The following is a 143,478-nucleotide window of genomic DNA, read 5'->3' as shown; positions in this document are numbered from 1 at the left end:
TGAAGGGGGAGTATTGTGTGTGAAGAGGGAGTATTGTGTGTGAAGGGGGAGTATTGTGTGTGCAGAGGGAGTATTGTGTGTGCTGAGGGAGTATTGTGTGTGCTGAGGGGGTATTGTGTGTGAAGGGGGAGTATTGTGTGTGAAGAGGGAGTATTGTGTGTGCTGAGGGAGTATTGTGTGTGCTGAGGGAGTATTGTGTGTGCTGAGGGAGCATTGTGTGTGAGGAGGGAGTATTGTGTGTGCTGAGGGAGTATTGTGTGTGCTGAGGGGGTATTGTGTGTGAAGGGGGAGTATTGTGTGTGAAGAGGGAGTATTGTGTGTGAGGAGGGAGTATTGTGTGTGAAGAGGGAGTATTGAGTGTGTAGAGGGAGTATTGTGTGTGCTGAGGGAGTATTGTGTGTGCAGAGGGAGTATTGTGTGTGCTGAGGGAGTATTGTGTGTGCTGAGGGAGTATTGTGTGTGCAGAGGGAGTATTGTGTGTGCAGAGGGAGTATTGTGTGTGCAGAGGGAGTATTGTGTGTGCAGAGGGAGTATTGTGTGTGCTGAGGGAGTATTGTGTGTGCAGAGGGAGTATTGTGTGTGCAGAGGGAGTATTGTGTGTGCTGAGGGGGTATTGAGGGATTGCTTGGTGTCCACTTTTGTTCAATGCCCTGTAACATGCTCCGAGGTGTCTCTGTATGTGGGAAGCTCTATGTGAATGTATGTTGTTGCATTATTTCTTGTATTTCTGCTCATAGAATCATACAGCACAGAAAGAAACCATTTGGCCCATTGTGCCTGTGCCGGCTCTATGAAAGAGCTATCCAACTAATTCCACTCTCCCTGCTCTTTCCCCATAGCACTGCACATTTTTCTTCCCAAGTATATAACCAATTCCCTTTTGAAAGTTATTATTGAATCTGCTTCCACCACCCTTTCAGGCAGTGCATTCCAGATCATAACCTGCTGCGTAAAAATAAATGGTCGCCCCTTTGGTTCTTTTGACAATTATCTTAAATTTGTGTCCACTAGTTACTGACCCATCCACCAGTGGAAACAGTGTCTCCTTATTTACTCTATTAAAACCCTTCACAATTTTGAACACCTCTATTAAATCGCCCCTTAACCTTCTTTGCTCTACGGGGAACAATCCCAGCTTCTCCAGTCTCTCCACATAACTGCAGTCCCTCATCCTGGGTACCATTCTGGTAAATCTCCTCTGCACCCTCTCCAAGACCTTCGCATCCTTCCTAAAGTGCGATGCTCAGAATTGGACACAATACCCCAGCTGAGTCCTAACCAGTGTTTTATAAAGGTTCATCATAACTTCCTTGCTTTTGTACTCTGTGCCTCTATTTGTAAAGCCCAGGATCTCATATGCTTTTTTAACAACCTTATCGACTTGTCCTGCCATATGTTATAAGAAGCAAAGCCCATTTTGGATCTACTGTGTCTGCGTTCCTGTTTAACTTGAGCATTCTGGTTCAGACCTGGGTTGCACACACATGCTCCCATTTTCAGAGGCACGTAGCCCCTGTGTGTGTGCGTACACTGGGTGCTGCACAGACTGCTCAGGACTTCTCCATCACCTGCACCAGGTACCTTTTCCCCCTTCTTAGAAACCTATGCGAAGGGCCAAGGTTCATAGTGCAGGGTAGCGCCAAAGGTAGAATGAGGTGGAGGCTCAGGGTAGGACTGAGCCATAGAGACCAAGAGGTCGCAGGTACCATTCCTGGGCCAAGCTGAGTTACACATTTCAGACATGGTAATTTGCATCAGTGCTCTCATTGCTAGAGAAGGGCAAACCAGCCAGTGACTTCCACTGGGAACTGTGCGTGGGGCATCAGCGGAGGTCAGGATTGAGATTGGCTGGGACTCTGCCCCAACACCACCACCATGCTCGAATAGCCAATCAGCATTCACCATCTAGGGTCAGACACGAAGAATGCCCAGTGGAAGGAGGTCCTTACCCATGGAATCTTATCCTAGTGAGGAGTCAACACCTTCAGGATAGGAGAGAAAATTGACAGAAAACAAAGAAACGGAGTTGTAGAGGAGATGAGGTAAATCGGGAGTTGTGATTAGGTGACGCTAGCTCAAGCCATAAAGGCAATGAATTTCTAGTGTATCCAGGACAGTTTTCTGAAACAGAACCGACAAGGGAACAGGCCATACTAGATTAGTAATGAGTAACGAGCCAGAATTAATTAATAATCTGACAGTAAGGGAGCATCTTGCAGTAACCATAACATGATTGAATTTGACATTAAGTTTGTGAAGGAAAAAGATCACACAAAAACCAAGGTTTTAAACTTAAGTAAGGTTGACTTCGAAGGAATGTGACATAAGCTGAGGACTTTAAACTGGGCTGAGCTGTTAACAGGAAACCTGCAGAGAAACAGTGGGAGGTATTCAAGGAAGTATTTAGTACAATACAAGACCCATACATAGCCCTGAAGAGCAAAGGTCCACTTGTACAGTCAAGCAACCATGGGCAACATACGAGGTAAGACGCAGTATAAAACTAAAGGAAGTGTCTTACACAAATGCCAAGAAAAGTGGTAATCCAGCGGAGTGAGAAATGTAGAAAACAACACATGGACACAAAGAAAATAGTAAGAGCTGCAAAAAGGAATATGAAGAAACTTGCAATATAAAGGCTAATAGTAAAAGTTTTTATAAATATATTAAGAGTAAGAGGGTGACTAAGGGAGATGTGGTCCCATTAAAGACAGACGCAGGTGATACTGTAATAGACAACAATGTAATTGCAGATCTATTAAACAAGTACTTTGTATTTGTTTTCACTGTAGAAGAAGAGGATAAAATACCAGTGATAGAAGGACAACTAAAAATAAATCAAGAGGAGGAACTTACTAGATTCAATATAAGTTAAAAATGGTAATGGAGAAAATAATGGGACTTAGGACAGATAAATCTCCAGAACCTGATGGTTTCCACTCTATGGTATTAAAAGTTGAAGAAATTGCAGAAGCATTAGTCACAATCCTTCAAAGCTTTCTTGATTTGGAAATTGTGCCGTTAGACTGGTAACCTACTAATTGTAATGATCAATAATGTCATTCTAGAATAGTACACTAGGTGGAGCTATAGAGCTGTAGAGCTGTATACTGCTGTGTGTTTAGTTGAATGTGTTTAAGACTACACTACCCACGATGCACTAGGCTAGCCAGAAAGCAGTAGTCAAGATGGCTGCCTCTACAGGATGCTGTACAAGTCCACATGGCATGAATAAATGTCTAGCTCTAAGCTAGCTGTTCATAATGCAAACGACTAGTTATTAATGAACATAACATGGTACCAGGATTGGTGAAGATCTGCTCAAAATTGTGAAATGCGACATGGAGAATTTGAAGCCACCGGAGTTTTTGAATCTCACGGGAAATGTCGACTACAATTGGCAGACTTTCAAACAACAATTCAAACTCTACATTGCTGCCATCGGGTTCGGTACGAAGCCAGACACAAGGAAAATAGCATTGCTGCTCACGGTTGCAGGCCCACAGGTGATAGAGGTATTTAATACATTTGTATTTAATCCAGAGGAGAACAGAGAAAAATTAGACGATGTGCTAAAGAAGTTTGATACACATTGTTCTCCCCAAAAGAATGAGACCTATGAAAGATACATGTTCCGTTCATGGACACAGCGGCAAAATGAGACTTTTGATAGCTTTGTGACTGATCTGAAACTGAAAGCACAGACATGTAATTTCTCTGAGCTGAAAGCATCCATGATTCGTGACCAGATTGTGTTTGGTATTCATGATAAAAAAGTCAGGGAACATCTGTTGAGAGAAACTGAACTAACATTGGAAAATGCTGTGAAAATATGCCAAGCCAGCGAGCTAGCTCAAAAGCATGCGAAGACTTTCAGTGAAATCAGTAATGATGCGATTGTAGTAAGCGCTGCTGTCGGTGCTGTGTCCTACAAAAGGAAGAAACATGGGCAGAACAGAAATGAAAAGCAATCGGAGGAAGGAATTTTTAATTGTAAACGCTGTGGTTACAAACACCAGTTAAAACAATGCCCAGCATTTGGAAAAATATACACAAAATGTCATGAAAAGAATCACTTTGCCAAACAATGCTTTTCAAAAGTAAAAACAAAGAAAGGGCAACAAGTCAATATGATTGAGGACACTGATTTAAGTGAGACATTTTTTGTAGGAATGGTGTCATGTGACAATATCAAAAATGATACAGAAAATGTGCAGCCCTCAGATATGGACAATGCTGAACATAAAGTCAATGCAGTAAAAGAGGACAAATGGATGATCTCACTGCAGGTAAATGGAGCATTAGTTACATTGAAACTAGACACTGGGGCAAAAGCAAACTTAATCAGTATGAGTGACATTAAAAATATGAAAGAAAAGCCCAAAATACAGAGAAAATCAGTACTACTGAAGAACTATAATGGACAGAAAATAGATAGCTTAGGTGTATGCAGACTTAAAGTGACAGTCAAAGACAAAGTGCATCATCTCATGTTTTCTGTAGTGGCTGAAGGACTTGATTCACTACTAGGTGACAAAGCTTGTGAAGACTTAGAACTGGTCAAGAGAGTCTACCATATAAACTGTGCCATAAGCAGACCAGATGACTCAGTGGATTCTGTAGTAAATAATTTCCAGGATGTGTTTAAAGGATTTGGAGTTCTACCATTCACATACAAGATCCAGCTAAAGGAGAATGCTCAGCCAGTGGTACATGCTCCACGAAGAGTTCCAGCACCCCTGCGTGACCGGCTCAAGAATGAACTGGACAGAATGACCACACTAGGAGTCATCAGGAAAGTCGAAGAGCCAACAGACTGGGTTAACTCCATGGTATGTGTAAAGAAAAAGAACAATGATCTAAGAATATGCATGGATCCAAAGGACTTAAATGCAAACATAAAACGTGAACAATACCAGATTCCCAAGCGAGAAGAAATCACCAGTGAAATGTCAGGTGCCAGATACTTTACAAAGCTCGATGCCTCACAAGGATTTTGGCAACTAAAACTGGATGAAGAGAGCACCAAATACTGTACCTTCAACACACCATTTGGCAGGTATTGTTTCCTCAGAATGCCTTTCGGGAAAATATCTGCATCTGAAATCTTTCATAGAGCGATGGAACACATAATTGAAGGTCTGGAAGGAGTTCGGGTCTATGTTGATGACATCATCATCTGGGGCTCCACACTGAAAGAACACAATGAGAGACTGACTAAAGTGCTACAGAGCATACGCCGGAATGGATGGAAGCTCAACAAAGCCAAGTGTCAGTTTGGCGTCCAGGAAGTCACTTTCCTAGGAGATGATCTATCTGGTAAAGGAATAGAGCCAGATATGGAAAAAGTAAACGCCATACTCAACATGCCCCGACCCACTGACAAAAAAGGAGTGCTACGCATCATGGGGATGATAAACTTCATTGGAAAGTTCATTCCTAACTTGTCAGCCAAGACAGCCTGTCTGCGAGACCTGCTACATAAAACAAATGAGTTCGCATGGACAGAAAGACATGAACAAGAGTGGATGAACCTCAAAACAGTGCTGACAACCACACCTGTACTCACTTTCTTTGACCTGACAAAGAGGATCAAAGTGTCAACGGATGCATCAAAGGATGGCCTAGGCGCGATCTTGCTACAAGCAGAAGTTGAAGATTGGAAGCCTGTTGCCTATGCCTCCAGGTCTATGACTGATACTGAGTGTCGATACGCCCAGATTGAAAAGGAATGTCTAGGCTTGGTAATTGGATTAGAAAAGCTCCATGGCTACATATATGGACTTCCCACCTTCACAGTTGAGACAGACCACAGCCCACTGGTTGCCATCATAAAAAAAAATCTGAATGAGATGTCTCCAAGGATTCAACGACTCATGATGAAGCTGCAAAGGTATGACTTTGAACTGATGTACACACCAGGCAAACACATAGGGCTAGATTTTCAGTATAGACAGTTTTGGGGCGCTAACCTTAGCGCCCGCCCGAAGTTAGCGCCCGCCCCAAAGTAGCGCCCCGTTGCCGGAAATTCAGTGGCTTCGCCCTAAGAGAGTGGTGGAGCGCTAAAAGAGGCGTTGCACTCCTACCTTTAGGCGCTAAGCCGGCGGTCCAGAGGGATAGCGCCCAGGCGGGGCGCAGCACGGGTGCGGTCATTTTTGCACTGACAGCAGACCCCGTGGTGCCGACCAGCTCTTAAAGGGGGAAGGGACGAATTGGTCTGCTGCCACGCCCTGCACACTGCAGCCTTGCAAAGAGGCCTCAACACTGCTGCTCAGCCCCAGGGAGTCATGGCAACGCCAGAGAAGGCCCGTCAGCGTGCCCTGCGCTTCTCAGAGGGTGATCTGGACATAATGGTCACAGCTCTGGAGGTGAGGCGCAAGATCTTGTTTCCAGAGAGTGGGAGGAATCCAACCCACCATGACTACACCAAAGCCTGGAAGCAGATCGCCCAGAGGGTGACGTTCACCGGCGAGGCCCCCAGGACCCACAAACAATGCCGTAAGAAATACAACGATCTGACCAGGATTGTGAAGGTGAGTAGCCTTTCCAGTCTCCTCCTCATTCTTGCATGTACACCTGACATGATGGGCAAAGGGACCTGAAAGTCCTATTGGCCAGCCCTCAGCCAGCAGCATTGGGACAGTCATGAGCATCAAATGGCCATTCGGCACTCTACACTTTGGCCAAGCTATTCCACCATGGGAGGCAGTGCACAGTACATCAGGGCTTCACTCTGTCCAAGCTATTCCACCATGGGAGGCAGTGCACAGTACATCAGGGCTTCACTCTGTCCAAGCTATTCCACCATGGGAGGCAGTGCACACTACATCAGGGCTTCACTCTGTCCAAGCTATTCCACCATGGGAGGCAGTGCACAGTACATCAGGGCTTCACTCTGTCCAAGCTATTCCACCATGGGAAGCAGTGCACACTACATCAGGGCTTCACTCTGTCCAAGCTATTCCACCATGGGAGGCAGTGCACACTACATCAGGGCTACACTTTGGCCAAGCTATTCCACCATGGGAGGCAGTGCACACTACATCAGGGCTTCACTCTGTCCAAGCTATTCCACCATGGGAGGCAGTGCACACTACATCAGGGCTTCACTCTGTCCAAGCTATTCCACCATGGGAGGCAGTGCACACTACATCAGGGCTACACTTTGGCCAAGCTATTCCACCATGGGAGGCAGTGCACACTACATCAGGGCTTCACTCTGTCCAAGCTATTCCACCATGGGAGGCAGTGCACACTACATCAGGGCTTCACTCTGTCCAAGCTATTCCACCATGGGAGGCAGTGCACACTACATCAGGGCTACACTTTGGCCAAGCTATTCCACCATGGGAGGCAGTGCACACTACATCAGGGCTTCACTCTGTCCAAGCTATTCCACCATGGGAGGCAGTGCACACTACATCAGGGCTTCACTCTGTCCAAGCTATTCCACCATGGGAGGCAGTGCACACTACATCAGGGCTACACTTTGGCCAAGCTATTCCACCATGGGAGGCAGTGCACACTACATCAGGGCTTCACTCTGTCCAAGCTATTCCACCATGGGAGGCAGTGCACACTACATCAGGGCTTCACTCTGTCCAAGCTATTCCACCATGGGAGGCAGTGCACACTACATCAGGGCTTCACTGCGCACTTACAGCCCGTCCTTTCCCTTGCAGGCTAAAGTAGCGTTTAATCGCCAGGCCCGTGCCAGGGGTGGCCGCGCCAAGCTGCAGAAGCTCACTCGGCTGGAGGAGCGCGTGTGTGTGCTCATGGGAGCCCGTGTGATTGTCCCCACAGCGTGCGGTGTATCCGACCCTCCACTGCCCGGCAATGGTAAGGACCTCGCCTTTTGGCCCTCTCGCGTCGCACTGGCCCATCCGAGCTACCTCCTTTGCCACTGTCCCACCAATGCGCTGAATCCCACCAGTCCTAACTCCCTCGCTGACGCCGTCTCCTCACTCTGAAGCTACTCTTGTGCATTCCTGCTTTCAGCTGGTGACGACCAGGACCCTGAAGCTGCCAGTTACAGCACCTCCGACCAGGAGGAGGAGGAGGAGCAAGCCGGACCTTCGGGGGAACAGTCACGTCCCGCAGGAGAGGAGGAAATGCTTGACACCTCCTCACTGGACGAGTGCCTGGAGGAACTGTCGCAGGGCAATGCAGCTTCTGGGACCAGTGGCGTCCAGCCACCCAGCAGCCGTGCGCGTGGCCCGCGGCCTTCCCCCCAAAGGGGGGAAGGATCAGAGGGGAGTGCTGCTGCTCGGCACACTCGCCGTCACCAACGCGGCAAGGGTCCCCTAGTTCGGCCCCCTCCTCCCCAGCGGGAGAGTCGCGACTCCAGTCCGGACACCTTCACTTCGGAGGAGGTGCGGAAGCTGGATAAGATGGCTGACGACTCGGACCGGCGCCACACGGAGCTCATGAGCGTGGTGGGGCGCATGCCTGAGGCCATCGAGTCGCTGGCGACCAGTGTGCGCGAGTTCGGGGCAGCAACTGCCGCAACTGGCCGCATGCTGACTGATGCCGTCAAGACCCTGGCGGATGAGATGCGCGCGCACACCAGGACCACAGGGCCACTCACTGCTGCCACACGCGCTGTCTCAGGCAGGCATCGCCAGGGCAGGCGCCGCGCTGGACCATCCCAGCAAGCCGCCCGTCGGCTGATTGCTGCGGATCCTGCAGTGCGGGCCCGGCCGAGTGCCACCGCGCCACAGCACCAGCCAGCGCATCCCAGACGCCAGCTGGCCCACATTGCGCCATCCGTCGCCGCCATTCCCCCTCTGGGGCGTCAACGGCAAGCGGCTGCAGCTGATGGTGGCCAGGCTCAGGTGCGCCACTCAGCAGACGGCCCCTCGAGGCCCAAACGCCGTGTAGGCCGCCCCCCAGCGGCATCTGGCGGAAGGGCATCTGAGCCTCAGGCGCCTTCCCCCAGCCTCGCAGCAGCCACTGGGCAGAGCTTGTGAAGGAGCAGCAGGCAGGGCAGGGGAGGCAAAATGCTGGCCAAGGTCTCGCCCTCGCGGGCCACTCAGTAGAGGGTGTGGGCAGCTTTCCTTTAATATGGCGGGGGCCATCTTTATTTTGCCCATGGTTGTGCTTTTGGAGGGCTTATTTTTTGCGTTAGGTCGACGTTGAGGCCCGGTTTCAATAAAGGTGGAGTGGCTCCTCCCCAGTTTGTGCGAGTGAGTCGTTTGTTGGGCTTTTTGTGGGGCCCGTTTATTGTTTTTGGGGATTCATGTGGGAAGGGCTTTTCATTTTTGTGCAATAAAAAATTATCTTTATTCATGCAGTCTCCATGGTTGTTCTTCTTAGTGTTTGTTGGCTTCGCCGGCTGAGGGCTTGCGGAGCGGCTGCATTCATCTTCCCTCATGGCCCCTGGCCATTCCCTGACAGGGGGCTTAGAAGTACCGTGTAATAAGGTGGCGTCGTGCGGCCCTTGGCCCTGGTCGCTCCCTCCTGGGAACGTACTCCTGCTCCTCCTCCTCCTCCTCATGCTCCTCCTGCTCCTCCTCCTGAGGTGCTGGTCCAACGTCAGGTGGCAGTGCCTGAGTCCTGCGGATAGCCAGGTTGTGTAGCATGCAGCAAACCACCACAAATTGGGAGACCCGGTCCGGCGAATACTGGAGAGCTCCTCCGGAGCGATCAAGGCAGCGGAACCGCTGCTTGAGGACCCCAATAGTTAGCTCGATGATGTTGCGGGTGGTTTGATGGCTCTCGTTGTAGGCCTCTTCAGCAGCGGTCCTGGGCGCGCGGAGCGGGGTCATGAGCCAGGTGCACAAAGGATAGCCTTTGTCCCCGATGAGCCATCCTCTTGGGGAAGGCTGTGCCTGGAACATGTCATGCACAGTACTCTGCTGCAGGATAAAGGCATCGTGGCTGCTGCCTGGGAAGCTGGCATTGACTGCCATGATGCGCTGCTTGTGGTCACAGACCAGCTGCACATTCAGAGAATGGTAGCCCTTCCTGTTGCGATACTGCTCGCCATGCTCCAGAGGGGCCCGCAAAGCCACATGCGTACAGTCAATGGCGCCCTGCACCAAGGGGAATTCCCCGAGTCTGGCAAATCCCAATGCGCGCTGATGCTGGCTCTCGAGGGCCATGGGGAAGGAGATGAATTGGCTTCTCCTTCTGAACAGTGCTTCGGTCACGTGGCGGATGCAGCGATGCGCGCCATACTGGGAGATGTTTGCTATGTCCCCAGCAGCGTATTGGAAGGAGCCGGTGGCATAGAAGTTCAATGCCACCGTCACCTTCACTTCCACTGACAGAGACGTCCTGCACCTGAGCTTTGGCCACAGATCTCGGCGAAGCAGGTGGCAGATCTCTGCAATCACCTCCTTTCGGAATCGGAGCCTTCTAACACATCGCGCGGCACTCATGTTTAGGTAGGAGCGCTGCTGGCGGTATAGCCTGACTGGGTAAGGCCTACGTGGCCGACGCCTGTAGCCCCCTCTGCCTCTAGCCAGGGCTGCCCCTCTCACAATGCGTCTGCGAGCCCTACGGATATGGCGCTGCAGCTGCGCGTTGGCACCCCATGCAGCCCCCATCAAATCCTGGCAAACAGTCTAATTTCCAAATGGCCACTTGCAGCGCTATTGCCTGAGTCCAAAAATACCTGGCTCTTGCTGCTTGAAACCAGTTAGCTATCCTCCTTGTTGTGTCTCCAGAAATGCGTTGCACAAGACTGTTTTCTGAAAAAAGGATGGCCTTTATACTGGAGAGGACGTTCCCTTTAATTAGCGCCCCCCGGGGCCCGCGCTGGTTGTGTTGCGTTGCGTTCCTTTTTCCAAACGCTCCGGCCGCCCGCCGCACAATGGGGCGGTCCGACTGAAGTTTGCAATCGGGGCGGCCAAAGGGCGTTGCACGAGGATGTGACGTCATTTTCTGCGCGCGCATCCGGGCGGGCGCTAAACTTTGCGCCGGCGCTAACGGGCAACTTAATTTGGGGCGGAGCGCAAACTGCGCTGCGCCCGGGCGCTACACGCATAGCACCCGGAAATCACTTCTCTTAAGGCGCTAACTGCTGGCGCAAGCTACTGAAAATCTAGCCCATAGTGTTAGCAGATGCACTATCCCGAGCACCCACAATGAGTCATGTGAGCTCTACTGAAGAAGACGTGGATGTTCATGTGAGTATGGTCACTGCTGCGCTGCCTGTGTCAGACACAAAATCAAAGCAAATAGCAGAAGAAACAGTAAAAGATACAATGCTCCAAACAGTAATAGAGAACATTCATCATGGTTGGCCAAAAGGTTCCTGTCCAAAATACTTTCACATAAGGTCAGAATTGAGTGTTGCAAGTGGACTATTACTAAAACAGAACAGAATAGTCATTCCACAGGCTCTACGTCAAGACATGCTCAAAAGGATTCATGAGGGACACCTCGGAATTGAAAAATGCAAAAGGAGAGCAAGAGACACTGTTTATTGGCCTGGCATAAATAAGGACATTGAGAACATGATAGGGAAATGTGAGACATGTCAGAAACACCAAAACAAACAAACAAAGGAACTGAGACAGAGACTTCAACTTTTAAAGCTGAAACAGAAATCATACTATGACAAGTCATCCAAAACTCTAAAACCATTAACAAGGGATGATGTTGTCAGGATTGAGGATCCAGATGCATGGAACAGGAAAGCTACAGTTCTTGAGGAAGTAAGGTCATACACTGTTAGAACTGAGGAAGGGCAGATTCTCAGGAGGAACCGCCGTTCCCTCCTAAAAACACAAGAAACTATCCAACAGTAAATCAATGACAATGCCGCAACTGAATCTTGTCATCCACCACCAGAACAATCTCATGAAAACACATCAGACTTACCTGTGTTAAGAAGATCCACACATGAAGTAAAAAAGCCTGATAGACTTAATCTTTGAGTATAAAGTAAAGCTTTGAAAATGTTTATGTTTATAGAGCACTAGCAAAAGTGTTACTGATATCATCTTTATCGTTTTTGTTGAAAGTTAATTGATGTTGATTGATATGATTTTGTTTAACCTCAAAGAAAGGGGGATGTAATGATCAATAACATGTCATTCTAGAATAGTACACTAGGTGGAGCTATAGAGCTGTATACTGCTGTGTGTTTAGTTGAATGTGTTTAAGACTGCACTACCCACAATGCACTAGGCTACCCAGAAAGCAGTAGTCAAGATGGCTGCCTCTACAGGATGCTGTACAAGTCCACATGGCATGAATAAATGTCTAGCTCTAAGCTAGCTGTTCATAATGCAAACGACTAGTTATTAATGAACATAACACTAATGTCACTCCATTATTTTAGAAGGGGGAGAGAAAAAACAGGTAACTAAAAGCCTATCAATTTACCGCCAGTTGTGGGGAAGATACTAGAATCTAGCATTAGGGATAGAGTGATGAGCTGATATTTGAGCTGATCAGAGAGTGTCAGCATGGCTTTGTTAGCAGTAAGCCGTGTCTGACTAATCAAGTAAATTTTTTGAGGAAGTGAAAGGATTCGCAAATTTCATGTCTTCCCCGAAGATTTACTTTTGGCTTATTGGAGAAACCCTGGCTGGACTGAGTTTCAAATCCAGGGCTCCAGGGCTCAACAAGATGGCTGCGGTCAACCTCATGGCCAAGGCCTGTAAGTTTCAGTTTTGGGCTGACAAAGAAGGAAATTAGAATGCAGACAGACCTTCTGCATTGATGCATGAGAAGCAAACCCAGTGGCATTCGGGCCTCTGATTAAAACCCATCAAGGTCGTTGGCACAGTCAATCAATATGTAATAGCTGCATTCAGACCTTCGTTAGAGGACATCAACACTGTTGGCAAGCGATCAACGGGGCATTCAAACTGGAATGGCTCCATCACGAAACCAGTTGGACAAAGGGGAACACTAGTGAGACATTTAAAAACCGATTAACCGGCCATCCAGGTCGATGGGCCCAGATCGGTTTCCTTTGTATAAGCTTCAACACGTCCAGGTCAGACAAAGAAACAAGCTGATCTGGCGGGAGATAAGGGCTACCAGGAGGGGTATAACTAGTCCCTCGGGAAGCCATCTCTCTCTCTCTCTCTCTCTCTCTCTCTCTCGCCTCGCCTCCAGTGCCCTGCCGTATTATCAACCCAGTGAGAGGATTGTCGATGAAGAGCCCATCCAGGGAAGTAGGACACCCGCAGTTACGTTTGAATTACTGGGGTATCTCTGCTCTGGGGCGGTGAAAACCTAAAAAAATCGACAGGCAACAGAGCACGGAGCAGGCGTTTTCAACATCCTAGACTGGTGAGCATCAATTTTCTGGCCCATCACAAGACAGCCTAGATAGGTGTAAAGGGTGGGAGTTAAGGGTTTGCTAAAATTGTCTTTTTAGTCATTTTCCCTCGATGTGTCCATTTCTCCTCCCCTGCTAAGTGTAATTGTGTTACATCCATAGTGATTTTCTCTGTATAGTAGCTATTTCTCTATTTTAATAAACATTGGTTTTCTTTGCACCAAACCACTGGTCTCATTTGTCTATATTGCTGCTCGTAAATAAGTCCAGTGCTCAGAACTAAAAAGGGGAAGCGATTCGAACCACACGGGGCTGGGGCAGCTCAGGCACACAACTGACTGACCAGACAAAAACCCCAAACCAAAACCCCCTACAGAGGTCTTTAATAAAGATAGCTAAGGGAGTGTCTATGGATGTTATCCATATGGACTTCCAGAAGACATTCAATAAGGTTCCTCACAATACATTACTGGCATAAATGGGAGTGCATGGAACTGGAGGTAGCCTTTTGATAGGTGAGAAATTAGTTGGGAGGTTGGAGACAGAGTAAATTTAAAGGGTGGGTGTGCTGATTGCCATGATGTGACAAGTGGTGTTCCCCAGTGGTCTGCTCTGGAGCCTCAATGTTTCACCATATTTATGAATGACTTGGATGAATGAATTAAGAGTTATATATTCAAGTTTTGCAGATGACACTAAGTTAGGAGGGACTGTAAGTAGTGTAGATGGGAGCAAGAAGTTGCACTCGAACATAGACAGATTGGGCTAAAAATCTGATTGCCCCTGAAAGCGATGCGTGATCAACCTGTGCCCGTTCGTTCCAATGCAGGCAGTACACAAACTTCATGCTGCCTGGTAATTTATATGATTGCAGCGTGCAGCCCAGCACTGAATATGCTGCTGAGTGTTGTGTCCGTGTGTTGATAGAGACACGGAATGCAGGAGTTGGTTTCACAGGTGTTTACTGAACAAAGTCTGGAGGGGAACTAACTGATACAACACAATATACAGGCTTATATAGCCCGAGTGGCCATTACCGGCATTACAGTACACAGGGGGCTCTTAAAGGCACATACACTACAATTCCTCCCCTTTTAGCCAACCAGTGCATAATATTTTAAGTAATCATTAATTAACATGTTACAAGAAAAATAATCTACACATTGCTGCAGTTAATCAATTATAAGTCAGTCTCTCTGGAGGCTTCCTGACTCGGTTCGGATAATGCCTCGGTGGTGTAGTAGTTTCTGGTGGTGTAGTAGGTTCTTTTGGCAAGGCTGATTCGGCTTGAAGGCCAGTGTCGGGTTCATCGGGTTCCAGTATCACCGGATCGGAGGTAGATACCATGGGTATCTCTACTTCATCATTAGGCGTATAGAGTTGTGGTGTAGGTTGTCCCTTTTCGGATGACTCTATGATTTGGTCAGCATGGCGCCTTATTATGCTTTCTCCAATGTCCACGGTATACATCAGCGGTCCTAGTCGTGTGCAGATAGTTCCAGGCTGCCATTTCTCGGTACGGTAGTCCCGGGTCAAAACTTGTTGACCTATCTGGGAGGTTCTAGTTGGCCTTTCATTCATGCCTTGAAATTGCCGGTTCTCCACGTCCCTTCTGATGTTTGGCTTGATCAAATCCAGCCGGCATCTTAGGCTTCTATTGAAGAACATCATGGTGGGAGTTTGGTTTGTAACCATATGTGTTGCACTCCTGTATGCAAACAAGAAGTTATCCACCTTATGCTGAAGTTTTATGTCTTCATTACCCATGGCCTTTATGGCCTTCTTGAAGGTCTGGACAAACCTTTCAGCCAATCCATTGGTGGCGGGATGGTATGAGGCGGACGTGTAGTGCTTGACCCCATTGTTTTTAAGAACTTCCTGAATTCTTCGGACACAAATTGCGGTCCATTATCAGAACAGATCAGTCCAGGCAGCCCAATCCTGGCAAATATGGTCCTTAATACTGTGATGGTTTTTTCCGTGGTGGTGGAGGACATCTTTATTACCTCCGGCCACTTGGAGTGTGCATCAACCGCGATTAAGAACATTGAGTCCATAAATGGACCAGCAAAGTCGATGTGTACCCTTTGCCATGGAGATGAGGGCCACTCCCATGGATGTAGAGGGGCTTGTGGTGGAGCGTTTTGGACCTTCTGGCATCCTAGGCAGCTCTTGGTCATTTCTTCGATGTCTCCATCGATACCTGGCCACCATACAAACGCCCTGGCTAGGTTCTTCATTTTCACTCCACCCAGATGTCCCTTGTGAAGCTCCTTTAGAACTTTATCCTGGAGTTTGGGTGGAAACACCACTCTGGATCCACACATCAAGGTTCGTCGGCACACTAACAGCTGTTCTCTTCTTTGCGAGAATGCTGGCAACAGTGGTTCGCCATGTGCTGGCCATCCCTTCACTGTTAAATCGTAGACTCGTGAGAGAGTCGGGTCATTTCTAGTTTCCCTTTCAATGGCAGAATTTGTTACTGGTAGACATTCGACTATGGTAGAGTGGAAAATCTCCACTGGGTCTATGGTAGGTGCCTCTTCTACCGTTGGCAACGGTAGGCGCGATAAACCATCAGCATTCCCATGCTGTTTTGATCCTTTGTATTCTATGTTATATTGGTGTGCCCCTAGAAAAAGGGACCACCTCTGTAGCCTTTGCGCTGTCATAATGGGAACACCCTTTTTAGGGCTGAATATGGAGATGAGGGGTTGATGGTCAGTCAACAAGGTAAATTTTTGTCCGTGTAGGTAATGGTTGAATTTCTTCACTCCCCATACCAGGCTGAGTGCTTCCCTGTCGATTTGGGCACAGTTACGCTCAGCTGAGTTCAATGAGCGTGACGCAAAAGCTATCGGCCGTTCCGAGCCATCAGGGAATGTATGCGATAATACCGCTCCTACGCCATAAGGGGATGCATCGCACGCCAGTCTGATTGGCAGTGATGGGTTGTAATGAGTCAAAACTTCTTTGGACGTGATTAGGTCTTTGCATTTATGGAAGGCACGTTTACAGTCTTCGCTCCATTTCCAAATTACTCCTGTTTGTAGCAGTTCATTAAGAGAGTGCAGAAGAGTTGATAAGTTCGGTAAAAATTTATGATAGTAATTTATTAATCCCAGGAACGACCTTAATTGTGAAACATTTTCAGGTGCTGGGGCTTTTATGACCGCTTCAATTTTTTCAGGTGACTTATGCAACCCTTCCTTATTAATTATGTGGCCACAATATGATATTTGATTCTGGAAAAATTCGCACTTGGGGCGATTTGCTCGTAGGCCCCGTTCTTTCAGCCTAGTGAGCACCTGCTCCAAATTGGCAAGGTGCTCGTTGTCGTTTTCTCCTGTTACAAGGATGTCGTCTAGGTAGCATTGAGTCCCCGGAATCCCTTGGAGGACTTGCTCCATAGCTCTTTGCCAGATAGCTGGAGCGGATGCTACTCCGAAAACCAGTCGATTGTAGTGGTACAGGCCTTTGTGTGTATTTATCGTGAGATACTTTTTAGAGGCCTCCTCAACCTCCATCTGTAGATATGCCTGTGCCAAGTCAATTTTGGTGAAACGTTTCCCTCCGGATAGTGAGGCGAAAATATCTTCTATCCTCGGAAGAGGATACTGTACCGTGTGAAGGACCGGGTTTACAGTCACCTTGAAGTCTCCACAGATGCGAATTTTCTCTGTTCTTCAGATTTATCATTATTCAACGTTTTCTTCATGACTGGGACGATGGGTGTTGCCCACTCGCTCCAATCTATTTTGGATAATACGTCTGCCTTTTCCAAATTCTCCAGCTCTGCCTCGACTGCTGGACGAATTGCGTATGGCACCGGTCTTGCCGTAAAAAACTTGGGAATTGCCGCATCTTCCACTTTTATTGAGGCGGTGATGCCTTTCAAGGTTCCTAGTTTCTCTTGAAACACTTCTTTGGCGTTGGCCAAGATGTCTTTTAATCGTTCAGGTATGACGTCATCATCATTTTTTTCCTTACTGGTCACCGTCAGTGCCTGAAAGGAGTGCCAGTCTAAATGTATTTTCCTGATCCATTCACATCCCAACAGCGGTGGACCACCATCTTGTAGAACGTATAAATACAAGTTTTGTATTTCCTTGCTGTTGTATACAACAGGCACCCTTATTTTTCCTTTGGGGTATACTTTCTGCCCCGTATATGTTTTCAAGATAATGGATGTGTCTTTTAAAGGTATATGCGGAAATAGCCGCTCGTAATCCCGTCGATTTATGATGGTCAGAGCTGATCCTGTATCTAGCTCCATTTTAACTGGGGACCCTGCTATCGTGAGGGTAACCCAAATGGTCTGGTAATCTTCTTTGGCAATTACATTATGTAATTTGAGACAGCTTAGTCTCTTGTTTTCGGAGTCGCTATCACTCTTCTGGTCTTCGGAGCTACTGTCCGTCATCATTTGTACCTTTCTGTACTTTTCTTTATTGTTTTTTTTTCCTGTCCGTGGATTTTTTTTGTCCAGATCGGCATACCCGTGCAATGTGTCCGATCTTTCCGCATTGCCTGCATGCTTTGTCCCTGAACCAGCAGTCCCTCTGGTCATGGGTGGATCTGCCGCAGCAATAACATCTCTCGAAACCCTGTGTCATTTCATGGGTGCCGAAGTCTTGTGTCTTTTGTTGTATCTCTGCAGCTCCTCTTGTGGCTGCTTCGTATGATACAGCCATACTGAAAGCCTTGTCCAGTGTTAAATCTTTCTCAGAAAGCAGCCTTTTCTGTGTTCCTTCACTTAGGAGACCGCAGACGAATTTGTCTCGAAGATAATCTGCTAGTCCTGCCCCGAATTGGCAGTGCTTTGATAGCTTTCTTAATTCGGTGAGGTAATGAGCGTTACTTTCATTCTTGTGTTGATTCCTCTTGAAGAATTTGAATCGTTCCGCTATCAGCAGCGGTGTTGGGTTTAAGTGCTCCTGTAGGGTATCAACAATTTCTTTAAAATTCTTGTCCTTTGGTTTGGCTGGAGTGATTAAGTTTCGTAACAGCCCGTATGTCTTTGCGCCCATTAGATTTAGAAGTACTGACGCTTTTTTATCATTTTCTATTCCATTTGCGGTGCAATATACCTCCACTCTTTCCACATATGTGGCCCAATCCTCTATATCATTATCAAAAGCATCAATATTGCCAGCCTTAGGCATCCTGGAAAAAAAATGGCGCTTCCCGCGCTTTTCTTTCTTTTCTGCAGAAACGATATCGCGCTTCCCCGCTGCTGCTGCCGATGATAACGCTGTTTTCCGCGGTTTTTTTAAATTAATTTATTAAAGGTGGAGACTCGTTCCCACCGGACTCTCTCTGCTAGGTCTGAACACCGACCTGCTTGCAGCGCTGGCCGTCTCCCGAGTGCTCCCTCCCCGTTTGTTACTGCTTGCCTCCGCCTTCGCTGCTTGGCCTCGCTGCAGAGCCAGCCGCTGGAGCCCAGCCCGACGCCCAGGAAGGATTATTGCAGTACCTGCCACCAGCTCGGCTAGCTGGTGAAACCACAGCTTTTTCTTTTTCTTGCTTTTCTTTGACTTTGGACGTCAGAGGAATCGATGTCCTTGAGGTGCTGCCGAATTGCAGGTAAGTCCGTTTCCAATTCGTCGCCACTGTTGTGTCCGTGTGTTAATAGAGACACTGAAGACAGGAGTTGGTTTCACAGGTGTTTACTGAACAAAGTCTGGAGGGGAACTAACTGATACAACACAATATACAGGCTTATATAGCCCGAGTGGCCATTACCGGCATTACAGTACACAGGGGGCTCTTAAAGGCACATACACTACACTGAGTGGCTGCTCGCTCAGCAGGGAGCCTGAGTTCGTGCAAGGCTAACACCAATTAAAGCTAGCCTGCACTTCTTAAAGCCAGCCTGCACCTTTTAAAGGGGAGGTGCAGTTTGATGAGAGCAGGTGCTGGAAGTCATTCCACAAGTGAGTTTGACCTGGCAAAGAAGCAGGAATGGCACAACAAGCCAGAGAGAGGGTTCCAAGGTTCTCTGACACAGCCTTAGTGCAGGAGGTGAACAGGAGGAGAGTGGTCCTGTATCCGCAGGGGACCCTCCAGACAGGCACTGTGAAGGCAGTGGGAGCAGGTAGCCATGGAGGTCAATGCACTGTTGCACCGAGGACCTGGATACAGTGCCGAAAGAAGTTCAATGACCTCACATGAGTAGTCGAGGTCAGTGAATGCATCTTCAAATGCCATATCCCACCAACTGCACCACAAGCCTCACACACTGCTCAATACACCACACCCCAATCACTCACCTACCAACAATCTCTATCAATCACATCTCTGCCAGTTATTCAACCATGACAGCCACATCACGTTTCACCACACTCACTGACACACTTCCCTCTCTCTTGGAGGAGGAGGTGGGGCACAACCGCAGGGAGCATCAGTTAACCGGAGGGGGAGAGGCGCCTCTGCGTATCCTAACCCTAATGGAGGAGACGGTGCTTGGCATTATTGTAGCGGTCGTGGCTGAGCCTGTGGTCAGCAGCGGTGCTGAAAGCATTGAAGATGATGGTATGCTCATACCTAATCCTCCATCTCACATCCCACGTCCCCCTCATCCCACAATATCTTCTGATTTACAAGCTGCACGTGGTGTAAGCATGCGTCTCTTACTTTCCCCCCTACCACCACAACCCTGCCCTTGTGCCTTTCACCTTTCAGACACTCAAGAACTCCAACCTGGGCAGGCAGAGGAAGAAGACATTGATGAAGAAGAAACACCGTCACTGGATCTCACACTCACAGCCACCAGCTCAGATACTGGATATGCGAGTACTTTAGAGGGTAGCATAGCGGCGATATCTGCATGTGGTGAGTCACTGGGCACGAGTGAGCTACAGCCAGGGCAGGAGGAAAGGGTAGTGCAGATGCCAGCTCCCTGGAGGGCAAGGTCACACAAGAGTTCTGCTGCACAGGACTCAGATGAGGACCTCGATGGGTTGGCGTACGGAAGAATGCTGATGGATATGCACAATGAAATGCTTGGTGCATTGGCAGGCCTCCCAGAAAGCCTGAATGCAATGTCAAGGAGCATGCAGGAGCCCAGCACCAACCTTGCACTGGGCTTTGCGCAGTGCTTGAAGCCCATCCTTTCCAGTGTGGAAGCCCATCCTTTCCAGTGTGGAAGAAGTGGGCAACTCCATTAGTGCACTTGTAGATCCAACTATGATGCAGTGTCTGATGGCCGATGTCTCACCTTCCATTGCAGCACAAGCAGAAGCCACCCAACATTTGAGTGCTGCAGTGGAAGCTCAGAGTGAAATCATGCAAACTCAGCTTGCTGCCACGCAAGCTCAGACTGCTGCCATCATGGCTGTGGTTACCAGTGTTGAAAGGGGCTTGCAGGGTCTCACAGCAGTCCAGCAACCTGTCTTCCAGCAGATTACTAGGATTGCTGAGGCGCTGCCCCAGGGGGGTGATAATGGTTCCATGGAGGACAAACCTGCTGTCCTCTCTCAAGATGACAGCATTCGTCCTCCCACCACTGCCACTCAGCCAGTGGCTTTGCTGTTACCTGTCAGCCAGCCAGCCCAGACTGCTGCTGCCCATGACGAGATGGTGCTTGGCCCAGAGCTGCTTGAGGTTGTCCTGCAAGCCCATCTGCAGTCTCCCCCACTGAAAGTCAGCAGCCTTCCACCAGCCATGCTGCAGTTACTGGGGTAGCACTGCGTAGGAGCACGAGGACAGGCAAAGACAAAGACAAAGACAGGTACTGAGGGAATGCACAAGGGTGATTAGTTGACTTTATTATGTAATATTGAATGGATTGATGTCACGATCTGCATATTCTGCATACTTCTGGTGATGCTCTCTGCGCCAACGCAAACAACCTCACCAAAATAGTGCCTGGTGCAGCCCGTACCAGAAGTGTGCGCACATGGTGTGGATGCCATTTTCAACACATAACGGCACTGTTAGCATCGAAAAATCGGGCGCTACGGAGCTGAATTTCTAGGCCAATATTAAGTTAGTGGGCAAAACTATGGACATCAATGTGGGCAAGTGTGAAGTCATCCACTTTCAACCCAAGAATTACATAGAATTTACAGCACAGAAACAGGCCGAACAGCACAGTTCGACCCAACTGGTCTATGTTGGTGCTTATGCTCCACACGAGCCTCCTTCCAGCCTATTTACCATCAACCAGCTGGGTGGGACTGCTCTCGCCTGGTTCCATTCTTATCTATCTAATTGTAGCCAGAGAATCACCTGCAATGGCTTCTCTTCCCGCTCCCACATCGTTACCTCTGGTGTCCCCCCAGGATCTATCCTCAGCCCCTCCTATTTCTCATCTACATGTTGCCCCTTGGCGACATCACCCGAAAACACAGCGTCAGTTTCCACATGTACGCTGACGACACCCAGCTCTACCTCACCTCCACTTCTCTCGACCCCTCCACTGTCTCTAAACTGTCAGACTGCTTGTCCGACATCCAGTTCTGGATGAGCAGAAATTTCCTCCAATTAAATATTGGGAAGATTGAAGCCATTGTTTTCGGTCCCTGCCACAAACTCCGTTCCCTAGCCACTGACTCCATCCCTCTCCCTGGCAACTGTCTGAGGCTGAACCAGACCGTTCACAAACTTGGTGTCATACTTGACCCCGAGATGAGCTTCTGACCACATATCGCGCCATCACTAAGACCACCTATTTCCACCTGCATAACATCACCCGTCTCCACCTTTGCCTCAGCTCATCCTCTGCTGAAACCCTCATCCATGCCCTTGTTACCTCTAGACTTGACTCTTCCAACACACTCTTGGCCAGCCTCTCAAGTTCTACCCTCCATAAACTTGAGGCCATCCAAAACTCTGCTGCCCATGTCCTAACTCGCACCAAGTACTGCACACCCATCTCCCCTGTGCTCGCTGACTACATTGACTCCCGGTTAAGCAACGCCCCGATTTTAAAATTCTCATCCTTGTTTTCAAATCCCACTATGGTCTCGCCCCTCCCTATCTCTGTAATCTACTCCAGCCCTACAATCCTCCGTGATCTCTGTGCTCCACCAATTCTGGTCTCTTGAGCATCCCTGATTTTAATCGCTCCGCCATTGGCGGCCGTGCCTTCAGCTGCTTAGGTTCTAAGTTCTGGAATTCCCTCCCTAAACCTCTCCGCCTCTCTCTCCTTTAAGATATTCCTTAAAAAAACAGGGTGGATAAAGGGGAACCAGAGGATGTGGTGTATTTGGACTTCCAAAAGGCATTTGACAAGGTGCCACACAAAAGATTATTGCACAAGGTAAAAAATCACGGGATTGGGGGTAATATACTGGCATGGGTGGAAGATTGAGCTATCTAACAGAAAACAGAGAGTTGGGATAAATGGTTCATTCTCGGGCTGGCAATCAGTAACTAGTGGTGTTCCACAGGGGTCAGTGCTGGGACCCCAACTCTTTACAATCTATATTAACGATTTGGAGGAAGGGACCAAGTGCAACGTATCCAAGTTTGCTGACGATACAATGATGGGAGGGAAAGCAGTGAGTGAGGACATAAAAAACCTGCAAAAGGACATAGACAGGCTAAGTGAGTGGGCAGAAATTTGGCAGATGGAATATAATGTTGGAAAGTGTGAGGTTATGCACTTTGGCAGAAAAAATCAAAGAGCAAGTTATTATTTAAATGGAGAGAAGCTGCAAAGTGCTACAGTACAAAGGGATCTGGGGGTCCTGGTGCATGAAACACAGAAGGTTAGTATGCAGGTACAGCAGGTGATCAGGAAGGCCAATGGAATCTTGGCTTTTATTGCAAGGGGGATGGAGTATAAAAGCAGGGAAGTCTTGCTTCAGTTATACAGGGTACTGGTGAGGCCACACCTGGAATACTGCGTACAGTTTTGGTTTCCATATTTAAGAAAACATATACTTGCTCTCGAGGCAGTTCAGAGAAGGTTCACTCGGTTGATTCCAGAGATGAGGGGGTTGACTTATGAGGAAAGGTTGAGTAGGTTGGGCCTCTACTCATTGGAATTCAGAAGAATGAGAGGCGATCTTATCGAAACATATAAGATTGTGAGGGGGCTTGATCGGGTGATGGGTGAGACTAGAACTAGGGGGCATAATCTTAGAATAAGGGGCTGCCCTTTCAAAACTGAGATGAGGAGAAACTTTTTCACTCAGAGGGTGGTAAATCTATGGAATTTGCTACCTCAGAGAGCTGTGGAAGCTGCGACATTAAATAAATTTAAAACGGAGATAGACAGTTTCCTAGCTGATAAGGGAATAAGGGGTTACGGAGAGTGGGCAGGGAAGTGGACGTGAGTCTAGGTTCGGATCAGCCATGATCCTATTGAATGGCGGAGCAGGCCCGAGGGGCCGTATGGCCTACTCCTGCTCCTACTTCTTATGTTCTTATGTTCTTAAAACCTACCTCTTTGACCAAGCTTTTGGTCATCTGTCCCTTATGTGGCTCAATGTCAAAGTTTGTTTGCTAACACTCCTGTGAAGCGCCTTGGGACATTTTACTACATTAAAGGCGCTATATAAATGCATGTTGTTGTTGTTGTACTTTATCTAACCCTATCAGCATAACCTTCTATTCCTTTCTCCCTCATGTGCTTATCTAGTTTCCCCTTAAATGCATTGATGCTATTTGCCTCAATTACTTCTTGTAGTAGCGAGTTCCACATTCTAACCACTCACTGGTTAAAAGATGTTTCTCCTGAATTCCTTATTGGATTTATTAGTAACAGTCTGATATTTATGACCCTGAGTTTTGGACTCACCCACAAGTGGAAACATCTCTATGTCTACCCTATCAAACCCTTTCATAATTTTAAAGACCTCTGTTAGGTTAACCCTAAAAGAAAGATAAATCAGAGTATTTTCTAAATGGTGAGAAACTAGGAACTGTAGAGGAGCAGAGAGATTCGGGAGACTAAGTACACAAGTCATTAAAAAATAGACAGGTACAAAAAGCCATCAAAAAGGCTAATGGAATGTTGGTCTTTACCTCAAGGGGGCTGGAATACAAAGGGGATGAAGTTATACTTCAGTTGTATAAAGCCTTGGTCAGACCCGATCTGGAGCGCTGTGTTCAGTTCTGGATACCGCACCTCAGGGAGGATAGATTGATCTTGGAGGGGGTGCAGTGCAGATTCACCAGAGTGATACCGGGGCTAAAAGGGTTAAATGATGAGGACAGGTTGCATAAACTTGGTTTGCATTCACTTGAGTATTCAAGATCGAGGGGCGATCTGTTTGAGGTGTTTAAAATGTTCAAAGGATTTGATAGGGTGGATACAGAGAAACTATTTCCTCTGGTGGGGGAATTCCAAACAAGGGGACATAATCTTAAAATTAGAGCTCGGCCGTTCAGGAGTGAAATCAGGAAGCACTTTTTCACATAATTGGTAGTAGAAATCTGGAACTCTCTCCTAAAAGGCTGTGGGTTCTGGGGGACAGTTGGAGCTTTCAAGACTTGAGATCGATAGATTTTTGTTAGGTAAGGGTATCAAGGGATATGGAGCTAAGGCCGGTAAATGGAGTCGAGGTTCGGATCAGCCATGATCTAACTGCATGGCAGGGCAGGCTCAAGGGGCTGAATGGCCTCCTCTTTGTTCCTAACAGTCCTATGGTTCCTTGACATTTGAACAGTAATATTTTCCTTTAGAAACCTGGATAATTTTTAACATAGGCATCACTATATGTGATGCTGCAGTATGATCACATTCACTCATTACTGCAAGCTCCTTGCATATAGATGTGTATAACATTTATAAAACTGAGTGTTTGGGGCTGATTATATTATAAGAACGAACGCTGCTGTTTCCTAGGCAACCGTTCCCACACAAACAAATACCCAAAAGCACCTGCGTCATCGCATCAGCCATTTATATGTTTAATGATGTGCCTGGAACAGTCTGGATTGTTGCCAATCAAAGATTGTCACTTTAATAGTTCTGTGTAAGCAGGATATTGAGCTGCTGTTTTCGAAGCCAGGCCCGGAGATGAGCGGGCAACTCCTGTTCGCGATGCATGACCTCTCAGGCTATCAGTGCCCAGGAACCCACTGGTCACAGTTGATCATGCTCGCTGATGCCCTCCAGCGATGCCCTTGCCCGAGTTGATGTCGTCAGTGGGTGGTAGCCTTGTCTGCATGGGCAAGCACCAGCCCCTCTGTGCTGGAAACTCCAGTGCCTGCCACCATCTTGGGGGGTGGGGGTGGCAGGGACAATCTGCTCCTTGTCAACCCTGAAAGGAACAGTTTGAAAGAATAAATCTATCTTTCATGTTCTGGTGTCCAGGGCTCTTCCATGGTGGAGCCCACTTGCCCCTTCTGGAAGCTGATACACATCAACTGACTGAATGTACCAGCCTCCAGACCTGGTCCTATATGGGCTGGGAAAGGTGGAGCTCCCAGTCCTGGCCCTGCCCCTCAGCGGTCTGTAGCCTTGTAAAGAGCAATTGGAGGCTTCACCCTTTACAAGCTTGATTGGGCAGTGTCAGTTTAGGTCAGGACTTGACATATCCAAGTCCCTGCCAATTCCCGATCCGTTCTGTCAGATTTCCGTTGGAGTTACATTAGGCCCAACAAGCTGGTGAATTTTTAGTTCCAGACTTAGGCTGGCTCTCCAGTGCAGTGCAGGGGGCATGCTACACTGTTGGAGGCCCTTTGGATGAGATGTTAAACTGAGGCCCTGTTCCATTGGTTGTTTCAGGTTTTGTGGTACAATTGGAAGAGGGGCAGGGAGTTCTCCCGGTGTCCTGTCCAATATTGGTTCATTCTGTACATGCACTGCCTCTTGAGGTTCTGAGCGAGAAAGTTCCAATACTGAGAGCCAAGCACACCAGTACCCCAAAAGACTGTGGCTGCTGGGAGAAATGGAGATTTCAAGACTGAGATCGATAGATTTGTTGGGTAAGGATATCAAGGGATATGGATCAAAGGCAGGAAAATAGAGTTGGGGTGCAGACCAGCCCTGATCTAATTGAATGGCGGAGCATGCCCAAGGGGCTGAATGGTCGAGTCCTGTTCCTAATGTTACTACAAACTCCATCTGCCACTCACTTTGTCTAGGTCCCTTAGTAACTTCCTGCTCCTATCTACTCTACTTACTGTACTGTGCCTCCTCATGTAGCGTCATCTGCAAACTTGGATATACAACTCTCTATTCCTTCATCCAAGTCATTAATAAGTATGGTGAAAAGCTGAGGCCCCAGTTGAGATCCCTGGAACACGACATGTCACATTCCACCAATCAGAGAACGTTCCCTTTATCCCCACTCTGTGTCTCCTAGCTCCCAACCAATTACTGACCAACTGTGTTGCAAGGCTATCTCTAATTCCTTGTGATTTTTTGCTAATAATCTCTTGTATCAAACTTCATCAAATATCTTCTGAAAGTCCATATAGATAACATGCATAGACATTCCCCTAGCCACCATGCTAGTAACCTCCTCTAAGGGGCAGTGGGAGAAGGAATATCAGGGCCTGTATCTACATTCATCCAGCTCTGTCCTACTGTGGGGCCCAGTAACTCATATCACGGTCAGGCTCAGTAACCCCTCATACTGGTGGAACATGACAAGTGATGTTCCCCAGGGATCTCAACTGGGGCCTCAGCTTTCCACCATATTTATTAATGACTGACTGTAACCCCTCACACTCATACACTATTTAAACAAAATTTATTTTTAAAGCTTACAGAAATAGCTATCAAAATATTAAGGACTGAGGTGACGCACAATGACTCAGCAACTAACAGCCTAGAGCAGATGTGCGTTGACACAGTTTCAGTTCAGGTTTTCTTCCCCAGGTGACCTGCCGGTTGACCACGAGCTCTAACTCTCTGCACATGCCTTCCTCTTTTTCTTGGAACTTACCTGATTATTTTGTTCCCCCTTCCCACGTGCCACGTGCCTTCACTGGCTGAGGGTTCAGGGTGGGTTACTGCCAGCGTTGCTGTCGGGGCCCATTCCTCCAAGGTATGAGAGCAGTGCCCAGGATGACTCTGTCTCTCTCTTTACCCACCTCGCCTACTGGCCAATCAGAGAGGCACGGTTGCGATTGGAATTCACTAATCAGGGGGTCCGACTCATTGCATCCTACCGTTCAGTGCCACCTCCCAGAACACCCCATCTCGTTGCACGCGTGCCTTACATTGTTTGCCAATTAAAAAAACAGATTATCTGGACATCATCACATTGCTGTTTTTGGGAGCTTGATGTGTGCAAATTGGCTGCCGCATTTCCGAAATTACAACAGTGACTCCACTTCGAAAGTACTTCATTGGCCGTAAAACACTTTGGGACATCCTGAGGTGAAAGGTGCTATAGAAATGCAAGTCTTTCTTTCTTTGCCAGTCTGTGTTTTGGCTGCGATGTGGGAGTTTAGATTAAATTAAATAAACAGCAGGGGAGATTACACAATGACATTCATGTGAGCCTGAAGTCTGGGAGAGCACTTCATGAGCCCAAGGCAGGTTTATCCGCCAGTTCCAGCCTGTCACTGCAGCTTAGTTACATGTAGCATGAAGCAGGATTAGCCACACGTTCTCACGCACTAGCACGGTGTGGGCAAGTGTTGGTTTGCAATCAAGGCTCTTTTCTTTCTGTGACCAGCAGAGTGTGGTTAAAAAATGAACATTTCCTCCTAAATGCTGCACATCAGCAAATCTTACAATGAGTTTAACAGTTAGCACAACTGAATCATTTCCAGAGTCTGTGAGCACTTTTGTTTAAAAAGTATAACTCGCCTGCCTGTTCTGCTGAACACCTGAGGCAGCTGGATTAACATCAGTAGGGACACCGTCAGTGAAAAAGTGCGCTGGGGGAGAGGGGTTACCCAGTGACAGTGTGAGGGAGCTGGATTAACATCAGTAGGGACACCGTCAGTGACACAGGGCGCTGGGGGAGAGGGGTTACCGAGTGACAGTGTGAGGGAGCTGGATTAACATCAGTAGGGACACCGTCAGTGACACAGTGCGCTGGGGGAGAGAGGTTACTGAGTGACAGTGTGAGGGAGCTGGATTAACATCAGTAGGGACACTGTCAGTGACACAGTGCGCTGGGGGAGAGGGGTTACTGAGTGACAGTGTGAGGGAGCTGGATTAACATCAGTAGGGACACTGTCAGTGACACAGTGCGCTGGGGGAGAGGGGTTACCCAGTGACAGTGTGAGGGAGCTGGATTAACATCAGTAGGGACACCGTCAGTGACACAGTGCGCTGGGGGAGAGGGGTTACCCAGTGACAGTGTGAGGGAGCTGGATTAACATCAGTAGGGACACCGTCAGTGACACAGTGCGCTGGGGGAGAGGGGTTACCCAGTGACAGTGTGAGGGAGCTGGATTAACATCAGTAGGAACACCGTCAGTGACACAGTGCGCTGGGGGAGAGGGGTTACCCAGTGACAGTGTGAGGGAGCTGGATTAACATCAGTAGGGACACCGTCAGTGACACAGTGCGCTGGGGGAGAGGGGTTACCCAGTGACAGTGTGAGGGAGCTGGATTAACATCAGTAGGAACACCGTCAGTGACACAGTGCGCTGGGGGAGAGGGGTTACCCAGTGACAGTGTGAGGGAGCTGGATTAACATCAGTAGGGACACCGTCAGTGACACAGGGCGCTGGGGGAGAGGGGTTACCCAGTGACAGTGTGAGGGAGCTGGATTAACATCAGTAGGGACACCGTCAGTGACACAGTGCGCTGGGGGAGAGGGGTTACCCAGTGACAGTGTGAGGGAGCTGGATTAACATCAGTAGGGACACCGTCAGTGACACAGTGCGCTGGGGGAGAGGTTACTGAGTGACAGTGTGAGGGAGCTGGATTAACATCAGTAGGGACACCGTCAGTGACACAGTGCGCTGGGGGAGAGGGGTTACCGAGTGACAGTGTGAGGGAGCTGGATTAACATCAGTAGAGACACCGTCAGTGACACAGTGCGCTGGGGGAGAGGGGTTACCCAGTGACAGTGTGAGGGAGCTGGATTAACATCAGTAGGGACACCGTCAGTGACACAGTGCGCTGGGAGAGAGGGGTTACCCAGTGACAGTGTGAAGGAGCTGGATTAACATCAGTAGGGACACCGTCAGTGACACAGTGCGCTGGGGGAGAGGGGTTACCCAGTGACAGTGTGAAGGAGCTGGATTAACATCAGTAGGGACACCGTCAGTGACACAGTGCGCTGGGGGAGAGGGGTTACTGAGTGACAGTGTGAAGGAGCTGGATTAACATCAGTAGGGACACCGTCAGTGACACAGTGCGCTGGGAGAGAGGGGTTACCCAGTGACAGTGTGAAGGAGCTGGATTAACATCAGTAGGGACACCGTCAGTGACACAGTGCGCTGGGAGAGAGGGGTTACCCAGTGACAGTGAGGGAGCTGGATTAACATCAGTAGGGACACCGTCAGTGACACAGTGCGCTGGGAGAGAGGGGTTACCCAGTGACAGTGAGGGAGCTGGATTAACATCAGTAGGGACACTGTCAGTGACACAGGGCGCTGGGGGAGAGGGGTTACCGAGTGACAGTGTGAGGGAGCTGGATTAACATCAGTAGGGACACTGTCAGTGACACAGTGCGCTGGGGGAGAGGTTACTGAGTGACAGTGTGAAGGAGCTGGATTAACATCAGTAGGGACACCGTCAGTGACACAGTGCGCTGGGGGAGAGGGGTTACTGAGTGACAGTGTGAGGGAGCTGGATTAACATCAGTAGGGACACCGTCAGTGAAAAAGTGCGCTGGGGGAGAGGGGTTACTGAGTGACAGTGTGAGGGAGCTGGATTAACATCAGTAGGGACACCGTCAGTGACACAGTGCGCTGGGGGAGAGGGGTTACTGAGTGACAGTGTGAGGGAGCTGGATTAACATCAGTAGGGACACCGTCAGTGACACAGTGCGCTGGGGGAGAGGGGTTACCCAGTGACAGTGTGAGGGAGCTGGATTAACATCAGTAGGGACACCGTCAGTGACACAGTGCGCTGGGGGAGAGGGGTTACCCAGTGACAGTGTGAGGGAGCTGGATTAACATCAGTAGGGACACCGTCAGTGACACAGTGCGCTGGGGGAGAGGGGTTACCCAGTGACAGTGTGAGGGAGCTGGATTAACATCAGTAGGGACACCGTCAGTGGCACAGGGCGCTGGGGGAGAGGGGTTACCGAGTGACAGTGTGAGGGAGCTGGATTAACATCAGTAGGGACACCGTCAGTGACACAGGGCGCTGGGGGAGAGGGGTTACCGAGTGACAGTGTGAGGGAGCTGGATTAACATCAGTAGGGACACCGTCAGTGACACAGGGCGCTGGGGGAGAGGTTACCGAGTGACAGTGTGAGGGAGCTGGATTAACATTAGTAGGGACACCGTCAGTGACACAGTGCGCTGGGGGAGAGGTTACTGAGTGACAGTGTGAGGGAGCTGGATTAACATCAGTAGGGACACCATCAGTGACACAGTGCACTGGGGGAGAGGGGTTACCGAGTGACAGTGTGAGGGAGCTGGATTAACATCAGTAGGGACACCGTCAGTGACACAGTGCGCTGGGGGAGAGGAGTTACTGAGTGACAGTGTGAGGGAGCTGGATTAACAGCAATAGAGATACAGTCAGTGACACAGTGCGCTGGGGGAGAGGTTACTGAGTGACAGTGTGAGGGAGCTGGATTAACATCAGTAGGGACACCGTCAGTGACACAGGGCGCTGGGGGAGAGGGGTTACTGAGTGACAGTGTGAGGGAGCTGGATTAACATCAGTAGAGATACAGTCAGTTACACAGGGCGCTGGGGGAAGAGGGGCTACTGGGTGACAGTGTGAGGGAGCTGGATTAACATCAGTAGAGATACAGACAGTAACACACTGCGCTGGGGGAGAGGTTACTGAGTGACAGTGTGAAGGAGCTGGATTAACATCAGTAGAGATACAGTCAGTAACACAGGGCTCTGGGGGAGAGGGGTTACTGAGTGACAGTGTGAGGGAGCTGGATTAACATCAGTAGAGATACAGTCAGTAACACAGGGCACTGGGGGGATGGGTTACTGAGTGACAGTGTGAGGGAGCTGGATTAACATCAGTAGAGATACATTCAGTAACACAGGGCTCTGGGGGAGAGGGGTTACTGAGTGACAGTGTGAGGGAGCTGGATTAACATCAGTAGGGACACCGTCAGTGACACAGTGCGCTGGGGGAGAGGGGTTGCCGAGTGACAGTGTGAGGGAGCTGGATTAACAGCAATAGAGATACAGTCAGTGACACAGTGCGCTGGGGGAGAGGTTACTGAGTGACAGTGTGAGGGAGCTGGATTAACATCAGTAGGGACACCGTCAGTGACACAGGGCGCTGGGGGAGAGGGGTTACCCAGTGACAGTGTGAGGGAGCTGGATTAACATCAGTAGAGATACAGTCAGTTACACAGGGCGCTGGGGAAGAGGGGTTACTGAGTGACAGTGTGAGGGAGCTGGATTAACATCAGTAGAGATACAGTCAGTAACACAGGGCTCTGGGGGAGAGGGGTTACTGAGTGACAGTGTGAGGGTGCTGGATTAACATCAGTAGAGATACAGTCAGTAACACAGGGCACTGGGGGGATGGGTTACTGAGTGACTGTGTGAGGGAGCTGGATTAACATCAGTAGAGATACATTCAGTAACACAGGGCTCTGGGGCAGAGGGGTTACTGAGTGACAGTGTGAGGGAGCTGGATTAACATCAGTAGAGATACAGTCAGTAACACAGGGCTCTGGGGGAGAGGGGTTACTGAGTGACAGTGTGAGGGAGCTGGATTAACATCAGTAGAGATACAGTCAGTAACACAGGGCTCTGGGGGAGAGGGGTTACTGAGTGACAGTGTGAGGGAGCTGGATTAACATCAGTAGAGATACATTCAGTAACACACTGCGCTGGGGGAGAGGTTACCGGGTGACAGTGTGAGGGAGCTGAATTAACATCAGTAGGGACACCGTCAGTGACACAGTGCGCTGGGGGACAGGTTACTGAGTGACAGTGTGAGGGAGCTGGATTAACATCAGTAGGGACACCGTCAGTGACACAGTGCGCTGGGGGAGAGGGGTTACTGAGTGACAGTGTGAGGGAGCTGGATTAACATCAGTAGGGACACCGTCAGTGACACAGTGCGCTGGGGGAGAGGGGTTACTGAGTGACAGTGTGAGGGAGCTGGATTAACATCAGTAGAGATACAGTCAGTAACACAGGGCTCTGGGGGAGAGGGGTTACTGAGTGACAGTGTGAGGGAGCTGGATTAACATCAGTAGAGATACAGTCAGTAACACAGGGCTCTGGGGGAGAGGGGTTACTGAGTGACAGTGTGAGGGAGCTGGATTAACATCAGTAGAGATACATTCAGTAACACACTGCGCTGGGGGAGAGGTTACCGGGTGACAATGTGAGGGAGCTGAATTAATATCAGTAGAGACACCGGGGGGAATTTTAACCCAAAAAACAAGTGAATGGGGAGATTAAAGTGTTAAAAATCTGAATCCCAACCTGCTTTTACTGGAGACGGGAGGCCAACCCGCTCCCAGGAGGTGGGTTGGCACTTTAAATATTATAATGAGGCTCCGTGCCTCATTTTGAAGCACCATTTTAAATTTAACTCTGGGCGAACAGGGTTCCTGCGCCTCGGGGAACCCGACAGCTAAAGGGAAGCGAAGACTGCTGGATCCAGGAGGTAAGTGCCTTTCCACAAAGTTCTGTTCTGAGCATTGCTACATTATTAACACTTGATTTAGTTGAAATGTTGAAATACAAGGAATGATTCCGTGATCCAGCGCTCCAGCTGGCAAGCAGTCCTCACCGGGAAGTACATCCTGGAAAAACACAGACTGTACCTCCTGGGAGGTTATTCCCTCTTGCCACTGTCCTTCAGATCTGGGTAGATGTGATGGAAGGAGTAAAGGTTGCTGCACGTGACAATCTCACAGCTCATTTTCACAGGGATTTAACCTACGGGGTAGATTTTCCTTAAGCTGTCGGGAAGGAGGCGGGACTTCAACTTTCGGGTTTTAGTCCCGCCTACATCGGCGTCCGGCCAATCCGCGCGATTTTCCCTTGATTGACCTTGTTGAGCCCGCCCAGCGGGCTCGGCAGGCCAATTAAGGGCCACCCGGCAACAGGTGACGTCACAGACTGACATTTCATCTGTCAAGAGTTCTTGACAGATGAAATATCAGCGTTTCACAACTGTTTGAAGCTGTCAAACACTGACAGTCTGACTTCTAACCTGAGTCCTTCTACACAGACTCAGTTAGAAGTCTCACCGGCAATGAAAGCTGAAGGTTGTCACTTTTGACAGCTCGCAGCCATTCAGCTTTCAGTTCCGGCTGAGTGATGGACTCCTGACGCCTAGAGGAAGAAAGGCTGTAAAAATAAGTACAGGTAATTTAAACTTCTTTACACACTTTAGACACACCAAACACACTTACCTTTGCACTCATGCACCCATCACTCACCTGAACACCGACATCGCGACCCCTCCAAGTCCTTCAACCCGATGGCCCGCCTGCTCTAACCTGGCGTGGTTTGGAGCCGTCGGGAATCCCACACGACACCCCTCAAAATAGGGATTAGGCTAAAAACTGCCTGTTAACAGGCAGTTAATTGGCACTAATCCCTTCCCGCCTCGGGTCGGCAGGTCCCAGTGCGGGGCGGGTACTCGCCTCCCCTGAAACTTACGTGGAGGCGGGTTTTGGGCGGGATGGTGTCGGGACCCCCGATTTCGGGATTTCCCCCCCCCCCTCAACACGCCTGAAACCCCGCCTGACGGCTTGAGGAAAATCTACCCCTACATGTCTGACCAGGGCAAATATTGCCTCACTTCAAAAAACCTTTCTCTGTGAATTCTGTTTTCATCAGAGTGAGGGACATTAGTGCTGGGGAATGGAACGCATTCTTTTTCAGGCACACCGTATCAAGCACTTCCAGGCCAGGTACAGCACGGGTTGGATAAAAGCCATGATTTTGTGACTACAATGGAACATCTATGCCAGCAGCGGGGAAGGGGCTTATCTCATCAAATGTTGCAAGGCAAAGCCGTCCCCTTTCATTTCCATATCACTTTTTATGCACAGGAAGGCTGGCTTGGTAAGTGCAAAACTTGGCAAGCCAGCAGCTCTTCAAGGGCTGCTGCTTGCCATTAAAGGGGAGCTTAGTACCGCGAAGGAGTACCGTACCCGTGAGGAAGTTGAGCATCGTTTCCCTGCCAAAATGCGCGCGATGAGGGCATTGGGGAAGGTTTTGCCATTTAGCCCTAATCCTTGGAGGTCCTACAGGAAACTCTTTTTTATCTGGCACCGATGGGCCGACGTGGTGCCGGTTCATCAAAAATTCCGGATAACCGAGAGCTATAGTTAAAAGATACGGAGAGCTGAGAGCTCCGTATAAAGCAACAAATCCTGTTGCTTAGCAACAGGTGCAGAACAATGGCCACAAGTTCCTAGCGTCTCTGTAGCTTAGCAACAGCTGCAGCCACACCCATTGCACAGCAACAGATCGAGGAAGGCAAGTAATATGAAGTAAAACTTACCTGAACCTACTCCTGAATTTTGCCGGATAACCAAGATTTCTGGTTATTTAGGTGCTGGTAAATCGAGAGTTTCCTGTATTTGCAGCAAAAGAGAGTGGTCCCCTTTGAAGCTGAATGCCACCCACCTGCTAAAGCAGAAGCCCAAGCTGTCTGGATGGGGGTAGTGGAGCGAGCAAATCTAATCTCCCAGGTCTATCATATCTGGAAGCGAATGTGCAGGAGATTTGCTGGTATCAAAGTGCTGAGCTGAGTATACTCCTTCTGGTTTGGTTGCTGGCTGTTCCCCCATAGAGGATGTGATATCACTGTCAATGTTTCTGCTATGCACCTTCGGGGAAATAACATTTTAAAATATTCATTCTTGGGATATGGGTGTCGCCAGCAAGGCCGGCATTTATTTCCCATCCCAAGTTGCCCTTAGGAAGGTGGTGGTGAGCCTTCTTCTTGAACTGCAGCAGTCTGTGTGGTGAAGGTACTCCCACAGTGCTGTTAGGGAGGAAGTTCCAGGAATTTGACCCAGCGACGTTGAAATAACAGCAATATAAGCCCAAGTCTTGGCGGGTGACTGGGAGAGGAACTTGGAGGTGGTGGTGTTCCCGTGCACCTGCTGCCCTTGTCCTTCTCGGTGGTGGAGGTCACGGGTTTGGGAAGTGCTGTCGAAGAAGACCATTTACCCATTCATGGGCCACTAGGTGGAGGGCACAATAACAGAGGGGCTCAGTAATACCTTGCCCACGGCAGTTCAAAGTTCACCTGGCAAAGAGTATTGCCAGCAGAAACACCATATCAAACCTAATTTGCGTAGTCCTTGCCCTGGGAGGAAGTGGTGTGGGCACAGGGGTGCTGTTTGGCATGCACAGTTAGTTTCTAACGTCTTCCTAAATGTGTTCTGCTTACAGGCAAAAGCTGCAAACAATCACCGAGCGAGGATCCATGACAGGCAAGGGATCATTCATTCTTATGTAGCTCACCCGGGTCGAGGAGATGGCCCTTGCACTTTTCAGCCCTTAAATTGTGAAGGGATTGGCAGGGGCAAGTTTGTAGGTGTGGTGCTACCACTGGGCAGGTGTCCTCCAGGATGGGACAGGCTCGATGGACCATCTGGTCTTTTCCTGTTCTTTTTTTGTATATTCATGTGTTTGTATTTATTATAATCCTTCTCACACTTACTTACTTAATCCTCCCTGAAGCTATGGTTGTGAAGCAGCTGCTTAAGTCACAAATGTCGTAGGATCTTGCCTCTTTTTTGGTGATGCATTGGAACTTCTTTACTCAGAGTGGTGAGAATGTGGAACTTGCTACCGCGTGGAGCAGTTGAGGCGATTAGCATAGATGCATTTAAGGGGAAAGCTAGATAAACACATGAGGCAACAAGGAATAGAAGGATGTGTTGATAGGGTGAGATGAAGTAAGGTGGGAGGAGGCTCGTGTGGAGCATAAACATCGGCACAGACCTGTTGGGCCGAATGGCCTGTTCCTGTGCTGTACATTCTATGTAATTCTTTGTAAATCTTCTCCCTGTCTGTCATCTTCCCCCTTGTCACCGCAAACGTGCAATCATCTTCAGGCACTTCTCTGCAAGCATCAACATACACGACTTATTCGCGCCACCTCATCAAAGTTACTTCCAAACCTTGCCAAAAACAATGTCTGCACGCAATGCAAATGTCATGTAACCGTAATTTCAACCAAAAGACTCTTCATGCAAGTGTGCTCATAAACCTGGCCTCAAACTTCACCTACATGCTACCTGAACCATAGAGGTTTACAGCCCATCATGTCAGTATTGGCTCTTTGCTAGAATAATCCAAAGCGAATCCCACTGCCCCGTGCTCCTGAATCTTCCTCTGCTTCAAATATTTATCCAATTTTCCTTTAACGGATGCGATGGTCTCGGCCTCCACCACTCCCTGTGGCAAAGCATCCCGTGCTCCAACAACCCTCTGAGTAAAGAAATCTCTCCTAACCGCTCCGCTCATTCTCAGTGACAATTTTAAATTGTTGACTCCTTGTCACTGGCTCCCCAAGCAGAGGAAATAGTCTTTCCCTATCAAACCTTTCATAATTTCAAAACCTCTATTAAATCTCCTCTTGGTCATCTCTGCTTCAGTGGAAACAATCCCAGTATCTCAAATCTCTCCTCATAACTATAGCTTCCCGCCACTGGTATCGTCCTGGTGAATCTACGCTGTACAATCTCTATGGCTTAAATTTCTATAATGGGGCACCCAAAACTGCACACAATACTCTGTCTGTGGCTTAACCAATGCTTTGTACAAATTTATCATGAATGCTTTAATCTTGTGCTCTATACTGCTATCCATAAAACCCAAAGTGCTGTTGAGTCATTTTTATGGCTTTATCTACCTACACTTAACACTTTGAGAGTTATGTACTTGAACCCTGAAGTCTCTCTGCTCACCTTCCCATTGAGTGTGTACTCTCACTCCTGATGTTCCCTCCCAAAATTTATTCCATCACAGTTACTCTCATCAGATCACATCTGCCACCTGTCTGCCCGTTCCTGCTGGAAGTCCATTACAGTCCTCCTCGGTATTTGCTGACTGCTAATAAAACGAAAATTCTGTTTTGCAGCTCAATGTTGAGAAATAGGTTAGAAATTTGGGAACCTGGAGAGAGAAAGAGGAAGAGGTGATTACAATCGCAGTGCAAGCGTTTTAAAAAACACAATGCCGGTTACCCAACTCAGTGTTGTGAAACAGGCTGAAGATTTCAGAAGCTAGGAGGGTGAAAGAAAGGTGGTTGGGGGAATATGTAGGGGTGATCATGGGACGAACAGTGGGAAGGTGCTCGGGGAGGGAAGAAGATTAAGATTCCTTATGTTGTTGATAGGCTATCCTAGTGATTCCTCATGAAACCTTCTTGTTCACCATATTTCGTTGCAACTCCCACACCTCATACTTGCTTGTCTTTAGTCGGGTGTTTTTTTTTTAAGTCACAGCCCTGATCTTTCCGAACTATTCTCTTCCGATTGGGAAAGAGGTTATGCTCTGTGAAGCTGTCAAACAGTGACAATCTCTGCAGTTTGATGAGGTCTTGCTTACAAGACCCCATCAAACTTCTTTCTTTCACAGAAATGTCATGTTTGTTGCATCTGAGAATGCAACGGCCATCTCTCATCTGCAACACGGAGGGTGCGAGACTCTCCGCATACAAACCGACTGAAGCCTGCAGGAAGAAACAAAGGTAAGTACACTTTTAAAAACACTTTGCACTTACCTCAGATACTCACCTCTCCACTCTTGAACCCATCACTTACCTTCACACCTCACTTTTGCACACACCCCCGACCCGCCTCCCCGGGGTTGGCAAAATTGCCCCCACAGAGTGGGACTAACAAAAATGCGAGATAAAAATGGTAAAGCTGGCTGGAAAACTTGGGGAGTGTTGGACAGTGGACAATTTTGAACAACTCTATTAAATCTCCCCTTAACCATCTCTGCTCTAAGGAAAATATGAAGTCCATCATCTCTGGTCCCATTCTAGTAAATCTCCTCTGCGCCCTCTTCAAGGCCTTGACATACTTCCTAAAGTATGTGCCCAGAATTTGTTTTTGCATTTATAGGATGTGGGCATCACTGGCAAGGCCAGCATTTATTGCCCGTCCCTAATTGCCCTCGAGAAGGTGGTGGTGAGCCGCCGCAGTCCGTGTGGTGAAGGTACTCCTACAGTGCTGTTAGATTCAGATTCAGATTCAGATTAGATTTATTTGCCATATGTAACAAGTACAATGGAATGCTTGTTCCCCGTAGGGATGCGTCAGCTATACATACAGCGCCGCGTTCAGTCAATACAATGGCTTCCCGTGGCAGTGGGAGCACGATGTCCCTCAGCCGCTCCGTCCTCCTCTTCACCGCGGCCTCCTCCTCACTGTTGCCAGCTCCACGTGTGGTGGCCTGCTTCTCCCGCTCTGGCCACCATGCCCGGCTCCCCTCTTCCCATCCGGACTGCGAGTTACCCGAAATGGAGCTGCCGGCCGACGTGCTGCAGCGTGTCGTGAGTCTGCTGCTGCTGCTCATTGCGCTGCGCTCCTCTGCCCGACTCGCCGAACACATCGTCGGGATGTTAATGCTCCAATGCGGCCTCCTCTTCACCGTCGCCGGCTCCATGCTCCACGGAGTTCCAGGATTTTAACCCAGTGAGGATGAATGAACAGCGATATATTTCCAAGTCAGGATGGTGTGTGACTTGGAGGGAAACTTGGAGGTGGTGGTGTTCCCATGCGCCTGCTGCCCTTGTCCTTCTAGGTGGAAGAGGTCGTGGGTTTGGGAGGTGCTGTTGAAGAAGCCTTGGCGAGTTGCTGCAGTGCATCTTGTAGATGGTACACACTGCAGCCACGGTGCACCGGTGGTGGATGCTTAAGGCAGTGGATGGGGTGCAAATCAAGCGGGCTGCTTTGTCTTGGATGGTGTTGAGCTTCTTGAGTGTTGTTGGAACTGCACCAATCCAGGAAAATGGAGAGTATTCCATCACACTCCTGACTTGTGCCTTGTAGGTGGTGGAAAGGCTTTGAGGAGTCAGGAGGTGAGACACTCGCTTCAGAATACCCAGTCCCTGAACTGCTCTTGTAGCCACAGTATTTATGTGGCTGTTCCAGTTAAGTTTCTGGTCAATGGTGACGCCCAGGATGTTGATGGTGGGGGATTCAACAAGATTAATGCCATTGAATGTCAAGATGCTTAGACTCTCTCTTGTTGGAAATGGTCATTGCCTGGCATGTGTGGAATGAACATTACTTGCCATTTATCAGCCAAAGCCTGAATGTTGTCCAGGTCTTGCTTAACGTGGGCATGGACTGCTTCATTATCTGAGGAGTTGTGAATGGCACTGAACACTGTGCAGTCATCAGCGAACATCCCCATTTCTGACCTTATGTTAGAGGGAAGGTCATTGATGAAACAGCTGAAGATGGTTGGGCCTAGGACACTGCCCTGAGGAACTCCTGCAGCAATGTCCTGGGGCGGAGATGATTGTCCGCCAACAACCACAACCATCTTCCTTTGTGCTAGGTATGACTCCGGCCAGTGGAGCGGTTTCCCCCTGATGCCCATTGGCTTCAATTTTACCAGGGCTCCTTGGTGCCACACTCGGTCAAAAGCTGCCTTGAAGTCAAGGGCAGTCACTCTTACCTCACCTCTGGAATTCTGCTCTTTTGTCCATTTTGGGATGAAGGCTGTAATGAGGTCTGGAGCCGAGTGGTCCTGCTGGAACCCAAACTGAGCATCAGTGAGCAGGTTATTGGTAAGTGCCACTTGATAGCACTGTCGACGACACCTTCCATCACTTTGCTGATGATTGAAAGTAGACTGATGGGGCGGTAATTGGCCGGGTTGGATTTATCCTGCTCTTTGTGGACAGGTATACCTGGGAAATTTTCCACTTTGTCAGGAAGATGCCACTGTTGTATGTGTACTGGAACTGTACTGAATTGGACACAATACTGTACTTGAGGCCTAACCAGTAATTTATAAAGGTTTAGCATAACTTCCTTGCCTTTGTACTCGATGCCTCTGTTTATAAGCTAAGGGGGATAGATACTGTTCTCTGCAGCCGAGAGCGTGAGTCCCGAAGGCTGTGTTGCCTGCCCGGTGCCAGGGTTAAGGACATCTCCTCGGGGCTGGAGAGGAACTTGGAGTGGGAGGGGAAGGATCCAGTTGTTGTGGTCCACGTCGGTACCAATGACATAGGTAGGACTAAGAAAGAGGTTCTGCTGAGGGAGTATGAGCAGCTAGGGGCTAAATTTAAACGCAGAACCACAAAGGTAATAATCTATGGATTACTACCTGAGCCACGGGATAATTGACATAAGGTCAATAAGATCAGAGAATTGAATGCGTGGCTCAAGGATTGGTGTGGGAGAAATGGGTTTCAATTCATGGGGCACTGGCACCAGTACTGAGGAAAGAGGGAGCTGTTCCGTTGGGACGGGCTTCACTAGAACTGTGCTGGGACGAGTGTCCTGGTGAATCAAATAACTAGAGCTGTAGAGAGGGCTTTTTAAACTAAATAGTGGGGGGGGAGGAAACTTAGAAAGTTAAAGAGAAAGGACAAGGCAATAGTGCAGGGTAGCGATAGGGGTAATGATAACTAGAGTGTGACAGGAAGGGACAGAGCGTACAAGCATAAGAGTGCACCAGCAAATTTTGAACAAATATTTTGTATCTGTCTACATGGTAGAAGACACTAAAAGCATCCCAATAATAGTGGAAAATCAAGGGGCAAAAGGGAGGGAGGAACCTAAAACAATCACCATCACTAGAGAAAAAGTACAAGGCAAACTAATGGGACTAAAGGCTGACAAGTCCCCTGGACCTGATGGCCTGCATCCTAGGGTCTTAAAAGAAGTGGCTGCAGAGTTAGTGGATGCATTGGTTGTAATCTTCCAAAATTCCCTAGATTCTGAAAAGATCCCAGCGGATTGGAAAAATGCATTTGTAACGCCCCTATACAAGAAAGGAGGGAGACAGAAAGCAGGAAACTATAGGCCAGTTAGCCTAACATCTGTCATTGGGAAAATGCAGGAATCCATTATTAAGGAAGCAGTAGCAGGACATTTAGAGAATCATAATACAGTACAATCAAGCAGAGTCAACATGGTTTTATGAAAGGAAAATCGTGTTTGACAAATTCATTAGAGTTCTTTGAGGATGTAATGAGCAGGGTGGATAAAGGGGAACCAGTAGATGTCGTGTATTTGGATTTCCAAAAGACATTCAATAAGGTGCCACATAAAAGGTTACTGCACAAGATAAGAGTTCATGGTGTTGGGGGTAATATATTAGCATGGATAGAGGACTGGCTAACTAACAGAAAACAGAGAGTCGGGATAAATGGGTCATTTTCAGGTTGGCAAACGGTAACTAGTGGGGTGCCACAGGGATCAGTGCTGGGGCCTCAACTATTTACAATCTATATTACTGACTTGGATGAAGGGACCGAGTGTACTGTAGCCAAATTTGCTGACAATACAAAGATAGGTGGGAAAGCAAGTTGTGAGGAGGACACAGAGTCTGCAAAGGGATATAGATAGGTTAAGTGAGTAGGCAAAAAATTGTCAGATGGAGTATAATGTGGGAAAATGTGAGGTTATCCACTATGGTAGGAGGATAGAAAAGCAAAATATTATTTAAATGGAAAGAAACTACAGGATGCTGCGGTACAGAGGGATCTGGGTGTCCTCGTACATGGAACACAAAAAGTTAGCATACAGGTACAGCAAGTAATTAGGAAGGCAAATGGAATGTTGGCCTTTATTGCAAGGGGGATGGAGTATAAAAGTAGGGAAGTCTTGCTACAACTGTACAGGGCGTTGGTACTGCATACAGTTTTTGTCTCCTTATTTACAGGAGGGATATACAGTACTTGCATTGGAGGCAGTTCAGAGAAGGTTGACTAGGTTGATTCCTGGGATGAAGGGGTTGTCTTATGAGGAAAGGTTGGGCCTATACTCATTGGAGTTTAGAAGAATGAGAGGTGATCTTATTGAAACATATAATATTCTGAGGGGGCTCGACAGGGTAGATGCTGAGAGGATGTTTCCCCTCGTGGGGGAATCTAGAACTAGAGGGGGCACAGTTTCAGGATAAGGGGTCACCCATTTAAAACGGAGATGAGGAGGAATTTCTTCTCTCAGAGGATCGTGAATCTTTGGCATTCTCTGCCCCAGAGAGCTGTGGAGGCGGAGTCATTGAATATATTCAAGGTGGAAATAGACAGATATTTGAACTACAAGGGAGTGAAGGGTTATGGGGAACAGGCAGGAAAGTGGCTTTGAGGCCAAGATCAGATCAGCCACGATCTTACTGAATGGCTCGAGGGGCCGAATGGCCTACTCCTGCTCCGATTTCTTATGATCCTCTATGCTTTAACAGCTTTCTTAATTTGTCCTGTCACCTGAAGACTGAAAATGTTTCATAATAAAGCTGCTTCCCCACAAGGCACCTCGGCAGGAGCAGGAGATGCTCCCTAATCTTCACCAGCTGGTTAGTTTTCAAGGCGCTAGGAGCGTTTATAATGTAATTGTTGACGTTTAAAGTCAGCAGCTACATAAGAAGCACCTGTAGCACTTTGAAAGCTAAACAGCAGGTGACACTGGTGAAGATCAGTCAGTGGCCACGGGGGAGGGAGGCAAAGGCAGGAAAGCCGGAGATCAGGGCAAATGTAGTGGCCTAGCACACCTGGAAGCAGGTAGGGGGATGGGAAGCCACGGTTCAGAAGAAAGGCAGCGTGGCCTGGTACGGTGACGGCAGGCCTGGAAGTGGCTGTGCAGATAGGAGGTAGCAGGCAGATGGTGAGGCAGGAAGTGGTCCTGCAAAAGACTTAGAAACTGAAAAACTCGGGAAATTTAAACATTTTAAAAGGAGGCTGCAGCACCACCTTGAATAATAGATATGGAGAGATGGAAATTTCACCTGTAATGGCAGCACTGAAAAATAGAAAAGAAGAATTTGCATTTATATAGCACTTTTCAAAACCAATGAAGTACAGGAAACTCTTTTTTATCCGGCACCGACGGGACCGGTGTGCTGCCGGTTGATCAAAAAGTCCAGATTACAGAGAGGTATACTTACTAAGATATGAGAGCCCCATACATGGCCACAGATCCAGGCGTCCCTGTTGCATGGCAACAGGTGCAGGAGCCCCGGTTACACGGCCACAGATCCAGGAACCCCGGTTACACGGCCACAGATCCAGGAACCCCGGTTACACGGCCACTAATATGAAGTAAAACTTACCTGAACCTGCTCCTGAATTTTGACGGTTAAGAGAGATTGCCGGTTATTTAGGTGCCGGTAAAAAGAGTGTTTCCTGTAGTTTGAAGTGCAGTCACTGTTGTAATGTAGGAAATGCAGCAGCCAATTTGTGCACAGCAATGTGATAATGACTAGATAATCGGTTGGATGAGGTTTAAATATTGGCTGGGACACTGGGAAAACTCCCGTGCTCTTCTTCAAATAGTCCACGGGATCTTTTACATCCACCCAAGAGGGCAGACGGGCCTCGGTTTAACATCTCATCGGAAAGATGGCACCTCAGACACTGCAGCACTCCCTCAGAACTGGACTGCAGTGTCAGCCTAGACTTTTGTGCTCAAGTCTCTGGAGTGGGACTTGAACCCACGACCTTCTGACTCAGAGACGAGAGTGCTGCCCACTGAGCCACGGCTGACAAGATAAGTATAACATTAAGTGTACACACACTCATAATTAAAATACCCAGGGAGTGACTTTCTGACGCAGGTGTGACAAAGTTGTGACACAGTAAATGTGACAATCAAAGTGTGCACAGATGCAATAATAATATTTATATATTACGAATCTATTTCCAGTGACATTGCACATGGGACATTAAGACCAAGTGTAGTCTTCGGTTGAAGCAGGGTTAGATAGAGAGCAGAATATAATTCGATCAAGACATAATGCAGACATAATTCAATCCCCATTTTCAAGTCATACATTCTGCCCTCATTTTTACATAATATTTTAATGTTATATTATTATTTATCATTAACTGCAAAGCCTACAGCAATTTGGGAAGCAAAGACGTAGTTTGGAGTACAGGGGTTTCTCTGCAGCACAGACTGAGGAGCTGGAGGCACACAACTTATACGGGATCCTGGGCTTTGTAAATAGAGGCACAGGGCAGGATTTTTCATTGGGCCGTGGAGGCGGGACTGGAGGCGTGTAGGGGGTTAAAATCCCGAAATCGGGGGGACACGAACCCATCCCGCCCCCATGCCAGTTTCAAAGGAGGTGGGTGCCCGACCCGCACTGGGACCCGCCTCCCCGAGACGGGAAGAGGATTCGTGCCAATTAATTGCCTGTTAACAGGTAGATAACAGGCAGTTTTTAGCCTAATCTCTATTTTCATTCTTGGAGTGCGGGATTCCCGACGGCTCCAAACCACGCCAAGTTGGCGAGGCGGGCCGTCGGGGTCGAGATGTCTGGTGTTCAGGTGAGTGATGGGAGCATGAGTGCAGAGGTAAGTGTTGTTGTATCCGTGTGTTAATGGAGACACGGAATGCAGGCGTTGGTTTCACAGGTGTTTACTGAACAAAGGCTGGAGGTGAACGAACAGATACAAGACACTATACAGGCTTATATAGCCCGAGTGGCCATTACCGGTATTACAGTACACAGGTGGCTCTTAAAGGCACATACACCACAATTCCTCCCCTTTTAGACAACCAGTACATAACATTTTAAGTAATCATTAATTAACATATTACAAGAACAATAATCTACACATTTGCTGTAGTTAATCAATTATAAGTCAGTCTCTCTGGAGGCTTCCTGATTCAGTCCGGATAACGCCTCGGTGGTGTAGTAGTTTTTGGTGGTGTAGTAGGTTCTTTTGGTAAGGTCGATTTGGCTTGAATGCCAGTGTCGGGTTCATCTGGTTCCAGTATCACCGGATCGGAGGTAGATACTATGGGTATCTCTGCATCATCATTAGGCGTATAGAGTTGTGGTGTAGGTTGTCCCTTTTCGGATGACTCTATGATTTGGTCAGCATGGTGCCTTATTATGCTTTCTCCAATGTCCACGGTATACATCAGCGGTCCTAGTCGTGTGCAAATAGTTCCAGGCTGCCATTTCTCTGTACGATAGTCCCGGGCCAAAACTTGTTGACCTATCTGGAAGGTTCTAGTTGGCCTTTCATTCATGCCTTGAAATTGCCGGTTCTCCACGTCCCTTCTGATGTTTGGCTTGATCAAATCCAGCCAGCATCTTAGGCTTCTATTGAAGAACATCATGGCGGGAGTTTGGTTTGTAACCACGTGTTGCATTCCTGTATGCAAACAAGAAGTTATCTACCTTATGCTGAAGTTTTATGTCTTCATTACCCATGGCCTTTATGGCCTTCTTGAAGGTCTGGACAAACCTTTCAGCCAATCCATTGGTGGCGGGATGGTATGGGGCGGACGTGTAGTGCTTAACCCCATTGTTTGTTAAGAACTTCCTGAATTCTTCGGACACAAATTGCGGTCCATTATCAGAACAGATCTGTTCAGGCAGCCCATTCCTGGCAAATATGGTCCTTAATACTGTGATGGTTTTTTCTGTGGTAGTGGAGGAAATCTTTATTACCTCCGGCCACTTGGAGTGTGCATCAACCGCGATTAAGAACATTGAGTCCATAAATGGACCAGCAAAGTCGAGGTGTACCCTTTGCCATGGAGATGAGGGCCACTCCCATGGATGTAGAGGGGCTTCTGGTGGGGCGTTTTGGACCTTCTGGCATCCTAGGCAGCTCTTGGTCATTTCTTCGATGTCTCCATCGATACCTGGCCACCACACAAACGCTCTGGCTAGGTTCTTCATTTTCACTCCACCCAGATGCCCCCCGTGAAGCTCCTTTAGCACTTTATCCTGGAGTTTGGGTGGAATCACCACTCTGGATCCACACATCAAGGTTCCTCGGCACACTGACAGCTGTTCTCTTCTTTGTGAGAATGCTGGCAACAGTGGTTCGCCATGTGCTGGCCATCCCTTCACTGTTAAATCGTAGACTCGTGAGAGAGTCGGGTCATTTCTTGTTTCCTTTTCAATGGCAGAATTTGTTACTGGTAGGCATTCCACTATGGTTGAGTGGAACATCTCCATTGGGTCCACTGTAGGTGCCTCTTCTACCGTTGGCAACGGTGATGCGCTATCAATTACTCATAAAAGGCTGAGAGTTAAGAGAGTAACTAAAGGCTTTTATTAACAAAAGAATGAAGGTCTGCCTCGAGTGGTCGACCGGTCCAGAAATACAAAGGGCTGGGGAGCAGTCACCTTTATACTAGGACTTGTGGGAGGAGTCAGCCGAGGCATGTCCAGGCATGTACACAGTGGAATACAAACAATGGTTTACCACATTCACCCCTTGTTTAAAATTGAGTCCGGCGGGGTGAAGTGTATTAAAAGTTAGTGTATTGGAGTCTCTCCGGAGGTCTTGTCTGCCGCTGTGATCGGCGTGGCGACGGCAGGGGTAGTGGAGCTTCCGGCGTCGAGTCCTGCGTGGGCTGTGGCACAGGCGTGTCGTCCTCGTAGATGTCGAGCGGGTCGCGGGGCCCAGGCCTGCCGTCTGCTGGGGCTGGATATTGGATCGTGGGGGGGGGGTGGTAGTGAGTAGTGGGTTACTGCGGCCCCCGAGGGTGCAAGGTCTCTTATGGGGACTGTGTCCTCCCGCCCGTCCGGGTATGCAATGTAAGCATACTGGGGGTTGGCGTGGAGGAGGTCGACCCTCTCGACCAGGGGGTCCGTTTTATGGGTCCTCACGTGCCTTCTCAGTAGGAACGGCCCTGGGGACGTCAGCCATGGCGGTAGCGATGTCCCCGATGTGGACTTCCTTGGGAAGACAAACATTTTCTCATGAGGGGTGGCGTTAGTGGCAGTGCAGAGCAGTGACCGAATAGAGTGGAGCGCATCGGGGAGCACATCCTGCCAGCGGGAGGTTGGAAGGCCCCTAGACTTTAAGGCTAGCAGGGCGGCCTTCCAAACTGTCGCATTTTCTCTTTCCACCTGTCCGTTCCCCCGGGGGTTGTAACTGGTGGTCCTGCTTGTGGCAATACCCCTAGTTAGCAGGTACTGACGGAGTTCGTCGCTCATAAACGATGAGCCCCGGTCGCTATGGATATAGCTGGGGAAACCGAACAGGGTGAAGAGGTCGTTCAGACATTTAATGACCGTGGCACTGGTCATGTCCGGGCAGGGGATGGCGAACGGGAAACGGGAGTACTCATCAATAATATTGATGAAGTACACATTGCGGTCGGAGGAGGGGAGAGGCCCTTTAAAATCGACGCTCAGGCGCTCGAAGGGGCGAGTGGCTTTTATCAGGTGGGCCCTGTCTGGTCTATAAAAGTGCGGTTTGCACTCAGCGCAGACTTGGCAGTTCCTGGTCATGGTCCTGACCTCCTCAATAGAGTAAGGCAGGTTGCGGGCCTTGATGAAGTGGAAGAACCTGGTGACCCCCGGGTGGCAGAGGTCATTGTGGAGGGCCCGCAGTCTATCGATCTGCGCGCTGGCGCAGGTGCCACGCGATAGCGCATCCGGGGGTTCATTGAGCTTCCCGGGCCGGTACAAGATCTCATAATTGTAGGTGGAAAGTTCGATTCTCCACCTCAAGATCTTGTCATTTTTGATTTTGCCCCTCTGCTTGTTGTTAAACATGAAAGCAACTGAACGTTGGTCAGTGAGCAGGGTAAATCGTTTTCCGGCCAGGTAGTGCCTCCAATGACGCACAGCCTCCACAATCGCCTGGGCCTCCTTCTCAACAGCGGAGTGTCTGGTCTCCGGGCCTTGGAGGGTTCGTGAAAAGAAGGCCACGGGTCTCCCCGCCTGATTGAGGGTAGCGGCCAGGGCAAAGTCGGACGCGTCGCTTTCCACCTGGAAGGGGATGGATTCGTCCACTGCGTGCATGGTAGCTTTGGCAATGTCCTCCTTGATACGGTGGAAGGCTAAGCGGGCCTCTGCCGTCAAGGGAAAAGAGGTGGACTTGATCAGCGGATGGGCCTTGTCCGCATAGTAGGGGACCCACTGGGCATAATAGGAGAAAAACCCTAGGCACCTCTTCAGGGCCTTGAGGCAGTGGGGCAGTGGGAGTTCCATAAGGGGACGCATCCGGTCGGGGTCGGGGCCGATGACTCCGTGTTCCACAACACAGCCAAGGATGGCGAGGCGGTTTGTGCGGAATATGCACTTCTCCTTGTTATATGTCAGGTTCAGGAGTTGGGCGGTGCGGAGGAATTTTTCGAGGTTTGCGTCATGGTCCTGCAAGTCACGGCCGCAGATGGTCACATTGTCCAGATATGGGAAAGTGGCCTGCAACGCATTTTGATCTACCATCCGGTCCATCTCCCTTTGGAAGACGGAGACCCCGTTGGTGACGCCAAAGGGAACCCTAAGGAAGTGGTAGAGGCGGCCGTTTGCCTCAAAGGCAGTATACTGGCGGTCCTCAGGGCGGATAAGGAGCTGGTGGTACGCTGATTTCAGGTCAATGGTTGAGAAGACGCGGTACTGCGCGATCTGGTTGACCATATCAGCTATGCGGGGGAGTGGGTAGGCGTCCAGCAGGGTGTAGCGATTTATTGTCTGGCTGTAGTCGATGACCAGGCGCTGCTTCTCACCGGTCTTAATGACCACAACCTGGGCTCGCCAGGGGCTGGTGCTGCCCTCAATAATCCCTTCCTTCAGGAGCCGCTCCACTTCGGTTTTAATGAAAACCCTGTCCCCGGCACTGTATCGCCTGCTCTTTGTGGCGATGGGCTTACAGTTGGGGGTGAGGTTAGCAAACAGTGGGGGGGGGGGGTGACTCTGAGTGTGGAGAGGTTGCACCTGGTGCGCGGCGGGCAATTTGGGAGCTGCTGGCTGCGGACTGTGAGTGGGGGTAGGGGTCCACCGTACGCCATCGTAACACTTTTAAGGTGGCACTGAAAATCTAACCCCAGCAGGACGGCAGCGCAGAGGTCGGGCAGGACCAGAAGTTTAAAATGATCGTACACGGTCCCGTCTACTACGAGTGTCACTACGCAGTAGCCGCCGATGTCCGCCGACTGGGACTCGGAGGCCATAGAAATCCGCTGGTGCGCAGGCAGGACTGGGAGAGAGCAACGCCGCACCGTGTCGGGGTGGATGAAGCTCTCCGTGCTCCCAGAGTCAAAAAGGCAGATTGTATCGTGGCCATTTACCTTAATGTCCATTGTGGAACTGGCCAGCTGGTGCGGTCTCGCTTGGTCCAGTGTAACGGATGCCAGCGTAGGGGTCGGTGTGTCGCTGCGGGTATCAGATGAGACGGTGTTGGGGGCCTGCTGTGTTCCGGCTGTCATCCAAGATGGCGGCGTCCATGATCCCCATGTGGCTGGAGGCGTCCAAAATGGCTGCTGTACCGGTGGTTCGCACATGGCCGGGGAGGCCCAAGATGGCGGCCCGCATGGCCCACACGCGGCGCTGCTGGGGTTCGGGGTGGCTTTGGCCCTGCAGATGTTAGCGTAGTGTCCCTTCTTCCCGCAGCCCGAGCAGATCGCGTTTTTCGCCGGGCAGCGCGCTCTGGGGTGTTTTGCCTGGCCACAGAAGTAGCATTTCTGGCCTTGGGGCACTGCTGTCTGGCCTTGGGACACTGCTGCAGTAGTTGGGCCGTTGCTGGGGTGTGGCTGGGGTGGCACGGCGCTATGAGGCGGTCCTACCGTGTCCCAGGCTGTCATTCCCCGCGGCGTCCACGGTGCAGAGGAGTAGGCATCCATGCCCCGGTAGGCTGCATCCAATGATAGTGCGAGTTCAGAGGCCTTGTTGAGGTCGAGGTCACTCTGCTCCAACAGTCGCTGTCGGGTGTAATTGGATCTGTGGCCCGCTACAAAAGCGTCCCGGATAAGTTCCTCTGTGTACACGGCGGCCTTTACATCCTTACAACCACAGGCCCGGCCAAGCACAGACAGTGCCTGAAGGTATTCCACGGTCGATTCCCCAGGTTGTTGTTTATGACTCCCCAGAAGGTGCCTGGCGTACACTTCGTTCACTGGGCGCGTGTACTGGTCCTTGAGGAGCTTGATAGCGTCCGCGTACGAGGTCGCGTCTTGGATGACCAAGTACACTCGGTGGTTCACTTTGGAGGTCAGGACATCCAGTTTGTCCTCGTCCGATTTGATTGCTGCGGAGGCGGTCAGGAATTTTTCGAAACACTTAAGCCAGTGAGTAAACTTGGTGGATGAGTCCGCCTCCCGATGATCTAAGTCCAGGCATGCTGGTGTGAGGATCTTCTCCATTATAAAAATTTTGTTAATAAAATTGATGCGCTATCAATTACTCATAAAAGGCTGAGAGTTAAGAGAGTAACTAAAGGCTTTTATTAACAAAAGAATGAAGGTCTGCCTCGAGTGGTCGACCGGTCCAGAAATACAAAGGGCTGGGGAGCAGTCACCTTTATACTAGGACTTGTGGGAGGAGTCAGCCGAGGCATGTCCAGGCATGTACACAGTGGAATACAAACAGTGGTTTACCACAAACGGTAGGTGCGATAAACCGTCAGCATTCCCATGCTGTTTTGATCCTTTGTATTCTATGTCATATTGGTGTGCCCCTAGGAAAAGGGACCACCTCTGTAGCCTTTGTGCTGTCATAATGGGAACACCCTTTTTAGGGTTGAATATGGAGACGAGGGGTTGATGGTCAGTCAACAAGGTAAATTTTTGTCCGTGTAGGTAATGGTTGAATTTCTTCACTCCCCATACCAGGCTGAGTGCTTCCCTGTCGATCTGGGCATAGTTACGCTCAGCTGAGTTCAATGAGCGTGACGCAAAAGCTATCGGCCGCTCCGAGCCATCAGGGAATCTATGCGATAATACCGCTCCTATACCGTAAGAGGATGCATCGCACGCCAGTCTGATTGGCAGCGATGGGTTATAATGAGCCAAATCTTCCTTGGACGTGATCAAGCCTTTGCATTTATGGAAGGCACGTTTACAGTCTTTGCTCCCTTTCCAAATTACTCCCGTTTGTAGCAGTTCGTTAAGAGGGTGCAGAAGAGTTGATAAGTTCGGTAAAAATTTATGATAGTAATTTATCAATCCCAGGAACAACCTTAATTGTGAGACATTTTCAGGTGCTGGGGCTTTTATGACCGCTTCAATTTTTTCAGGTGACTTATGCAACCCTTCCTCGTTAATTATGTGGCCACAATATGATATTTGTTTCTGGAAAAATTCACACTTGGGGCGATTTGCGCGTAGGCCCCGTTCTCTCAGGCTAGTGAGCACCTGCTCCAAATTGGCAAGGTGCTCGTTGTCGTTTTCTCCTGTTACAAGGATGTCGTCTAGGTGGCATTGAGTCCCCGGAATCCCTTGGAGGACTTGCTCCATAGCTCTTTTCCAGATAGCTGGAGCTGATGCTACTCCGAAAACCAGTCGATCGTACTGGTACAGGCCTTTGTGTGTATTTATCGTGAGATACTTTTTAGAGGCCTCTTCAACCTCCATCTGTAGATATGCCTGTGCCAAGTCAATTTTGGTGAAACGTTTCCCTCCGGATAGTGAGGCGAAAATATCTTCTATCCTCGGAAGAGGATACTGTACCGCATGAAGGACCGGGTTTACCGTCACCTTGAAGTCCCCACAGATGCAAATTTTTCTCTGTTCTTCAGATTTATCATTATTCAACGTTTTCTTCATGACCGGGATGATGGGTGTTGCCCACTCGCTCCAATCTATCTTGGATAATACGCCTGCCTTTTCCAAATTCTCCAGCTCTGCCTCGACTGCTGGACGAATTGCGTATGGCACCGGCCTTGCCTTAAAAAACTTGGGAATTGCCGCATCTTCCACTTTTATTGAGGCGGTGACGCCTTTCAAGGTTCCTAGTTCCTGTTGAAACACTTCCTTGGCATTGGCCAAGATGTCTTTTAATCGTTCAGGTATGACGTCATCATCATTTTTTTTCTTACTGGTCACCGTCAGTGCCTGAATGGAGTGCCAGTCTAAACGTATCTTCCTGATCCATTCACGTCCCAACAGCGGTGGACCACCATCTTGCAGAACGTATAAAAATACAACTTCTGTATTTCCTTGCCGTTGTATACAACAGGCACCTTTATTTTCCCTTTGGGGTATACTTTCTGCCCCGTATATGTTTTCAAGATAATGGATGTGTCTTTCAAAGGTATATGCGGAAATAGCCGCTCGTAATCCCGTCGACTTATGATGGTCAGAGCTGATCCTGTATCTAGCTCCATTTTAACTGGGGACCCCGCTATCATGAGGGTAACCCAAATGGTCTGGTAATCCTCTTTGGCAATTACATTATGTAATTTGAGACAGCTTAGTCTCTTGTTTCCGGAGTCGCTATCACTCTTCTGGTCTTCGGAGCTACTGTCCGTCATCATTTGTACCTTTCTGTACTTTTCCTTATTGATTTTTTTCCTGTCCGTGGATTTTTTGTGTCCAGATCGGCATACACGTGCAATGTGTCCAATCTTTCCGCATTGCCTGCATGCTTTGTCCCTGAACCAGCAGTCCCTCTGGTCATGGGTGGATCCGCCGCAGCGATAACATCTCTCGAAACCCTGTGTCATTTCATGGGTGCCGAAGTCCTGTGGCTTTTGCTGTATCTCTGCAGCTCCTCTTGCGGCTGCTTCGTATGATACAGCCATACTGAAAGCCTTGTCCAGTGTCAAATCTTTCTCAGAAAGTAGCCTTTTCTGTGTTCCTTCACTTAGGAGACCGCAGACGAATTTGTCTCGAAGAGAATCTGCCAGTCCTGCCCTGAATTGGCAGTGCTTTGACAGCTTCCTTAATTCGGTGAGGTAATCAGCGTTACTTTCATTCTTGTGCTGATTCCTCTTGAAGAATTTGAATCGTTCCGCTATCAGCAGCGGTATTGGGTTTAAGTGCTCCTGTAGGGTATCAACAATCTCCTTAAAATTCTTGTCCTTTGGTTTGGCTGGAGTGATTAAGTTTCGTAACAGCCCGTATGTCCTTGCGCCCATTAGATTTAGAAGTACTGATGCCTTTTAACATCTTCTATTTCATTTGCTGTGCAATATACCTCCACTCTTTCCACATATGTGGTCCAATCTTCTATATCGCTATCGAAAGCATTAATTGCCTGCCTTAGGCATCCTGAAAAAAAAGTGGCTCCTCCCACGCTTTCCTTTCTTCCCTGCAGAAAAAAATGGCGCTTCCCGCGCTTTCCCGCCGCTGCTGCTGCTGACAACGCTGTCCTCTGCGGTTTTTATTTACATAGGTTTTTTTTTCCAATAGGTGGAGACTCGTTCCCGCCGGACTCTCTGGGACTTTTCCGTCCCTCTGCTTGGTCCGAACGCCGACCTGCTTTGCAGCGCCGGCCGTCTCCCGAGTGCTCCCCCCCTCTGTCTCTGTTTGCCTTTGCTGCTCGGCCCCGCTGCAGAACCAGCCGATGGAGCCCCAGCCCGCCACCCAGGAAGGATTATTGCAGTACCTGCCACCAGCTCGGCTAGCTGTGGGTTCGAATCCCATCCTTGTTGCCACTGTTGTATCTGTGTGTTAATGGAGACACGGAATGCGGGAGTTGGTTTCACAGGTGTTTACTGAACAAAGTCTGGAGGTGAACTAACAGATACAAGACACTATACAGGCTTATATAGCCCGAGTGGCCATTACCGGTATTACAGTACACAGGTGGCTCTTAAAGGCACATACATCACAATTGTGTTTGATGTGTGTAAAGTGTTTAAAGAAGTTTTACTTACCTTTACAGCCTTCCTTCCTTCAGGTCTCAGGAGTCCCTCATCTCACCGGCACAGAAAGCAGAATGGCTGCGAGCTGTCAAAAATTGCAGCATTCAGCTTTCTGTTCCGGGGAGGTCTCTAATTCATCCTGAGAGGAAGGAATTAACTTGCAGTACAGATTGTCAGTGTTTGACAGCTTCAAACAGCTGTCGAATGCTGATATTTCATCTGTCAAAAGGTCTTGACAGATGAAATATCAATCTGTGACGTCACCTGTTGCCGGGTGGCCCTTAATTGGCCTGCTGAGCCCGCTGGGCGGGCTCAACAAGGTCAATCAAGTCTAAATCGCGTGGGTTGCCTAGAACTCGATGGAGGCGGGACTACAACCCCGAAAGTTGTAGTCCCACCTCCTACCCGACTTCTCAATGAAAATCCAGCCCATAGATTACAAAAGCCAGGAAGTTGTGCTAAACCTATATATAAAAAAATAGTTCGGCCCCAGCTGGAGTATTGTGTCCAAATCTGGGCACCACACTTTAGGAAGGACTTGAAGGCTTTGGACTGGGTACAGAGAGATTTACTAGAATGGTTCCAGGGATGAGGGAATAGTTATGTGGATAGACTCGAGAAGCTGGCGTTGTTCTCCTTAGAGCAGAGAAGGCTAAGAGGAGATTTGATAGAGGTGTTTAAAATCATGAAGGGTTTAGACAGAGTAAATAAAGAGAAACTGTTTTCAATGGCCGAAGGGTCGATAACCGGAGGGCACAGATTTAAGGTGATTGGCAAAAGAATCAGAGGCGACATGATGTAAAACTTTTTTACGCAACGAGTGGTTAGAATTGGAAACACTGTCCGATAGGGCGGTGGATACAGATTCAATAGTAGCCTTCAAAAGGGAATTGGATAAATACTTGAAGGAGAAAAAATTGCAGAGATATGGGGAAAGAGCGGGGGAATGGGACTAACTGGATTGCTCTTCAAATGAGCCGGCGCTGACTTGATGGGCCCAATGGCCTCTTTCTGTGCTGTACTGTTCTATGATTCTATGAACTAAGGTGCTACAGCACCACCATTGGTAGGAGAGTGTCATTACAGTGTGACAGGTTTACATAGATTTGCATTATAAATGTTGACATCAAAATTCCCAGCGGAAGATTTTTGTCATGTTATAGAATTATATATATAGAATTAGAAAATGTCCTGTGATTTCCAGTGCATCAGGTTTTAGAAGAACAGGGTTATTATGTCAAACAGTATTATCCGAGGCACTAATTTATCAGCCTTGGGTGACCTTGGAACCTGGAAGCACTGGGAAAGGGACCCCAGGTCTGGCATGGGGTATTGGGGCCTGTAGTATTTGGAGGGGCACAGCACAGATTCACCAGAATGATACTAGGGCTTAAAGGTTAAATTATGGGGACAGGTTGCATAAACTTGGCTTATATTCCCTTGAGTCTAGAAGATTGAGGGGCGATCTAATTGAGCTGTTGAAAATGTTAAAGTGATTTGATAGGGTTGATACGGAGAAACTATTTCCTCAATTGGGGGAGTCCAGAACAAGGGGGCACAATCTTAAAATTAGAGCTAGGCCGTTCAGAAGTGAAAACAGGGTGTGATTTGGGTAGTGGAAATCGAGAATTCGCTCCCCCAATAGGCTGTGGATACTGGGGGTTAATTGAAATTTGCAAGCCTGAGATTGATAAATTATTAAGCAAGGGTATTAAGGGATATGGTTCAAAGGCAGGTAAATGGAGTCGAGGTGCAGATGAGCCATGATCTAACTGATTGGCGGAACAGGCTTGAGGGGATGAATGGTCTCTTCCTGTTCCTATGAGGGAATCACAAGGTCTGGGAGCACTGGCTAGGAAATCCCATATATTACAGATAAGGAGACCCAGTGCATCAAATCTTAAGTTTCTCTCTTAAAATTAGTAAGGGGGTTGCACGCTCCATTGAAAACTGAGTTTAGAAACAGTGCCGCTGGAGAATTCCCATGTTAAAATGTCCACACTTACCAGTTACATTCCCCTGTGATGCTAGCAGGTGGTACACTAAAAGTAATTTTTACTTTAATTGTGTTACAATTGAAAACACTTCCCTGCCACCAGAAGATGACTGATCTCTTGAGGTTTCTTGCATGTAGCTCCATCTGCTGGTGTGGGTAAATATTTTTACACTTTGAAATTTTTTAATGTTTATTTCCCGGCTGAATTAATTTACTTTTAAATTTGATGTCATTGGTGCTCCGCTGCCTCTGTAGGCCACGGCAATGGTGGCTCTTCCTGGCTGATCCCAACTCTTCCCTGCTCCTCTTGCTCCCAGCCCTGGTGTTTCCAACCTTTGGGCAATATGCCCTGGTTCCTGTCTGCCCCAGTAGTAATTTATTTTTGCTTGGGCGTCGAATCCCGACTGGTCCTGTCCTGCTGCTGGCAGCTCTTGCTCCCGGGCCTGGCCAGGCTCCCGGCCGCGATGCTTGCCCTGCCTCGGTCCACTCTAGGACTTTCCCCCACTTTTCTGGGAAACTCTGAGGTCCCTCTCTCCTTTCTAATGATTAAAAAATGGCTGCACATAGTGACACCACTATTCCTGGCCAGAATGGAGATGATTGGGTAATCTCCCCTACAATCACACCTGGAGACTGGATGGCTGCAAGTGGTTGGGATTGATTTTACGCACATAATTTCTCACACGTCGTCCAGCTGGGTGGGACTGCACTCGCCTGGTTCCATTCTTATCTATCTAATCGTAGCTAGAGAATCATCTGCAACGGCTTCTCTTCCCGCTCCCGCATCGTTACCTCTGGTGTCCCCCCAGGATCTATCCTCGGCCCCCTCCTATTTCTCATCTACATGTTGCCCCTTGGTGACATCATCCGAAAACACAGCGTCAGTTTCCACATGTACGCTGACGACACCCAGCTCTACCTCACTACCTCTTCTCTCGACCCCTCCACGGTGTCTAAATTGTCAGACTGCTTGTCCGACATACAGTTCTGGGTGAGCAAAAATTTTCTCCAATTAATTATTGGGAAAAACGAAACCATTGTTTTCGATTCCGGCCACAAACTCCATTCCCTAGCCACTGACTCCACCCCTCTCCTTAACATCTGTGAGGCTGAACCACACTGTTTGCAAATTTGGTGTCATATTTGACTCTGAAATGAGCTTCCGACCACATATCCACGGCATACCTAAGACTGCCTATTTCCACCTCCGTAACATCGCCCGCCTCCCCCAACGCCTGTTCTTCCTCAGGAGACTGAAGAAATTTGGAATGGCCCCCCAGATTCTCACCAACTTCTACCGGTGCACCATCGAGAGTATCCTGTCCGGCTGCATCACTACCTGATATGGCAACTGCACCACCACAGACCGCAAGGCTCTACAGATGGTAGTGAAAGCTGCACAACACACTATAGGAATTAAACTACCTGCTGTGCAGGATATCTACCCCGAGGGGTGCCGGGGGAAGGCCCTGAGAATCATTAAAGACGCGAGTCACTCCAGCCACAACCTCTTTGCCCTGCTCCCGTCCGGTAAGAGATATCGAAGCATACGGTCTCATACCAACAGGTTTCGAAACAGCTTCTACCCCAAGGCCATAAGACTCATGAACGATTAATTTATTATTATTTATTACTGTTGTTTTATTTATTATTACTTTCTTTCTATTAGTATTTCTATTAGTATTTTTATCATTGTTATGCCATATTTATTCCAATGTTGGGAGGACTCGTAAAAATCAACATTTCATTGTGCAGTACACACGTCTGCTGCATATATGACAAATAAAATTGAATTGAATTGCCTTAGCTCACCTGCTGCTGAAACCCTCATCCATGCCTTTGTTACCTCTAGACTTGACTATTCCAATGCACTCCTGGCTGGCCTCCCACATTCTACCCTATGTAAACTTGAGGTCATCCAAAACTTGGCTGCCCGTGTCCTAACTCGCACCAAGTCCAGTTCACCCACCTCCCCTGTGCTTGCTGACCTACACTGTCTCCTGGTTAAGCAACGCCTCGATTTCAAAATTCTCATCCTTGTTTTCAAATCCCTCCATGGCCTCGCCCCTTCCTATCTCTGTAATCTCCTTCAGCCCCACAACCCCCTGAGCTATCTGCACTCCTCTAATTCTGCCCTTTTGAGCATCCTTGATTCTAATCACTCAACCATTGGTGGCCGTGCCTTCTGTTGCCTCGGCCCTAAGCTCTGGAATTCCCTGCCTGAACCTCTCTTTCCTCCATGAAGACGGTTCTTAAAACCTACCTCTGACCAAGCTTTTGGTCACCTGCCCTAATTTCTCCATATGTGGCTCAGTGTTAACTTTTTTGTCTTTTAATACTCCTGTGACGCGCCTTGGGACGTTTTACTACGTTAAAGGTGCTATATAAATACAAGTTGTTGTTATGTAACTATCCTCCACTCACTGTATTTTGCTAGACAAATAAATATGCTTTTCTCAGGCAACTGGTGGGAGAGTTTTGGTTAGGAGTTCTGTTTGCTGTAGCGTATTCAGACTCTGTTTAAATGCTCTGTTTGCTGTAAGTCCTGGCACAAGTCCCACCCTGCCTCCAGCTCATTGGCTGACACAGTGATATCAATACTCACCGTTAAAAAACAAATCAGAATGCAGTCTTGCATCTGCCTCTTCATCTGGGAAGGGAGGTAGAGAGAGATTAGGAGACAAAACAATTAAGGATTGGGGTACAGAGGGAGAGGACAGAAAGAGCTCACAATCCTAGCCATGCCATCAAGGGGAGTCACTGAACAGAAACCTGGTGGTTCTCCATGTAGAGCAAAGACTCATACAGCACAGAAGGAGGCCATTCAGCCCATCGTGCCTCTGCTGGCTCTTTTCACTCCCCTACTCTTTCCCCGTGGCACTGCACTTTTTCCCCCCTTAAGTATTTATCCAATTCCCTTTTGAAGGTTAAAAAAAATAAAATTCAATCGGTGGGTAAGTCGGGTCCAGGCATGTGCAAGCATCTTGTTAAACAGCAATACCAGCAGGTTTCTTCGCACAACTCTTAGCGGGCTATCGAACCGGTACAAAGAAATTGAACAGAGAAAGAAAGTATGTGTGAATATTCTCTTGCTATGTGATGTCATCCTGTCCTTAACTCCCAAATTGCCAATGGTAACTCCATAGAGAAACAAGAGCAATGTCCTTCAGGTTCAGTTTTTGTGAAAAAATTTATTTTTTGACTATATTCAATGTTTTTAACTTGTATTTTGTATTGCTAGAAGGAGTTTGTAAGGGGTTAACACCTACGGTCACACAAAGTATCAGATCAATGAATAACTATCAGCTCAGAATAGATAAGCTATCTGGGAAAGGACTGGACAAGGTGTGCCTTTATTATGGCCCACAATTACTGTCTGGAGCGTTAAATATTTAATCAATGGGGGCTGGCGGGGAAGAGATTATTTACAATTCCAACCATTTAATTTCATTGTCAAAGATGGCCACAATATTCCTCCGTAGTGCTTTGCGACACCTTGCTGCTTAAGGGAGTTATTCTGTTCAATTCGTCCAGCTTTGCACACAGACAGTGAAGTGCCCTGGTTGGAGATGAAGGGGCAGGCCTCAGCCTGAGCTCGTGACTCTGGACTGACCGCTGTTTTTGAGAAGAGGGCAGGGACACCGTTTGGCTGGAGCTCACAGTTTGTAGTCAAGAGCCTCGCTCCTACAGGATTACAGCCACACCCAATTTTCCTGGGGTGGGGGATTGGGGAGACGGTCATTGCTTTTAACTCACTAAATTCCGTGTCAGCCCAGGCAGGCAGGCTGGTTAAAGTGACTTTCCAGTAAGTGGACTTTCTATTTAAAGGTCCACGTTTTAGGGACAGAGAGAATTGCGTTTTGGTTGTTTTATGCGTCGAGGAGCGTAGGGAAATACATATCTCACTGTTAAGATAGATAGAAACATAGAAGCATAGAAGATCGGAGCAGGAGTAGGCCATTCGGCCCCTCAAGCCTGCTCCGCCATTCAGTGAGATCATGGCTGATCATCCAAATTCAGTACCCTGTCCCTGCCTTCTCCCCATATCTCTTGATCCCTTTAGCCTTAAGAAATATATCCAACTCTTTCTTGAATATACTTAATGAACTGGCCTCCACCGCCCTCTGTGGCAGAGAATTCCACAGGTTCACCACTTTCTGGGTGAAGGAATTCCTCCTCATTTCAGTCCTAAATGGCTTACCCCTTATCCTTAGACTATGACCCCTGGTTCTGGACTCCCCGGCCATCAGAAACATCCTTCCTGCATCTAGTCTGTCCAGGCCTGACAGAATTTTATAGGTTTCGATGAGATCCCCTCTCAATCTTCCAAACTCCAGTGAGTATAAGCCCAATCGACACAATCTCTCCTCATACGTCATTCCTGCCATCCCAGGTATCAGCCTGGTGAATCTTCGCTGCACTCCTTCCATGGCAAGAACATCCTTCCTCAGGTAAGGCGACCAAAACTGCACACAATACTCAAGGTGTGGTCTCACCAAGGCCCTGTACAACTGCAGCAAGACATCCTTGTTCTTGTACTCAAACCCTCTTGCTACGAAGGCCAACATACCATTTGCCTTCTTAACCGCCTGCTGCACCTGCATGCTTACCTTCAGCGACTGGTGCACAAGAACACCCAGGTCTCTTTGCACTTCCCCTTCTCCCAATCTATTACCATTCAAATAATAATCTGCCTTCCTATTTTTGCCACCAAAGTGGATAACCTCACATTTATCCACATTATAGTGCATTTGCCATGTTTCTGCACAATCACCCAACCTGTCCAAATCGTGCTGGAGTTTCACTACATCCTCCTCACAGCATACCCTCCCACCCAGCTTTGTGTCGTCTGCAAATTTGGAGATATTACATCCAATTCCCTCGTCCAGATCATTAATATATATTGTGAACAGCTGGGGTCCTAGGACCGATCCTTGCGGTACCCCACTAGTCACTGCCTGCCACTCGGAAAACGACCCGTTTATTCCAACTCTTTGCTTTCTGTCCGCCAACCAGTTCTCTATCCAAGTCAATAACTTGCCCCCAATCCCATGTGCCTTAATTTTGCACGCTAATCTCTTATGCGGGACCTTATCGAAAGCCTCCTGAAAGTCCAAATACACCACATCCACTGGTTCTCCCTTATCTATTTTACCAGTTACATGCTCAAAAAATTCCAGATTAGTCAAGCATGATTTACCTTTTGTAAATCCATGTTGACTTTGTCTGATCCAGTCACTGCTTTCCAAGTGCTCTGCTATTACATCTTTTATAATGGACTCTGGCATTTTTCCCACTACCGATGTCAGGCTTACCGGTCTATAATTCCCCGCCTTTTCTCTACCACCTTTTTTGAATAGTGGGGTAACATTAGCTACCCGCCAATCCATGGGTACCGTTCCAGAGTCTATCGAGTTCTGGAAGATGACCAGCAATGCATCTACTATTTCTCGGGCCACTTCCTTAAGTACCCTGGAATGTAGATTATCAGGCCCTGGGGATTTATCGGCCTTCAGTCCCATCAATTTTCCTAACACCATTTCCCTACAAATACTGATTTCTTTCAGTTCCACTCTTTCATCAGACCCTATGTTCCCCGGCATCTCTGGGAGGTTATTTGTGTCCTCCTTTGTGAAGACAGAACCAAAGTATGTATTTAGTTGGACTGCCATTTCTTTGTTCCCCATTATAAATTCCCCCGATTCTGACCGCAAGGGACCTACGCTTGACTTCACCAATCTTTTTCTCTTCACATATCTATAAAAGCTTTTACAGTCAGTTTTTATGTTCTCTGCAAGCTTACTCTCATATTCTATTTTCCCTTTGTTAATTAATCCCTTTGTCCTCCTTTGTTGAATCCTAAGCTGCTCCCAATCCTCTGGATTATTGCTTTTTCTGGCCAATTTATATGCCCTCTCCTTGGACCTTATGCTATCCCTAATTTCCCTTGTTAGCCACGGTTGGGTCACCTTTTTTGTTTTATTTTTATGCGATGAACGAACAGTACACAGTTTATGTAAATAAAATCATTCATTGGTTTGAAGCCTGTGTCTTGATTTGGTAAGTGCTTATCCAGTCTGCTTTTTGAAGTGAGGAGAATTCACATTAATATATATACATTCCACTTGCTGGAGTAGAGTTCTCGGCTGTGGTCATTGGGTCCCACTACAGTTTAAAGAGAGACAGACTTGCATTTCTATAGCGCCTTTCATGACCACCGGATGTCTCAAAGCGCTTTACAGCCAATGAAGTACTTTTGGAGTGTAGTCACTGTTGTAATGTGGGAAACACAGCAGCCAATTTGCGCACAGCAAGCTCCCACAGACAGCAATGTGATAATGACTGGATAATCTGTTTTTGTTACGTTGATTGAGGGATAAATATTGGCCAGGACACCAGGGTTAACTCCCCTGCTCTTCTTCGAATTAGTGCCATGGGATCTTTTACGTCCACCTGACGGGGCCTCGGTTTAACATCTCATCCGAAAGACAGCACCTCCGACAGTGTAGCGCTCCCTCAGCACTGCACTGGGAGTGTCAGCCTAGATTTATGTGCTCAAGTCTCTGGAGTGGGACTTGAACCCACAACCTTCTGACTCAGAGGCGAGTGTGCTACCCACGGAGCCACAGCTGACACTATTTGGACATTGGGCAGAAAAGGGTGCAATATGCATCGCAGGGGACGTGGGGTCTGCCTACAGGAGTGACTGGTGAAATTATAACTGGGAAAATATCCAAGATAATAAACCAAACTGATGTGATAGTTTCCTAAAGAACTGAATGTCAGAAATGAACCACTGGAGTTTTATTGTTCTTCCTTTCTTAACATAGGCCACAGAAAGCATACTGCTGAAGGTGAACCCCTGACCCACTGCAAGATTTAAGGAGGGAAATCACTTACTGCCTTACCTTGCTCTCTCACGCACATTAAGTACCTTAGGAAATCAGCTGAATCTGTACCTTACACAAATCTGTTACAAGATCATATACAATACAGCCTGACCTCATTTCAACAACATAGAATCATAGGATGGTTACAGCACAGAAGGAGGCCATTTGGCCTGTCAAGCCCGTGCCGGCTCTCTGCAAGAACATTTCAGCTAGTCCCACTCCCCCACCCTTTCCCTGTAGCCCTGCAAATGTTTTTTCTTCAGGTACGTAACCAATTCCCTTTTGAAAGCCATGATTAAATCTGCCTCCACCGCCCTCTCAGGCAGTGCATTCCAGATCCTAACCACTCGCTGCGTAAAAAAGTTTTCCCTCATGTCGCCTTTGATTCTTCTGCCAATGGGAACAGTTTCTCTCTATCTACTCTGTTTAGACCCCATATGATTTTGAACACCTTTATCAATTCTCCTCTCAACCTTCTCTGCTGTAAGGAGAACAACCCAGATTTTCCAGTCTATCCACATAACTGAAGTCCCTCATCCCTGGAGCCATTCTTGTAAATCTTTTCTGCACCCTCTCTAAGGCCTTCACATCCTTCCTAAAGTGCGGTGCCCAGAATTGGACACAATTCACCAGTTGAGGCCGAACCAGTGTTTTATAAAGGTTCATCATAACTTCCTTGCTTTTGTACTCTGTGCATCTATTTATGAAGCTCAGGATCCCGCATGCTTTTTTAACCACTTTCTCAACCTGCCCTGCTACCTTCAATAATTTGTGCACATATACCCCCAGGTCTCCCTGTTCATGCACCCCCTTTAGAATTGTACCATTTAGTTTATATTGCCTCTCCTCGTTCTTCCTACCAAAATGTATCACTTTGCACTTTTCTGCGTTAAATTTCATCTGCCACGTGTCCGCCCATTTCACCAGCATGTCTATGTCCTCTTGAAGTCTCTCACTATCCTCATTGTTCACTATACGTCCAAGTTTTGTGTCTTCTGCAAATTTTGAAATTGTGCCCTGTACACCCAAGTCCAAGTCATTAATATATATCAAGAAAAGCAGTGGTCCTAGTGCCGACCCCTGGGGAACACCACTGTATACCTTCCAGTCTAAAAACCAACCGTTCACCACTACTCTCTGTTTCTTGCCACTTAGCCAATTTCTTATCCATGCTGCCATTGTCCCTTTTATTCCATGGACTTCAACTTTGCTGGCAAGCCTATTATGTTTCTATTAGGTGGCACTTTATCAAACGCCTTTTGGAAGTCCATGTACACCACATCAACAACATTGTCCTCAACAACCCTCTCTGTTACCTCATCAAAAAAACTCAATCAAATAAGTTAAACACGATTTGCCTTTAACAAATCTGTACTGGCTTTTCTTAATTAATCCACACTTGTCCAAGTGACTGTTAATTTTGTCCCGGATTATTGTTTCTAAAAGCTTCCCCACTACCGAGGTTAAACTGACTGGCCTGTAGTTGCTGGGTTTATCTTTACACCCTTTTTTTGAAGAAGGGTGTAACATTTGTAATTCTCCAGTCCATATCTAAGGAGGATTGGAAGATTATGGCCAGTACCTCTGCAATTTCCACCTTTACTTCTCTCAGCATCCTAGGATGCCATCCCATCCATTCCTGGTGACTTATCCACTTAAACTACAGCCAGCCTTTCTAGTACCTCAACTACCACCTCTTTCACTATGACTTTGGTAGCATCTTCTTCCTTGGTAAAGACAGATGCAAAGTACTAATTTAGTACCTCAGCCATGTCCTCTGCCTCCATGCGTAGGTCTCCTTTTCGGTCCCTAATCGGCCCTGCCCCTCCTCTTACTACCCGTTTACTATTTATATACCGATAGAAGACTTCTGGATTCCCTTTTATGTTAGCTGCCAATCTATTTTCATACTCTCTTTGCCCCTCTTATTTCATTTTTCACTTCCCCTCTGAACTTTCTATATTCAGCCCGGTTCTCACTTGTATTCTCAATTTGATATCTGTCATACGCCCCCTTTTTCTGCTTCAGCTTACTCTCTATCTCTTTTGTCATCCAGGGAGCTCTGACTTTGGTTGCCTTACCTTTCCCCCTCGTGGGAATGTACCTCAACTGTATCCAAACCATCTCCTCTTTAAAAGCAGCCCATTGTTCGATTACAGTTTTGCCTGTCAATCTTTGATTCCAATTTACCCGGGCCAGATCCATTCTCTACTCTCTGAAATTGGCCTTCCTCCAGTTAAGTATTTTTACTCTAGATTGCTCCCTGTCCTTTTCCATAGCGAATCTAAAACTTATGATACTATGATCACTGTTCCCTAAATGGTCCCCGACTGACACTTGCTCCACTTGACCCACCTCCTTACCCAGAATCAGATCCAGCAATGCCTCCTTCCTCATTGGGCCAGAAATGTACTGATCAAGAAAGTTCTCCTGAACACACTTCAGAAATTCTTCCCCCTCTCTGTCCTTTACACTATTACTATCCCAGTCTATATTAGGATAATTGAAGTCCCCCATTATCACTACTCTATAGTTCTGTAATTTCCCTGCAAATTTGCTCCTCTATATCTTTCCCACTGGTTGGTGGCCTATAGAATACACCTAGTAGTGTAATGGCACCTCTATTGTTTCTTAACTCTAACCAAATAGATCATGTCCTTGACCCCTCCAGGACATCCTCTCTCCAGCACTGTAATATTCTCCTTAATCAATACTGCCACCCCATCTCCTTTCTTTCCTTCCCTATCTTTCCTGAACACCATGGGGTCGATTTTCATTCAGCAGTCGGGAAGGAGGCGGGACTACAACTTCGGGTTTTAGTCCCGCCTCCATCGAGATGTAGCCAATCCACGCGATTTTCACTTGATTGACCTTGTTGAGCCCGCCCAGCGGGCTCAGCAGGCCAATTAAGGGCCACCCGGCAACAGGTGATGTCTCAGACTGAAATATCATCTGTCAAGACGTATTGGCAGATGAAATATCAGTGTTTCACAGCTGTTTGAAGCTGTCAAACAGTGACAGTCTTACTTCTAACCCGAGTCCTTCTACGCAGACTCAGTTAGAAATCTCGCCAGCACTGAAAGCTGAAGGCTGTCACTTTTGACAGCTCGCAGCCATTCTGCTTTCAGTGCCAGCTGAATGATGGACTCCCGAAACCTAGAGGAAGAAAGGCTGTAAAGGTAAGTACAGGTAATTTAAACTTCTTTACACACACCAAACACACTTACCTTTGCACTCATGCACCCATCACTCACCTGTACACTGACATCGCGACCCCTCCAAGTCCTTCAACCCGATGGCCCGCCTGCTCTAACCTGGTGTGGTTTGGAGCCGTCGGGAATCCCATACGACACCCCTCAAAATAGGGATTAGGCTAAAAACTGCCTGTTAACTACCTGTTAACAGGCAGTTAATTGGCACTAATCCCTTCCCGCCTCGGGTCAGCGGGTCCCAGTGCGGGGCGGGTACCCGCCTCCTTTGAAACTTACGTGGAGGCGGGTTTTGGGCGGGATGGTGTCGGGACCCCCGAATTCGGGATTTTTGCCCCCCGCACGCCTAAAAGCCCGCCTCACGGCACACTGAAAATCAACCCTCTTATATCCAGGAATATTTAGTACCCAATCCTGCCCTTTTTTGAGCCAGGTCTCTGTTATCATCACAACATCATATTCCCATGTGGCTATTTGCACCTGTAGCTCACCAACCTTATTTACCACACTTCATGCATTCACACACGTGCACTGTAAACCTATCGTAGACCTTCTTTTATTCTCTCTCAGTCTGACCCCACCTAATACCGTACTATTTCTTACTCCAGTGCTCTGTCTCTCCCAATCCATTCTGCACTTTGTTTCTCCTTTCTAATGCTACATCCTGGTACCCATCCCCCTCCCCAACAGCACTAGCAACTCCCCCGTACCCCCCCCCTCCCCCCACGAGGATATTGGTCCCGGCTCTGTTCAGGTGCAACCCGTCCAACCTGTACAGGTCCCACCTCCCCCAGAACCGGTCCCAATGTCCCAGGAATCTAAAGCCCTCCCTCCTGCACCATCTCGCAGCACGGTGGCATAGTGGTTAGCACTGTTGCCTCACAGCACCAGAGACCCGGGTTCGAATCCGGCCTCGGGCGACTGTCTGTGTGGAGTTTGCACATTCTCCCCGTGTTTGCGTGGGTTTTCTCCGGGTGCTCCGGTTTCCTCTCACAGTCCAAAGATGTGCGGGTTAGGTTGATTGGCTATGATAAATTGACCCTTAGTGTTAGGGGGATTAAATACGTGGGGTTACAGGGATAGGGTGGGATATGTGTTGGTGTAGGGGTTACGGGGATCGGGTGGGATATGTGTCGGTGCAGGCTCGATGGGCCGAAATGGCCTCTATCTGCGCTGTGGGGTTTCTGTGATTCTGTGATTCTCCAGCCACGCATCCATCTGCTCTATCCTCCTATTTCTATATACTCACTATCTCATGGCACAGTGAGCAATCCGGAGAATACGACTCTTAAGGTCCAGCTTTTTAATCTCTTTCCCAGCTCCCTAAAATCTGCTTGCAGGACCTCATCCCTCTTTTTACCTATATCGTTGATACCGATATGGACCATGACCTCTGGCTGTTCACCCTACCACTTCAGAAGGTTCTGCTGCTGCTCATTGGCATCCTTGACCCTTGGCACCAGGGAGGTAACATACCATCCTGGAATCACATCTGCGGCTGCAGAAACGCCTGTCTGTTCCTCTATCGAATCCCCCATCACTATTGTGTTCCCAATCTTCCTCCTCCCCCCTTGTACAGCTGAGCCACCCGTGGTGCTGTGGGCGTGGCTCTGGCTGTACTCCCCAGAGGAACCATTGCCCTCACCCCCAGTTAGAGAGTGAGATGCACTCAGGGAACTCCTGCACTACTTGCCTGGTCTTCCTTTTCTGGTGGTCACCCATTCCCTCTCTGCCTGTACACTCTTACGCTGTGGGGTGACCACCTCTTGAAATGTGCTATCCACGTAGCTCTCAGCCTCACTGATGTACTGCAGTGACACCAGCTGCTGCTCAGGCTCCGAAACCCAGAGCTTGAGCTCCTCCAGCCGACAACACTTCCTGCACACGTGGTTGTCCAGGAAACGGGAAGCGTCCTGGAGTTCCCACATGGCACAAGATGTGCATTCCATGGGATTGAAGTCCCCTACCATGGCTCTATTTAATAGACTATTAACTAACTTAACAGAAATATACTCAAGACTTTTAAAAAAATCACCAGCTACTCACCAATCAGCTCCTTCCCTTGTGCTGACATCACTTTAGGTTTTTTCACCTCGCTCCCTCCGAGCTCTGGGGCCTACCTTTATCAAAACTGAATTTAAATTCTCAAGCTGCCATGGTAGGATTTGAACTCTCATTCTCTGGATCATTATTATTAGTCCAGGTCTCCAGACAAAACCACTGGACTACCATATCCCATTTAGTCCAAGTCTCCAGCACAATTCACACCTCCAAGAAAGCCTGCTTTCTATTGAATGCTGCCTTTCTTCAGGTCATTGTTTCTTGCGTCCTATGTTGGTATACTCCAAGTTTAGGGTCATCACTAACATTGGGTTTATCCTCTGGTCTTCATTGTATAAAATGGAAGGACAAGATACAAAAGGAAACATTCAACATAATAAACTGAAGCTGGTATCTAGCCCAACATGCATCATTTCAGTGGCACAGTGTGAGGTACATGTGCTCCACTAAATTCCAACCGTACTCCTGAAAGCCCCTTCCTAATAACTCATTTAGCAGGAAAAACACGGTGGTGGGGGGTTCTGGCTTCCTGATCATGGCCACCAACCTTCTCTGTTCTTTCGAAGCTATGTGCTTTATTTTTCTCTCCACTGACAAAAGTTAAAGATATGCAGTCCACCTTCTCAGACTCCCAAAATCATACTCACCGCATCCTCACCTCACTTCATCCTATAGCATTCTCCTCGCATCTCAATTTTGTTCATTTTCATCCTTAGTCATCCTGCCCTTTATTGTTTCTCATTTGAAACCCAAATCTGATCTCTTTCTGACTCTTCCTCCTTACACTTTCTACTCTACTTCTGATCCAAAGGAGATATATGCCATTATGTTCCTGCTAACATTCCTGCTGCTCGTCCTTGAATTGCGTTTGATCTTCTGTGGCTAAAACTCTCCTCCTCACCTTACTGAATGTTGTGTCTTTTGCTCTTCTAATCTTGACAATTCTCTTAACGTTCGCCTTTCAGCAACACTATTGAATTGATTGACTCTAATAGCCCCTCGACTGCAGTCATCATTCTTGGTGACGTCAAGTTCACCATCAACTGCTGTTTCACTTTATCCCCCACTGATCAGGCCAGCATAGATGCTATACTGAAGGATGCCAAACAACTTACCTCATTGGCTGTGAAGTGCTTTGTAAGGTCCTGAGGACATTGAAAGCACTATCTAAATCCAAGTTCCTTCTTTCACCTGTGCCCTTTCATTACCCTGGTAAGAGAGAAATGTAGGAAATACTGAAGAGGTAAGACTATTTCTCAACTGCCGTTACTATGAAGCCTGGGCAGGAAAATCACTGTAAATACCCTCTTCCATCATGATGGCCTGGTTAGTTACATTTTTAAAAAGTCAAACCATGCAATTAATTAATCGTTGTTGTTTCATTTACCCCATCTTCTATTCTTTTCAATCTTGGTGATGTCTTGCATCTTGGTTCTTTACCACGGTTTCTCTATTATCAAAATATATAAATGTTATAGACATAAAGGGGTAGATTTTCCTCAAGCTGTCGGGAAGGAAGCGGGACTTCAACTTTCGGGTTTTAGTCCCGCCTACATCGACGTCCGGCCAATCCACGCAATTTTCCCTTGATTGACCTTGTTGAGCGAGCCCAGTGGGCTCAGCAGGCCAATTAAGGGCCACCCGGCAACAGGTGACGTCACAGACTGCAATTTCATCTGTCAAGAGTTCTTGACAGATGAAATATCAGTGTTTCACAGCTGTTTGAAGCTGTCAAACACTGACAGTCTGACTTCTAACCTGAGTCCTTTTACACAGACTCAGTTAGAACTGTCACCGGCAATGAAAGCTGAAGGCTGTCACTTTTGACAGGTCGCAGCCGTTCGGCTTTCAGTGCCGGCTGAGTGATGGACTCCCGAAACCTGGAGGAAGAAAGGCTGTTAAGGTAAGTACAGGTAATTTAAACTTCTTTACACACTTTAGACACACTAAACACACTTACCTTTGCACTCATGCACCCATCACTCACCTGAACACCGACATCGCGACCTCTCCAAGTCCTTCAACCCGACGGCCCGACTGCTCTAACCTGGCGTGGTTTGGAGCTATCGGGAATTCCACACGACACCCCTCAAAATAGGGATTAGGCTAAAAACTGCCTGTTAACTACCTGTTAACAGGCAGTTAATTGGCACTAGTCCTTTCCCGCCTCGGGTCGGCGGGTCCCAGTGTGGGGCGGGTACCTGCCTCCTGTGAAACTTACGTGGAGGCGGGTTTTGGGCGGGATGGTGTCGGGACCCCCGAATTCGGGATTTCCCCCCCCCACATGCCTGAAACCCCGCCTGACGGCTCCAGGAAAATCTACCCCAAAGTGTCACGGTTAATTTTATGCATTGGTTTTAATCAGTTGTCGGTCTGTTTTTGCGTAGGTGTCCAGATGCTCATGCCAGTTAGCACCATGCTGTTGCCATTCGTAGTATTCCTACGTAAGCTATGTAATTTTTCCACTGTGCTTATTTGCTGATTTCTCAAGACATACATGGGTGAGATACATGAGCATGAGAAGACATCTCGACTCAAAATGTGAAAGCGCACAAAAAACTCAGAAAGCAACACAGAAAATGTACATCACGGAAATCCATTCACTTTCTCATTTTAACTCTCACAATTTATTTCTCATCCTAATTTTAATTTTCACTATCTTTCTGCAGAAATGTTTTTTCTTCTTGTGGATTCTACGCTCCAGTGTTTTTTTTCTAAGTCTCTGTGCTAAACTGATGTTTCTGTCTCTGTGCTGCACTGCTTTCCTCTCACTCAGTTGCTCTATACTGGACTTCGGCCCAATCTCCCTCTGCAGCATCGTTGCTTTCTTCAGTTTCCCTTTGCTATGCTGTTTGCCTCTCTCTCTGTGCTGCAGTGTCTTTCCTCTCACACAGTCTCTGTTTGCCGTACCATCTGCTGGCTCTCTCCCTGCTGCAGTGTCTTTCTTCTCACTCAGTCACTTTATGCTGTGTTGTCTGCTTGCTTTCCCTCTGTGTGCTGCAGTCTCTTTTCTATCATTCAGCTTCTCTTTGCTGGGCTGTCCGCTTGTACTCCCTCTGTTGGCTGCAGTGCTTTTTCTGACATTTGGGCTCTCTCTGCTTGCTCTCCCTTTGTGTGCTGCTGCGAGTTCTCCATCACTCAGCTTCCCTCTGCTGGGCCTCTCTTTGTTGGCTGGTGTGTTTTTTCTGACATTCAGGTTCTCCCTGCTGTGCTGTCTGCTTGCTCTGCCTCTGTGTTCTGCAGTGTTTCTTCTGACATTCAGGTTCTCCCTGCTGTGCTGTCTGCTTGCTCTGCCTCTGTGTTCTGCAGTGTTTTTTCTGACATTCAGGCTCTCTCTGCTGTGCTGTCGGCTTGCTCTGCCCCTGTCTGCAGCAGCAGCAGCACTTTTGTGTCCTGTGTCCTTGGTTCTCTTTTTTGTCTGTGCTTTTTTCAATCTTTCTTTGCTAGAGTGCGCACTCTGCCTCTGCTCTGAATAGTCTGAGAAATGGATTTCTTTTCTCCTCCCATTTGGTCTAGCTCTTCCTCGGCCTAATGTCTGTTTTGTTTGCTGTGCGGGACTGTCGTTCTCGATGCTCCCTTTGCAGCAAAGATTCTGGATGGCCGTGCAAAAATTCGAGAGCATCGACATATCTTAACGTAGGTGGTTGGAAAGATATTGGAATCTTTACTCAAAGGTGTAACAGAAAAACATCTAGAAACCAAAAATATAACAAGGATTTCAAAAGGGAAGGTCATGCTTGAGCAACCTTATCGAATTCTTTGAAGAAGTAACAGAAAGAGTACACATGGGTAATGCAGTGGCTATGATATACATGGATTTTCAAAAGATAAGGTACAGCATAGTAGACTCATGACTAAGGTCAGAACATGTGGAGTCAGGGGACAAGTAGCAGACTGGATCGCAAGCTGGCTACAAAACAGAAAACAGAGAGTAGGGGGGTTAACGGTAGTTACTCAGACTGGTGGCAGGTAGGAAGTGGTGTTCCACAGGGATCGGCGCTGGGACCACTGTTGTTCATCATTTACATAAATGATTTGAACTCGGGAATCAGAAGAACAATTTCTCAATTTGCGGATGACACCAAATTAGGTTGTATAGTTAATACTGATGAGGACTGTGACAAAATATAAGATGACATTAACAAACTTGCAGAATGGGCATGTAAATGGCAAATTAATTTCAATATAGACAAGTGTGAGGTGATGCATTTTAGTAGGAGGAATAAGGAGGCCAACTACTCCTTGGAAAATAAGGGCTAAAAATTCACTTTGGGGCGCCAAGCTCGCCTGGGCGCCGGAATTACCGCTGCGTGCGGAGCCACTTGCGCCATCCGGATATTCAGTTTCTGCACCCCAAATGGAAACGGGCCGCTAAACGAGGCTTCCCGCGCCCCGCTTGGGGCGCTGAAACTGAATATCGGCGCGCTAAGGGCCGCAGCGCCACACGCTGCGGCACAGCACGCTGCGGTACTGCAGGCCTTCCTCCCACTGTTAAGGGGGAGGTGCCTGCAACAGCGCGATCCCCGCTCGCGAGTGCCAGCAAATGAGCCCGGCACCAAGGAGAAGTGCCGGGCTCTCGGGAAACAGCCGGCAATGCCACGGGGGGGGGGGGGGGGGGTGGGCGGTGTAGGAGGCTGGGGACGGAGGTGCGGGCAGGCAGGTGCCGAAAAAGCGGCCGGCCGCACCTCCACCTTAACTAGCGCCACTACCGCCACAGGTAGGCCCCTGTGTACCGGTCGCTATTTGCGGCGGGCGCTGAGGAGGCGGGCGCGACCAAATATGGCCATCGGGGCGATAGCGGGGCGCTGTGCACACCGATGACGTCATCGGTGGCGGCGCAGCGCTACAGGCTAACGCCGCCATTAGCGCCCCGCTAAATATCGCGGTAGGTGTGGCCAGTGGCGCAAAAGCCACTGAGTGCCCTCTTTGGGTGCAAACTGGTGGCGCAGCCCACTGAATTTCTAGGCCTAAGAGTCTAAATGGGGTAGAGAAGCAAAGGGATCTAGGGGTACAGATACACAGATCAATAGAAGTAGCAGTGCAAGTTAATAAAGCCATAAAATGTGGAAACAAAGCACTGGGGTTCATTTCTAGAGGAATAGAATTCAAAAGCAGAAAAGTTATAATAAACTTATATAGAACCTTGGCTAGATCACACTTACAGTTCTGATCGCCAGACTACAAAAACTATGTAGAAGCACTGGAGAAAGTGGAAAAATGATTTACAAGGATGATACCAGAACTGAGAGGGTATAACTATCAGGAAAGATTGAACAGGCTGGGGCTCTTTTCTCTAGAAAAGAGAAGATTGAGGGGTGACCTGATAGAGGTCTTTAAAATTATGAAGGGGTTCCAGAGGGTGGACATAGAGAAGATGTTTTCACTTGTGGGGGAGTCCAAAACTAGGGGCCTTAAATATAAGATAGTCACTAATAAATCCAGCAGGGAATTCAGGAGAAACTTTTTGACCCAGAGAGTGGTGAGAATGTGGAACTCGCTGCCACATGGAGTGGTTGAGGCGAATAGCACAGATCAAATCAAATCAAATCAAATCAACTTTTATTGTCATTGTTAGTGCACAAGTGCAGTACAACAAAATGTAGGCTTGCGGCTCCCGAGAGTGTACATTTAAGGGGAAGCTAGATAAGTACATGAATGAGAAAGGAATAGAAAGATATGCTGATGGGGTTAACATAAGAACGTAAGAATTAGGAGCAGGGCAGGAGTAGGCCATTCGGCCCCTCGAGCCTGCTCCGCCATTCAATAAGATCATGGCTGATCTTCGACCTCAACTCCACTTTCCCACCCGATCCCCATATCCCTTGATTCCCCTAGAGTCCAAAAATCTATCTATCTCAGCCTTAAATATACTCAACGACTCAGCATCCACAGCCCTTTGGGGTAGAGAATTGCAAATGAGTGAAGAAATTCCTCCTCATCTCAGTCTTAAATGGCCGGCCCCTGATCCTGAGACTATGCCCCCGAGTTCTAGACTCTCCAGCCAGGGGAAACAACCTCTCAGCATCAACTCTGTCAATCCCCCTTCAGAATATTATATGTTTCAATGAGATCACCTCTCATTCTTCTAAACTCCAGAGTATAGGTCCAATCTTCTCAATCTCTCCTGATAGGACAATCCTCTCATCCCAGGAATCAATCTGTGTTAGATGAAGTGGAGCATGAACACCGGCATAGACCTGTTGTGCCGAATGGCCTGTTCCTGTGCTGTACATTCTGCTAGGGCTGACAATCCATCTAATTTCCCACGGGGGGTCCTGTTTACCCTGGCAGTCCCTGTGAGTATATGAGCTTTAATGCTGTCACCAAAGGGTGAACAATGGTAACATCTGATGCAGGCTTGGCAGTAACTTTGCAGTGAACAACACGGGGAACACACCAGCCCAGCGGGTCTTTTGAAATCTTACTTACTCTCCAGTGCCTTAGTCCAGTTAGCTGCAGCAGCCCACTTCAATCAACCCTCAGGCAAACAGAGCGGGCTGGGTGCCCGGGCCTGAGCCCGCGGCCTGCTCCCTCCCCACAGCACAGCGGCCGGCGGCGGCGCTCTGTCACTTGACGCCAGGCCCATTGTCAGGGCAACCCGGGGGCAGGGCCTAGCAACGACCGTCGCCACACATAGCAACCGGCCGAGGGACAGCCGGTGAGGCCCGGGCCCGGGGGGAGAGACTGGGGGGCCGGGGGCCTAGGGGGGAGAGACTCGGGGGCCGGGGGCCTAGGGGGGAGGAGAGACTCGGGGGCCTGGGGGGGAGGAGAGACTCGGGGGCCTGGGGGGGGAGGAGAGACTCGGGGGCCTGGGGGGGGAGGAGAGACTCGGGGGCCTGGGGGGAGAGAGAGACTCGGGGGCCTGGGGGGGGGGGGGGAGAGAGAGACTCGGGGGCCTGGGGGGGGGGGGGGGGGGAGAGAGAGACTCGGGGGCCTGGGGGGGGGGGGGGGAGAGAGAGACTCGGGGGCCTGGGGGGGGGGGGGGAGAGAGAGACTCGGGGGCCTGGGGGGGGGGGGGGAGAGAGAGACTCGGGGGCCTGGGGGGGGGGGGGGAGAGAGAGACTCGGGGGCCTGGGGGGGGGTGAGAGACTCGGGGGCCTGGGGGGGGGAGAGAGAGACTCGGGGGCCTGGGGGGGGGGGGGGAGAGAGAGACTCGGGGGCCTGGGGGGGGGGGGGAGAGAGAGACTCGGGGGCCTGGGGGGGGGAGAGAGAGACTCGGGGGCCTGGGGGGGGGGGGAGAGAGACTCGGGGGCCTGGGGGGGGGGGGAGAGAGACTCGGGGGCCTGGGGGGGGGGGAGAGAGAGACTCGGGGGCCTGGGGGGGGGGGGAAGAGAGACTCGGGGGCCTGGGGGGGGGGGGAGAGAGACTCGGGGGCCTGGGGGGAGAGAGACTCGGGGGCCTGGGGGGGGGGGGGAGAGAGACTCGGGGGCCTGGGGGGGGGAGAGAGACTCGGGGGCCTGGGGGGGGGGGGGGAGAGAGACTCGGGGGCCTGGGGGGGGGGGGGGAGAGAGACTCGGGGGCCCGGGGGGGGGGGGGGGAGAGAGACTCGGGGGCCGGGGGGGGGGGGGGAGAGAGACTCGGGGGCCGGGGGGGGGGGGGGAGAGAGACTCGGGGGCCGGGGGGGGGGGGGAGAGAGACTCGGGGGCCTGGGGGGGGGAGAGAGACTCGGGGGCCTGGGGGGGGGGGGGGGAGAGAGACTCGGGGGCCTGGGGGGGGGGGGGGGAGAGAGACTCGGGGGCCTGGGGGGGGGGGAGAGAGACTCGGGGGCCTGGGGGGGGGGGGGAGAGAGACTCGGGGGCCTGGGGGGGGGGGGAGAGAGACTCGGAGGCCTGGGGGGGGGGAGAGAGACTCGGAGGCCTGGGGGGGGGTGGAGAGAGACTCGGGGGGGGGGGGGAGAGAGACTCGGGGGCCTGGGGGGGGGGGGAGAGAGACTCGGGGGCCTGGGGGGGGAGAGAGACTCGGGAGCCTGGGGGGGGGGGGGGAGAGAGACTCGGGGGCCTGGGGGGGGGGAGAGAGAGACTCGTGGGCCTGGGGGGGGGGTGGAGAGAGACTCGGGGGCCTGGGGGGGAGAGAGACGCGGGGGGGGGGGGGAAGAGAGACTCGGGGGGGGGGGGGAGAGAGACTCGGGGGCCTGGGGGGTGAGAGAGACTCGGGGGCCTGGGGGGGGGGGGGGAGAGAGACTCGGGGGCCTGGGGGGGGGGGAGAGAGAGACTCGGGGGCCTGGGGGGGGGTGGGGAGAGAGACTCGGGGGGCTGGGGGGGGGGGGGAGAGACTCGGGGGCCTGGGGGGGGGGGGAGAGAGGCTGGGGGGGGGAGAGAGGCTGGGGGGGGGGGGAGAGACTCGGGGGCCTGGGGGGGGGGGGAGAGAGACTGGGGGGGGGGAGAGAGACTCGGGGGCCTGGGGGGGGGGGAGAGAGAGACTCGGGGGGCCTGGGGGGGGGGGAGAGAGAGACTCGGGGGGCCTGGGGGGGGGGGGGAGAGAGACTCGGGGGCCTGCGGGGGGGGGGAGAGAGACTCGGGGGCCTGGGGGGGGGGAGAGAGACTCGGGGGCCTGGGGGGGGGGGAGAGAGACTCGGGGGCCTGGGGGGGGGGGAGAGAGACTCGGGGGCCTGGGGGGGGGGGGAGAGAGACTCGGGGGCCTGGGGGGGGGGGGAGACAGACTCGGGGGCCTGGGGGGGGGGGGGAGAGAGACTCGGGGGCCTGGGGGGGGGGAGAGAGAGACTCGGGGGGCCTGGGGGGGGGGGGAGAGAGAGACTCGGGGGGCCTGGGGGGGGGGGAGAGAGACTCGGGGGCTGGGGGGGGGGGGGGAGAGACTCGGGGGCCTGGGGGGGGGGGGAGAGAGGCTGGGGGGGGTAGAGAGGCTGGGGGGGGGGGGAGAGACTCGGGGGCCTGGGGGGGGGGGGAGAGAGACTGGGGGGGGGGAGAGAGACTCGGGGGCCTGGGGGGGGGGGAGAGAGAGACTCGGGGGGCCTGGGGGGGGGGGAGAGAGAGACTCGGGGGGCCTGGGGGGGGGGGGGAGAGAGACTCGGGGGCCTGCGGGGGGGGGGAGAGAGACTCGGGGGCCTGGGGGGGGGGAGAGAGACTCGGGGGCCTGGGGGGGGGGGAGAGAGACTCGGGGGCCTGGGGGGGGGGGGAGAGAGACTCGGGGGCCTGGGGGGGGGGGGAGAGAGACTCGGGGGCCTGGGGGGGGGGGGAGAGAGACTCGGGGGCCTGGGGGGGTGGAGAGAGACTCAGGGGGCCTGGGGGGGGGGGGGAGAGAGAGACTCGGGGGGCCTGGGGGGGAGGGGAGAGAGACTCGGGGGCCTGCGGGGGGGGGGAGAGAGACTCGGGGGCCTGGGGGGGGGGGGAGAGAGACTCGGGGGCCTGGGGGGGGGGTGAGAGACTCGGGGGCCTGGGGGGGTGGAGAGAGACTCGGGGGCCTGGGGGGGGGGAGGAGAGAGACTCGGGGGCCTGGGGGGGGGGGGAGGAGAGAGACTCGGGGGCCTGGGGGGGGGGGGGGAAGGGGGAGAGAGACTCGGGGGCCTGGGGGGGGGGGAAGGGGGAGAGAGACTCGGGGGCCTGGGGGGGGGGGGAAGGGGGAGAGAGACTCGGGGGGCCTGGTGGGGGGGGGGAAGGGGGAGAGAGACTCGGGGGCCTGAGGGGGGTGGAAGGGGGAGAGAGACTCGGGGGACTTGGGGGGGGGGGGAAGGGGGAGAGAGACTCGGGGGACTGGGGGGGGGAAGGGGGAGAGAGACTCGGGGGCCTGGGGGGGGGGGGAGGGGGAGAGAGACTCGGGGGCCTGGGGGGGGGGGAGGGGGAGAGAGACTCGGGGGCCTGGGGGGGGGGGAAGGGGGAGAGAGACTTGGGGGGCCTGGGGGGGGGGGAAGGGGGAGAGAGGCCTGGGGGGGGGGGGGGAAGGGGGAGAGAGGCCTGGGGAGGGGGGGAAGGGGGAGAGAGGCCTGGGGGGGGGGGGAAGGGGGAGAGAGGCCTGGGGGGGGGGAAGGGGGAGAGAGGCCTGGGGGGGGGGGAAGGGGGAGAGAGACCTGGGCGGGGGGGGGAAGGGGGAGAGAGACCTGGGGGGGGGGGGAAGGGGGAGAGACTCGGGGGCCTGGGGGGGGGGGAAGGGGGAGAGAGACCTGGGGGGGGGGGGAGGGGGAGAGAGACTCGGGGGCCTGGGGGGGGTGAAGGGGGAGAGACTCGGGGGCCTGGGGGGGCGGGGGAAGGGGGAGAGACTCGGGGGCCTGGGGGGGGGGAAGGGGGAGAGACTCGGGGGGCCTAGGAGGGTGGGGGGGAGACTCGGGGGACTCGGGGGCCTAGGAGGGGGGGGGGAGACTCGGGGGCCTAGGAGGAGGGGGGGGGGACACTCGGGGGCCTAGGAGGAGGGGGGGGGAGACTCGGGGGCCTAGGAGGAGGGGGGGGGAGACTCGGGGGCCTAGGAGGAGGGGGGGGGAGACTCGGGGGCCTAGGAGGAGGGGGGGGGAGACTCGGGGGCCTAGGAGGAGGGGGGGGGAGACTCGGGGGCCTAGGAGGAGGGGGGGGGAGACTCGGGGGCCGAGGAGAGGGGGGAGACTCGGGGGCCTAGGGGGGGGGGGAGACTCGGGGGCCTAGCGGGGGGGAGGAGACTCGGGGGCCTAGGAGGGGGGTGGGGGGGGAGACTCGGGGGCCTAGGAGGGGGGGGGGAGAGACTCGGGGGGAGGAGGAGGAGGAGGGGGGGGGAGACTCGGGGGCCTAGGAGGTGGGGGGGGAGACTCGGGGGCCTAGGAGGGGGGGGGGAGACTCGGGGGCCTAGGGGGGGGAGGGGGAGACTCGGGGGCCTGGGGGGGAGAGACTCGGGGGCCTGGGGGGGAGAGACTCGGGGGCCTAGCGGGGGGGGAGAGACTCGGGGGCCTGGGGGGGGGGGGGGAGAGACACGGGGGCCTGGGGGGGGGGGAGAGACTCGGGGGCCTGGGGGGGGGGGGAGAGAGACTCGGGGGCCTGGGGGGAGAGACTCGGGGGCCTGGGGGGGGGGGAGAGACTCGGGGGCCTGGGGGGGGGGGAGAGACTTGGGGGCCTGGGGGGGGGGAGAGACTCGGGGGCCTGGGGGGTGAGGGGGGGAGAGACTCGGGGGCCTGGGGGGGGTGGAGAGACTCGGGGGCCTGGGGGGGGGGGGGGGAGAGACTCGGGGGCCTGGGGGGGTGGAGGAGAGACTCGGGGGCCTGGGGGGGTGGAGGAGAGACTCGGGGGGCCTGGGGTGGGGGGAGACTCGGGGGCCTGGGGGGGGAGGTAGGAGAGACTCGGGGGTGGGGGGGAGGAGAGACTCGGGGGCCTGGGGGGGCGTGGGAGAGAGACTCGGGGGCCGGGGGGAAGAGAGACTCGGGGGCCTGGGGGGGGGGGAGAGAGACTCGGGGGCCTGGGGGTGGGGGGGGAAGAGACTCAGGGGCCTAGGGGTGGGTGGAGAGACTCGGGGGCCTAGGGGGGGGGGAGAGACTCGGGGGCCTGGGGGGGGGGGGAGAGACTCGGGGGCCTGGGGGGGGGGGAAGAGACTCGGGGGCCTGGGGGGGGGAGGAAAGAGACTCGGGGCCGGGGGCCCGGGCCTAGGGGGAAGGGACTCGGGGCCGGGGGCCCGGGCCTAGGGGGAAGAGACTCGGGGCCCGGGCCTAGGGGGGAGAGACTCGGGGCCTGGGCCTAGGGGGGAGAGATTCGGGGCTGGGGGCCTAGGGGGGAAGAGACTCGGGGCCGGGGCCCGAGCCTAGGGGGAGAGACTCGGGGCCCGGGCCTAGGGGGAGAGACTCGGGGCCGGGGCCCGGGGGGTGGAGAGACTCGGGGCCATTCCCGCCGCATCCCCCCGGCTCCAGAAACTTCGGTTTATCAGTCCGCAGTCATACCAGGACAACGTGTATAAAGGGGGCGGCATTAAACAGCGGGCTGGGAGATTGGGGATTGGGTGATGAGATATTGAGTATTGCGTGGGATGGGGAGGTGGTGAGGCAAAATGGGTCAGGAAGCTGGGAGTTGGAATGAGGAGGATGTGGGAGGGAAGGCAAGGTGAATCTGAGGGCAGGTTGAGTGCATCCATGGTAGGGGGAGGAGAGTGGCCAGATGGAGAGGAGGTGGAATGGGTGGAGGCACCGAGTGAGGACTGGCTCCTGCTGAATGGGGCAGTAGGTCATTCATCCAGCCTGGAGCCATCTCTTGGTGTCAAGCACTGCAGGGGATGGGTCCCTGGGTTTGAACTGGAGCAATAACCAGAGTCTGGTACTGGGTCTCCAGCTGTGTGCCAGAGTCAGACCCAGATGCTGGTTCCAGGGCTCTGGCACCTGGCGATTGGTTTGTGTCAGTCTCCAAACTGACTGATGCACTATCTATGTCATAAGATGCTACTAACGTGTGATTCTCCTCCTGTTCCCTCCAGTCACTGTGAATGGAGGAAAACGAGACCCTCGATTTCCTGGCTCTGGAGCGGGAGTTACAGACAGCCTTGGCCCTCGATGAGAAACACAAGCGAGAAAATGATGCAAAATTCAGGGCCATTCATCAGAAAGTGGGATCGTATGAGGAATTCAGGTAATGAGAAATGTAGTGACTCCAAAAGAACGACAAGATTTACATCCAGACATTGTTGATGCTAATACGCTGGGAGGTTTACATAGAAACATAGAAGATAGGAGTAGGCCATTCGGCCCCTCGAGCCTGCTCCACCATTCAATGCGATCATGACTGATCATCCAAATTCAGTACCCTGTCCTGCTTTCTCCCCATATCCCTTGATCCCTTTAGCCTTAAGCAATATATCCAACTCCTTCTTGAATATATTTAATGAATTGGCCGCTACTGCCTTCTGTGGTAGAGAATTCCACAGGTTCACCACTCTCTGGGTGAAGAAATTCCTCCTCATCTCTGTCCTAAATGGCTTACCCCTTATCCTTAGACTGTGACCCCTGGTTCTGAACTCCCCGACCATCGGGAACATCCTTCCTGCATCTCTTACAGCTCTTGTAGAGGGTGTTAGGTTCTTCTGTGGCCATGTCAGGCAATGGTTGCCATCAAACTGGTTTTGGAATGCAGTGTATGGAAATACTAAGAAACTGGTTACTGTCTGTAGCTCACTGGCTTGATGGAAATGAGGCCAGAGGCCCAATAGCGGGTGCACCTTGTGTCTCACCATTCAGGCGCAGGAACAGATAAAAATGGGCGCCCCTGAATTTCTAAGGCATTAGATTTTAAAGTTTTCAAATAATTTTGGGGATACAGTATGTAATTTGAGACATGACATGTGGTAAGTGTAGCAAGCTTGAGAAGAACAGGTGACTTTGGACCTATGGGGGAAAAAATTCAGTATCGCCCCGTTTGGGGTGCCGTTATCGGCCGTGCGCAAAGTTCTAGCGCCTGGCGCTAATTATCGCCTCCGACAGCAAACTTGGCTTTTATCGACCCTGGAGGTGATTGGAGCGCTAAATCAGGCGCTTCACACCTGTCTTAAGGCGCAAAGACCGAGGAGCGAGGTGCTACCTCAGAGCGCTGGTGAAGTAAGGAAGGGCAAATCAAAATGAACCTGCAAAGTGCTGCTCAGTACCCAAAACTCCTTCACACAGCGTTGAATCTCTCCAGAAGTCTCAGTCTCTCTCTCTCTCTCTGTCTCTCAGAATGCGTGGTGCACAAATGTCACCAATAAAAAAAGGCAGGAAGTGGTCGCCTTTAAATAGCGCTCCCCCAGCTCCTTTCTGACTGCAAAACGCTCCCCTCAACCTGTCGTTGCTAGCGGCAGGCGGTAAGGTAGGGGGCGTCACTCACGTCACTCAATATCCGGTCCGGAGCGCTACTGGGGCGTTGCGCACTCGACTGATGTCACGATCTACCAGCGCAAGAGATCGTGCGGCAGTGTTTAGTGCCGCCGCAAAATGTCTAGTTAATTTCGCGAGCGGTGCAAACATCGCCGTGCCCGAGCGCTAGTTGCTTTGCGTCCCATTAGTGCCCTCTTAAGGCGCTAATGGGAGGCGCAAACAACTGAATTTTTCCCCCATGGTTCCCAAAGCTCTCCACCACTGGGGTTTTCCTTAATCTGGGTCTGTTGTAGACTAATTGATAGAGATTGATTGCTATGATTAGTCAACAACTCCATTATCATTGTATCATGCGACTGTCAGGATGGTAGACGGCGAAGTAGATGAACCTCGGTCTTTTTCTAAATAAGGGGGGGGAGGGGAGGAGGGTCCCAGTGGAGAGAAATCTAGAATGCTAAAGAAAAAAGGCAAGGAAGCAGTGCAGGAAAGCGATTGGGGTAAGGATAACCAGATTGTGTCAGGAAGGGACAGAGCGTACAAACAAAGGAGTGCACTAACAAATAGGGTCCGGGTAAGAAACAATGGTAATAAGACAAATAGGGCCATAGTACAAAAAAATTTCAACATGTCTAAAAATGTTAAAAAGACAAATCTAAAAGCATTCGTAATAAGGTAACTAAATTAACAGCGCAAATAGATGTAAACGGATACGATATAATTGCGATTACAGAGACATGGCTGCAGGGTGACAAGGCTGGGAGCTGAATATCCAAGGATATTCGATATTTAGGAAGAACAGGCAAAAAGGAAAAGGGGGTGGGGTGGCGTTGTTAGTAAAGGATGAAATCAGAGCAATAGTGAGAAAGGATATTGGCTCAGAAAATCAAGATGTAGAATCAGTCTGGGTGGAGCTAAGAAGCACCAAGGGGCAGAAAACATTGGTGGGAGTTGTCTATAGGCCTCCAAACAGTAGTGGTAATGTAGGGGACGGCATCAAACAGGAAATTAGAGATGCATGTAACAAAGGTACTACAGTAATCATGGGTGACTTTAATCTACATATAGACTGGCCAAACCAAATTAGCAAAAATACTGTGGAGGATGAATTCCTAGAGTGTGTACGAGATGGTTTTTTAGACCAGTACGTTGAGGAGCCAACTAGGGAACAGGCTATCCTAGGTTGGGTATTGTGCAATGAGAAGGGGTTAATTAATAACCTTGTGTGGGGTCCTTTAGGGAAGAGTGACCATAACATGGTGGAATTCTTCATTTAAGATGGAAAGTGAAGAAGTCCAATCCGAAACTAGGGTCCTAAATCTAAACAAAGGAAACTACGATGGTGTGAGGAGTGAGTTGGCTATGATAGATTGGGGAGCTTCATTAAAAGGCATGACGGTGGATAGGCAATGGCTAACATTTAAGGAACGAATGCATGAATTGCAACAGTTATACATTCCTTTCTGGCGCAAAAACACAAAAGGAAAAGTGGCCCAACCATGGCTAACAAAAGAAATTAAAGATAGTATTAGATCCAAAGAGGAGTCCTATAAAGTTGCCAGAAAAAGTAGCAAGTCTGAGGATTGGGAGCAGTTTAGAGTTCAGCAAAAAAGGACCAAGAGATTGATTAAGAGGGGAAAAATAGAGCATGAGAGTAAACTTGCAAGGAACATAAAAGCGGATTTTAAAAGCTTCTACAAGATGTAAAAAGAAAAAGATTAGTGAAGACAAATGTAGGCCCCTTACAGTCAGAAACGGGAGAATTTATAATGGGGAACAAGGAAATGGCAGAGCAATTAAACAAATACTTTGATTCTGTCTTCACAGCAGAGGACACAAATAACTTCCCAGCAATGCTAGGGAACCAAGAGTCTAATGAGAAGGAGGAATTAAAGGAAATTAGTATTAGTAAAAAAATAGTGCTGGAGAAATTAATGAGACTGAAAGCCAATAAATCCTCAGGGCCTGATAATCTGCATCCCAGAGTACTAAAATAGGTAGCCATGGATATAGTGGATGCATTGGTTGTCATCTTCCAAAATTCTATAGATTATGGAACAGTTCCTGCAGATTGGAGGTTGGCAAATGTAACCCTACTATTTAAAAAGGAGGGAGAGAGAAAACAGGGAACTACAGACCGGTTAGCCTAACATCAGTAGTAGGGAAAATGCTAGAGTCTATTATAAAGGATGTAATAACAGGACACTTAGAAAATATCAACGGGATTAGACAAAGTCAACATGGATTTATGAAAGGGAAATCGTGTTTGACAAACCTACTGGAGTTTTTTGAAGTTGTAACTGGTAGAATAGATAAGTGAGAACCAGTGGATGTGGTGCATTTGGATTTTCAGAAGGCCTTTGATAAACTCCCACATAAGAGGTTAGTGTGCAAAATTAAAGTGCATGGGATTGGGGGTAATATACTGGCATGGATTGAAAATTGGTTGACAGACAGGAAACAGTAGGAATAAATGGGTCTTTTCAGGGTGGCAGGCGGTGACTAGTGGGGTACCGCAGGGATCAGTGCTTGGGCCCCAGCTATTCACAATATATATCAATGATTTGGATGAGGGAACCAAATGTAATATTTCCAAGTTTGCTGACAACACGAAACTAGGTGGGATTGTGAGTTGTGAGGAGGATGCAAAGAGGCTTCAAGGCGATTTAGGCAAGTTGAGTGAGTGGGCAAATACATGGCAGATGCAGTATAACGTGGATAAATGTGAAGTTATCCATTTTGGTAGGAAAAACAGAAAGGCAGAGTATTATTTAAATGGTGATAGATTGGGAAATGTTGATGTACAGAGGGACCTGGGTGTCCTTGTACACCAGTCACTGAAAGCAAACATGCGGGTGCAGCAAGCAGTTAGGAAGGCAAATGGTATGTTGGCCTTCATTGCAAGAGGATTTGAGTACAGGAGCAAGGATGTCTTCCTACAGTTATACAGGGCCTTGGTGAGACCACACCTGGAGTACTGTGTGCAGTTTTGGTCCCCTTACCTAAGAAACGATATACTTGCCATAGAGAGAGTGCAACGAAGGTTCACTAGACTGATTCCTGGGATGGCAGGAGTGTCGTATGAGGAGAGATTGGGTCGACTAGGCCTGTATTCACTAGAGTTTGGAAGAATGCGAGGGGATCTCATTGAAACGTATAAAATTCTGAGAGGGCTAGACAGACTGGATGCAGGGAGGATGTTTCCCCTGGCTGGGGGTGTCTAGAATGAGGGGTCACAGTCTCAGGATATGGGGTAGGACATTTAGGACTGAGATGAGGAGAAATTTCTTCACTCAGAGGGTGGTGAACCTGTGGAATTCTCTACCACAGAAGGCTGTGGAGGCCAAGTCACTGAATATATTTAAGAAGGAGATCGATAGATTTCTAGACGCAGAAGGCATCAAGGGGTATGGGGAGAGAGCGGGAATATGGTATTGAGATAGAGGATCAGCCATGATCATATTGAATGGTGGAGCAGGCTCGAAGGGCCGAATGGCCGACTCCTGCTCCTATTTTTCTGTTTTCTGTCTAGCGATACCTATGTTTGCATGTGTGGGCAGGTGTTAGAACCCTCTGTTTTGGCCAAGTTAGTTGGTCCAACATGGCCTTGCCGAGCCCCAACGAAAGTCCTTCCTCCCATTCCCAGCATGTGTGAGTGAGGTGAACACCATTAATGAAAAGTGCTCACCCCCAAAAACAGCCGAGTTGTTGATGGGGACAGCGCTGACAGCTCTCTCTGTCAGAGCACACGCTTCCCATCCTATTCAGGAAGTGCGGTACTGTGAGGCATGTCGTGACTGGGAGGGGAGAGCGCTGTGGGAAGTGGGTATCAGACGTGTCTGCTCGGACTGAGGGAGCTGGCAGCACCATCTGTTTTACCCCCCACTGGCAGATTAGCTGTTTCTGCTGGTAAGATTTTGGAAATGAGTACGTTTCATTATTGGGTTCACCCTCTCTCCCTGTGTTCTAACTTATTTTTGGTAATTATACCAGAAAGCTATTTTCTCCTCCCCCCCCCCCCCCCCCCCCCTCCCTCCCTCTGCCTCCCCACACCAGGAGGTTAGACATTAGAGGGCATGAAGCGTCTGTAACACTCAGCTCTTTAAATGTAATTAGCAACCAAAGTACTGGCCTACTGAGTTTTTCCAGCATTTTCTGTTATTTTGGATTTCCAGCATCTGCAGTATTTTGCTAGCGTACAAAGTACAGTTAGATTGGCCCAGAATTTGCTGGAGTGGGGCATAGTTTGTTAGATTTTTTTCTCATCCTTCAGCTCAAAAATATTTTGCACCACAGATTGGAAGACGTTCCAAAGTGCTTAACAGCCAATGAAGTACTTTTTGAAGTGTAGTAACTGTTGTAATGTAGGAAACGCGACAGCCAATTTGCGTACAGCAAACCCCCACAAACAGCACTGTGATAATGACCAGATAATCGGATTTAGTGATGTTGATTGAGGGATAAATCTTGGCCAGGACTTTGCTGGAAGTGCAAGCTGATAACGGTGTGACAGTGGCAGCGGGGCATCTGGGACTTTGGTGAATGACTGGACCAACCGTCTATCTCCTTAACCAATTCAGTTTAAGGGTAGAGGAATAAACAGAGGAATGACTGAGAAGGAAATAGGGTGAATTAGAGTCAAATCAGGTGCAGAAAGAGAAATAAAGCGAGGGAAAGTAAAATTGGATTAAGGGAGAGGAAAAAAAAAGAGACAGAAAGGAAAAATAAGAAAAAAATGTAAAAAATTAAAATTTTAAATTTTAAAAATCTGTAAGAAGAATTTACTACCTGCAGGAATGAGACTCCACCATTTAAATTGTTCCCTTTCTGGGACGGAGAGATTGATTGGGTATGCATTAACAATTATCACGTCGTTAAAAGGGTACTTGCACTGTTAAGTATGAGCCCTATCTTTCTGCGGTGAGTTTAATGGACAATTAATATGCAAATCGAGAATGTTCTTAAAAATAATGGGGAAGCGAAGCGAATGGCGTAGATCGACCAGCAAGTTCTGGAGATACGCAACTCACGACGTATCTCTTCCCTGCACTTGCTGGGCGATTTGTGCATTAATATCGGCGTGCGTCGTGAACTCGCCGTTATTTTTGCAGGAAGATTTGGCCCAATAATTAGAAAAATCCTGCTCCAAAGGACTCCTCTGTGAAGCCCAGCTGCGCAACGCTCGATGCAAGTGGAGCTGGCATCAGGCAGTTGAAACACATCCACTCACCCTGCGCTTTCACCGAGGTCAAGAGCTTTTGTTTTACATTTAAAGCAGCCCAGGCAATGTTTAGTTACGTTCAGTGTTGTCCGAGGCTTCATATGTTGAACTTAATTTGAATTCCACCCTCACTTTAGAATTCTGTGTCCCTGCCTAAACAAATCACTCCACCAGAGCCAGGCTACGCTTCATTACTGACAACCTGAGACAGCTCCCATTGTTCGCTCCTGAACTGTTAATTGAATCTTCAGCCTGATGAAAATATTCATAATGCATTTGAATATGCAGTAGAAATCAGTGGATGACGTAGCGAGGGTTAATAATTCCCGTTTAATTTTGCCACCCACGACTTTCCTTTTATTTTTAAAATGATTCCAAAGGCACTGGGTAGAAATTTGTCTTGGGTGGGAGTTTAGAATGGGCGGAATTGCACCGGCCGCTTGATGTATGCCGCACCTGACATTCAGCTCCATTGACTTCAACGGAACTGAATATCGGGTGGGGCGTATAAGAGGCGGGCGGCCCAGGCGATACCGCCCAATCTGCGTTTTCGTCCAAGTTGAATTTCTATCCCACTGTGCTTTGTACTGAGAAGATAACCCAAATGGGAACTAATTGGACCCCCACCGCTCTTTGTTGTTGCAGTCAGGCTGGGGGTTTCTACAGCATCCTAATTGACTTGTATTCTTTTCAAATGAGGCATGGACCTCCCCACCCCATTCCGTCTCCTGTTCTCCCAGGCACATTCACTCGTGCTGGAGCAGTTTCACAGGCGTCAGCAGCCCTCTGATCTCTTCTCCAAGTGTGAGATTCTAGACAGCGAGTGTCTAGCAGCTATTCATCCATGGGAGTCAGCTGAAATCTGTCCCCACCTGACGTCCACACAGACACCCCCCGCCCCCCCCCCCCCCCCCCCCCCCGCCAGCAAAAGTGTTACTGGATAGCGATCAGGAGCAGGAACTCCATTCACTGGAGAAGGGTTCAAACATCGGCACAGACTGAAAATTAGGAAGTTGGGAGTAAGGCATAGGAAGTCAGGATGAACTTCTTCACTCAAAGGGGAATAGAAGTACAGAATAGATTACCTGGGAAAATCATTGAATTGGATGGGATCAAGATGTAATAAAGTTCACTTTTGGAGGCGAGAAGGGATTGAGAGACATGGCGAGATGGTGAGGAGGTAGGATTATTCTATCTAAAAAGGACATTTTAAACTTAAAAGCCTGATCCTGTTCATAAACAATCTTATGCTAGTCCCTGGCTAATTGCTGCCCATTGCTACCTCAGCAGAACCCACACTAGGAACGAACCCTGTGACCTTCATGGTCTGTGTGGCTCAATACTGAACTTCCTAGTGCCCTTACCCGCAGAGCACCATGAGGCTTCTAATGGGAAATGACAAGTCAGAAGAGTAGGGCAGCACGGTGGCATAGTGGTTAGCACTGTTGCCTCACAGCGCCAGGGACCCGGGTTCGAATCCGGCCTCGGGTGACTGTCTGTGTGGAGTTTGCACATTCTCCCCGTGTTTGCGTGGGTTTCCTCCGGGTGCTCCGGTTTCCTCCCACAGTCCAAAGATGTGCGGGTTAGGTTGATTGGCTATGATAAATTGACCCTTAGTGTTAGGGGGATTAAATACGTGGGGTTACGGGGATAGGGTGGGATATGTGTTGGTGTAGGGGTTACGGGGAATCGGGTGGGATATGTGTCGGTGCAGGCTCGATGGGCCGAAATGGCCTCTATCTGCACTGTGGGGTTTCTGTGATTCTGTGTGAGAGAAGAATCGTAACGAACGAAACCAATGTTTCTACTTGGTGTTCTGTAGGGATATTGTGCTGGCATCGCACCTGAAACCCCTGGACTTGCGAGACAAGTTAGGAGCAAGGAATCAACCCTGGAATACATGTGCCAGGCCAACGAGCACAAAGGACAGTGTTCAGGTGGGACTCTCCAAGGTTAGTGGTTAATGGTCTAAATATGTACTGTACAGCACAGAAGGAGGCCATTCAGCCCATCGAGTCTGCACTGACTATTTCGAAGAGCAATCCAGTCAGTCCCACTCCCCCGCTCTTTCCCTATATCCCTGCAATTTTTTTCCTTCAAGTATTTATCCAGTTCCCCTTTGAAGGCTGCTATTAGGTGGGTTCTGTGGACAAGGAAGGGCGGGAGTCAGAGTCAGTGGCATCCTGAACACGACGTTAGAACGCTGCATCTCCTGAGCTTTACAACCCATTTCCCTTGAGTATAGAAGAGTGTTTAAGATGATTAAAGGATTTGATAGGGGAGATAGTGAGAAACTATTCCCTCTGGTGGGGGGAGTCCAGAACAAGGGGGCATCACCTTAAACTAAGAGCCAGGCCATTCAGGGGTGATGTCAGGAAGCACTTCTTCACACAAAGGGTGGTGGAAATCTGGAACTCTCTCCCCCAAAAAGCTGTTGAGGCTGGGGGTTAATTGAAAATGTCAAAACTGAGATGGATAGATTTTTGTTAGACAGGGGTATTAAGTGATACAGAACCAAGGAGGGTAAATGGAGTTAAGATACAGATCAGCCATGATCTAATCGAATGGCGGAACAGGCTCGAGGGGCTTAATGGCCTCCTCCTGTTCCTATGTTTCGTTCCCTCACTTCAAGCCCTTGTTGGTTGTGTGACGCAGGGAGCATCAATGTGAGCTTGTGAACTTCGAGCAGGAGTCACCAAATAATATAATAGCAAAATACTGCGGATGCTGGAAATCTGAAATAACAACAGAAAATGCTGGAAATACTCAGCAGGCCAGGCAGCATCTGTGGAGAGAGAAACAGGGTTAACGTTTCAGGTCTGGGACCCTTCATCAGAACTGGAAAAAGCTGGAGATGTATCCTCGCCAATAGTCTCACCAACTTAGATCAGGGGTGCCTGATCCACACAGCTCAGTACCACATTGGGAGAGCGGAGTATCTCGCTGCAGTTCTGCATTTCCCATCATATAAACTCCAATTGGTTTTATGTTTAACAAAAAATAACTCCCCTCAAACTATATTTTCTACGTCATTTCTAAACTCATCAAACTCCTCAGTGGCGTACACTGGCACCCGAGCAAGAGGGGAAGCTGCTAACCCATGGCCAGTGTGTTTTAACCAGGCACCAGGAAGTGTGCAAGGGTAGGCCAGAGTGAGTGGCCTGAGTGTGCAAAGGCAGCTGATAACGAGCAGGAGCAAGTGAGAGTAACTGGCCTGTGTGTGCAAGGGCAGGTGAGGTGTTGCTTGAGACTGCAAAGGAAACTGAGGGTAACTGGCATGTGTTTACTCTTCTCTCCTTATCTTCCTGTGCAGGGAAGGCAGTCTAAAGAGGCCATAAATATAAGATAGTCACTAATAAATCTAATGGGGAATTCAGGAGAAAGCTCTTTACCCAGAGAGTGGTTAGAATGTGGAACTTGCTAACACATGAGGGAGAAAGGAAAAGAATGATATGTTGATGGGAGTAGATGAAGGGTGGGAGGAGGCTCGTGTGGCGCATGGACTGGTTGGGTCAAATGGCCTGATTCTATATGTAAATACTGTATAAAAATTCCCTGTGGGGAGACAGTCGGTGCTAATCAGTGTCCTGTCACTTCATGCATGACATGTACCGGGCCTCTAATAGAATCATAGAATGGTCACAGCACAGAAGGAGGCCATTCGGCCCGTCGAGCCCGTGCCGGCTCTCTGCAAGAGCACCTCAGCTAGTCCCACTCCCCCGCCCTTTCCCCGTAGCCCTGCAAATGTTTTTCCTTCAGGTACTTATCCAATTCCCTTTTGAAAGCCACGATTGAGTCTGCCTCTCAGGCAGTGCATTCCAGATCCTAAACATTCACTGCATAAAAAAGTTTTTCCTCATGTCTGCCAATCACCTTAAATCTGTGTCCTCTGGTTCTTTACCCTTCTGCCAATGGGAACAGTTTCTCTCTGTCTAGACCCCTCATGATTTTGAACACCTCTATCAAATCTCCCCTCAACCATGATCAGCCATGATCTTATTGAATGGCAGAGCAGGCTCAAGGGGCCGTATGGCCTACTTCTGATCTTACTTCTTATGTTCTTCTTTGCTCTAAGAAGAACAACTCCAACTTCTCCAGTCTATCCACGTAACTGAAGTCCTTCATCCCTGGAACCATTCTAGTAAATCTCTTCTGCACCCTCTCCAAGGCCTTCACATCCTTCCTAAAGTGCGGTGCCCAGAATTGGACACAGTACTCCAGTTGAGGCTGAACCAGTGTTTTATAAAGGTTCATCATAACTTCCTTGCTTTTGTACTCAATTCAATTCAATTCAAATGCTTTATTGGCATGAAAGTTTACAGAGAACCATATTGCCTCTGTTTATGAAGTCCGGGATCCCGTATGCTTTTTTAACCGCTTTCTCAACCTTCCCTGTCACCTTCAATGATTTGTGCACATATACCCCCAGGTCTCTCCTTTAGAATTGTACCCTCTAGTTTATATTGCCTCTCCTCGTTCTTCCTACCAAATGTATCACTTTGCACTTTTCTGCATTAAATTTCATCTGCCACATATCCGCCCATTCCACCAGCCTGTCTATATCCTCTTGAAGTCTATCACTGTTCACTATACTTCCAAGTTTTGTGTTGTCTGCAAATTTTGAAATTGTGCCCAAGTCCAAGTCATTAATATATGTCAAGAAAAGCAGTGGTCCTGGTGCCGCCCCCTGGGGAACCCCACTATGTACCTTCCTCCAGTGATACTGTAGTGTCATTAAATAAGAGCCTTTTCGGGAGCACCACTGCCTTTTCTAAATCACCATTTGTAGCTATCCTGCTCTCCCTCCCTTTCCCCTCTGCAAATCTGTGTCATTTCCGAGCCCCACTCTTTTTTAACCCTCTCCTGACCATTTTCGTCTCGCTCACAAAATAGATCACAAGAAAGCCCATCGGCTCGAAAAAGCTACAGTCCCCTCTCGGCATGTGGCTGTATCTTAAATAATACCAGGGCTGTCCCCTCCCCTCCCCTCCACTGCACTACCTCGTCTATTCCATGTGTCGCTCACTCTTTGTGTGAAGCACTTCCTGATATCAGTCCTGAGTTTACCCTTTGCTCCTTTGACCCTGTGCCCCCTTTCCTACTGCCCATTTAATTTAAGTAGAGTTCTGGGTTTGCCTTTTCTGTACAGTTACTATCCTCCACACAGTCCCCTCCCAGTTACCTTTCCCAGCTTGTGTTCAGTCTTTCGTCCTAACTTACTTTTCTCCCTCTGTTCCTTTTGCCACTTCAATTTTCCATTCTTGTGTTTGCGTTTAATTTCCATTTCAGTTTAGCGTTTTGTAATTTCTATTTTAGTCTTACTTGCATCTTACCCTTTTCCTGAGCCAGAATTTGCTTCATAATCCCCACCCTTGTCTCGATCCTTGTTTTGTGACAATTCCACCCCCCCCTCCACTCCCCCCTGCTGAAGTCCAGTCTCTAGGAGAGTGCACAGCAGCCACGGGGCAGTTGCAATTTTCTGGGCAACAGATAGACAGAGCACGAGCAGACCCACCAAGGACGTGTACACAAGTTGCCTCTTTCTGTTGTGCTGAAAGACTCGTGCCTGTTCCCTTCAGTATATTTTCTTGCTCGTGCGGACAATCTCTCCCCATGTGCTATACCCCAGGCGCTCTCTTGGGGGGGGGGGGGGGGAAATGCAAACTCCAGCAGCTGCACAGTGCCTGGCAGGAGGTATTTTCCTAAAGTACAGAGCAGCCCATTGTGGAAGTAAGGCAGGCTAGCTTTGGGCGGTAGCCCTATCTGCCTTACTGGGGCTCATTTTTGTTCCGGGGTGGCGTGGGGGTGAATTTCCTCGGCGATTCACCCCTTCGCTGCCTAACATCGACAGAAGTGCCAAACATCCACGACAGAGAATCCCTGAGGAGATTCACCCCCAATATTTAATGTAAGACACACTGTGCATAAGATGGTCAGAGGCTACAGTTCCTGAACTTTTACAGTTTCATCAAAATGGACCATTGAGTTTCTGTAGATGTCCTCTGATTATAGGCTTCTACCAAAACAGTTGGGTCTGTTTGTAACGGTAATGTGAGATTTAAGGCTTTTAACCGGGTGAGCGCTGACATCGAGGGAAGCAAGGCGTGTGCTGGTGTGTGACCTTAACGCTGTCAGTGGAAGTGCAGTGTATCGGTACTCGGATGCTACCTACCATGGAGTGGGTAAGATGCAGTTGCGTTCCCATGGTTACCCATGTGGTGGCTTCCCAAAATTGGGGACCAGGGTTATCTCGCAGGGAGGGAGAATGTCCCCATACTGCCCTCCAGCGCCTCCTAACAGCTGGTTACTGGGCAGCATTGAGATACGCTGGATCAGGTGGCCTGGTGTGAAGGAGCTGAATTACTTCAGTAATCATATCAAATTGCTGTGTGCATGTTAGTCCAGCCCCTACACCGTTGGGCTCAGAAAATCCTCCCCCCTGGTTCCCTCGGTTGGAGCAGTCACTGTTTTTTGTGAATTTTGTGCCCATCAAGGTGAGGGCTGTTACGCTGGTCCAAGCAACACTTTCAGATACCCAGTGTTAAGATTAATTACTCCCAGGTCAGGTCTGGCACGATTCTTTGCAGAGTAGAGCTCCCTCTGCACTGCTCCAACAGTGTGCTTCAGCCCTACCCTCAGAGGAACAGCTCTGCCTTAACTAGTGTGGCATTTCCCAGGCCTCTGAGTGACGGGCATGTTTTTTGCTATGGCCCACATCTCCTCAGAACTGAGTTAAGACTGTCCAACTCATGTCACCAAAGCACGCGCTATTGAAACACCATTGTTTGGAAACACCGTCACATTGCTGATGTTGATTTAGGTTGAAGCCAGTGTCACATTATCTCTTCCCAAACTGCAGCACCCAAATTCCCAGCCGAAGACAGCAGCTGAGTTTAGCCGAGACTGGAGAAGATGCTACAGTACCGAGCCAGAGAAGTACGCCTTCCTTCTCAACCTAGGCGCCCAGCTTTTGGGCGACATCTTCCATGCTGAAATTGGATTTGGACTTCTCGGTGAGTTCCTCGTCATCCTTTGTGATCATTTCCAACTGACAGACAGCCAGGCTGTTTACCAGATCCTGCTGCACCTGTCCCAAACCCAACGGTTCGGCCTGAACGTGGATTTCCTGAGCGGCAGAGAGAGAGAGAAAGGCCTGAGGTTATTTCAGAGGCTGCGGCAGGAGCTGGATAGCACCCTGTGGCTGGGCAGCGAGGCAGAGCTGGAAGCTGTACAGGAAGCTGCAAAAGAGGAGCGTGCTGCAGGGGAGCCAATAAATGTGGCAACGCTACAGCAATTAATGGAAGCATACAAGTTCAGCTAGTCGCCCCTTCGCAGCTCTGAAAGACTCTTTCCCCTTTCACACTCTCTTGTGATTCCCCCTGCACTTCGGACAGAGCAAAATGAGCATTTTACTAAACGGGAGGGCCAGTCCGAGGGGCAGTATAAGAACATAAAAAATCGGAGCAGGAGTAGGCCCCTCGAGCCTGCTCCGCCATTCAATAAGGTCATAGCTACATCAACACTTTCCTGCCCTATCCCCATATCCCTGGATTCCCTTTGTGCCCAAAAATCTATCGATCTCAGTCCTGAATATACTCAGTGACTGAGCATCCACCGCCCTCTGGGGGAGAGAATTCCAAAAATTCACAGTATTTTTGGTTCAAGGTAATTCCCCCGCCATCTGATTCCGGGCCCCGATTCCCCGGCTCCTCTCCGGGCCCCGATTCCCCGGCTCCTCTCCGGGCCCCGATTCCCCGGCTCCTCTCCGGGCCCCGATTCCCCGGCTCCTCTCCGGGCCCCGATTCCCCGGCTCCTCTCCGGGCCCCGATTCCCCGGCTCCTCTCCGGGCCCCGATTCCCCGGCTCCTCTCCGGGCCCCGATTCCCCGGCTCCTCTCCGGGCCCCGATTCCCCGGCTCCTCTCCGGGCCCCGATTCCCCGGCTCCTCTCCGGGCCCCGATTCCCCGGCTCCTCTCCGGGCCCCGATTCCCCGGCTCCTCTCCGGGCCCCGATTCCCCGGCTCCTCTCCGGGCCCCGATTCCCCGGCTCCTCTCCGGGCCCCGATTCCCCGGCTCCTCTCCGGGCCCCGATTCCCCGGCTCCTCTCCGGGCCCCGATTCCCCGGCTCCTCTCCGGGCCCCGATTCCCCGGCTCCTCTCCGGGCCCCGGCTCCCACTCTCCAGCCTGGTTTATGTGGTCAGAGTAGAGCTCGTACATCCCACGCCTGCGTGGATCGGTCGGCTCCAGCACCTTCTGCTGTTCCCGATTCTGCAGGTGGCTGGAACGCTTGGTTGAGATGTTACTCTGGAAATTCCTCACCGGGGCTCTTAAGAGGAGAGGGCATTTGGGAGCAGCTGTTCCCCAGTCTGGGAGGGTCCTGTACATCAGTCAGAGTCCTGGGCCCTCTCCCAGACCAGCCCTGTTCTGAGGCTCCAGGTGGGGAGTGGGAGTGGGATCCTGCTGACTCTGGGATTGTGGTCTGTGGGAGGGTGGGTGTTAGTTAGTGACTGAGACAGAGTCCTGCTGGTTAGGGGCCGATGCTGGGGTTTATATTGTGTTAACAACGTGTTAACCCTAACAGAATACACCGCCCTTGGGATACGTTCATAATGGCTGTTGAACGTTCACTCCGAACATTAGCACCTCTGAGTCTGTTGTTATTTTTTACATGAATAAACTTTCTGAAATTAATAAAAAATGTATTAATCCCTAACTGCTTCTGTTTAATTTTTTACAGCCTTTTTGTGCAAATTTTCCACTAATGAAGATGGGGGAATTGTTAAAGAAAGGAAAGAAAGACTTGCATTTACACAGCACCTTTCACCATCTCAGGATGTCTTGAAGCGCTTTACAGCCAATGAAATACTTTTGAAGTGTAGTCACTGTTGTAATCACAGAATCACAGAAACCCCACAGTGCAGATAGAGGCCATTTCGGCCCATCGAGCCTGCACCGACACATATCCCACCCGATCCCCTTAACCCCTACACCAACACATATCCCACCCTATCCCCGTAACCCCAGTCTGGGAGGGTCCTGTACATCAGTCCTGTAATGTGGGAAATGCAGCAGCCAATTTGCGCACAGCAAGCTCCCACAAACGGCAATTAAATAAATGACCAAATCATATTTTTAGTGTTGGTTCAGGCATAAATATCGGCCAGGACACCGGGGAGAACGATCCTGCTCGTCTTCGAATAGTGTCATGTGATCTGAGAGAGCAGACGGATTCTCTGTTTAGCATCTCGTTCGAATGACGGCACCTCTGACAGTGCCGCACTCCCTCAGGAGTGCATTGGAGCGTCAGCTGAGATTATGTGCTCAGGACTCTGGTGTGGGACTCGAACCCACAATCTTTGGACTCGGGTGAGAATGCTACCCACTGAGTCACGGCTGAGGAAGATTGCGCCACGTTAAACACAGTGAATAATTGCGCTGAACTGCCGCTGTCTTTAAGGCTGCAAAGTTCAACTGATAAGTAAACACTGGATGAGTTCATTCATAGCTTTATTCAGGTTAGAGGGCAGAACCTTGGCTTTGTGGAGTATTGAATGAGGAGCTTGCAGATATTGTGGTTCCAACATATTCTGCTCCAGGAGGGGTTTTCCATACATTGGAAATGACAACGTTTCTTTATACTTATTTTTAAGTGTGACACAGAAATTTGTATTAGACAGTGTGTCTCACCCGAAGTGTGATGGACAGAATGTGTGAGTACGTAAACTTTTCATAATGGCCCAGAAATTCGGGTCTCCACGGGTGAGTACGCACGGGGTACTCACCCGTAAGCCCAATGGAAGTGCCGGTTTCCTGCATGCACTGCCCAGGAAGGGAGGAAAAAGAGTGGGAGAGCAATAGTGGTAGGGGATTCTATAGTAAGGGGAACAGATAGGCGTTTCTGTGGCCGTAGACGTGAATCCAGGATGGTTTGTTGCCTCCCTGGTGCCAGGGTCAAGGATGTCACTGAGCGGCTGCAGGGCATTCTGGAGGGGGAGGGCGAACAGCCAGAGGTCGTGGTCCACATTGGTACCAACGACATAGGTAAAAAGAGGGATGAGGTCCTGCAGCAAGAATTTAGGGAGCTAGGTAGAAGATTAAAGAGCAGGACCTCAAAGGTTGTAACCTCTGGATTACTCCCGGTGCCACGTGCTAGTGAGTATAGGAATAGGAAGATAGAACAGATGAATGTGTGGCTAAAGGGATGGTGCAGGAGGGAGGGCTTTAGTTTCCTGGATCACTGGGTCTGCTTCTGGGAAAGGTGGGACTTGTACAAGTCGGACGGTTTACACCTGAACCAGAGTGGGACCAATATCCTTGCGGGGAGGTTTGCTAGCACTGCTGGGGGGGGTTTAAACTAACTTGGCAGGGGGATGGGATACAGAGTGGAGCTATAGTAGGGGGTGATTTACAGCCAAATACGGAGGAAAAAACAAGTCAGCTGGGAAGGCAGAGCAAATATGTGAAGGCAAAAGGGAATATGGCAAGGCTGGAAGGCATTTATTTTAATGCAAGGAGTCTTGCAAATAAGGTGGATGAACTGAAGTTGTTGTTGAACACGAGAGTACGATATTGTTGCTATCACGGAGACATGGTTGAGGGAGGGTCAGGACTGGCAGCTCAATATTCCGGGGTATAGAATCTTCAGGCGAGACAGAGGGGGGTGTAAAAGGGGAGGGGGTGTTGCACTATTAATTAAGGAGTCAATTACTGCTGTAAGGAGGGATGATATATTAGCGGGTTCCTCTAATGAGGCCATATGGGTAGAACTTAAAAACAAAAAGGGGACAAGCACTTTGCTGGGAGTGTACTTTTGGCCCCCAAACAGTCAGGGGGAGATAGAGGAACAGATATGTAGGCAAATCTCAGAGAAGTGTGAAAATAATAGGGTAATAATAGTGGGGGATTTCAACTTCCCCAATATTAATTGGGATAGTCAGAGTGTGAAAGGCTTAGAGGGTGCAGAATTCTTAAAGTGCATCCAGGAGAGCTTTTTGAGCCAACATGTAGAAAGTCCTACAAGAGAGGGGGCGGTACTGGACCTAATTCTAGGGAATGTAGCCGGGCAAGTGGTGGAAGTGTCAGTAGGAGAGCATTTTGGCGACAGTGACCATAATTCGGTGAGATTTAAGGTGGTCATGGAAAAAGACAAAGACGGCCCGGAAATAAGGGTTCTAAATTGGGGGAAGGCCGATTTTAATATGATAAGGCAGGATCTGGCCAAAGTGGACTGGGAGCAGCTACTTATAGGAAAACCACATCAAAGCAGTGGGAGACTTTCAGAAGGGAAATAGAGAGAGTACAACGCCAACATGTTCCCGTAAAGGTCAAGGGTGGGACCAACAAGCAAAGGGAACCTTGGATGACGAGGGATATACAAAAATGCATTAGAAAAAAAAGGGGGGCTTTTGGCAGTTACAAAAGACTAAAGACGGAGGAAGCCCTAGAGGAGTATAAAAAGTGCAGGGGCATACTTAAAAAAGAAATTAGGAGAGTGAGGAGGGGCCATGAAATAACACTGGCGAGCAAAATAAAGGAAAATCCTAAGATGTTTTATAAGTATATTAAGGGCAAGAGGATAACCAGGGAAAGGGTAGGGCCCATTAGGGACCAAAGTGGCAATCTGTGTGTAGAGCCAGATGATGTAGGTGGGGTTTTAAATAAATTTTTTGCATCTGTGTTCACTATGGAGAAAGACGATGTAGACATAGAAATCGGGCAAGGGGACTGTGATATACTTGAACATATTAGCAGAGAGGGAGGAGGTACTAGCGGTTTTAGCAGGCCAAAAAGTGGATAAATCCCCAGGCCCGGACGAGATGTATCCCAGGCTGCTGTGTGAGGCAAAGGAGGAGATTGCAGGGCCTCTGACACAAATTTTCAGAACCTCTCTGGCCACAGGGGGTGTACCAGAGGACTGGAGAACAGCTAACGTAGTACCATTATTCAAGAAGGGTAGCAGGGATAAACCAGGGAATTACAGGCCAGTGAGCCTAACATCTGTGGTAGGAAAATTATTGGAAAAAATTCTGAGGGACAAAATTAGTCTCCACTTGGAGAGGCAAGGATTAATCGGGGATAGTCAGCATAGCTTTGTCAAGGGTAAATCATGTCTGACCAATCTGATTGAATTTTTTGAGGGGGTGACTAGGTGTGTGGATGAGGGAAATGCTGTGGATGTGGTATACATGGACTTCAGTAAGGCTTTTGACAAAGTCCCGCATAGGAGACTGGTCAAGAAGGTAAGAGCCCATGGGATCCAGGGTGCCTTGGCACGTTGGATCTTAAACTGGCTGAGTGGCAGGAGGCAGAGGGTGATGGTCGAAGGTTGCTTTTGTGACTGGAAGCCTGTGTCCAGTGGGGTACCTCAGGGATCGGTGCTGGGTCCCTTGCTGTTTGTGATCTACATAAATGATTTGGATGAGAATGTAAAAGGTATGATCAGTAAGTTCGCAGATGACACGAAAATTGGTGGGGTGGTAAATTGCGAGGAGGAAAGCCTCAGGCTACAGGACGATATAAACGGGTTGGTCAGATGGGCGGAAAAGTGGCAAATGGAATTTAACCCTGAAAAGTGCGAGGTGATGCATTTTGGACGGACAAATAAGGCAAGGGAATACACAATGAGTGGTAGGACCCTAGGAAGTACAGAGGGTCAGAGGGACCTTGGTGTACATGTACATAGATCCCTGAAGGCAGCGGAATAGGTAGATAAGGTGTTTAAAAAGGCATATGGGATACTTGCCTTCATTAGCCGAGGCATAGAATATAAGAGCAGGGAGGTTATGATGGAGCTGTACAAAACGCTGGTAAGGCCACAGCTGGAGTACTGTGTGCAGTTCTGGTCGCCTCACTATAGGAAGGATGTGATTGTTTTGGAGAGGGTGCAGAGAAGATTCACCAGGATGTTACCTGGAATGGAGCGCCTCAGCTATGAAGAAAGACTAAACAGGCTGGGGTTGTTTTCCTTGGAGCAAAGAAGACTGAGGGGGGACCTGATTGAGGTGTACAAAATGATGAGGGGCATAGATAGGGTAGATAAAGAGGAACTTTTCCCCTTAGTAGGGGGGTCAATAACAAGGGGGCATAGATTCAAGGTAAGGGGCAGGAGGTTTAGAGGGGATTTGAGGAGGAACTTTTTCACCCAGAGGGTGGTTGGAATCTGGAACTCACTGCCTGAAAGGGTGGTAGAGGCAGGAACCCTCACAACATTCAAGAAGCATTTGGATGAGCACTTGAAATGCCATTGCATACAAGGCTATGGACCAAATGCTGGAAAATGGGATTAGATTGGACAGGGCTTGATGGACGGCGCAGACACGATGGGCCGAAGGGCCTCTTTCTGTGCTGTATAACTCTATGACTCTATCTATCTATGACTGCGCATGCGCGGGACACCGGCACTTCCGTTCCCCTGAAAGCAGGGGTTCAGAGTTCGAACGCGTGCGCGGGAGAGGCTGCGCGTGCACATCGAACTTACGTTTTTTTTACAGGTTTCTCCGGGAGGGTAAGTCTCCAGGAGTTACACTTTTAAAAAGCAGGCGTAAGGCCTACTTTTAACAAGGTAAGTGGTGAATTAATTAAAATTAAAACATTTTTTCCTCGGGTTTATAATTTTTAAATACTTTAAAGAAAGGTAAGTTTATTTTTAGCCATGTTAGAAAATGTAATTAATTTTTTCAAAAATTTAAATTATTGTTTAAAATAGTTATTTAATGTAATTTATAGTTTATTTTAAAAATGTGATGGTTTTTTAAAATTTATTTGAAGTTTTAGTGATGTTTTGGGGCTTATAGTATTTATAGGTTTGACAGCTCTTCCTGTCAAATTTATGAATGAAGCATTCCCTGCTACCATTGGCTCTCCATGGCCCATGTGATCCCAGGGGATGCTTCGAACTAACTGCGCCCCTGGGATACGCAAGCACTGCGCGCCGGCAGTTGGAGGAGGCCCAGGATCGGAATCCCACGCGGGCTCACAGCTCAACGGTCGGCGCGCTAGGTAAGTGCAGGTCGGGGGCCCCCGACCCGAATTTCTGGGCCAATGTAAATTTGTGTTTCTTCTAGATTTTAGATGCTGGTTTCATTTGAATAGGAGGGTAGCGGCTGGTACTGCAGTCTCACAAAGGAGGCGAGCTTGGTTACAACACCCAGAGATGGGGATAGTACTGAGTAAAATGGAGGTATGGGAGCGTCGGTGTCCAATGTGATAAGGATCAGCCCTTTCTCTAGCTTCCTATAGGTTTATTGTCAGGTCAGAGATTACAGATCGGAGCCGGGATGAGGGGGGAAGGAAAAAGAAAAAAGAAAGACTTGCATTTATACAGCGTTTTCACGACCACCGAACGTCCCAAAGCACTTCACAGCCAATGAAGTACTTTTGAAGTGTAGTCACTGTTGTAATGTAGGAGATGCGGTAGCCAATTTGCGCACAGCAAGCTCCCACAAACAGCAATGTGATAATGACCAGATAATCTGTTTTTTAGTGCTGCTTGATACCACTGTCGGCGACACCTTCCATCACTTTGCTGATGATTGAGAGTAGACTGATGGGCCGGTAATTGGCCAGGTTGGATTTGTCCTGCTTTTTGTGGACAGGACATACCTGGGCAGTTTTCCACATTGTCGGATAGATGCTGGTGTTGTAGCTGTACTGGAACAGCTTGGCTAGAGGCACGGCTAGTTCTGGAGCACAAGTCTTCAGGGCCCATAGTGAAGGTGGGGACCTCAGGAGTGAGGCCGATTTGGATCATCCACTCGGCCCTTCTGGCTGAAGATGGTTGCAAATGATTCAGCCTTATCTTTTGCACTCGTGTGCTGGGCTCCGTCATCATTGAGGATGGGGATATTCCTGGAGCCTGCTCCTCCCGTTAGTTGTTTAATTGTCCACCACCATTCACGACTGGATGTGGCAGGGCTGCAGAGTTTTGATCAGATCCGTTGACTGTGGTATCGCTTAGCATGTTGCTTTCGTTATTTAGCATGAGTTGCAGTTTCCCCAGATTGGCACCTCATTTTAAGGTATGCCTGGTGCTGCTCCTGGCATGCTCTTCTGCACTCCTCATTGAACCAGGGTTGTCCCCTGGCTTGATGGTAATGGTAGAGTGAGGGATATGCCGGGCCATGAGGTTACAGATTGTGGTGGAATACAATTCTGTTGCTGCTGATGGCCCACAGCAACTCATGGATGCCCAGTTTTGAGCTGCTAGATCTGTTCTGAATCTATCCTATTTAGCACGGTGGTAGTGCCACACAACACGATGGAGGGTGTCCTCAGTGGTTGTTATCTTGAGTTTTCATTTAACATACGCGTTTCCTACACCTCACATCCAGCACTGCACACCCCAGAGCGGCCAGAAAATACCAATCAACTACAAATAAAAAACACTTAAATTGCCTTGATATTGTATAAAGTTTAGACAAAAGGATGATCTGCAAAAGCTGTTAAAAAATTTAAAACAGAGATTGCCGGTTTTGCGCTGCAGGCCAGTCAGCACCTGAACGAGAGAGGTCAGGTTAACATCTCAGCTTGAGGTCAGTGCTGATGAGGGGTCTGGCCTGTCTTTTCTCTCTCACCTTTGCATAAAGTGTATTTCAGGGCCTGCGGTTTACAGCAAATGCTCGTGTTGCAGCAAGTATAATTGAGCTCCTGGGCACCATTCCTCGTGCTTTATTGCTGGTACTCCGCCCCACTCACTTGAGCACACAATCCAGGCTGACACTCCAGTGCAGTACTGAGGGAGTGCTGCACTGTCGGAGGTGCCGTCTTTTGGCTGAGACGTTAAACCGAGGCCCCGTCTGCGCCCTCAGGAGGCCGTAAAAGGTCCCATGGCTTTATTTCGAAGAAGAGCAGAGGAGTTCTCCCCAGTGTCCTGGCCAATATTTATCTCTCAACCAACATCACTAAAAAACAGATTATCTGGTCATTATCACATTGCTGTTTGTGGGAGCTTGCTGTGCGCAAATTGGCTGCCGTGTTTCCTACATTACAACAGTGACTGCACTTCAAAAAGTTCTTCATTGGCTGTAATGCGCTTTGGGAGATCTGGTGGTCATGAAAGGCGCTATATAAATGCAAGTTTTTCTTTTTTCTTTAACAGTAACACTACTGCATTCAGTGTACAGGATTACAGTGTACTATTACCCTCGCAGTTTAAAGAAAGAACTTGCATTTCACGACCTCAGGACATCCCAAAGTGCTTTATAGCAAATTAAGTACTTTTGAAGTGTAATCACTGTGGTCATATAAGAATTTTAAAAAATAACTGAAATTGCCAAAAATACAAGCCCATTCCAAGCCTTGAGCACCCAATCTTGGCTAATACTTCAATGCAGTACTGAAGGAGTGCTTTTGATTGGAAGTGATGTTAAGCCGAGAACCTGTAGAAAGACAAAACAAAGAATTAGGAGCAGGAGTCGGCCATACGGACCCTTGAGCCCGCTCCGTCATTCAATAAGCTCTTGGCTGCTCTTCGACCTCAACAGTTTCCTGCCCAATCCCCATATCCCTTGATTCCCCGAGAGTCCAAAAATCTATCGATCTCAGTCTTGAATCTGAACATCCACAGCCCTCTGGGGTAGAGAATTCCAAAGATTCACAACCCTCTGAGTGAAGAAATTCCTCCTCATCTCAGTCTTAAATGGCCGACCCTTATCCTGAGACTGTGCCCCCTAGTTCTAGACACTCCAGCCAGGGGAAACAACCTCCCAGCATCTACCCTGTCAATCCCCCTCAGAACTTTACATGTTTCAATGAGATCACCTCTCATTCTTCTAAACTCCAGAGAGTATCGGCCCATTCTACTCAATCTGTCCTCATAGGACAACCCTCTCATCCCAGGAATCAATCCAGTGAACCTTTGTTGCACCGCCTCCAAGGCAAGTATATCCTTCCTTAGATAAGGAGACCAAAACTGTGCCCAGTACTCCAGGTGTGGTCTCACCAAGGCCCGGTACAATTGTAGCAAGACTTCCTTACTCTTATACTCCAACCCCCTTGCAATAAAGGCCAACATGCCATTTGCTTTCGTAGTTGCTTGCTGTGCCTGCCACGCTAACTCTCTGTGTTTCCTGTACGGGGACACCTAAATCTCTCTGAACACCAACATTTAATAGTTTCTCACCATTTAAAAAATATTCTGTTTTTCTATTCTTCCATCCAAAGTGAATAACCTCACATTCCCCCACATTATACTCCATCTGCCACCTTATTGCCCTCTCACTTAACCTGTCTGTATCCCTTTGCAGGCTCTCTGTCCTTCTCACAGCTTACTTTCCCATTGCGCTAATTGAAGATTAGAGAGAGTTAATCCCCTCAGCCAGAACTACGCCTTTTAGATTACGGCACTTCAAGTACATATCCAAGTACTTTTTAACTGCGAACTGTGCTTGAGCACAGAGCTTGGAGACACAGCTGGGTGAATCACAACAGGAGTGGATCGCAAGCAGAGTGGAAGAATTTGGTGATAGTAGGAATTCGGTGGAGAGGAGGAAGGCGGTTTCTCATGTCCAACTCAAAAGGAGGAGTGAAGCCACAGAACCCGAGGACTTTACTACCATGACTGTAAGGAGTTTCCCAGAAAACCTTCTAATATTTACAAAGTCATTCTGAAATGAATCGCATGGTTTTAAATTGTGAACAATGTCATGCCTGCAGTACTGCTATAACCCTGCTGGTGGTGCTGAAGAGCACTTGATAGCCAATAGCCAGCTCAGCAGCACCACCAACAGGACTGTATTGGTACTGCCGCTATTTGTTTATCCATCAATCTAGGCATCTATCATTCTATCTATCTGTATTCACTCTGTAGTTCCACCTTTTCTATTCTTGTTCTTTCTTTTATTCTATCTATGTATATGTATTTATCAGTCTATCTGATAATCTACCCAATCCTTTCATATCCCATATGTCAGCTGTGGCTCGCCTCTGAGTCAGAAGGTCATGGGTTCAAGTCCCACTCCAGGGACTTGAGCACATAAAGCTAGGCTGATGCCCCAGTGCAGTGCTGAGGGAGTGCTGCACTGTCAGAGGTGCCGTCTTTCAGATGAGACGTTAAACTGAGGCCCCGTCTACTCTCTCAGGTGGATGTAAAAGATCCCACAGCACTATTTTGAAGAAGAGCAGGGCAGTTCTCCCCGGTGTCCTGGGCCAGTATTTATCCCTCAACCAACTTCACTAAAACAGATTATCTGGTCATTATCACATTGCTGTTTGTGGGATCTTGCTGTGTGCAAATTGGCTGTCCTGTTTCCCATATTGCATCAGTGACTCCACTTCAAAATTACTTCATTGACTGTAAAGTGCTGTGAGACATCCGATGGTCGTGAAAGGCGCGATAGAAATTCAAGTCTTTCTTTTCATATGAATTCCCCATGTATTATTCCTACCCATTCCTGGACTCCTGGCCTCTACCCCACGTAAGTAATCTCTTCAGGGGCAGCCTCTTCCTCTGGAACTGTGGCTCACCTTGATGAGAGAAAGGAAGGAAGAACAAATTAATTAGGCAACAATGTGCAGCCTGTCACTGGGGACTAATCTGGTGAGTGTCTGCAGCAAACTTGCCCTTTGGTTTGCAATCATTGCTGGTACAATGGCAGTGCCAGTAAGCACCTGAACCAGCTCCAGAATTCCTCCTGGGTGCGATGTTCTGGAATGCTCCCTTTACATTACAAGTTACATTCACAATGACGGTGTTCTAGAACCTAATCATATTCCTTCTAGAACTTACCAATTATCTACTGGGCTCCACATGCTTGCCTTTCATTCTGTAGGGAGGTTTGGTCAGTCTCTACCCTTAAACCTACTCCCAGGTGCTCGCATATCCCCCCACCGCCCCCCCCCCCCCAGAATGCTGCTCACACAGGTTGTCCTTTCATTCATGCCCTTTCTGTGGGCTCTGCCCGTTTACGCTGGTGAGTTTGTAATAGAGGAGAAAGAAGACATATTCAAGATACAGTCCTGCCCCGCCTTCCTAATGTTCCAGAATGCTGCCTACCTGGCCGACATGACCTTTGAGCTGCCATGCCTGTGCAAGCCCGAGGACGTGACCTCGGTTGTCTGGTACTATCAGCAAAAACTGGGCAAGGGCCACACGAAGGTGCTGAGCGACTTCAGCGGGACCAAGATCTTGGATGTTTCCCAGTTGCATTCCGGGTTGGGGATTCAGTCCAGGTTCAGTATCCTGATGTTCAGCCTGGTGGTTTTCAACGCACAGCCCCAGGATTCTGGGCATTACATGTGCGGCTCTGTGAAGGGAGATTATTTCTACGGTTACGACATCGATGTGCAAAGTTACAAACACGCGCACCTGACCTTCCAGGAGAAGAAGCAGAAGCCCCAGTCAGACGTGGAGACCAAGACGTACAAGATCTTCACGTCCTACTGGGAGTGGAGCGTGTGTGATCGGTGTGGGGTGAGAGGGGAACAGCGACGCATCGGCTTGTGCTACATCCGCAGCCCTTACCTGTACTTCAGGTACAAGACGACCATAGCCGACGTGGTCTCCTGTGGCTCGGCCGCTGTCCCCCAGCGGTACCGGCACGTCCTGAAGAAGAGGAAAGCCGAGATCATGGTGCGGAGCTGCTTTGTGCCGTGTGCGACCCGGTACCCCTCAATAGAAGGGGAGAAGTTCATCTTCGACGTGTTTGGCTTTACCAGCGACAAGAATAAGAAGTCCCCCCGAGTGCCCGTGCAGACCCACTTCCATGCCATAGCGCACCCCTTGACCATCGCCTGTCCAGGAGCCAGGCCCGAGCAGGCCGTGGCGTGGGACAAGGGTCGGCGGCAGCTGTACAGGGAGGAGTACATGGTGGGCGTGAACCGCAGCATGAGAATGTACATTGATCAAGGCAATCACCTGGTCTTCCACGCGGTTCAGCTGAACGACATTGGCACCTACTTCTGCTGGAGGCAAGGCCAGATGGTGGCTGGGATTCGGCTGAGAGTCGGCCTCCCGCCCAGGATCCACAGGAATTTCACGGACGATGAGTCCATCTTTGCGATGCAAACTATCCTCAGCTCTTACTTCATATTGACGTTAATATTTATCTTTCTGAGGTGTATGAAATGTTTTAACTATTGTTTTGATTGTTTTTAAAATAGGAACAGGGGACGAGGCCATTCAGCCCCTCGCGCCTCTTCAAAGAAAATGTTCAAAGTCAGCGTCTCTTTGTGGAATTATATTTGTATGTATCTATTTTTAAATCAACACGTGTTTGTCTGGAAGCCTGGCTCACTTTTCAATGGGCCTCGGGCATCTCAGTAACTAAACAGGAAGGGTTCCCTCGGACGCCTCTGTTATATTTTTGGTGTCCAGTTAGGTGAGTGCAACCTAAGGTGTGAATAGCCATAGTAAGCTTCTCTAATATAAAATATATATCCACATATTAAAGATTGGTTCTGCAGTGGATGTAATGGCTAGACAAGGTCAGGGCTGGAGTATGGGAGACATTACCTCATTAACCGTCCATGAGAAGAGATACGAAATACAGTAGGTGTGTAGTTAATCAGTCAACAACTCGGAGGGGAGGCAACGGGAAGAATAGGCTTGTGTTATGGATGTACTGGGAAGAGATCAGACTTCAATGCTACAGAGAACTAATGAGGACTCATGCACAGAATGTCCCGAGATATCAAAGGTCTGCGCTGTAAAGTATGCGCATATACTTGATACAAAAAGGAAGAGACAGCTTGGAAGGGTTTAACTTAGGTCTTTACTTCATACCCACAGGCAGGAACTGAGGGGAGATCAGTACCCGCAGTACTATTTATACCCCTATGGCCAGGAGTGGTACTACGGTATCACTACGCCCTACAAAGTAGTGCTGCCCTGGCCATAGGGTTAAAGTAGCATACATATTACATACACAACATGCGCAACGAATGGTGGCAGCTAACCTCACACTGAACCAGCACACATGTCAACAGCATGCACACAAAACGTGGTGACATACGGCATCCACATTTGCCCTACGTAATTAAACTTATAACAGACACAACACACTGGTGCTCTCAGGGCACTTCAATCCTGAAGGAGTCCTTGGTATAAGAACATAAGAAATAGGAGCAGGAGTCGGCCATTCAGCCCTTCGAGCCTGCTCCGCCATTCAATGAGATCATGGCTGATCTTCTGCCTCAATTCCATTCACCGGCCCTATCGCCATATCCCTTGATGCCCTTACTAGTCAGAAATCTATCGACTTCTGTTTTAAATATACCCAATGACTGAGCCTCCACAGCCCTCTGGGGTAGAGAATTCCAAAGATTCACCACCCTCTGTGTGAAGAAATTTCTTCTCATCTCAGTCCTGAATGGCCTACCCTTTATCCTGAGGCAGTGGCCCCTGGTTCTAGACTCCCCAGCCAAGGGAAACATTCTCCCAGCATCCACCATATCAAGCCCTGTAATAATTTTGTATGCTTCAATGAGATCCCCTCTCATTATTCTGAATTCAAGTGAATACAGGCCTAGTTTACTCAATCTCTTCTCATACGACAGTCCCGCCAACCCAGGAATCAATCTCGTGAACCTTCGTTGCACTCCCTCTATGGCAAGTATATCCTTCCTTAGGTAAGGAGGCCAAAATTGTACACAGTACTCCAGGTGTGGTCTCACCAAGGCCCTATATAATTGGAGTAAGACTTTACTCCTGTACTCAAATCCTCTTGAAATGAAGGCCAGCATACCACTTGCCTTCCTAATGGTTCGCTGCACCTGCACATTCACTTTCAGTGACTCATGTACAAGGACACCCAGGTCCCTTTGAGCATCTGCTTTCTCCTGTATATGAGTACAGTTGGTATAACTTGTATACGCTGCATGTAAGGGGTTGTGTTTTATTATCTCTTTGAGTTGATTTAATAAAGAGTATTAACCAGATGATTTCAGTGTTTCATGGTTCTTGAACTTGTGTTATAGGTAAAGGATATATGACAATGCCCTGTAATACCCCCATATAAGGGCAATGGGGATATACTACCATATCCTATAGAAACCCAACATGGTGAAGGTGCCCTGAGTGTAGTGAAATCAAAAATCCATGATTACAACTTTGCTATGCCGAGGAAATGTTTAAATATATTATATAGGAACAGGAGGAGGTCATTCAGCCCCGAGGGCCTGTTCCGTCATTCAATGAGATCGTGGCTGATCTGTATTTTAACTCCATCCCCCCTCCTTGGCTCTATATCCTTTTATACCCTTGGCTGGCAAAAATCTATCGATTTAAGACTTAAAATTATTAATTGACCCCCAACATCTACTGCTTTTTGTTGCAGAGAACTCCACACTTCTACCACCCTGTGTGTGAAGAAGTGTTTCCTAACTTCTCTCCTGGATGGCCTGGCTCTGACTTTAAGGTTACCGAGACTCCCCCACCAGCAAAAAAGGTTTCTCTCCATCTACCCTATCGATCCCTTTCAAAATCCTAGAAACCTCAATCAAATCACCCCTTAACCTTCTATATTCCAGGGAATACAACCTTCTATATGTTTATGCAATCTCTCCTCATAATCTAACTCTTGGAGCCCTGGTAATGATATTTTGCCGAAGGCGGTTGTTTATTCCCAGTCTGTGTGGAGTTTGCACATTCTCCCTGTGTCTGCGTGGGTTTCCTCCGGGTGCTCCGGTTTCCTCCCACAGTCCAAAGATGTGCAGGTTAGGTTGATTTGGCTATGATAAATTGACCCTTAGTGTTAGGGGATTAAATACATGGGGTTACAGGGATAGGGTGGGATATGTGTCGGTGCAGGCTCGATGGGCCAAAATGGCCTCTATCTGCACTGTAGATTCTGTGATTCTGTGTGATTACCGGTAGGTGGTATTGCAGGTTGTCCACGAGGAAAGCCATGTGGTTCCTCAGAAAGATGTTCAGGGCCTCGCCCCCCTCCCAACCTCTTCCAGCCCTTCCGTCCAATTGGGCTCCTGAAGCTCCACCTAGATCAACAGCCCAACCCCTGTGAGACCCCCGCCCGGTGTAAGCAGGATCCTCGATATCTTCCTGATCCAGCCCAACCTCACACTAGCCCGGCACCTGAATGTGCGTCGTTCTCAGCGGGTGTCGACCCGTGGCCAGTCTATTCACCATGTGCGGAATCTATGGTCACACCACAAAGATATGTCGATGGATTTCTTTTATCTGAATGTATTTTGGAAAAAATAATACAATTTGAAATGAATAGATAAGTAAAATGAGAAATTGCCGGAACCGCATGGCAGAGGCATGAATGATGGCACTGGGACGTACTGACATTGACTGCCAGCAGGGGGCAGCAGAACTGCCCAACTCCTCGGTCCCAATAAGCGTAAGAACAGAGAGCCAGGAGTCGACCATTCGGCCCCTCGAGCCTGCTCCGCCATTCAATAAAATCATGCCTGATCTTCAACCTCAACTCCGCTTTCCCGCCCGATCCCCATATCCCTTGATTCCACTAGAGTCCAAAAATCTATTGATCTCAGCCTTGAATATATTCAAAGACTCAGCATCCACAGCCCTCTGGGGCAGAGAATTCCAAAGATTCACCACCCTCTGAGTGAAGAAGTTCCTCCTCATCTCCGTCTTAAATGGCCGACCCCTTATCCTGAGACTGTGCCCCCTGGTTCTAGACACTCCAGCCAGGGGAAACAACATCTCAGTATCGACCCTATCAATCCCCTTCAGAATATTGTATGTTTCAATCAGATCACCTCTCATTCTTCTAAACTCCAGAGAGTATCGGCCCAATCTACACAATCTCTCATCATAGGACAGCCCTCTCATCCCAGGAATCAATCTAGTGAACCTTCGTTGCACCGCCTCCAAGGCAAGTATATCCTTCCTTAGATAAGGAGACCAGAACTGTCGCAGTACTCCAGGTGTGGTCTCACCAAGGCCCTGTACAATTGTAGCAAGACTTCCTTACTCTTATACTCCAACCCCCTTGCAATAAAGGCCAACATGCCATTTACCTTCCTTATTGCTTGCTGTACCTGCCATGCTAGCTTTCTGTGTTTCCTGTACGGGGACACCTAAATCTCTCTGAACACCAACATTTAATCGTTTCTCACCATTTGAAAAAGAATCTGTTTTTCTATTCTGCTGTTCAGTATTCAATATTCATTAATATTCTGGTGGCAGCTGTTGCCCCATAGCATGCCGGGCACTTGGGTAATCAGGCCTGAGGTCTACTCCCTGCCCGAGGGGGGACCCTGGCCTGCCCCGACACTGCCAGCCAGTGAGTTGGGAGCCTGCGCTGTTTACATGCTGTTAGCGCAGGGAATCCCCCCACCTGGACCGGCACCGTCCCAACGCCACCTTAGCAACACGCTGGGTGCAGCAGTTAAATATTACAATTACGATGCCAGGGTCAGCTCGTCTGTGCGGCCCAACTCACCAAAGTCTATTATTGCCCAATTCTTTTTTTTATTATTGAGAAGCTAAAGTCATTCTCCATAGTGAAGGACACCGCCGAGGTTGAAAAATCTAAAAGTAGAGACAACATCAGGCTGGGGTTTTTACATCCTCGCCAGAGACTCGAGCACGTGATCTAGGCTGACACTCCAGTGCGGTGCTGAGGGAGTGCTGCACTGTCGGAGGTACCCTTTTTTGGATGAGACATTAATCTGAGGCCCTGTCTGTCCTCTCAGGTGGATGTAAAAGATCCCATGGCACTGTTTCGAAGAAGAGCAGGGGAGTTCTCCCCGGTGTCCTGGCCAATATTTATCCCTCAATCAACATCACCAGAAAACAGATTATCTGGTTATTATCACATTGCTGTTTGTGGGAGCTTGCTGTGCTCAAATTGGCTGCTGCGTTTCCTACATTACAACAGCGACTACACTTCAAAAAGCACTTCATTGGCTGGACCGTGCTTTGGGACCGCCTGAGGTGGTGAAAAGCTCAACATCAATACGAACATACAAACAATGACGGACAGGTAAAGACCCTCTGGACCACCCAGCCTGTCCCACAGAATTAATACACTGGGTATCACAATACAGACACTGCCCGCTCCACCCGAAACCATGTGATCTCCTGGGAGAGGCGAAAAAACAGGCAATAACCTAGGCCAATTTGGGGAAAAAAATCTGGGAAATTTTCTCCAATCCCCCAATGGCGATCAAAACTAGGCCAGGAGATCACCCTGGCCCTGAATACTTAGCTTCTGTAACAGGTGATCTCTGCGCCAGCCAGAAACAAGTCCAGCTCTTGCTTGAAGGAACTCAACGAATCACCATCCACCGCACGGGACAGCAGCCTGTTCCAGAGGCCCAGTATTCTCTGGGACAAGAACCACCTCCTGACATCTAACCTCGATCTAGCCTTACACAACTTTAAAAGTGTGACAAAAACAGAAAATGCTGGAAATACTCAGCAGGTCAGGCAACATCTGTGGAGAGAGAAACAGAGTTAACGTTTCAGGTCGATGAACCTTCGTCAGAACAACTGTGACCTCTGGTCCTCCCTGACCTGTTTAATTGGAACAAACTGTCAGCTGGAACACAATCTATTCCCTTCATCACCTTATAAACCTCGATCAGATTACCTCTAAGTCTACGCTTCCCTAAAGTGTAGAGTCCCAGCTCTTTTAGCCTATCTTGATAAATAAGATGCTTTAAACTGGGAATTAGTCCAGTGGCTCCTGCTCTGCACCTTTTCCAATTTCACCCGCCACGTGAGGCGAGCCAAACTGGACACAGTATTCCACGTGAGGCCCGACCACGGTTTAGTACAAGGACAAAAGAGTGTGCCTTAACTTATAATCAATTGTCCTATGAATGCACCCAATACCCTAATTACTGTAGCTATCACTTTACAGCATTGCTCATGAATCTTTGGAGATCTATGCACTAGAACGTCCAGATCTCTTTCTATTTCCACCTTTTTTAATGCTTTTTCCTGAAGGGTCAGCATTTATTGCCCATCCCTAGTTGCCCTTGAAAAGGTGGTGGTGGAGCCGCCTTCTTGAACCACTGCAGTCCGTGTGGTGAAGGGACTCCCACAGTGCTGTTAGGGAGGGAGTTCCAGGATTTTGACCCAGCGACGATGAAGGATCGGCGATATACTTCCAAGTCAGGATGGTGTGTGACTTGGAGGGGAACTTGGAGGTGGTGGTGTTCCCATGCTCCTGCTGCCCTTGTCCTTCTAGGTGGAAGAGGTCGCGGGTTTGGGAGGTGCTGCCGAAGAAGCCTTGGCGAGTTGCTGCAGTGCATCTTGTAGATGGTACACACTGCAGCCACGGTACGCCAGTGGTGGAGGGAGTGAATGTTTAAGGTGGTGGATGGGGTGCCAATCAAGCGGGCTGCTTTGTTTTGGATGGTGTCGAGCTTCTTGAGTGTTGTTGGAGCTGCACTCATCCAGGCAAGTGGAGAGTGTTCCATCACACTCCTGACTTGTGCCTTGTAGATGGTGGAAAGGCTTTGGGGAGTCAGGAGGTGAGACACTCGCCACAGAATTCCTAGCCTCTGACCTGCTCTTGTTGCCACAGTATTTATGTGGCTGGTCCAGATAAGTTTCTGGTCAATGGTGACCCCCAGGATGTTGATGGTGGGGGATTCGGTGATGGTAATGTCATTGAATGTCAAGGGGCGGTGGTTAGACGCTCGCTTGTTGGAGATAGTCATTGCCTGGCACTTGTGTGGCGCTAATGCTACCTGCCACTTATCAGCCCAAGCCTCAATCTCGTCCAGGTCTTGTTGCATGCGGGCACGGACTGCTTCATTATCTGAGGAGTTGTGAATGGCACTGAACACTGTGCAGTCACCAGCGAACATCCCCACTTCTGACCTTATGATGGAGGGAAGGTCATTGATGAAGCAGCTGAAGATGGTTGGGCCTAGAACACTGCCCTGAGGAACTCCTGCAGCGGTGTCCTGGGCTGTGATGATTGGCCTCCAATCACCACAACCATCTTCCTTTGTGCTAGGTCTGACTCCAGCCAGTGGAGAGTTTTCCCCCCGATTCCCATTGACTTCAGTTTTACTAGGGCTCCTTGATGCCACACTCGGTCAAATGCTGCCTTGATATCAAGGGCAGTCACTCTCACCTCACCGCTGGAATTCAGCTCTTTTGTCCATATTTGGATCAAGGCTGTAATGAGGTCTGGAGCTGAGTAGTCCTGGCGGAACCCAAACTGGGCATCACTGAGCAGGTTATTGGTGAGTAAGTGCTGCTTGATAGCACTGTCGACGACACCTTCCATCACTTTGCTGATGATTGAGAGTAGACTGATGGGGCGGTAATTGATCAGATTGCATTTGTCCTGCTTTTTGTGGACAGGACATATCTGGGCAGTTTTCCACATTGTCAGATAAATGCCAGTGTTATAGCTATACTGGATCAGCTTGGCTAGAGGCACAGCTAGTTTTGGAGCACAAGTCTTCAGCACGATAGCCGGGATGCTGTCGGGGCCCATAGACATTGCTGTTTCCAGTGCGCTCAGCCATTTCTTGATATCACATGGAGTAAATCGAATTGGCTGAAGACTGGATTCTGTGATGGTGGGGACCGCAGGAGGAGGTCGATATGGATCATCCACTCGGCACGCCTGACTGAAGATGGTTCCAAACGCTTCAGCCTTGTCTTTTGTACTCACGTGCTGGGCTCCACCATCATTGAGGATGGGGATATTCATGGAACCTCCTCCTCCCGTTAGTTGTTTAATGGTCCACCACCATTCATGACTGGATGTGGCAGGACTGCAGAGCTATGATCTGATCCATTGATTATGGGATCGCTTAGCACTGTCTATAGCATGCTACTTCCACTTTTTAGCATGCATGCAGTCCTGTGTTGCAGCTTCCCCAGGTTGGCACCTCATTTTTAGGTACGCCTGGTGCTGCTCCTGGCATGCTCTTCTACACTCCTTATTGAACCAGGGTTGGTCCCCTGGCTTGATGGTAATGGTAGAGTGAGGGATATACCGGGCCATGAGGTTACAGATTGTGGTGGAATACAATTCTGCTGCTGCTGATGACCCACAGCGCCTCATGGATGCCCAGTTTTGAGCTGCTAGATCTGTTCTGAATCTAACCCTTTTAGCACGGTGGTAGTGCCACACAACACAACACAACGGAGGGTGTCCAGTGTAAGATTCGCAAAATTCCTACTTTCCCCCAAGGTTATTAATAAAAGGGACCCTGCATGGACAATTTAAAAAGGGTACCCAAAAAGATGGTGTCCGCACCTCGTGACCAAAAGCCTGTAAGATTTTAAAAGCTTGGACTCTGCAGCTCACAAGCAGCTTTCGGAAATCGAAACTTAAAATGCATTTCTGTGAAAAGAACTTTGTGTTTGAAAAACCGGACAGCTAGGCAAACACTGAATATGCATTTCGTCAGATTGGAACAGATCAACCCAGGTAGGCCTATACTTGAGGCCAATAGTTTGTCCGCATAAATAATCGGAAACAGCTCAAGGGAGCCACCAAGGCTGGACAGGCCGATTAAAATGCATTAATGACAATACAGGCCGGACATCGGGCCATTAGGTGCAATAAACGGCCATCGAAAAACAGTTCACTTAGATTGGTACAATCATTTATAACAGCCCGCCAAAAGTTAAACAATGGGCTGACCTGATTTGGCGCGCAGATTAGGGCCTTCCGAAGGAGTATAATTGTAGGCCCATCAGTACCAATCGCTCTCTTGTCTCTCTTACTCTTGACTCTTGTCTCTTGCTCTGCTCGGACCTCTTGGGCTGCTGCCGCCCGTACTCGTGCCCTGGCCTCGTGGCGGGTTCTCTTCTCGCTCTCCGCTTTGTTTTAACAACCAAGGACATCCATACCAAGCGCAGAGAGGGGAACGAGACCCGAGTCCAAAGTCACCCAGGACACACGGGCCACAAAAAGGGGCAGACGAAACGAGGCGAGACGAGGCAAGATGAAGAAAAAGATAAAGACCCGACAAGAGCAGAGAAGGGCAGCAAAAGCCGCCTTGATAAAGACCGAGCACCTCGTTATAAGCTGGCGCTCGGGGAAGAATTTAGACAAGTATGCTGGCGTTTTGAAGCTTGGGTAGTAAAATCAAACCAGCCGTGAAGACTGCCAAACGCAACGTTACCGCCGACGACCGCCCGAGGGAGAAGAAGAAGAAAACCCATTGCGACGAGACGACGACGGTAGCTGAGGCGAGGAAAGGTGTGCCGCAGCAGCAGCTCCAGCACCGCGCCCTGAGACCACGTGGCGACGGAGTACCCCTAAGGACAGGAGGCCAAACCTCAAAACTCGCAACGGTAAAGGCAACAAGCCTTGGATTGGTGAGCATGAATTCCTGGCCCCTCATAGCTTAATCTAGTTAGGTATAGGGGGTGGGATAAGGATAAGGGGATTGTTAATGTAGTTTGTTTTCCCTCGATGTGCCGTGTGTTCCCCATTCCCTGTATAAGTATAGTTATTTGTTTATGCCTGTAATTGTTTACCAGTAATTTCTCATAAGACTGTGTTTTTATTCCTGTTTTAATAAAATCTTGGTTTTCTTGCACCAAACCACTTGTCTACTCGAGTTTTCTGTATCACCGCCTGTACCTAAGTCCGGTGTCTAGAACCCAGGGGTGTGGGAGCGATTCGAACCGCTCACCAACAGTCAGGGGCATAACTGACTGGGCGTACACGCCACACCCGCCACCCCCCTGCACCTCAGTGTGAAGATGGGACTTTGTCTCCACAATGGCTGTGCAGTGGTCACTGCTGCCAATGCTGTCATGGACAGATGCATCTGCGACAGGTAGGTTGGTGAGGACGAGGTCAAGTAGGTTTTTCCCTCGAGTTGGTTCTCTCACCACTTGTCACAGGCCCAGACTGGCAGTTATGTCCTTCAGGACTCGGCCAGCTCGGTCAGTAGTGGTGCTACCGAGCCACTCTTGGTGATGGACACTGAAGTCCCCCACCCAGAGTACATCCTGTGCTCTTGCTACTCTCAGTGCTTCTTCCAAGTGTGTTGAATGTTGAGCATTCACCCTGCCCACATGCATAACACTGCACTTTTCCAAGTTATACATCATTTGCCAGTCACGAGTCCAATCTCCCAACACAGTAAGATCCACCTGAAGCAGACGAGCATCGTCTACAGTCCTAACACCCACACAGATCTTAGTATCATCTGTAAATTTGAAGATCATGCCCCCAACACCTACATCCAGATCATTAATAAAAATAGTAAAGAGCAACGGTCCCAACACTGATCCCTGCGGGACAACGGTGACCGGTCTTCAAACAGATCCAGATCCATCTCTAACTACTTTCTGTCTAGGGCCTTCCAACCAGTTCCCAATTCAACTCAATATATTACCACTAATACCAGAGGCCTCGATCTTGTAGAGAAGCCTCTTGTGCGGTACCTTGTCAAAGCTTTTTGGAAGTCTAAGTAGACAATGTCTACTGGACTTCCCTCATCCACCATCTTGGTAACTTGGATATGCACTTGAAGTGCCGTAACCTACAAGGTGCTGGTGAGACCGCATCTGGAGTATTGTGTACAGTTTTGGTCGCCCCATCTGCGGAAGGATGTTCTTGCCATGGAAAGAGTGCAACGGCGATTCACCAGGCTGATACCTGGAATGGCGGGAATGACCTACGACCTACGAAGAGAGATTAAATAGTTTGGGCTTGTACTCACTGGAGTTTAGAAGATTGAGAGGGGATCTCATCGAAACATATAAAATTATGGCAGGCCTGGACAGGCTGAATTCAGAGAGAATGTTTCCAATGGCCGGGGAGCACAGAACCAGGGGCCACAGTCTAAAAATAGCGGGCAAATCATTTAAAACAGAGATGAGGAAGAATTTCTTCACTCAAAGAGTGGTGAGCCTGTGGAATTCCCTGCCACAGAGGGCTGTGAAGGCTAATTCAATAAATATTTTCAAGAGAGAATTGGATATATTTCTGAAGGCTAAGGGGATTAAGGGTTACGGAGAAAAGGCGGGGACGGGGTACTGAACTGGTAAGATCAGCTATGATCTCAGACGAAGATCAGCCATGATCTCATTGAATGGCGGAGCAGGCTCGAAGGGCCGAATGGCCTACTCCTGTTCCTATCTCTATGTATCTATGTAAGACCGCGGACCAAGTGCTGGAAAGTGGGATGAGGGTGGATAGCTCTTTGTCGGCCAGCATGGACAAGATGGGCCGAATGGCCTCCTGTGCTATAAATTTCTATGATTCTTCGAAAAATATAATCAAATTTGTAAGACATGACCTTTTTATAAAGCCATGTTGGGAGTCCCTATCCAAGTAATCATAAAATGCATCCTTAATGATTCCCTCAAGCATCTTTCCTGTCACTGATGTCAGACTAATGGGCCTACAGAAAGATGAGGACTACATTCACCTCCTGCCAATTCTTTCATCCCCGCTGATCACAGGATTTGTTACTCAGAGTGCTTACTCATGTAGTCCTCCAGGGGGCAGGCACGTGCTGTGTCCTTTTCCCAATTTCTGCAGTCAGCTCACAGCAGAGTCAGGAGCCAATGCAATTCGCCAAATCACAAAATAATTACCGGGGAGGGAGGCCATTCGGCCCATCTCAATTTATCCACTCAGAAAGATGCTAAAGTCCCCCCCCTCCCCCCCCCACAACCCCCCATTTCAGCATCCAGTTGTTTGTGAAATGATTTCTCGGGATTGTGACTCCTCCAGTCTATCCAGGTGTTCATCACTTTCTGTGTGAGCAAGAAAGTACTGATTTCTAACTTGGCCTTTTACTAGTTTGTAACCCCTTGTTCTACAATGTAACTGGTTCGAGCACTTTACGGTCAAACAAGCCTCCAATAACTGGAAGATGGTCATCTGAACACGAGGCGTGACATTAAAGAGTGAACGTTTAACGCCTTTGTGTGTCAGCTTCTCTCTGTTATTTTAGCAATACAGTTGCCAACCCTTCAGGATTGCTCTGGAGTCTCCGGGAATTAAAGACTAATCTCTAGGACGCTGCTGCGAACATCCCGAGGGAAAAATGATAGGGGTGTTAAAAATAAATTGTGTCTTTTGCATTTTCTTTGAACACTCTTAATTAGTTGTAGACGTATTGGAGATGGGGAAAGAACGACAGTCAAGATTAATCTAATTGGGTAACATAGGGGGCGATCTTGCCAGCCCTGCGGAGGCGGGTATGGAGGTGGGACTGCCGGGAAAATGGCAGAATCTGGGGGCGGGTACCCATCCCGCCCCCCGACCCGCCTCTGTGCCATCTTGCCAGGAGGCGGGTAGCCGACCCGCGCCGGGTCCCGTCTCCTGGAGGCAGGAAGGGGATTAGTGCCACTTAACTGCCTGTTAACAGGTAGTCAACAGGCAGATAAGAGGATTATCCCCATTTTACCCCCACAAGTGTGGGCTTCCCGAAGGCTGCGAACCCCGCCAGGGTCACCGAGGCGAGCAGTGGGTCTGCGGGGGTCGGAGGGGTCCAAAAGTGCGCTGTGAAGGTGGGTGATGGGTGCAAGTGTGGAGAGGTGAGTATGTGAGGTAAGTGGAAAGTGTTAGTAAAAATGTACTTACCTTTGTTACTTCCTGCAGGCTTCAGTCGGTGGGTATACGGAGAGTCTCGCACCTCCGCGGTAGAGATGACAGATGGCCGTTGTATTCTCCAATGCAACAACCATCTAATTTCTGCTAAAGAAAGAGGTTTGATGAGGTCTTGAATTCAAGAACTCATCAAACTACAGAGAATGTCAGTGTTTGACAGCTTCACAGAGCTGTCAAATGATGACAATTCATCTGTCAAAAATTTTTGACAGGTGAAACATCATACACTGACGTTCTCTGTAACCGGCTTCCCCTTAATAGGCCTGCTAGGCCCGCTGGGCAGGCTGAGCAATGTCAATCAAGGGAAAATAGCATGGGTTGGCCAGAAGTTGATGGAGGCGGGACTGAAACCCGACAAGTGGGAGTCCCGCCTCCAGAAGCTCCCCATTGGCAAAATCCAGCCCAAAGAGTCTGTTCCCTGTCCCGGAGATGGACCAATAGCGGGAGTGTGGGGGCGGGGCAGTTTGAGGCAGGAGGTCATGTGATGAAACCTCCAGGAACACACCCGGCCAGAGTTGGCGACCCTAGTTAGCGAGGTGCCAGCCTATTGATGGTCATGTGTTTCGAGCACCGCTGAAACAATGCAGCACCTCCATTGTGCCCCCTGCTGGCTGCTGTGATCATCTCCCGGGTCTGGCCCCCTCCAGGCCTGGGCCAGTACTTGGGACCTGGGAATATACTCAGAGCCCAGCCTGTATCGTGGCCTGCTTCTAGCCCCGTGCCCTCAGTGTTTCCAGCCCCGTCTACCCCTCCACCCCTCAATCCCGATTCCATTTCAGTGCAGTACTGAGGGAGGGTTGCACTGCCAGAGATGCCATTTTTTTGAATGAGTTGTTATACTGAGGCCCCGTCTACTTGTTCAGGGGGATGTGAAAGATCCCATGACATTGTTCCAAGAACAGGGAGATCTTCTGATGTTCAGGCCAGCATTCATCACTTAACCAACATTACCAAAAAACAGATTATCTGGTTAAGAAAGAAAGGACTTGCATTTCTATAGCGCCTTTCATGACTTCAGGACGTCCCAAAGTGCTTTACAGCCATTGAAGTACTTTTGAAGTGTAGTCAATGGTGTAATGTAGGAAACGCGGAGCCAATTTGCACACAGCAAGATCCCACAAACAACAATGTGATAATGACCAGATAATCTGTTTTTAATGATGTTGGTTGAGGGATAAACATTGGCCAGGACACCGGGGAGAACTCTCTGCTATGTCCTGAGGTGGACCATGGGGTGGACCAGTTATATCCTGCGGCGGGTGAGCATGGGCAGTCTGGCTCTGCGCTCTTTAGGCAACTTGTGCACACCTGGTGGGGGGTCAACAGGTGGTACTATCTGGGTGACGGCACCATCGTGCTCGGCCATTTCTACCATACCACTGCTATGGCCATTGATCTGCAGGAGAGTTAGGGTACTGGAGGGGTTGGCTTAGGTGGGAGAGTTAGGGTACTAGAGCAATGGGAGTGTATGGGAGAGATGAGGTACTAGAAGAAAGGGCTTCAACGCGAGAGTTAGGGTACTAGAGGGATGGGCTTAGGTGAGAGAGTTGGGGCACTAGAAAGTTGGGCTACAATGGGATAGTTTGGAGACTGGAGGAATTGAGTTTTAGGGGAAAATGAAGGTACTGGAAGGATGAGCTTTGTTGGGAGAGTTGGGGTACTGGAAGGCTGCCCTTTTTTCTTTCTTGGTTTTTCTTATGTTTTTAAGTGTTCACCTCTTCAAAATAATTTCAAAGATATTCCTGCGCTCTAATGTTAAGCTGATGTCCCTGTTTTAGATATTGCAGCTATGTTAGCAACTTTCCAATCCTTGAGAATCTCTCCCACATTTACTAAGTTGTCAGTTAAAGCTTTGTTAATCTCTACCACCTGGAACATAGGAACAGTTGGAGGCCATTCGGCCCCTCGAGCCTGTGATGGCTGATCTGTACCTCCACTCCATTTACCCACCTTTGCTCTATATCCCTTGATACCCTTGCCTAATAACAATCTATCGATCTCAGAACAATCTAACGTTACCTACAATACCCTTCTTCATGTCAGACACAGACATTGATGGAGCTGGTGCAGTTCCAGAATTTTCTATTGCATTTAGGAACATAGGAACATAGGAACAGGAGGAGGCCATTCAGCCTCTCGAGCCTGTTCCGCCATTCAATGAGATCATGGCTGATCTGCGATCTAACTCCATATACCCGCCTTTGGCCCATATCCTGTAATACCTTTGGTTAACAAAAAGCTATCAATCTCTGATTAAAATTAACAATTGATTGAGCATCAATTGCCGTTTGCGGAAGAGAGTTCCAAACTTCTACCACCCTTTGAGGCAGAACACCTCCGTTCAGTCCGTAAGGGTGACCCTGAGCTTCCGATCGCCTGTCATTTTAATTCACCGCCCCATTCCCTCTCGGACCTCACTGTCCTCGGCCTCTTGTATTGTTCCACGGAAGCTCAACCTAAACTCGAGGAACAGCACCTCATCTTCCGATTAGGCACTTTACAGCCTTCCGGACTCAATATCGAGTTCAACAATTTCAGATCATAACCTCGGCCCCTATTACATTTTTACTTATATTTTTTATCCACACTTTTGTTTTGGCCTTCCCCCCCCCCCCCCCCCCCACTTTCCTTTTTTTTCTCTCTCCCACATGGCAGCTGTCCCCCATTCTGCCAGCGCATTTCACACCTAATCTGAGCCGCCTTTTGTCTCCACTAGTCCTATTACCATCTCCTCTCGTTTTGAATTCCTCTTAATGTCTCTTCTTCTCTTTTGTTCTCTCCCAGCCTGGCCTCTTAATCTATTTCATTTCCTGTGCCTCTTCAGTCTTGACAAAGAGTTTTGACCCGAAACGTTGACTCTAATTTCTCTCCACGGATGTTGCCTGGCCTGCTGAGTTTTTCCAGCATTTTCTGTTGTTATTTGTGATAAGCTTTAACTGTTTCCTAATTTCACTCCTGAAAGGTCTGGCTCTAATTTTTAGACTATTCCCCCTAGTCCTAGAATCCCCAACCAGCGGAAATAGTTTCTCTCTATCTACCCTATCTGTTCCCCTTAATATCCTGAAAACTTCGATCAGATCACCCCTTAACCTTCTAAATTCTAGGGAATACAAACCTAATTTGTGTAATCGCTCCTCGTAACTTAACCCTTGAAGTCCGGGCATCATTCTGGTAAACCTGCCCTGCCCTCCCTCCAAGGCCAATATACCCTTCCTAAGGTGTGGTGCCCAGAACTGCTCACAGTGCTCCAGGTGTGGTCTAACCAGGGTTTTGTACAGCTGCAGCATAACTTCTACCCCCTTGTATTCTAGTCCTCTAGATATAAAGGCCAGCATTCCATTAGCCTTTTTGATTATTTTCTGTACCTGTTCATGACATTTTAATGATCTATGTACCTGAACCCTCAAGTCTCTTTGGACATCCACTGTTTTTAGCCTTTCACCATTTAGAGAGTACCCTGTTCTATCCTTTTTAGGTCCAAAGTGGATGACCTCACATTTGCTTACATTGAAATCCATTTGCCACAGTTTTGCCCATTCATTTAATCTGTCAATATCCCTCTGTAATTTTATGCTTTCATCTACACTGCTTACAATTCCACCTATCTTTGTGTCATCGACACATTTGATATATAACTTTCTATGCCATTGTCTAAGTCGTTAATAAATATTGTGAATAGTTGAGGCCCCAACACAGATCCCTGCGGGACACCACTAGTCACCTCCTGCCAATTTGAGCACCTACCCATTATCCCGACTGCCTGTCTCCTGCCGTTCAGCCAATTTCCTAACCAGGTCAATAATTTGCCCTCAATTCCGTGGGCTTCTACCTTAGATAACAGTCTCTTATGTGGGACTTTATCAAATGCCTTCTAGAAGTCCATATAAATAACATCCATAGACATTCCGGTGTCTACTACTTTAGTCACCTCTTCAAAAAATTCAATCAGGATTGTCAGGCATGATCTACCTTTCACAAATCCATGCTGGCTCTCTGATCAACTAAAACTTTTGAGGTGTTCTGTCCGCCTATCCTTAATTATAGACTCTAGCAATTTCCCAACAACAGATGTTAGGCTAACTGGTCTATTATTCCCTGGTTTCCCTCTCTCACCATTTTTAAGTAGTGGAGTGACATGTGCAATTTTCCAATCTAAGGGAACGGTTCCTGAATCGCGAGAACTTTGGAAGATTATAGTTAGGGCATCTGCAATGTGCTCACCTACTTCCTTTAAACCCTGGGATGGAAACCACCTGGCCCTGGGGATTTGTCACTCTTTAGAGCCATTATTTTCTTCATTACTGTTACTTTGCTTATGTTAATTTTATTGAGTCCCTGTCCTTGATTCAATATTCGTTTTTTGGGGATTTCCGGCCTGCTGTCCTCCTCTTCTACTGTAAATACTGACGCCAAGTAATTTTCCCATTGTCACTGATAATATCACCACTTTCACTTTTAAGGGGTCAAACATTGCTCCTGACCACTCTCTTTTTCCTAATGTAACTGTAAAAATTCTTCATATTGATTTTGATATCCCTTGCAAGTCTCTTTTCATACTCACTTTTTGTAGCTCTTACGATCTGTTTTCTAACCCTTTGCTGTTCTTTGTATCTTTCCCATTTGCCAGGATTTCTGCTATTTTTTGCATTTTTGTATGTCCTTTCCTTTAGTTTTATGCTGTCCTTTACCTCTTTAGTTGTCCATGGTGTTTTTTTTTGGGAAGTAGATCTCTTGCCCCTCAGGGGTATCAACTGGTTCTGTATCACCTTAAATTCTTTTTTGAACGTCTCCCACTGATCTTCTGTCATTTTACCCATTAACGGCGAGGGTTATGGGGAGCGGGCAGGAAAGTGGCTTTGAGGCCAAGATCAGATCAGCCATGATCTTATTGAATGACTCGAGGGGCCGAATGGCCTACTCCTGCTCCGATTTCTTATGTAACAGATTTGCCCAGTTTACTGGGGACAGTCTCTGCCTCATCCCATTGAAGTCGGCCTTACCCAAATCCAGAATCTTAGTAGCGGTTTCGCGTTTCTCCCTTTCAAACACTACGTTGAACTCGATCATGTTATGATCGCTATTGGATAAATGTTCACACACAGTTAGGCTGTTAACTAAATCTGGCTCATTACTCATTACTAAATCTAATTGACTTGCTCCCTTGTTGCCTCTCGGACATATTGTTGTAGAAAACTATCCCGGACACACTCAAGAAATTCACTACCTTTCTGACAGGTGCTCGTCTGCTTTTCCCAATCTATATGAAAGTTAAAATCCCCCATTAAAGCCACTCTGCCTTTGCTACACGCTTGTCTAATCTCTGCATTTATACAATCTAGCACTTCACAGCTGCTACCAGGGGGCCTATACACAACTCCCACTACAGTCTTAGATCCTCTCCTATTTCTTAATTCTACCCATAAAGTCTCCACTGCCTGCTTACCTGTAAAGTCTGTAGGTTGTGCAGTAAATAACTTCAGAGACTTTAGAAGTACAAACAAAACAGGTCTTTACTATTCAGAGGTCTGGGCGATTTCTGCCCTAGTTAACGTATCACAACCCTTATATACTGGTGTGGTCACTATCGGTATTACAGTATACATGAGCCAATAAATAGTGCCACCCTGAAGTAGTGCTCTTAAAGGTGAACGGTCACATTCTATAGTTCCCTTAAAGGTAAACGGTTACATACACAACACTCCTCCCTTCCTAGCTTATTACTTACAGAATCCCGTTAAACATACAATCTTCAATTTTATATAAACAGGTTGCAGATATACTCTCGATGGAGTCAACGTCATATAACAATTTACAGATATACTCTCGATGGAGTCAACGTCATATAACTTCATGTTTAACATAACATAATAACATATATAACTTCATGTCAAAACAGATCACAGATTCAGTCTCTGTGGAAAACAGTTCATAGATTCAGTCTCTGTGGTGTAGTCGGTTCACATTGCTGGAGTGACTCATTCAATAGTCCTTCCATGGGTTTAACAGTTTGAACTTCCGAACTGAATTGGCTCCGTTCGGAGGGACCACGTGTGTGATCTGGTAGAGGTAATCATGGTTCAGATGGGTCATCTTCTGTTTTGACTTTTCCTTTTCTGCTTCTTGGAGACTCTCTGGGCTCCACTGTCAGCTGCCAGCTGCATGCGCAGTTCCTCCTTCTCTTCCTCCTTTTTCCGTAGTAGAGCCACCTTCTCCCGATGTTCCGTAGACTTTCGGTGTTCCTCCATGATTTCTGTATGGTGGGAGTCGAAGTTACAAGTTGGGCAGGACAGGACATAGTAATATTCGGAGTCGTCCTGAGCTAGGCCAGCGAGAGGGTCTTCTATGTCCTCCCTACCCAGCTGGACGTCAGCCAGCTTTTGTTCCAAATCCAGACATCTTTCCTGAAGAGACTTCTTCACGTGTTCCACTTCCTCTAACTTTTTCTGGGCTTTCAGCAAGTTGTTTACTAATGACCTCATTTGTGATTTTAATACTTCAACTTCCTTTGGAGATTGATTGATCGGACTATTCAATCCCTCTACCGGAGCAGTTGTTTCAGCGTTCTGTTGTTCAACCTTGACATGAGTCAGCGTACTTTTGGTATCTAAGGGTTGCTCTGCTGCCATCTTCTCAGTCTGTGTTGCAACCTCGGCTATTTCAATAACTTTTGAGAGCTCCAAACCCTTCTCCTCTGACGATTTAAGCTCATGTTCATGGCCCATTCTTACGGTCTCTGTGTTTCTTACAGTTCCCTTTTCTTCCACTGAAAAGATTTCCAGTTGCATCTGTTCTTCAAGTCGTTGGACCTCGGCCATTGCTGCTTCATATTTATTTTGTGTTTCCTTTAATAATTTAACGAGTTCTTGGACATCCTGTATTCCCTGTTCTGGTATGTCTTCCACCACTAATTTTTTTCCTATGGATTGAATCCCTAACGATGAGTCAGCCTTGGCCTGAAGCTCATCAAACATTTCCTGCAGACTTTGTAATTCTTGCTTATGGTCAACCTTTAATCGTTCATGTTCTTTCACTAACACGAGCTTTTCGGAAGTTGCCAAGTTAACCCCTTCCAGGATTGTAGTCCGAGCCTGTTCATACTGTTCTTTCAACTCGTTACACTCTGCTTGCAACAAGTCGTAGAGGTGAACTGGAATACCATCCTGACTTCCTGAAGATTCCTCTTCCTTTGGATCGTTCTGTGTATATTCTAGTTCCTGAACAGCCTCAGGGAGATGTGATTGGTACTTGGCCACGATGGCTCTATGGTCGCTCTCTGCTTGAGCGAGCTGTCTCTGTTGTCTTTCCAGGGACTCCCATTCGGTGTCCCAGAACTTTTTCACCTTTTCCATCTCTTGTAGGAGACGGGCACTCAACTGTTCTAATTGTCGTTGTACTTTGGCATAACGTTGAGTTCTAGCCCGGTGTTCCTCCGTAATGCATCTGTCTGTAGCTTGAACAGACTCAGAATTCTCTGTCTTTATGCACGCCATCGATTTCCCAACCTTAGTCCGTGAGTTCATGTTAATCTTGTTTTTCATACATAAGCTGGACTTATCGTCTTCCGGCTCGGAGTCTGAGCTGCTTGTCTGCACCGAGTCCTCACTCGTCATTGCTTGTCGGTAGTGCCATTCCATGTCTATTTTCTTGATCCACTCCCGTCCCAGAAGTGGTGGTCCTCCCTCAGGTAGTACGTACAGATACATTCGTGGGTGTTCTTTACCCCTATCTCTCACCTTGACTCGTATTTTTCCCAGGGGGTATACATGATGCCCCGTGTATGTCTGTAATACGAATTTGGTATTTCTTAAGGGTATGTGAGAGAATAGCCGGTGATAGTCCTTTTGGTTGATGACGGATACAGCTGATCCCGTGTCCAGCTCCATTCGTACTTGGACTCCCGCTATTTTTAGTGTGACCCAGATCAACTGTAGATCAGTTACTTTACCCACATGGTGGATTCTCAGACTATCCAGCTCCTGGCTGTTTGGGTCTGAGTCTGAATTTTGTTCGTCTGAACTCTTTTCAGCCACCTGATGCACCTTGTTGTACTTTCCTTGTGGTGGTGGCTTCCTTTGCTTGTTGGTCTTCTTTCCGGACCTGCATACCTTCGCGATGTGACCCAGTTTGCCACATTTCCTGCACTCTTGGTTCTTAAACCAGCACTGATTCTGGTCGTGCGTTGTCTTTCCACAACGGTAGCATTTGGGAGTGCTTGTTGTAATTTGGTCCACCCCGAGTGCCGCCGCCTTTAGCTGCATTTCCGCCGTCCCTTTCGCTGCGGCTTCGTGCGATGAAGCTATGAGGACAGCCCTGTCCAGTGTGAGGTCGTTTTCTTCCAGAAGTCGCTTCTGCGTTCCTTCTTTGGCCAAGCCGCATACGAACTTGTCCCGCAGCGCCTCTGTCAAATTCCCTCCAAACTGGCAGTATTTCGCTAGCTTACGCAGTTCGACTAAGTATTCCGCATTGCTTTCATCTTGCCTCTGGGTTCTGGCGTAAAATTTAAATCGTTCAGCCAGCATCAACGGTGTGGGGTTCAAGTGATCCTTCAACACTGTTACGATCTCTTCGAAGGTCTGGTCCACTGGTTTAACTGGTGCTATTAGATGTTTCAAAAGCCCGTATGTTTTTGCTCCCATCGAATTTAACAAAGTTATTGCCTTGTTGTCATCCTCAATTTCGTTGGCTACGCAATATATTTCTATGCGTTCCACATACGTGGCCCAGTCTTCTATTTCTGCATTAAAGTCATTAATATTTCCTCGCTTAGGCATCTTCTTCTCTTTTTGAGAACAGTACAAGTATTACTTTACTTATTATTAATTTTCTGCTCTCTTCTTGAGAACACACCAGCCTTTCTGAAAAATCTTATTACTTTTCTGAAATTCTTAATAATTTCCAAGATGGCGGTTTCCCGCTTCTTCCTTCTTCAGCGGTTTTCCCCGAAAAATGGCGGCTTTCCCGCGCTTCTCGCTCTCCCCGCCCACTTCAATGGCGGTTTTCCCGCGCTTGGCGGTCTTCACCCGGTCCCCCGACGCCGTCTGTCAGCCCGAGTGCGGTCCTTATCTATAATGCGATCGCTGGATCGCGAAGCGGCTGCCGGCCCTTATCTGTAGATCCGATCGCTCTCGCGGCTCTCGGCCCTTATCTGGAGATGCGATCGCTGGCTTGCAACGCCTCCCGCTCGGCTCTGGCTCCCCCGCTCGCGCGGCTCTCGGCTCTGACACTCCCGCGCCTACTCGCAGGCTCAGCGCTTCGTGGCAGCGGTTGCTGCACGGCTTCTCACATTGCCCGCGGTCCGGCTGTCACCCGACGCCGTTGGACCCGAATGCTTTGCCCTTCTCCTCCAAATACTTCTACCCCGTTTTTTTTTAAAATTTATTTGTTTTAACTACTCAGTCTCTTCGGCCGCCTTGTTTTAGGCTGATTGGCTCGCTCAAGATGTGGTAGCAGGGTAATCTGTGCCTGTTGCTGCCGCAGCTTTGCTGTTAATCTTCCAGCTTCCAGTAAGTACTATACTTTTAGTAGACGGAGCCTCGTGTTTTCTTTTTGAAGCTCTCTGCTACTGGTTAGTCTTGCCGCAGGGTACGATCGGACTCGTCGCCACTGTAAAGTCTGTAGGTTGTGCAGTAAATAACTTCAGAGACTTTAGAAGTACAAACAAAACAGGTCTTTACTATTCAGAGGTCTGGGCGATTTCTGCCCTAGTTAACGTATCACAACCCTTATATACTGGTGTGGTCACTATCGGTATTACAGTATACATGAGCCAATAAATAGTGCCACCCTGAAGTAGTGCTCTTAAAGGCGAACGGTCACATTCTATAGTTCCCTTAAAGGTAAACGGTTACATACACAACATTACCTCTCTTTAAATCCTCTCTTATCATTGAAGTGATTTCATCCTTAATCACTAAGGCTACTCCTCCCCCTCTGCCATTTTCCCTATCTGTCCTGTAGACCTTATAAACTGGTATATTTAGTCCCAGTCCTGACTGTCTTGCAGCCATGTCTCAGTAATTGCTACCATGTCATACCCTCCAATTTGAATTCGCGCCTGCAGTTCATTCAATTTATTCCTTATACTCCGTGTGTTTGTATAAAGAATGCTTATTTGGGCCACACACCCTGGCCTGTCCTTCAGCTCTGATGTTTTACTCACATGTTTCTTATTTCTCTCTCCTGGTTTAATCGCTTTACATCTTTTAGTTTTCCCTTTACCTGTAGTGCCTAAAGCACAATTTCTGACTGTTACTCTACTCTCTTCCCTTTCGTTTGTTTTTGAACTACTATTTGTACTGTCATTTCCCCTGAGCCCTCCACCACCACCCCCCCACCATTTACTAGTTTAAAATCCTTTCCGCTAGGACTTTGGTGTCAGACCGGTTCAGGTGGAGCCCGTCCGAATGGTCCAGTTCCTTCCTGTCCCGATACTGGTGCCAGTGCCCCGGTGCGGTGGCGCAAATTAAAGGGCAGGTGCTGGGCGGTCATTTTTTTTTGGCCGCCTGCCAGCACCTGCCCCCTCTCGCCACTCCTCTTGAGTGCTGGGCTCTTTTTAATCAGTGGAGGGAGGTCTGTAGTACCGACGCGCGTGGCGCTGCTGCACGTAGCACTGCGAGATTCAATGGGAGCGCCCCAAGAGGGAGGGGGAGCGCTTCCAGTAGCCCCGCCTCCTGCTTGGGGCACTAACATTGAATTTCGGGCGTGGGAGTGCTAACTTTTTCGGGGCGCTAAAAGTAGTGCCCGGCGAAGTTAACGCCCCAAAGGGGGCGCGACCCAATTTTTCACCCCATGAGTTTAAATGGCATAGAGGAGAAGAGGGATCTCGGGGTACAGATTCATAGATCATTAAAAATAGCAACGCAGGTCAATAGGCCACAAAAAATGCAAAGAAAGCACTGGGGTTCATTTCTAGAGGAATAAAATTGAAAAGCAGCGAAGCATGTTAAACTTGTATCGAACCTTGGTCAGACCACCCTCGGAGCACTGTTGTAATCTCCATATTACAAAAAGGATATAGGGGCACTGGAAAAGGTGCAAAATAGATGTCCAAGGATGACACCAGAACTGATAACTATCAGGAAAGACTGAACAGGCTGGGGCTCTTTTCTCTGGAAAAGAGAAACCTGAGATGTGACCTGATCGAGGTCTTTAAAATTATGAAGGGGTTCGATAGGGTCGATGTAGAGAAGATGTTTCCGCTAGTGGGGAGTCCAAAACTAATAAGTAATTCAGGAAAACATCTTTACCCAGAGAGTGGTGAGAATGTGGAACTCGCTCCCACAGGCAGTGGTTGAGGTGAATAGTATCGATGCCTTTTAGGGGAAACTAGATAAACACATGAGGGAGAAAGGAATCGAAGGTTATGTTGATAGGGTGAGATGAAGTAGGGTGTGAGGAGGCTCGTGCGGAGCATGAACTGTGGCACAGGCCAGTTGGGCCGAATGGCCTGTTTCTGTGCTGTAAATTCTATGTAATTCTATGTAATATCTCTACATGTGACTTGGTGTCAAATTTTGTCTGATAACGCTCCTGTGAAGCAACTTGGGATGTTTTACTACATTAAAGGCACAACATAAATGCAAGTTGTTGTTGTTACTATTGGCTATCTCTGTGGTTGATCCAGCCCTCCTGCTGTCCAGCTTCCTTCCATATTTTGAAAGTTACCAGTCTCTGTCCCATCCCCTCCCCCGCTCCCGCCCATCCCCTCCCCCCACCCCGCCCATCCCCTCCCCCGCTCCCGCCCATCCCCTCCCCGCACCCCGCCCATCCCCTCCCCCCCACCCCGCCCATCCCCTCCCCCCCACCCCGCCCATCCCCTCCCCCCCACCCCGCCCATCCCCTCCCCCTCCCACCTATCCCACCCCCCCACCCTGTCCCCTCCCCCTCCCGGCCATCCTCTCCCTACCCCCACCCCGTCCCATGCGCCTGCTGCCCGTGTCTTTCTAGGTGGAAGAGGTCGCGGGTTAGGGAGGTGCTGCCGAAGAAGCCTTGGCGAGTTGCTGCAGTGCATCTTGTAGATGGTACACACTGCAGCCACGGTACGCCGCTGGTGGAGGGAGTGAATGTTTAAGGTGATGGATCGGGTGCCAATCAAGCGGGCTGCTTTGTCCTGGATGGTGTCGAGCTTCTTGACTGTTGGAGCTGCATCCAGGCACATGGAGAGTATTCCATCACACTCCTTACTTGTGCCTTGTAGATGGTGGAAAGGCTTTGGGGAGTCAGGAGGTGAGACACTCGCCGCAGAATACCAAGCCTCTGACCTGCTCTTGTAGCCAAAGTATTTATGTGGCTGGTCCAGTTAAATTTCTGGTCAATGGTGACCCCCCAGGATGTTGATGGTGGAGGATTCGGCGATAGTAATACCGTTGACTGTCAAGGGGAGATGGTTAGACTCTCGCTTGTTGGAGATAGTCATTGCCTGGCACTTGTGTGGTGCGAATGTTATTTGCCACTTATCAGCCCAAGCCTGAATGTTGTCCAAGTCTTGCTACATGCGGGCATGGACTGCGTCAGTATCTGAAGAGTTGCAAATGAAACTGAACATTGTGCAGTCATCAGCGAACATCCCCATTTCTGACCTTATGATGGAGGGAAGGTCATTGATGAAGCAGCTGAAGATGGTTGGGCCTAGGACACTGTCCTGAGGAACTCCTGCAGCGATGTCCTGGGGCTGAGATGATTGACCTCCAACAACCACAACCATCTTCCTTTGTGCAAATTATGACTCCAACCAGTGGAGCGTTTTCCCCCTGATTCCCATTGACTTCAATTTTACTGGGGTTCCTTGATGCCACACTCGGTCAAATGCTGCCTTGATGTCAAGGACAGTCATGCACACCTCACCTCTGGAATTCAGCTCTTTTGTCCATGTTTGGACCAAAGCTGTAATGAGGTCTGGAGCCGAGAGGTCCTGGCGGAACCCAAACTGAGCTTTGATGAACAGGGTATTGATGAGTAAGTGGCACTTGATAGCACTGTCAATGACACCTTCCATCACTTTGCTGATGACTGAGAGTAGACTTGTCCTGCTTTTTGTGGCCAGGACATACCTAGCCAGTTTTCCACATTATCGGGTAGATGCCAGTGTTGTAGCTGTACTGGAACAGCTTGGCTAGAAGCACGGCTAGTTCTGGAGCACAAGTCTTTAGCACGACAGCTGGGATGTTGTCCGGGCCCATAGCCTTTGCTGTATCCAGTGCGCTCAGCCATTTCTTGCTATCATGTGGAGTGAATTGAATTGGCTGAAGACTGGCTTCTGTGATGGTGAAGACCTCAGGAGGAGGCCTAGATGGATCATCCACTCAGCACTTCTGGCTGAAGATGGTTGCAAACGCTTCAGCCTTGTCTTTTGCACTCACGTGCTGGGCTCCGCCATCATTGGGGAATATTCATGCAACCTCTTCCTCCTGTTAGTTGTTTAATTGTCGACTACCTTTCACAACTGGATGTGGCAGGACTGCAGTGCTTTGACCTGATGCGTTGATTGTGGGATTGCTTAGCTCCCTCTATAGCATGCTGCTTCCGCTGTTTAGCATGCATGTAGTCCTGTGTTGCAGCTTCCTCAGGTTGGCACCTCATTTTTAGGTATGCCTGGTGCTGCTCCTGGCATGACCATAATATGATTGAATTTTATATTAAGTTTGAGAGTGATGTAGTCCAATCTGAAACTAAGGTCTTCAATCTAAACAGAGAAAACTACAAGGGTATGAGGGACAAGTTGGCCATGGTAGATTGGGAGACTACACTAAAAGGTATGAAGGTGGACATACAATGGCTAACATTCAAGGAAATAATGCATAATTTACAACAAACATATATTCCTCTAGGGCATAAAAACCCAAAAGGAAAAGTGATCCAAACATGGCTAACAAAAGAAATTAAAGCTAGTATTAAGTCAAAGGAGGAAGCTTATAAAGTTGCCAGAAAAAGCGGTCAGCCTGAGGATTGGGATCTGTTTAGAAATCAGCAAAGGGGGACCAAGGAATTGATAAAGAAAGGGAAAATGGAATATGAGCACAAACTAGCGAAAAATATAAAAACGGATTGTTAAAGCTTCTATAGGTATGTGAAAAGGAAAAGACTGGCAAAGGTAAATGTAGGTCCTTTACAGTTAGAGACGGGATAATTTATAATGGGGAATGAGGAAATGGCAGAGAAATTAAATAAATACTATGGCCTAGAATTTCAGTATAGCCAGTTTTGGGGCACTAACCTTAGCGCCCGCCCGAAGTTAGCACCCGCCCCAAAGTAGCGCCCCGTTGCCGGAAATTCAGTGGCTTCGCCCTAAGAGGTTGTTGGAGCGCTAAAAGAGGCGTTCCACTACTATCTTTAGGCGCTAAGCCGGCGGTCCAGAGGGATAGCGCCCAGGCAGGGCGCAGCGCGGGTGCGGTCATTTTTTGACTGACAGCAGACCCCGTGGCGCCGACCAGCTCTTAAAGGGGGAAGGGACGAATTGGTCTGCTGCCACGCCCTGCACACTGCAGTCTTGCAAAGAGGCCTCAACACTGCTGCTCAGCCCCAGGGAGTCATGGCAACGCCAGAGAAGGCCCGTGAGCGTGCCCTGCGCTTCTCAGAGGCTGATCTGGACATAATGGTCACAGCTCTGGAGCAGAGGCGCAGGATCTTGTTCCCAGAGAGTGGGAGGAATCCGAACCACCACGACTACACCAGAGCCTGGAAGCAGATCGCCCAGAGGGTGACGTTCACCGGCGATGCCCCCAGGACCCACAAACAATGTCGTAAAAAATACAATGACCTGACCAGGATTGTCAGGGTGAGTACCCTTTCCAGTCTCCTCCTCATTCTTGCATGTACACCTGACATGATGGGCAAAGGGAGCTGAAAGTCCTAATGGCCAGCCCTCAGCCAGCAGCATTGGGACAGTCATGAGCATCAATTGGCCATTCTGCACTCTACACTCTGGCCCAGCTATTCCACCATGGGAGGCAGTGCACACGACATCAGGGCTACACTCTGGCCAAGCTATTCCACCATGGGAGGCAGTGCACACTACATCAGGGCTACACTCTGGCCAAGCTATTCCACCATGGGAGGCAGCGCACACTACATCAGGGCTACACTCTGGCCCAGCTATTCCACCATGGGAGGCAGTGCACACGACATCAGGGCTACACTCTGGCCAAGCTATTCCACCATGGAAGGCAGTGCACACTACATCAGGGCTACACTGCGCACTTACAGCCCGTCCTTTCTCTTGCAGGCTAAAGTTGCGTATAATCGGCAGGCCCGTGCCAGGGCCAGGGGAGGCCGCGCAAAGCTGCAGAAGCTCACTCGGCTGGAGGAGCGCGTGTGTGTGCTCATGGGAGCCCGTCTGATCGTGCGCACAGCGTGCGGAGTAGCCGACCCTCCACTGCCCGGCAATGGTAAGGACCTCGCCTTTTGGCCCTCTCGCGTCGCACTTGCGCATCCGAGCTACCTCCTTTGCCACTGTCCCACCAATGCGCTGAATGCCACCAGTCCTAACTCCCTCGCTGACGTGGTCTCCTCACTCTGAAGCTACTCTTGTGCATTCCTGCTTTCAGCTGGTGACGACCAGGACCCTGAAGCTGCCAGTGACAGCCCCTCCGAGCAGGAGGAGGAGGAGGAGGAGGAGGAGCAAGCCGGACCATCGGGGGAACACTCAGGTCCCGCCGGAGAGGACGAAAGGCTTGACACGTCCTCACTGGACGAGTGCCTGGAGGAACTGTCGCAGGGGAATGCAGCTTCTGGGACCAGTGGCGTCCAGCCACCCAGGAGCCGTGCGCGTGGCCCGCGGCCTTCCCCCCAAAGGGGGGAAGGATCAGAGGGGAGTGCTGCTGATCAGCACACTCGCCGCCACCAACGTGGCAAGGTTCCCCTAGTTCGGCCCCCTCCTCCCCAGCGGGAGAGTCGCGACTCCAGTCCGGACACCTTCACCTCGGAGGAGGTGCGGAAGCTGGATAAGATGGCCGAGGATTCGGACCGGCGCCACACGGAGCTCATGAGCGTGGTGGGGCGCATGCCTGAGGCCATCGAGTCGCTGGCGACCAGTGTGCGCGAGTTCGGGGCAGCAACTGCCGCGAGTGGCCGCATGCTGACTGATGCCGTCAAGACCCTGGCGGGTGTGATGCGGGCGCACACCAGGACAACAGGGGCACTCACTGCTGCCACACGCGCTGTCTCAGGCAGGCATCGCCAGGGCAGCCGCCGTGCTGGAGCATCCCAGCGAGCCGCCCCTCGGCTGATTGTTGCGGATCCTGCAGTGCGGGCCCGGCCGAGTGCCAGCACGCCACAGCACCAGCCAGCCCATCCCAGACGCCAGCTGGCCCACATTGCGCCATCCGTTGCCGCCATTCCCCCACTGGGGCGTCAAGGGCAAGCGGCTGGAGCTGATGTTGGCCAGGCTCAGGTGCGCCACTCAGCAGACGGCCCCTCGAGGCCCAAAGGCCGTGTAGGCCGCCCCCCAGCAGCATCTGGCAGAAGGACATCTGAGCCTCAGGCGCCTTCCCCCAGCCTCGCAGCAGCCACTGGGCAGAGCTTGCGAAGGAGCAGCAGGCCGGGCAGGGGAGGCAAAAGGCTGGGCAAGGTCTCGCCCTCGCGGGCCACTCAGTAGAGGGTGTGGCCAGCTTTCGTTTTATATGGCGGTGGCCATCTTTCTTTTGCCCATGGTTGTTTGGTTCGTGGGCTTTTTTTTTGCGTTAGGCCGAGGTTGAGGCCCGGGTTGTACAAATGTGGAGTGACTCCTCCCCAGTTTGTGGGAGTGAGTCGTTTGTTGGGCTTTTTGTGGGGCCCGTTGATTGTTTTTGGGGATTCATGTGGGAAGGGGTTTTCATTTTTGTGTAATAAAAATGTATCTTTATTCATGCAGACTCCATGGTTGTTCTTTTAGTGTTTGTTGGCTTCGCCGGCTGAGGGCTTGCGGAGCGGCTGCATTCATCTTCCCTCATGGCCCCAAGGCATTCCCTGACAGGGGGCTTAGAAGTACCATGTAATAAGGTGGCGTCGCGCGGCCCTTGGCCCTGGTCGCTCCCTCCTGGGAACGTACTCCTGCTCCTCCTCCTCCTCCTCCTGCTCCTCCTGCTCCTCCTCCTGAGGTGCTGCCCCAATGTCAGGTGGCAGTGCCTGAGTCCTGCGGATAGCCAGGTTGTGTAGCATGCAGCAAACTACCACAAATTGGGAGACCCGGTCCGGCGAATACTGGAGAGCTCCTCCGGAGCGATCAAGGCAGCGGAACCGCTGCTTGAGGACCCCAATAGTTTGCTCGATGATGTTGCGGGCGGTTTGATGGCTCTCGTTGTAGGCCTCTTCAGCAGCGGTCCTGGGCGCGCGGAGCGGGGTCATGAGCCAGGTACACAAAGGATAGCCTTTGTCCCCGAGTAGCCATCCTCTTGGGGGAGGCTGTGCCTCGAACATGTCATGCACAGTACTCTGCCGCAGGATAAAGGCATCGTGGCTGCTGCCTGGGAAGCTGGCATTGACAGCCATGATGCGCTGCTTGTGGTCACACACCAGCTGCACATTCAGAGAATGGTAGCCCTTCCTGTTGCGATACTGCTCGCCATGCTCCAGAGGGGCCCGCAAAGCCACATGCGTACAGTCAATGGCGCCCTGCACCAAGGGGAAGTCCCCGAGTCTGGCAAATCCCAATGTGCGCTGATGCTGGCTCTCCAGGGCCATGGGGAAGGAGATGAATTGACTTCTCCTTCTGAACAGTGCTTCGGTCACCTGGCGGATGCAGCGATGCGCGCCGTACTGGGAGATGTTTGCTATGTCCCCAGCAGCGGATTGGAAGGAGCCGGTGGCATAGAAGTTCAATGCCACCGTCACCTTCACTTCCACCGACAGAGACGTCCTGCACCTGAGCTTTGGCCGCAGATCTCTGCGAAGCAGGTGGCAGATCTCTGCAATCACCTCCTTTCGGAATCGGAGCCTTCTAACACATCGCGCGGCACTCATGTTTAGGTAGGAGCGCTGCTGGCGGTATAGTCTGACTGGGTAAGGCCTACGTGACCGACGCCTGTAGCCCCCTCTGCCTCTAGCCAGGGCTGCCCCTCTCACAATGCGTCTGCGAGCCCTACGGACATGGCGCTGCAGCTCCGCGTTGGCACCCCATGCAACCCCCATCAAATCCTGGCAAACACTCAAATTTCCAAAAGGCCACTTGCAGCGCTCTGGCCTGAGTCCAAAAATACCTGAGCTGTTGCTGCTTGAAACCAGTTAGCTATCCTCCTTGTTGTGTGTCCAGAAATGCGTTGCACAAGAGTGTTTGCTGCAAAATGGCTGGCCTTTATACTGGAGGGCACGTCCCCTTTAATTTGCGCCCCCCGGGGCCCGCGCTGGTTGTGTTGCGTTCCTTTTTTCAAACGCTCCGGCCGCCAGCTGCACAATGGGGCGGTCCGACTGAAGTTTGGAATCGGGGCGGCCAAAGGGCGTTGCACGAGGATGTGACGTCATTTTCTGCGCGCGCATCCGGGCGGGCGCTAAACTTTGCGCCGGCGCTAACGGCCAACTTAATGTGGGGCGAGGCGCAAACTGCGCTGCGCCCGGGCGCTACACGCATAGCGCCCGGAAATCACTTCTCTTAAGGCGCTAACTGCTGGCGCAAGCAACTGAAAATCTAGCCCTATGTTTCTGTCTTCACGGAGGAAGACACAAAATACCTCCCAGAAATACGAGAAAACCAATGGTGTGGCGAGAATGAGGAACTGAAAGAAATTATTATTAGTGAAAAAACAGTACTAGCAAAATTAATGGGACTAAAAGTCGATAAATCTCAAGGACCGGATGACCTACATCCTAGGGTTTTGAAAGAGGTGGCCATTGGAATAGTGGACGCATTGGTTGTCATCTTCCAAAATTCTATAGATTCTGGAACGGTTCCTGCAGACTGGAGGATAGCCAATGTAACCCCGCTATTTAAGAAAGGTGGGAGAGAAAACGGGGAACTACAGACCTGTTAACCTCACATCAGTAGTTGGGAAAATGCTGGAATCTATTATAAAGGATGCAATAACTGGGCACTTAGAAACTAATAGTAAGATTGGGCAGAGTCAACATGGATTTATGAAAGGGAAATCCTGTTTGACAATCCTATTGCAGTTCTTTGAGGATGTAACTAGTGGAGTAGACAAAGGGGAACCGGGAGATGTGGTAAATTTGGATTTTCAGAAGGCATTCGATAAGGTCCCACACAAGAGATTGGTGAACAAAATTAGGGCACATGGAATTGGGGGTAATATACTAGCATGGATTGAGACTTGGTTAACAGACAGAACACAAAGAGTAGGGATAAACGGGTCTTTTTCAAGATGGCAGGCTGTGACTAGTGGGGTACCGCAAGGATCGGTGCTTGGGCCCCAGCTATTCACAATATATATCAATGATTTGGATGAGGGGACTAAATGTAACATTTCCAAATCTGCTGATGACACAAAGCTAGGTGGCAGTGTCAGTTGCGAAGAGGATGTAAAGAGGCTTTAATGGGATCTCAACAGGCTCAAGGAGTGGGCGAGAACATGGCAGATGGATTATAATGTGGATAAATGTGAAGTTATCCACTTTGGTAGAAAAAACAGAAAGGCAGAGTATTTCCTAAATGGTGAAAGATTGGGGAATGCAGATGCTCAAAGGGACCTGGGCGTCCTTGTACATGAGTCACTGAAAGTGAATGTGCAGGTGCAGCAAGCCATTTGGAAGGCACATGGTATGCTGGCCTTCATTACAAGAGGATTTGAGTACATAGAAACATAGAAACATAGAAGATAGGAGCAGGAGTAGGCCTTCGGCCCCTTGAGCCTGCTCCGCCATTCAATGCGATCATGGCTGATCATCCAAATTCAGTACCCGGTCCCTGCTTTCTCCCCAAATCCCTTGATCCCCTTAGCCTTAAGAAATATATCTAACTCCTTCTTGAATATATTTAATGAATTGGCCTCAGCTGTCTTCTGGGGTAGAGAATTCCACAGGTTCACCACTCTCTGGGTGAAGAAATTCCTCCTCATCTCAGTCCTAAATGGCTTACCCCTTATCCTTAGACTGTGACCCCTGGTTCTGGACTCCCCCACCATCGGGAACAGCCTTCCTGCATCTAGTCTGTCTAGTCATAGAGTCATAGAGTTTTACAGCACAGAAAGAGGCCCTTCGGCCCATCGTGTCTGCGCCGCCCATCCATCCCTGTCCAGTCTAATCCCATTTTCCAGCATTTGGTCCATAGCCTTGTATGCAATGGCATTTCAAGTGCTCATCCAAATGCTTCTTGAATGTTGTGAGGGTTCCTGCCTCTACCACCCTTTCAGGCAGTGAGTTCCAGATTCCAACCACCCTCTGGGTGAAAAAGTTCCTCCTCAAATCCCCTCTAAATCTCCTGCCCCTTACCCTGAATCTATGCCCCCTTGTTATTGGCCCCCCTACTAAGGGGAAAAGTTCCTCTTTGTCTACCCTATCTATGCCCCTCATCATTTTGTACACCTCAATCAGGTCCCCCCTCAGCCTTCTTTGCTCCAAGGAAAACAACCCCAAGCCTGTTTAGTCTTTCTTCATAGCTGAGGCGCTCCATCCCAGGTAACATCCTGGTGAATCTTCTCTGCACCCTCTCCAAAGCAATCACATCCTTCCTATAGTGAGGCGACCAGAACTGCACACAGTACTCCAGCTGTGGCCTCACCAGCGTTTTGTACAGCTCCATCATAACCTCCCTGCTCTTATATTCTATGCCTCGGCTAATGAAGGCAAGTATCCCATATGCCTTTGTAACCACCTTATCTACCTGTTCCGCTGCCTTCAGGGATCTATGTACATGTACACCAAGGTCCCTCTGACCCTCTGTACTTCCTAGGGTCCTACCACTCATTGTGTATTCCCTTGCCTTATTTGTCCGTCCAAAATGCATCACCTCGCACTTTTCAGGGTTAAATTCCATTTGCCACTTTTCCGCCCATCTGACCAACCCGTTTATATCGTCCTGTAGCCTGAGGCTTTCCTCCTCGCAATTTACCACCCCACCAATTTTCGTGTCATCTGCGAACTTACTGATCATACCTTTTACATTCTCATCCAAATCATTTATGTAGATCACAAACAACAAGGGACCCAGCACCGATCCCTGAGGTACCCCACTGGACACAGGCTTCCAGTCACAAAAGCAACCTTCGACCATCACCCTCTGCCTCCTGCCACTCAGCCAGTTTAGGATCCAACGCGCCAAGGCACCCTGGATCCCATGGGCTCTTACCTTCTTGACCAGTCTCCTATGTGGGACTTTGTCAAAAGCTTTACTGAAGTCCATGTAAACCACATCCACAGCATTTCCCTCATCCACTCCCCTAGTCACCCCCTCGAAAAATTCAATCAGATTTGTCAGACATGATTTACCCTTGACAAAGCCATGCTGACTATCCCCGATTAATCCTTGCCTCTCCAAGTGGAGACTAATTTTGTCCCTCAGAATTTTTTCCAATAATTTCCCTACCACAGATGTTAGGCTCACTGGCCTGTAATTCCCTGGTTTATCCCTGCTACCCTTCTTGTATAATGGTACTACATTAGCTGTTCTCCAGTCCTCTGGTACATTCCCTGTGGCCAGAGAGGTTCTGAAAATTTGTGTCAGAGCCCCTGCAATCTCCTCCTTTGCCTCCCACAGCAGCCTGGGATACATCTCGTCCGGGCCTGGGGATTTATCCACTTTTTGGCCTGCTAAAACCGCTAGCACCTCCTCCCTCTCGATGCTAATATGTTCAAGTATGTCACAGTCCCCTTGCCCGATTTCTATGTCTGCATCGTCTCTCTCCATAGTGAACACAGATGCAAAAAATTCATTTAAAACCCCGCCTACATCATCTGGCTCTACACACAGATTGCCACTTTGGTCCCTAATGGGCCCTACCCTTTCCCTGGTTATCCTCTTGCCCTTAATATACTTATAAAACATCTTAGGATTTTCCTTTATTTTGCTCGCCAGTGTTATTTCATGGCCCCTCCTCTCCCTCCTAATTTCTTTTTTAAGTATGCCCCTGCACTTTTTATACTCCTCTAGGGCTTCTTCCGTCTTTAGTCTTTTGTAACTGCCAAAAGCCCCCCTTTTATTTCTAATGCATTTTTGTATATCCCTTGTCATCCAAGGTTCCCTTTGCTTGTTGGTCCCCCCCTTGACCTTTACAGGAACATGTTGGCGTTGTACTCTCTCTATTTCCCTTCTGAAAGTCTCCCACTGCTTTGATGTGGTTTTCCTATAAGTAGCTGCTCCCAGTCCACTTTGGCCAGATCCTGCCTTATCATATCAAAATCGGCCTTCCCCCAATTTAGAACCCTTATTTCCGGGCCGTCTTTGTCTTTTTCCATGACCACCTTAAATCTCACCGAATTATGGTCACTGTCGCCAAAATGCTCTCCTACTGACACTTCCACCACTTGCCCGGCTACATTCCCCAGAATTAGGTCCAGTATCGCCCCCTCTCTTGTAGGACTTTCTACATGTTGGCTCAAAAAGCTCTCCTGGATGCACTTTAAGAATTCTGCACCCTCTAAGCCTTTCACACTCTGACTATCCCAATTAATATTGGGGAAGTTGAAATCCCCCACTATTATTACCCTATTATTTTCGCACTTCTCTGAGATTTGCCTACATATCTGTTCCTCCATCTCCCCCTGACTGTTTGGGGGCCTATAGTACACTCCCAGCAAAGTGCTTGCCCCCTTTTTGTTTTTAAGTTCTACCCATATGGCCTCATTAGAGGAACCCGCTAATATATCATCCCTCCTTACAGCAGTAATTGACTCCTTAATTAATATTGCAACACCCCCTCCCCTTTTACACCCCCCTCTGTCTCGCCTGAAGATTCTATACCCCAGAATATTGAGCTGCCAGTCCTGACCCTCCCTCAACCATGTCTCCGTGATAGCAACAATATCGTACTCCCATGTGTTCAACAACAACTCCAGTTCATCCACCTTATTTGCAAGACTCCTTGCATTAAAATAAATGCCTTCCAGCCCTGCCATATTCCCTTTTGCCTTCACATATTTGCTCTGCTTGTTTTTTCCTCTGTATTTGGCTGTAAATCACCCCCTGCTATAGCTCCACTCTGTATCCCATCCCCCTGCCAAGTTAGTTTAAACCCCCCACAGCAGTGCTATCAAACCTCCCCGCAAGGATATTGGTTCCCCTCTGGTTCAGGTGTAAACCGTCCGACTTGTACAAGTCCCACCTTTCCCAGAAGCAGACCCAGTGATCCAGGAAACTAAAGCCCTCCCCCCTGCACCATCCCTTTAGCCACGCATTCATCTGTTCTATCTTCCCATTCCTATACTCACTAGCACGTGGCACCGGGAGTAATCCAGAGAGTACAACCTTTGAGGTCCTGCTCTTTAATCCTTCACCTAGCTCCCTAAATTCTTGCTGCAGGACCTCATCCCTCTTTTTACCTATGTCGTTGGTACCAATGTGGACCACGACCTCTGGCTGTTCACCCTCCCCCTCCAGAATGCCCTGCAGCCGCTCAGTGATATCCTTGACCCTGGCACCAGGGAGGCAACAAACCATCCTGGATTCACGTCTATGGCCACAGAAACGCCTATCTGTTCCCCTTACTATAGAATCCCCTACCACTATTGCTCTCCCACTCTTTTTCCTCCCTTCCTGGACAGCAGGAGCACCCCCAGTGTCAGGAAGTTGGCTGCTGCTGCCTTCCCCTGGTGAGTCATCCCCCTCAACAGTATCCAAATCGGTATACTTGTTTGAGAGGGGAATGGTCGCAGGGGTCTCCTGCACTACCTGCCTGCTTCTATTGCTCCGCCTGGTGGTCACCCATTTCCTATCTTCCTGTGCAGCCCTTCCCTGCGGTGTGGCCAACTCACTAAACGTGTTATCCACGACCCTCTCAGCATCGTGAATGCTCAACAACCCATCCACCCGCAGCTCCAGTGCCTCAATGCGGTCTGCTAGTAGCTGCAGATGGATGCA

At 49.3% G+C, this 143,478-nt stretch overlaps 3 protein-coding genes across 8 annotated transcripts; 2 read left to right on the top strand and 1 right to left on the bottom strand.

Moving 5' to 3' along the window:
* Positions 1-25,094: 25,094 nt before the first annotated feature.
* LOC147101493 (uncharacterized) lies at positions 25,095-74,624 on the bottom strand. Of its 5 annotated transcripts, XR_015073483.1 has the most exons (5): positions 74,534-74,624; positions 69,492-69,554; positions 58,550-58,594; positions 37,162-37,369; positions 25,095-25,461 (listed from the first exon to the last, which is right to left on the bottom strand). XR_015073483.1 is itself a non-coding variant. In XM_085966634.1 (2 exons), the coding sequence occupies exon 2, from the start codon at positions 71,730-71,732 to the stop codon at positions 71,061-71,063; it is 672 nt and encodes a 223-aa protein (XP_085822760.1). In that variant the 5' UTR covers positions 71,733-71,795; positions 74,534-74,620; the 3' UTR covers positions 70,716-71,060. The 5 variants fall into 5 exon arrangements, 1 of the variants encoding a protein (XP_085822760.1); XR_015073482.1 differs by lacking the exon at positions 37,162-37,369; XR_015073485.1 differs by lacking the exons at positions 37,162-37,369; positions 58,550-58,594.
* On the top strand, positions 74,247-95,770 carry dnaaf19 (dynein axonemal assembly factor 19). Of its 2 annotated transcripts, none has more exons than XM_085966632.1 (4): positions 74,247-74,400; positions 80,474-80,625; positions 88,883-89,012; positions 93,920-95,770. In XM_085966632.1, exons 2-4 carry the CDS (start codon positions 80,483-80,485, stop codon positions 94,379-94,381), a joined length of 735 nt encoding a protein of 244 aa, XP_085822758.1. In that variant the 5' UTR covers positions 74,247-74,400; positions 80,474-80,482; the 3' UTR covers positions 94,382-95,770. The 2 variants fall into 2 exon arrangements, with proteins under 2 accessions (XP_085822758.1, XP_085822759.1); XM_085966633.1 differs by lacking the exon at positions 74,247-74,400 and adding an exon at positions 74,674-74,762.
* A 5,728-nt stretch (positions 95,771-101,498) lies between these two features.
* LOC147101491 (Ig-like V-type domain-containing protein FAM187A) lies at positions 101,499-108,930 on the top strand. The gene has a single exon (XM_085966630.1). It carries the CDS (start codon positions 105,803-105,805, stop codon positions 107,147-107,149), a length of 1,347 nt encoding a protein of 448 aa, XP_085822756.1. The 5' UTR covers positions 101,499-105,802; the 3' UTR covers positions 107,150-108,930.
* The last annotated feature ends 34,548 nt before the right edge of the window (positions 108,931-143,478 follow it).

Source organism: Somniosus microcephalus, chromosome 24, assembly GCF_052327205.1.
Source record: "Somniosus microcephalus isolate GS21.2 chromosome 24, FLI_Smic_1.0, whole genome shotgun sequence".
Lineage (NCBI taxonomy): Eukaryota > Metazoa > Chordata > Chondrichthyes > Squaliformes > Somniosidae > Somniosus > Somniosus microcephalus.
The sequence above is the reverse complement of the archived record's forward strand: the minus strand, read 5'-3'. Positions and strand labels throughout refer to the sequence as shown.

What these genes read in the sequence shown, in the direction of transcription:
- LOC147101491 (XM_085966630.1), top strand. Translation starts at nt 105,803, where the DNA reads ATGCTTGCCTTTCATTCTGTAGGGAGGTTTGGTCAGTCTCTACCCTTA.
- LOC147101493 (XM_085966634.1), bottom strand. Translation starts at nt 71,732, where the DNA reads ATGTCGATGCTCTCGAATTTTTGCACGGCCATCCAGAATCTTTGCTGC.
- dnaaf19 (XM_085966632.1), top strand. Translation starts at nt 80,483, where the DNA reads ATGGAGGAAAACGAGACCCTCGATTTCCTGGCTCTGGAGCGGGAGTTA. An exon ending in GGATCGTATGAGGAATTCAG is followed by an intron (nt 80,626 to 88,882) that starts GTAATGAGAAAT and finishes GGTGTTCTGTAG; the next exon opens with GGATATTGTGCTGGCATCGC. An exon ending in TTCAGGTGGGACTCTCCAAG is followed by an intron (nt 89,013 to 93,919) that starts GTTAGTGGTTAA and finishes CCCAAACTGCAG; the next exon opens with CACCCAAATTCCCAGCCGAA.